Below are 118,431 nucleotides of genomic sequence, written 5' to 3' on the forward strand. Positions count from 1 at the left end.
TGGGAGTAATGATCGAAGGTATACTTTGTGTAAGGTAAGGTTTGCTAAAGCCATTGGACACTTTCGGTAAACAAATTATTGTCCGAGGCTCACACTTCGTGTACCACAACTTACATATAAAATAACAAACCTGTGAAAATTTAGGCTCAATCGGTCATCGCAGTCGGGAGAAAATAACGGGAAAACCCACTCTTGTTTCCCCACGTTTCGCCGTGTCATGACATGTGTTTAAAATAAATCCGTAATTCTCGATATCGAGAATTGATATTGCTATGTGTTAATGTTTTCTCAAAAAGTAAAGCATTTCATGGAATAATATTTCAATATAATTCTTTCACCATTACCTTCTGTAAACCCTATAAATTATTTGCAAATCTGTGAACTTTTTTTTGTTTTCGGTACCGAAAGTGTATAATGGCTTTAACAGCAGCAATAACAACATCAATGTCACCCGTCAAACAAAACTAAGAATCTCAACCCATCGTTTCAATAGTTACTTATTTGATGACACATCCAACAGATATTATCAGTTTTGGGTGTGTGGCGAAACCCTATGGGGAAAACCCACGCAATCGGATAGGGACTGAAAACCAAATCCACATGCAAAGTTGGATTCGAACTGGGGTCCAAAGCTTTGACTGTGATGTGAAAGTCGATTTTGTTTTAAGACAATTGTTTAATGTTATTGTTTGTTGAACCGTTGCACAGAGAATTTCAACTGTTTTTATAATGATGTGTTTGGGAATGAAAGGGCAATTTACAGGCGAGGGGAAGTGTCGTAGGTTTTTTAAAGTCAGTATATGATGTACTTCTCGTTGATTTATACCTTCAAAGGCAGTGGACACTATTGGTATTATTACTCAAAATAATTATTATCTTGGTGACGAGTAATGGGGAGAGGTTGATGGTATAAAACATTGTGAGAAACGGCTCCCTCTGAATTGTCATAGTTTTTCGAGAAAGACGTAATTTTCCACGAATTTGATTTCGAAACCTCAGATTTAGAACTTGAGGTCTCGAAATCAACCATCTTAACGCACACAACTTTGTGTGACAAGGGTGTTTTTTCTTTCAATATTATCTCGCAACTTCGATGACCGATTGAGCTCAAATTTTCACAGGTTTGTTATTTTATGCATATGTTGAGATACACCAAGTGAGAAGGCTAGTTTTTGAAATCTACCAATAGTGTACACTGTCTTTAAGCTGTCTAGTCTAATAGATAGCAACCCCTTGGGTCTAGTTCTGAATTTATTTCAGACATGAATCTTTTTACAGATAAAAGTGTCTTCCTACGTCGGCAATTCCGCATAGCATCAAATCAACTGGCCCAGCCGGGTAATCTTTTATTTTCTTTCATCAACAAAAACCAGATGGGTGTTGTGTTTGTAGTGTCATTTTTTTGCAAACAAATATCCAAGCCACCAGCGGAAGTATATAAGTTTTGTGTTCCCATGATACAAAGTTTGTATGGTCACAGTTTGTACTATATGGTTTCTTTGGGAATTAATTTCAGACACAAACTTGTCAGTTTTGGTTTCAACTTAATGTTATAGTTTCATTTTCTTCGTGTTGCCATTTTTCAGTCGATATCATGTTTCCTTGCTTTTAGATAAAAGAAACATTCTTCTGATTAGAATTCCTCTTCACGAATTTTGTCTGCGATCACGTTCGAGTGTCAAGACTAGTTATTGAATAGAATTAATTTGCCTTTCAATTACACGCAATTATGCATGTTGTTTCAGTTGGATCTGGGTTAATGTTGATAAATGTGTTTTGGCTATTTCTGTGCAATATCTCAAAGGTCAGCCATAAATAATGAATACACCTTGAGAAGAAATACTTTAAAAGTAGGTCTGCGCATAGTGCACTAGGGTAGCGAAGTACACAAATATTAGTATTTTTATTATACTTAATCAATCATAAAAGGCCCCCCCCCCCCGCGCCAAATCTATTGCCCGCCCCTCCGGTCAGATCTGCCACCCATAATAGTGAGGGCGCTGTGTATCTGTGGCCAGGTTTTCACAATTACGCATTACTCGTCTCTTCATAAACGGGTTACGCTGGTTTGGTTTTAACAAAAATTCTACGATTCGCCTGTGTTCATTTTCTATACTAGATTGGAAAACTAACAACTTGTTTAATGACGGTTCAAGATAAAAAGTTCAGAATTTAATTTTTTTTTTAAATGGATTTGGAGACATACCCAAACTTCATAATTCCCACTGCCACCCCGCCCCTCACATCAAACACAAACCCGTCCCTTTGAACACTCGTGCCAAATTCCACAAAAGCTATACAGTTTATTTTGTTTATAAACACATTTTGAAGGGAAAGGGGAAAACTTCGTCAGTCAATATTATTTTAACCAGTAATAATTTCATCGACTTTGTTTTTGAATATGTTACCCAATCAGTTTCTATCGTGTATTACTTCAAAATAATATACAGTTGTTTAGGTTTTGTCAGGTGACTCACAACTCACTCCATGTAGCAGCTACTAGAGAGTATAGTCACAGTGTTTCAGTGGTTGAACTGCATGACAATTGCAATTGCAAGGTTGTAGGTTCGAACCCCCCCCCCCCCCAAGCTAACGGCTTATTACATAGTGACTAGAATACAAATTGTTATCTAGTTACTGAATCACAGTTTCTTGATTTGTGTAATTATTATACGTTTAGCAATGTTCGTATGAGAGAGATTAGTTGTTGCCAGCTTGGTGTTTATTGTGGGAATTTGCCGAGTTCCCTTTCTTAGCGAAATAACAGGTAGCTTTTTTAATTTAATGGGATCAAAATATGAAGTCCGCCCTCTGTTGAAAACACACCTCCTTTTAAATAACTGGTTCTCGGTAGTAACAGCTGTGGCTTTACAATGTCCTTGAACACAAATCATAGGGCACCAGTTTAAATAAATAATAACATTAAATTCATTGGTACTCTGCAAATATAATGCTTTGGACACGACGACATGACGGGAGACAATGAATGTGGGATTACATAGAAGTTGGCATAATTTTGTGCACGAAATCTTGCATTCAATTTGTACATGATCTGTGTGCATCTGGATTGTGAAGTTATAAACAAAAACAATAATTTCGGAAGGAATTTAAGCGTCCGGTTCTCACAAATGCTGTAAAGGATTATCCCGACTAGTTTCCCAGTGCGGTTCAAGGATCTCTTTGTTAAAAGAAGACACAGTCGGTGCAACATGAAGCCGAAAATTTGAGGTGTTTTTGCCATTTCTGTGGAGATTTAACTAGAAAGTCTAGATCATCGACATCGCTCTTTTACACAGCAGGAACCTGGAATTACAACTTGGGTACAAAAGAAATCCTACACTTGGGATGTTTTTATCAACATTATTATGAAGAATTACGACTTCAAACTAATGTAGCCAGCTTTAATCAGGATTTTTTGGTGACAGAAGTGGTTTAAATCAGCTGCAAGATGGCGGCGGACTCGTCGTACGATTGGTGAGTGTTTTATACTGGTGTTTCTTCAAAATTAATTTCAAATCAATGTGTAAGTGCGGTGACTCGCAGGGCTCGGTGTGTGTGACTTGTCTGTTTAGAATGCAATCATCATAACAATTTTTTTTACAGAAACATTTGACAACCAATGTTATCAAAGGCTGACCAAGTTGTTTGAATCTGTGTCTTTGGGCAAATCTTGTCACCGGTACCCCTTGTCACAAGCCTTAAAAAATAAAAAATAAATTCATTGGAATTGTATTAAATAAATACAGTCAGCCTATGCCTGTAGGGGTATAGGATAGGCCTATTATATATGCACAATAATTTTGTATTTGGATCTGTAAAACCACGTAACACCCAATCTGAGTATTTGTTCTTATTAATTAAGTAATTAAATTGAGGATTCTACTGGAGGAGAGCCCAGTTCGGATCAGGGCATCTCATCACTCAGTAGTCAGACTTTAATGTTTAAATGTGGTCCCTGTTTAAATGTGCTGTTTCTGGGCACACAGCTTTTCACTCTGGATGTGACTTGGTTTTGGAGCTTGGTGTCAAGAAGTTTAAAAAATTCAGAATAGTTTTTAAGCTCAAACTACAAACAAAATCGAAATATGTACTGCTCTTTTCCGACCAAAAATTATTACATGTAAATTATCTTCTTTCAGTTTTATAGGCTATACAAAAAATAACACAAAATGTGTGTTTTTCTGAGATAAAAATAAGGTAGGCCTACTCCCTAACTATAGATGATGTGACCTTTGACATCACATGTTTACATCACATGTAAAAACTCAATTTAAAACTCGAGGTTTGAAGTATTTAAAAAAAAAAATCTGTTTGATAATGTGTGTACGCCCGCGCGCTGAGAAATAGATTATGCACGCGCTTAGAAATAGATTACCCGTGATAATGTTGGCGTAGGCGTGCGCCCGACATGCGGAAGCCAGCCGGTTATAAACAGCTCCAGCTGGTCATTATCAACCGTTTAAACACCCTCACGTGACATGCTCTCCACCAATAGGAGTAGGGTAACTGTCTGGGGTATTTATGAGTCTTTAATTAATCTAAGTCTAGCCAACAGGTTATATAGATAGTATTTTTAAACTAATGTTTGCACTCCGTTTGTTACAAAGTTTCTGTGAGAAATGCTCAAAGTAGTCATCTACACATGTAGTTCTCCCACCACCTGTTGAAGAAAGGCACACCAGTCTATTGCAAAGACCATGCAGAGTCCATACAGTGTATAGTCACAGCCCACAAATTGAACACTGTCTACTGTTCAACAGAAACAGGGGGCAAGGTTGCAGCTCAAGCAAAACAAAATCATCAAATTGTTGAACATTGTTATATAAATACTTTATTCAAAACATGTAGGGAAACACAGGCACACAAAGCTACCAGAAGCTCGCTCAGTCCATGGAGCAACACTGAATGTCAGTAGGATTCAATTGCTACATATACACACTACATGCACTATTACCATAGATAGCTCTATCTCTCCAACAATGTATCCTTGTAGCTGATAATCAATGAGCTGCAACCAGGTTTAACTCGGGGCTTTTTCTGTTGAACAATGGACAGTGGAGAAGGCCAGGATTTTACCATTTGTTTGATTCCAGAATCATTCATGCATGCAAGATTCACAATGAAGTCTAATGCCAGCTGTAGTAAGCAACAGTCTGGTACACAATGGGCCTACATGTTGTGGGAACCACTACATGTTGTGGGAACCACACTTGTGAATTGCAGAAACCCCAGCTCCAACATGAGTCACAGTGAAAGCAAATACTCTTTGTTTGACAAGTTACTGATTTGAACTTTGTTCTCAGATGATGTTGTTATATGGGTACTACATGTATCTTCAGGAGAAAGGACAAAATTAAAGGGCTCCATGATCACAATGGACTTACTTTTTTTTCATTTATTTGCTGTACTTCTCTTCAACTATTGTTTACAAGCTAGGTCATGTTAAAGGTCATTGGCATAGCGCCCTCATTTTTTTGTATTAAGTCAGTTGGTTTATTATCATCTCGGGTTAAGCCGTGTTCCCAATTGACTTTTTATTCCGCAGCCACACAGTGGAAAGTTACCGTGGCTGGATTAGGTGTAGTTCTATCAATGCATTCCCACCTGGACTTTAATTCCAAGACGGAACAGTTAACTCACTCTCCAAAACGTGTAGATCGTCACACATCGGGGGCACTTAGCACAGTCACCTTTGACCCAAGCAGGATCTGACGTGTCTGTGACGTAGTCTTCGCGCGCTATTATTCGCGCAGCATTTTCACATTCGTCTAGCCCAATTAAAGGAACACGTTGCCTTGGATCGGACGAGTTGGTCTTTGAAAAGCGTTTGTAACCGTTTGTTATAAAAAGCATTGGTTAGAAAGGTAATTTTAAAAGTAAAATATAATCATCCACACAAGTATCACTCGAAATTGCGTGGTTTTCCTTTTACCTCGTCGACAAACACGGTCTGCCATTTATGAGAGTCAAATTTTTGACTCCCAAAAATGGCTGACCGTGTTAGTTCGCAAAGTGAAAGGAAAACTACGCAATTTCGAGGCACATTTGTGTGGATCATTGTATTCTTCTTTTAAAACATCTTTCTAACCATGCATTTTATAACAAATGATTACAAACGCTTTTCAAAGACCAACTCGACTGATCCAAGGCAACGTGTTCCTTTAAACTCCTCACCAAATCGATCAAATCTGCCATTTTTCTTACCAAAGTAGAAGTGAAACTGCAGCAACTGGACAAGATTGAAAATAGCGTTGTTTTTGTATTGCATGGTACATGTACACACGCTGAATATGGAATGATGGTCAGTGCAAAGGAGACAGGGAACCATCTTCCATTTTCGTGCACCTTCTGTGTGTATACAGGAAGTGGTGTTATTTGCGTAGCGTTTTACACCCTGGTCGTGGTAGGTTTACAGCGTGGAGCGTTCCCATTGGACTTTTTATCGGCCCTGATAACTTACCGTGGCTGCGTGAAAGTCTACCGCGACCTCATTCGGCCTGTATACATGTAGTTTTACATGACGATCGCATTGAGTTGACAGGGAGGTCATTTTAACATGCGTTCCAATTGGATTTAATATTGTCATTCAACAAAAAAGTTGTGGTACTTTAGGAAAAATAAGTCCAATGGGGACACGACTTAAGTTCTCCTATTCGAGCGAGGGTTGGCCTATGTAAATATTCCAAGTGTAGACACCAGTAAGATCTATGGTCTTGGTTAAATATAATCTAAAATGCAGACACAGCTTAAGATTTGTACTTGAAACTTGTTTACATACTGAAAGTAATATACTTTGTAATGTGATGTGACATGTAAAGATTATCAACATAACATTTGAAGTTCCTTTCTTGACAGATAAAGCAATGGAATTAAATTAAATAAATACAGTCAGCCTATGCCTGTAGGGGTATAGGATAGGCCTATATATATGCACAATAATTTTGTATTTGGATCTGTAAAACCACGTAACAGCCAATCTGAGTATTTGTTCTTATTAATTAAGTAATTAAATTGAGGATTCTACTGGAGGAGAGCCCGGTTCGGATCAGGGCATCTCATCACTCAGTAGTCAGACTTTAATGTTTAAATGCGGTCCCTGTTTAAATGTGCTGTTTCTGAGCACACAGCTTTTCACTCTGGATGTGACTTGGTTTTGGAGCTCGGTGTCAAGAAGTTTAAAAAATTCAGAATAGTTTTTAAAAGCGTTTAAAAAATACAATTATAGACATTTTGACAGTTTAAAACTTGAGGTTTGAAGTATTTAAAAAAAAAATATCTGTTTGATAATGTGTGTACGCGCGCGCGCTGAGAAATAGATTATGCACGTGCTTAGAAATAGATTACGCGTGATAATGTTGGCGTACGCGTGCACCCGACATGCGGAAGCCAGCCGGTTATAAACAGCTCCAGCTGGTCATTATCAACCGTTTAAACACCCTCACGTGACGTGCTCTCCACCAATAGGAGTAGGGTAACTGTCTGGGGTATTTATGAGTCTTTAATTAATCTAAGTCTAGCCAACAGGTTATATAGATAGTATTTTTAAACTAATGTTTGCACTCCGTTTGTTACAAAGTTTCTGTGAGAAATGCTCAAAGTAGTCATCTACACATGTAGTTCTCCCACCACCTGTTGAAGAAAGGCACACCAGTCTATTGCAAAGACCATGCAGAGTCCATACAGTGTATAGTCACAGCCCACAAATTGACACTGTCTACTGTTCAACAGAAACAGGGGGCAAGGTTGCAGCTCAAGCAAAACAAAATCATCAAATTGTTGAACATTGTTATATAAATACTTTATTCAAAACATGTAGGGAAACACAGGCACACAAAGCTACCAGAAGCTCGCTCAGTCCATGGAGCAACACTGAATGTCAGTAGGATTCAATTGCTACATATACACACTACATGCACTATTACCATAGATAGCTCTATCTCTCCAACAATGTATCCTTGTAGCTGATAATCAATGAGCTGCAACCAGGTTTAACTCAGGGCTTTTTCTGTTGAACAATGGACAGTGGAGAAGGCCAGGATTTTACCATTTGTTTGATTCCAGAATCATTCATGCATGCAAGATTCACAATGAAGTCTAATGCCAGCTGTAGTAAGCAACAGTCTGGTACACAATGGGCCTACATGTTGTGGGAACCACTACATGTTGTGGGAACCACACTTGTGGATTGCAGAAACCCCAGCTCCAACATGAGTCACAGTGAAAGCAAATACTCTTTGTTTGACAAGTTACTGATTTGAACTTTGTTCTCAGATGATGTTGTTATATGGGTACTACATGTATCTTCAGGAGAAAGGACAAAATTAAAGGGCTCCATGATCACAATTGACTTAATTTTTTTCATTTATTTGCTGTACTTCTCTTCAACTATTGTTTACAAGCTAGGTCATGTTAAAGGTCATTGGCATAGCGCCCTCATTTTTTTGTATTAAGTCAGTTGGTTTATTATCATCTCGGGTTAAGCCGTGTTCCCAATTGACTTTTTATTCCGCAGCCACACAGTGGAAAGTTACCGTGGCTGGATTAGGTGTAGTTCTATCAATGCATTCCCACCTGGACTTTAATTCCAAGACGGAACAGTTAACTCACTCTCCAAAACGTGTAGATCGTCACACATCGGGGGCACTGTGCACAGTCACCTTTGACCCAAGCAGGATCTGACGTGTCTGTGACGTAGTCTTCGCGCGCTATTATTCGCGCAGCATTTTCACCTTCGTCTAGCCCAATTAAAGGAAAACGTTGCCTTGGATCGGACGAGTTGGTCTTTGAAAAGCGTTTGTAACCGTTTGTTATAAAAAGCATTGGTGTGAAAGGTAATTTTAAAAGTAAAATATAATCATCCACACAAGTATCACTCAAAATTGCGTGGTTTTCCTTTTACCTCGTCGACAAACACGGTCTGCCATTTATGAGAGTCAAATTTTTGACTCCCATAAATGGCTGACCGTGTTAGTTCGCAAAGTGAAAGGAAAACTACGCAATTTCGAGGCACATTTGTGTGGATCATTGTATTCTTCTTTTAAAACATCTTTCTAACCATGCATTTTATAACAAATAGTTACAAACGCTTTTCAAAGACCAACTCGACTGATCCAAGGCAACGTGTTCCTTTAAACTCCTCACCAAATCGATCAAATCTGCCATTTTTCTTACCAAAGTAGAAGTGAAACTGCAGCAACTGGACAAGATTGAAAATAGCGTTGTTTTTGTATTGCATGGTACATGTACACACGCTGAATATGGAATGATGGTCAGTGCAAAGGAGACAGGGAACCATCTTCCATTTTCGTGCGCCTTCTGTGTGTATACAGGAAGTGGTGTTATTTGCGTAGCGTTTTACACCCTGGTCGTGGTAGGTTTACAGCGTGGAGCGTTCCCATTGGACTTTTTATCGGCCCTGATAACTTACCGTGGCTGCGTGAAAGTCTACCGCGACCTCATTCGGCCTGTATACATGTAGTTTTACATGACGATCGCATTGAGTTGACAGGGAGGTCATTTTAACATGCGTTCCAATTGGATTTAATATTGTCATTCAACAAAAAAGTTGTGGTACTTTAGGAAAAATAAGTCCAATGGGGACACGACTTAAGTTTTCCTATTCGAGCGAGGGTTGGCCTATGTAAATATTCCAAGTGTAGACACCAGTAAGATCTATGGTCTTGGTTAAATATAATCTAAAATGCAGACACAGCTTAAGATTTGTACTTGAAACTTGTTTACATACTGAAAGTAAATACTTTGTAATGTGATATGACATGTAAAGATTATCAACATAACATTTGAAGTTCCTTTCTTGACAGATAAAGCAATGGAAACACTAAACCCCTATACACTCTGCACTTTGTAAACACACTGTACACTCTGTATGATTGTTGTAGTAAATGATTAGATTTATAACCTATTGATCACTTGGTTAGGGCCACTGATTTTCCGTTTCAGAAAAGTGCAAATTCCGTTTGGCAAAAACATGAATTCCGTTTCAGGCACAAAAAATTCCGTTTCATGTTTTTTTAATTAGATAAAAGGTTGTTTAATACCCAGGGACATACTTATAAAAATCAATTTGAGATAAGTTGCACTGTTGACTTCGTAAAATGTTCATTTGAACTGACAAATTTCAAAAAAATACTTTTTTTTATAATTGTGGATTATTTTGTATACTGCTGTTCTAAAAAGGTTGCACTGTGACTGCAGTATCAATGCACATGATGTGATAGACTTGATTCCAAGTCTAAAACTGCAGTTGATTCTCTGCATCAGCCACATTGTAGTCTAATGACAGGAGTGTATCCACAAGAGGGCGCTGTTTCAGCATGATCAAAGACTTGGGAACAAGTCTATGGACGTGACCATTCTCCATCCACAAACAAAATGTCAGCCATTTTGTTTTCGCTTTGGCGACAGAATGTTGACAGTTTACGGTTTTATTTTAGACCTTTCCGAGATGCAAAAACATTGTATGTGTTCTTATAGATCATAGGTAAGCTAGTTTGTGTATTATTGTTGGTAAAAGAGAGGGAGAAAATGCAATTTGGGTGAACAAAAAATGTTTAAAACGTGCCGCGAATAATGCCCTTCGCTTAACCATGTTAACAACGTGTGTACATCATGTGTGTAAACATTGAGGATGGTGTGAAGAAGAACAGAATGATCCACGGTTACGATCTCGTACTTTTTAATGGTCTGATTTCTGATGCCTTTTTAGTTTAACAAAAAGAATCTTAATAAAGAATGCAATTTCAATAGTTTTGGCGTCAAGAAAAAAAAAAAAAATCAAATTTTCTGAAATCCCGTTTTCCGTTTCAAAGGGCGGATTCCGCGAATTCCGTCCGTTTTCCGCGATCGCGGAAAATCAGTGGCCCTACTTGGTGTTGCATGATCATGTAGTCTAGGTTCCTAGACCATTGGTGTTGCGTGGTCACACACAACCAACGTTCCGATTATGCACGGCAAAAACTGTACACGCTTGTAATGAACGAACGCTAGCGGGCGCTCTGTTTCTCTGATTTCCTGTGCTCACCAAGGTCTAGGACATTTGCAACGATGGGTCTTAACTTTTTTATTGTTTTTCGGCAAATCTCCCCCGACTTTCCGGTGGAGCCAATCAGAGGCTGCGTTGCGGTTGGCTCATGAATAATTCATCAGTGTTGTGCATGCAGTGTAAATGCATGCAGTAATGCGTTGCATGACTTTTGCTATACTACTCTGCATGTGTGTGTGGGTATATGTTTTTATCGGAGTATAATAATGTCCAGATCAGTAGGATTTGAAACTTTGCCACATGGTGGAAATACGATAAAGAAAGGTTTGCGGTACCACCACAAACCTTTCTATGTATAATATCCAGATCCAGACTACTGCATTGCCATGATGCAGCTTGAAATGCGATCGTGGCAGGGCCCACACTGATGAAGCCTGTATTGGCTAAACAATTTGCTTATAGTTAGCACAAAATAGTATTGCTTAGCAGAAACTGGTTACCAGCCAATTTTTAATTAAATTTGAAATGTTGTAGACTTATGCCTAGTGCCCACCTAAATTTTTGGATAGTAAAGAAATTTTGTACAGTATTTTCTGCCAAACAGATATTAACTGGTGGGCCCTGTAGTGTTATTCACAGTGAAAGTTTTTTAATCTTGGGGGAAGGAAATCTTGAGGGATTCAAAAGCGTCTTTGTGAGAATGTATTTTGAAACGTAACCGTAGCTGCAGATCTTGGAATGTAAGCGTAGCTTGACTCGGGATTGAAAGCGTACTTTTTGATATTGTAGCGTAACCTAAACGTATCTTGGAGTGTATAAGCGTAGCTGAGTAGCTGCGTAGCTTAAAACGTAACAGTATCTTTTGGAGCGTAAGCATATCTTTTTGATACTATACCTTTTGATATTATAGTGTAACTTGAAGGAACGTAGACCTAAGCGTATCTTGGAACGTAAACGTAGCTGCGTATCTTTGAACGTAAGCATAGCTTGACTTGGGCTTGAAAGCGTACCTTTTGATATTATAGTGTAACTTGAAGGAACGTAGACCTAAGCGTATCTTGGAACGTAAACGTAGCTGCCTATCTTGGAATGTAAGCGTAGCTTGACTCGGGCTTGAAAACATACCTTTTGATATTATAGTGTAACTTGAAGGAATGTAGACCTAAGCGTATCTTTGAACGTAAACGTAGCCGAGTAGCTGCGCAGCTTGGAACGTAACCATATAATATTTTTTGGAATGTAGTCGTAACAATATCTTTTGGAACAACTCATGAGAAATTGCGAATTTTGATTGCTTGTCGTGTGGCGACTACTGCTGTTCAACTCCCAGTTATTTGAGGCGAATAGTCAGGTCATAAATTCCACTAGTTGCCCAGTTTAATCATTACCTCAAAAATAACTCTTCATTCACAGAATTAAAAAATAATACTTTGTTTGGCAAAATTATGCTTTGAGGGAATTTTGTTTTAGCATTATTTTTATTTCAACCTTTTATAAAAAATTCTCTTTGGCGTTGGACAAAGAATTGACTAGAGTGTGATTCGAACTAACGACCTCCGGATTAACGTGCCGGCGCTCTACCAACTGAGCTATCTAGCCCTATATTGGCGGTGTCCCTGTTTTGTCAATGTCTTTGTTCGGGGATGCCAGTCAGAAGCCATACAACCGTTAACTGCCGTGTAGCCAGGGATCACACCCAAATTACGATACAACCTGGGAAGCGGCAGCTAGGGGATCACCTTAAGGGGATGCGACTTTTTGTTTCAGATATCAATATAAACCACAAGGGAAACTGACTGGGTAAATTTGTAAATGATTTTTGGCGTTGAACAAAGAATTGACTAGAGTGGGATTCGAACCAACGACCTCCGGATTAACGTGCCGGCGCTCTACAAACGGACTCTCTTATTTACGATTTCAAATCGTCACGTATCCATAATCTGAATAGGTAGTCTATACTTAAAATTTCACTGTTTTCCTTTTAATAGGCCTATAATGACCACGGAATTACTCTTTGAGCAAAGATTATTAAAAATAGCGCGCCTATCACATTGACCTTTGACTCGGTCTAGTTTGAATAGTCATCTTCAATCCGTCACGTGATATGAATAATCGAGTCATTTGCATAGTCTGGCCACGCCTTCAATTTGCAAATGTCCTAGACCTTGGTGAGCACAGGACATGGGGAGATCCGGAAATCAGAGAAACAGAGCGCCCGCTAGCGTTCGTTCATTACAAGTGTGTACAGTTTTTGCCGTGCATAATCGGAACGTTGGTTGTGTGTGACCACGCAACACCAATGGTCTAGGAACCTAGACTAATGATCATGCAGAACAAACCTCCACACAATGTGCATCTTCTATTTCCACCATTTTGGGAGTCAATTTCTTTGCATACATTTTAGATCTCCAAACAGTGTAGACAGGATACATGTAGGCGCATGTAACTGTGAACTGTCGCTAAATGGGTTAATAGGCAACCTGTTAGAAAAATAAACAGTCAACCAGCTCACTTTATAATCTTTCCAAGATTCGAGCCTGTACATGTATGCCTCGTATTTGAAAGGGCAAGGGCACCAGGGCATGTTTTTCCTTTGTAAAGGGCACCCAATGAGAAAACTGTAAATTTGTACTGCCCAGTTGGTATTTTATTTCATGCTTGAATTGTTTTGTATTTCTCCAGGGCATATTCCATGGTGGATTCATCCAGAGTGTCCACATTTGTCATCTCCATCTTGCTTATTGTCTACGGCAGCTTCAGGTAAGAACAATAATCAAATTTGCATCTATTCAGGATTAAGAATATTATTATTTTTTGTAAACACATATCACAGGCATGTTACTCGGGTGGGATTCAAACCCACGACCCTTGCAATTCTAGAGCAGTGGACTACCAAGGTTCGAATCCTATGTTTATTATATTAATATTCTTTATCCCCGATGCAAACTTAACATCTCTTATATCGTTGCGGTACCCGCTCAACTGGCAAAACATAGGATTCCAACTGCCTCTAGGTACTGGGCAACCTCGGCCGTCTAGTTGATGTAAAGGAATACATTATCTACATAGGTCGGACATTATACTTTAAAGTATACATGTAGCTCAAGACTCATCTCAAAACATTTTTGTTCAATTCATCGTATTCATAATTATTCTTTTGTTCCTTTGAGCGCTTAAAGACTTTCTTTTGGAGGTGTTAGGTGCTACAGAATTGCAGTTGTTATTATTACTATTATAACTTGCAGGATTAATACTGTAGTGCTTAGAAACATAAGCTCTAGTGTTAAACGCAGTATGTTCAGATAACATTATTGTTACTGTACTGAATTGCTTTCATCCAAAACGCAAACACACTGCTTCCTATTTTGCCAAGATTGTAGACATAAATTTGTCCATCATCCCACAACCAGAGTCAGTGAACCATGACATTGAATTCTCTCCCAACCCCTGCCATGCATCAAGGATCATTCAGGCTGTTGGGAAATTATTAATAATTTGATTCCCTTGTGAGCTTAGGCAAGTTGGCTTGCCCTGTTCCCATTTAATAACTTCCTTATTCATCTAGATGCGTGACTGATGGACTAAAAGATTATAGCTTGTTACTCTTGTTAATCTTAATGCTTATTTTTTTAACGGTGATCACTGACAAGAATTGTTCTGAGATACTAAATACTACATGTCTGAAAGTGAAGCTGTTTGCAACAAACGTACATGAAACCACTTTTAAGGATAATGTTGCTGTTATCTAAAACTATGACATATTCCCAAACGAAGCTATAACCATTTTAACAAGGTAGCCTAAATCAAAGGGAAGGTCAGTTGTGCCCCCCTCCCCCCCCCCCCCCCCCCCCCGGTAAAAAAAAAGAGGGAAAAAACAATACAACAGAAGCCCATTGTTTGGAATGAGCAATGATTATGTGAGCCTAGACTAGTCACCTCCACCAATGTAAGAATTGGAAATGGTCTTCAGATGTTCTTTAGGAAACACTGTGGTGGAACTATGTTTTTTCAATCCGCAGGCCAAATGAAACTGAATTCACTGATATATACATTAAGTTCCTTTCTTTCACTACCTTCAAGTTCATGCAAGTTTACAATTTAATATAAAACGAAGAGGCCCTTGGAGTGTCTGTTTCCAAATGGGAATTAAGTTTCAGTGTGTTTCAGAGTGTTTCTAGTCACTAGTGAGTTGTTTGGAATCTCTGCACATAATAATGCTGTAGTCTTTTAAACTTGTTTTTGTATTACTACCATCTGTTTTTTTTCTCTCCAAATGTTCATATTAAATGTAGGGCCACTGATTTTCCGCGATCGCGGAAAACGGACGGAATTCGCGGAATCCGCCCTTTGAAACGGAAAACGGGATTTCAGAAAATTTGATTTTTTTTTTTTTTTTTTTTTCTTGACGCCAAAACTATTGAAATTGCATTTTTTATTAAGATTCTTTTTGTTAAACTAAAAAGGCATCAGAAATCAGACCATTAAAAAGTACAAGATCGTAACCGTGGATCATTCTGTTCTACTTCACACCATCCTCAATGTTTACACACATGATGTACACACGTTGTTAACATGGTTAAGCGAAGGGCATTATTCTCGGCACGTTTTAAACATTTTTTGTTCACCCAAATTGCATTTTCTCCCTCTCTTTTACCAACAATCATACACAAACTAGCTTACCTATGATCTATAAGAACACATACAATGTTTTTTCATCTCGGAAAGGTCTAAAATAAAACCGTAAACTGTCAACATTCTGTCGCCAAAGCGAAAACAAAATGGCTGACATTTTGTTTGTGGATGGAGAATGGTCACGTCCATAGACTTGTTCCCAAGTCTTTGATCATGCTGAAACAGCGCCCTCTTGTGGATACACTCCTGTCATTAGCCTACAATGTGGCTGATGCAGAGAATCAACTGCAGTTTTAGACTTGGAATCAAGTCTTTCACATCATGTGCATTGATACTGCAGTCACAGTGCAACCTTTTTAGAACAGCAGTATACAAAATAATCCACAATTATAAAAAAAAGTATTTTTTTGAAATTTGTCAGTTCAAATGAACATTTTACGAAGTCAACAGTGCAACTTATCTCAAATTGATTTTTATAAGCGTGTCCCTGGGTATTAAACAACCTTTTATCTAATTAAAAAAACATGAAACGGAATTTTTTGTGCCTGAAACGGAATTCATGTTTTTGCCAAACGGAATTTGCACTTTTCTGAAACGGAAAATCAGTGGCCCTATAAATGAATATCTTGATTTAACTTGTTATTTAAAGGATTCAATAAATCAATGTTACATTCAAAGCAAAAAAAAAAAGGTCTCTGACTCATCACATGGAGATTGTAATCAAATGTGTAGCACCAGAAATCACTGTTCAATTTACAATATGGATGGAAATATGGAGCACTATTAAATCAGTACATCAATATTAATTGCATTATTGGGCTATGTTTGGAACAGCAGCTTGGGTTTCAAGTTTTGGCTTCAGGTGCAGCCTTCATGAGCAGCATGTTCCTTTAATGGAGGTGATTTCACTCTCAGCCTTTATTGTACCCAGGCAGTATTCTAGACAGGAAGTTCACACATTTCCAGTAGAGCTTTGAAGTCACAACCAAAGCTTCTTAATTTGGACATGACCTTCTTGTCACCTTAGTCTTAGATTCCCATCACTAATTATTGACAAACGATGGAGAATTGGACTGGTGTGCAACGTCGTCAATAATTAATGTCTTATCAAGTCTGTCAAACCTTCCACTGTAACCTCAATGGTAGTGAAAGCTAAGGTGATGTCAATCCTTACGTCATTATACTGCTGAAATATTAAATGATAAGTTTCCACCGTTAAAGGCAATGGACACTATTGGTAGTTACTCAAAATAATTATTAGCATAAAACCTTACTTGGTAACGAGTAATGGGGAGAGGTTGATTTAGTATAAAACATTGTGTGAAACAGCTCCCTCTGAAGTGCCATAGTTTCCGAGAAATAAGTAAATTTTTACCAATTTGATTTCGAGACCTCAGATTTAGAATTTGACGTCTCGAAATCAAGCATCTGAAAGCACACAACTTCGTGTGCCAAGGGTGTTTTTTCTTTCATTATTATCTCGCCACTTAGACGACCAATTGAGCAAAAAATTTCACAGGTTTGTTATTTTATGCATGTTGAGATACATTTGTACACCAAGTGAGAAGACTGGTCTTTGACAATGGACCGTTTCAGCTTTCCACTAAGCTCCGCCCACAGCACACGTGAGCAAGACACGTGTACGAGCACTCCCAATGACATTCTGCACGATTCTGCTGCGCGTGCCAAATATACGCGCACGCATGACCGAGTTTGTCCGACCACAATCATTGCTGTGATTGGTCAAATGGGTGAACGCGCACAGTTTGATTGACAGGCCGAATCGGTCCATTACCAATAGTGTCCAGGGTCTTTTAAAGCTTCCCATGTAATTTGATTTTAAAGCTAATAATTATGTGGTTTACATAGACACAGTGTACTGTAAAAAAAATATTTCCTTAATTGTTAGTTTTGTACTTCTGAAACTGCAGGAAAGAGTTATTTAATGTGGTTGTAGGCCTATGTAAAAAGAAGAAGAAAAAACCAAGTTATATTTTGTGTAAATTTAATTACAACCCTATCTTCCTTGATTGATTTAAAAAGTTCAACACTTTGTGGTAACTCAAGAGACCCAAACTGTTGAACTGAGATGATGGTGCTACCTCGTGAGTCCTTTTGTAGAGTGACACAGGAAAGGAGGATATTACAGACTGTGGGCCTCACTCTAGTCAAACTGCCTCTTGACTTTTGGAAGACTAAAGCCGTGTTCGCACTGGACTTAATTTGGGCAAACTAACCCAGCCAATGCATTGGCTCTTACCCATTTTAAGTCCAGTGCGAACAGCCTGGGTAGTTTTCCTGACAGGTAACTTACCCACGCCGCGCGGTTAGTTTAACCGAGCCAAAGGTGCCCAGAAAGATTGACCGAGTGCCCAGGAAGATTGACCGAGTCAGTTTAACCGAGCCAGAAAGTCCAGTGCACCGCAATGTCTCGGTTAAATCTTCCTGACCCGAGGAAGCTGACATGAATTGTCATGGAAGAATAAGATTTTTGTGATTATCGAACTATTCAATGTAGCACAAATCAGGAATGCAACTCGTAAGCTGAAAAACGCGGAATAATTTTCCCGTACACGGATTTATAAGTTCGAGAAATGACCTGTTCAGAAGTTGCGATTAAAAGTTTCAATATGACGGTGATTTGTACAGCAGTAATAGGCAAATGCAATCAACAACCACTAGATCGCGTCCTAAAGCTAGCCGAGTATTGGTCCCTATATGTCTTTATGCACAACACAAACACAACGGAGCAAGGCCTTGCAGAAAATAGTGTAGAAGGTATTCCTAGCCGCGTAATGGGCCCTTTGTGTCAGAGCATGCCTCATTGGCAGGCGACGTTGTGCATGCTCTTTTGCCTAGCAAGTCTTTTGTCTTTCCAAATTTCAAAAGCGGAGCGGTGAATTTGATATCGAATCGTTTTTGCGAAAGATCGAGCCGAAAACCAAAAAGTGCGGTCAAAGGTTACGCAGGGAGCCAGCTCGGTTAGTTTACCCACGGTCTCGGTAAGTTTACCCGAGTCAAATAAATCCAAGCGCGGACGGTGGGAAAGTTAACCCGTTGGAATGTTACCCAGTGTCATGGTTAGGTTACCCAAAATATTAATCCAGTGCGAACACGGCTTAAAGTTTCCAACTAAAAACTCAATCAGCCTTCTTGAACGGTTGTGATTAAACTCTCTTGAAGGAAGCATTGGTTTAAAACAAACTTGTTCTCAAACAAAAATCAACTGCATGTAATCAGTCGCAATCTTACCAAGTGTAATAATAATAATGCATTTATAATGCGCCATCTATCTAGTGTACAAGACCCTATTCCAAGGCGCAGAAAAAAAAAAAGCACAATACATACAACAAAAAAGAAATGTAGAACATAATACAAAATTATACAATGAATAACCTACTGTCAAGACATGTAACGAGCTAAGTGTAAGAGGATTTAAATAAATGAGTTTTAAGCAAGTTTTTAAACAATGGAAGAGAACTACAGCGCCTGATGTTATTAGGTAAAGCGTTCCAAAGTTTAGGAGCACAAGCGGAAAAGGAACGATCGCCATATGATGAGGAAGTTCTAGGAATAGTTAAAAGGGACTTAGCAGAAGAACGAAGAGTGCGAGAGGGGGCATAAGGTACAAGGAGATTTGCAATATAAGTGTAAAAACAATTTTGTGCTGAGTGGAATTCCATAACATGCTGAGCAGAATTCAATAACATGCTGAGCACTTTCCTTTTCATAATTGGGTCCAGGTTACTCATCAAAAACAAACTTACAATTTACAAAAATGGAATGGAATTTCATACAAGTTTTCAGCTCATGGTACAATAAAAAAGGTCAAATAAAATGTTTGATGACAAACTGAAATTGAGGTTTGCTGCCTGGGGGCTGCAGTAGTATCCCCTTACCATAGCAGTAGATGCTCAGTGCTTGCTAAAGTGTCTCTAGCTATCACACTGTGATGTACAAGACAATTGTAGAATATAAAAGAGGTTGAACTTTTTCTCATGTACATGTAACAGTGACAGGGCTGAACATTTAGTGTGCTTGCATAAACTGGTTGAGTTACGAGCGATATCGCTGTAGTGTATTGCACTCAGTGTGAGTGACAGCTACACTTGAGACATAGTGCTCTGGAAAAACAATATGCCAATTTCTATTAGATGTTTTCAAGGAAGATTGTTAATAAATCTTTCATTCCAACCAGCAGTGCTGCCAACCAGTATCAATATTGGAATAGAACGACCTAGATTCACATGTTAATAATAGGACATTATTTATATTTACACAACTAGTTTTTACAATATCTTTATTTTGTATTATGGATAATTAATGAATTCATTCGTTCAATCTTTTGTGTTAAAAAAACAAACTGGCATCACAAAGCTGAATTATGTTGCATTACAAGGAAAGGAAGATGAGTTAAAAATTGCAAACAACAAATATAAAATATAATTCTCAATGTGAGATATTGATAAACTACATTTAAATGTTATGCAATGCTCCATGCCAAACCCAGACACTTCCAGCCAAAAAATAAAAACTTGGTAAACTTTCCCTCGAGTTTTAAATAATAACTTTGAGCAGGCGAGCGGTTTCTCAGGATTTTGCCAGATTTTAGGATTACTGTAAATTTCCTGGATCCTTTCACTTAAAGAAAATTTAAAGCAGTCACCAAAAGGAGAAAGAAATAGTCCACATTGTGTCCATGATCTATAGTTCTGTATAAATTCTGTTGATATGCACAGTCTTTAAACCTACTGAATTGTAACATCTTAAAGTCACCTGGAAATATTTTCTTCAAATATTAGAGTAATATGTTTCTGAACAATAAAATTAGATATTCAACTTGTTTATCACATTGCATTATGCTAAAGATTTTTAAAAAAAATGAACATGGTTGGTGGTTATGAACATGTAATGTCTAGTTGTAGCCTTATCAACATCTTGTTATAGGATTTTTGAGGTAAACTTGCTGTCAGTCCTCCCTCCAATGCTTTCAGCAAGTACATCAGTAGAAACTTGTATACACAATCAGTCTTTTCTACACCTAAGGGCAATAAGAATAATCCTGGCGACAACTGTTTCATCAAAATGTTGTTAAGGAAAAAGCCTTGGTGTGATTGCTAGGACTGTAGATAATTGCTCGCTGTCGGGGCTAGGCAGTAGCTCGACATGTAAACTCACTAGCGTTTCCTGTTTTGTGCAACCCTGAAGTTTGCCAACAGCAAAATGGCTGGCAATGAATTCTCTTGAATGAGCTGAGGTGGAAATAAGTCTGATTGACATTATTTGGGGTTCTAATAGTTCCTTGCTCTAGATGTTTTAGATTTCGGTGAATGCATTCATAGAAATGTATAGCACTATGTTATGAGCTGGGAACAGAATAAAAACCCAGAGGCTTATGAATGACCCAGTGATATTAGATCGTTAGTGAATATTTACTCCTTTCTTGATGTTGGTCATTACATGGTTTGATCACCAAGGGATTGAACTTGACTATTCTTGGGGTGTCCATCTATCACTACCTTACCTGCCATACTGTATTTCATAATTCAAAAATGTTTTTTTTGTTCATTTAAAAAAGTTCTCTTAAATGTTCAGCCTACATGTAAGGTATACCCAAAATTCTTGATTATAATGATAAAGTAGCCTTCGTTACAAATTTTAAAGCAATTGTTTTTTATAAAACATGAGCTTTTGTAGATATAACGCATTTAAATGGTACAATCTAGTTACAATATAAAATATGTGCATGAATTAAAATTGAATTAGCCATAGTTTGATGATACAAGTACATAGTATACAAATATTGACTGCTTCGAGTGCTATGGTTAAAACTATGACTGCCGAGGTGATCCCGGGAGCGTTCTATTTTCCCGAGGGGAGTCATAGTTTTTAACCATTGCACGAGTAAAAGCAGTCAATATTTGTTTTATAATACCCCAAACATTTCTAAATACTGTACTATTATTATTAAGTTACATACCTGAATGCTACAATCCATGGACGACGCGAATACAGATTGCAAACACTTTTACTGTGCTGCATGTAGTGTCGTACAATCCGAAATGGTTACAGACTATTAATTTATCATCCTCGTACGCGCAACGGACGTCTGGGTACTACACGCCGTGTGCTAGTCTTCGGACTAGCGCACGGCAAACCGACGCACTATCACACGGCCGTCGTCTAGCAAAACTAAGACATGTCATGTGACATGCTCTAAACCAATGAGCAGGCAGAATACTTGCAAGGGGTGTTATAATTTTTAATATAAGGGATTTGAACAGAATGATCAGTTTTTTATTCTTCCCAAAAAGGGCATTCATCTCTTTCAAGTCTGAACTTCTGTCCAAGGATTGAAACCTCATATCAGGAATGAGAAGTGCATCTCGGTCCCTAGTCAGCTCAGGATTGAAGTATTGAATTAGTTATTTTGATTGTCACATGGATAATAGGACTGAGTAGTTCAAACCTCTAGGGAAATAAGCCTTAGAAATGACAGGTAAATGATTTATACTGTGATTAATATTATTATTAATATTAATTGGTCTTTGAATAGTGACAATCAAAATTAGACTTGCTTTGATTTGATTCCCAGCATAACATTATATTATTATAATAGCTTTGTCTAAAGTGCACATGATTTCACGTTTTACTAAGACCTGAGATTCAATGTTCAATGTGCATGAGTCATTGAACCTTGTTAGACCTGAGATTCAATGTTCAATGTGCATGAGTCATTGAACCTTGTACTGATTACTATGCCTCGGCTACTAGTGAAATTTACTCCTCGACTAGTAGCCCCTCAAATAGTTGCGTCTTCCACTAGTTGCAGCCCAAGATTCATTGCGCCATAATGTTTGTCACAGGCACAATATTGTAAATTGTGGACACTGATGTCTGATTCTTTTGTAAGTAAATTATGTTGTTGTGAATACATGTAGTTTTGAGTGACACAATTGGTTCACCAAACAGGTAGTCGTGGCTAATTTTGTCAGAGCTTTGACTATTTTCATAGTAGTCAAGCGGCACGATTAACCGAGAAGTTGAAAAACAGTAGTTGCGACTCAGTACGTACGACAATAGTCTCACTAGTCGCCCAGGCTGACTGATTACTTTGTTTTGAATTTGAAGTCTAAAGATGACTACTCGGCTCTTGTAGGAACCAGCCCTGATACTTCGGCTTTTAAGGGGCACGGCAGTTTTGCCTTGACTTTTTGTAAAAATTTAGGGCACCAAGGCAATTTTCAAAAATTTGGAAGGGCATCACGGCAATCATAAAAAGTTGCGAAGGGCACGACGGCAGTTTGAAAAAAAACCACCGAGTTGCCTGTAAAAAATAGTTCTTCCAATTTTTCCATTTTCTAATCTAACTGTTACCCAATGAAAAAAGAAAGCATTCATCTAATTCAACAAAATAAAGAACAACTACTTACAATACACAATAAATAATTTTTGTTCATACGTAATCCTACTATTGGTCATGCACGTTGTGTAGTTTTTCGTAGAGACGCTAAAATTCCCACATAACTGCTCCATTTTGACACGGTGTTGACAGAATAAGTGCATGCGGTGCGCGACGCCTATGCTGTACATGATGGTACATCACATGTACCAAGCATGGGGAAAACCACTATCCCAGCATGCAAAGACACGTCGAGTCTTTTTCTCAAGGCGTTTAGCGTTGGTTCGCGTAATTTTACCACTAGAGGGCGTTTAATCTCACGCTATCGCTCTGTTCCGAAACGCCCTCTAGCGTTCGATGTTTCGAGTATTTTTTTTGTCGCACGCAAAGAACAACGACTAACGGGCCTGAAATCTGCTGTTGTGCCTTACGTGCGTGAAATTGGGGTATATTTCGTTGCGTGAAATTTACACAGACATCGGGACTTTTGGGCTTATTTTCGAACTTTGACAACGTTGAATATAATTTGTTTTCGGGAGGAAGGGCACGGCGACAATGATGAGAAAAGGGCACGGCAATCATTGCCGTGAAAAATTGGTTTTTTGAAGGGCATTGCGGCAATCGGTAGGGGCAACGACGGCAATTGCCGTCGTTGCCGTCGTGAAGTATCAGGGCTGAGGAACTTTTGAAATTACAGTTACTTACAATTTTATTATGCAATATTGTAATTATATGGTTTGCGGTAACACCATGTAATGATAATCGCAAAATGAGTTCTGAAAAAAACCGTTGGTTTCAATAATGTAATTATTTCATTTCTTTTTCACACCACAAATGTCATGTTTTTATTTCCACCATTTTTAGATCTTTGAATATGGATCAAGAAGAAAAGGAGAAGAATTTAAAAGAAGACAAAGACGCTTCAGCACAAGGTCCCAATCCAAATGCTGCTCCAGTAAATGAAAATGGTAAGGAAGCCTTTTCAACACCTTTCTCCTTTTTCACAATAAATCTACAGAAAATACCAGGGTTAAATTTTATATCAATCTATAGAAAATACTGGGCACCCTTAACAATGCATTGTTGCCTTGATGTGTTGTGGCCTGGCAGTCTATGTCCACTGGACCTAAGCTCTGGTGTTGTCAGCTTAGTTAATTGTGGGTTCGAATCTCGGTTACGACACCCGCTGTATCCTTGAGCAAGGCTAGCACTTAATAAACCACATGATGTAATTGCTTTGTCAAAATTGGAAAAGTATTGCATTCTACCCATGCCCACAGCCTTACAGACTATGAAGGGGGTATTCATGTTTCAGCCCTAGGAGTAAGTGGCTCCTAGTGGATGATACCCAAGCCTACAGCCTTACAGACTATGAAGGGGGTAACCCTGTTTCAGCCCTAGGAGTAAGTGGCTCCTAGTGGATGATACCCAAGCCTACATCCTTACAGACTATGAAGGGGGTAACCCTGTTTCAGCCCTAGGAGTAAGTGGCTCCTAGTGGATGATACCCAAGCCTACATCCTTACAGACTATGAAGGGGGTAACCCTGTTTCAGCCCTAGGAGTAAGTGGCTCCTAGTGGATGATACCCAAGCCTACATCCTTACAGACTATGAAGGGGGTAACCCTGTTTCAGCCCTAGGAGTAAGTGGCTCCTAGTGGATGATACCCAAGCCTACATCCTTACAGACTATGAAGGGGGTAACCCTGTTTCAGCCCTAGGAGTAAGTGGCTCCTAGTGGATGATACCCAAGCCTACATCCTTACAGACTATGAAGGGGGTAACCCTGTTTCAGCCCTAGGAGTAAGTGGCTCCTATATCGCGATATATCGCGATATATCGATATTTTGATTAAAACCAAATCCATCCGATATCGAAATCGTTTCCAAATTAATATCGCGATATTCGATAATATCGTGATATCGCCCAAGTTGGGTGAATAGCCCAAATGTAGCTGTCGCCTTGAAGTGGCCGTCAAGCCTTGTGATGTTAGCCAATTTCTCATAAAACATATAATTCATCTAGAAATCAGCCTCAAATTCAGTGAGCCTGTATCCTGCCTATGCCTAACTGGTATCATTTGATTAAATTAAAGTCTTCTTGCACTGTAAATCTTTCAGTGAGAATTATTAAGACTTTTCAATGAAAGTAGCTTTCCATTAAAGTTTATGAATGCACTTGGAGGGAAGGTGTTCCTTTGTTGAGCTGTTTGTTCCCAAAAATATAAAGACCATGGTACAGTCTCATTGTTATACGTAGATATTGTGTTTAGGGAATGTTCAACCTTGGACTGATCTGAGGTGACCTTTAGCAAAGCAGTGTCACTGTTCACTGGACAGGGTGTGCTCTGACCATTCATGTAGTGTACCTGTACACACCTTGCATGTATCTGTACACACCTTGCAACTAGAACACAGAGTAAATTTCTACCCATAGAGGTACTTTCCATCCTGTAATTTGGTTAAGTTTTAGATAAATATCTTGTGTTAAAGCAAGCTGTGAATGGTGTCTCAAATGCCCCCCCCCCCCCCACCCAGAAAAACAAATCTCACCCAAAACTTACGTTTTTTGCAGTTGGCGGAAGAGTTTTCGAACTCACCTCATACATTGCTTTAAGTGCTCTTTAAGTTTCCTTTAAAAAGTTTTGCAAGAGACATTTCATTCACTGAAAGGTTTTGATCTGTTCTCAAACCATTGTTACAAAAGAGGTCAATACTGATAACGAGCTCTTGTCGTTCATTGGATCTTTTGACTGGTTCCTTATGAAAGCAGAACATCCGATGTACAAGCTACATGTATGGGGTGCAAGTCATGATAAGGTCATGAGCAACATGTTGCCATCGACTCCTGAATAAATTTTACTGGATAATATCATCGCCAAAAAGCAACAATTTGTGTATTTAACTTCCATTAATAAAGGCCTGGTGGCCAAAAGGGATCAAATAAAGGGCACTGCAATTATGGCAGTAAAGTAAAAGATAATTATTCGAGGGGGCACCATGGTTGCAAGGGCATCGACGACACTGGCTAACAATTGCTAGCCTGATGTCATTTATTAGAGTTTTCTTGTCTGTGTACCATAGTTCCACACTCAAATTTAGAACTCATGGTTAGAATGTAGTACTCTGAATCAAACAAAACAATGTGACCTTAAACACCTTCACTGGTCAGACCTTCACCATCCCAATGGTCAATTATTGTCTGGAATTTAGTCTTGAAGGTCCATAGGACATATTCAGTAAGACTGGACATCGTCAACCAATCATGGCCATGACCTGAGGCAAGACCAAGCATTACAAGAACAAACTTACTCTGGGAATGTAATGTTTGCTTGTACTGTTAGTTACTGCTTTTAAAGAGTTGTTTTTCAACATCACACTCAAATTGAACCTTTTTAGACATTGACAATCAAAAATGCCAATTGCAATGACAATCACAAATGAAAATCACAAATGACAAACACATGACAATCACAAATGACTGATCACGAATGACAATCACAAATGACAATCACATAATATGCCAATCACGAATGATAATATATGATTGGAGAACCAGACATGACCAGTCATGGTTTTTATTATAAATAATCACACAAGCGCGAGTGGAATCTGGAAAATTAACGCGCTTAGATTTGGATATGGGATGCAGACGCACTTAGGCTGAACAAAATAATTTTTGTGTTTCCGGTTACCCGACCGTCCCTAGAAAATCATGCCGACCCTGTATCTTTTTATTTTAAAAAAACGTATAAAATAAAATATTATGGTGCCGACCCTAAACCTCATTTTTGTGCACATCGTCCTGGTATGTTTCTATGTTTTTTCCTATATTTTTTATTCATCCAAACAAGATTGTCAGACACTTCGAACCTTTGTCATTTCGTACCTTGGTCACTTCAATCGTACGTACCCACCGGCACGCCGCGTGTCGTCCCGTCCTTCGGATCGTTATGATTTCGTCCGTCGTCCACACACACACACCACACGCACCAGGACCTTCTCGACAAATTCAGTTGTTGTGTTTATATATTCTAGAAGTGTGCTTGCAACACTTGCGCAAATTGAAGACGTGCCTACGCAAATTAAAACATTTTACCTGCGACAATGTGCACATTTCCAACATTGCGCATTGGAATTTTGAACTTGCATGATTACTTTTTTTGCGCGGTTCTGTGACGTACTTGGGCTCGTCGAAAAAGGAGTGCAGGGGTGTTTTCAGAAATTTGTCACTCCGTTTATTTGCAGATAAAGTTGGGGGTCAAGCATTGCAATTTCTGAAAAGTTATTTTTTGCAATTTTGTTTTTATGACTTAAGAATACATTAATATAAATGAGGAAAGTGTTTTTGAAAATGTTTGACAAGGGTCAACACAAGCATGGTGCCCCACCGAGACGCAATCGATCGAGACTTCTCAACTCCTTTCGTTGCATGCATGTGCTGTACATGAGTATGTACATATACACAAATATGTACACCCCAACCAAACATGTACTATGTGTGTACGTGCGGCGTGTGTTTGTGCATGCCGTGTACTGTGTGTGTCACGGCACCGCATGTAAAAATAAATAGTGTTTTTCGCTGCAGCATCATGGCGGCACAGCTGGGGACAGGGGGAGTCTTCGCATTGCTGCAAGGGATCTAGCATGGTGTCTCCACAAACCTCACATATTTATATTTATTCATTTACTTTTACATAAAAACTGCAATAAAAACATGTTGTTATTTGTTCTTGAAAGAATGGTTACATGTTCTTGTGTTTGTATTTGTACTCAAACCATCCAATTTCAACTGGTGTTAATTAAGTCAGATACATGTATTCACAAATCAGTGAATAGACAGTACTGCATGTAGGGACTATTGATATTTACATAACAAATTTGACACGGTCAGTTTTTCAATTGAGTGCGCAAAATTAAAAAAATATCGGAACATTAGCCTACCCTAATTTTCAGAGCCATAAAAACTTTAAGCAAAAAAAAAAGTTATTGCCTACCTACCTACCCTATTCTCCTGCCACAGTGTAACAGGAAACACAACTATTCTTTTGTTCGGCCTTATGTATATTTTCTGTATTTCCAGGAGCGCGCATGTGTTCTTCAGCAAACTTGGCACGATAGAGCACACAAGACTCCACCACTCCATTCTGCCAATCTGATCAGGATTAGCGCATACTTGAAAATTTCTGTATTTATCTGTTCAGTAAACCTTTCATTTGTCAGTATTCTACTGTCAACTGTCAATCTGAAGTGTAGCCTGAGTAGGCCCAGAATGATGAGTAGGCCCAGACTGATGAGTAGGCCCAGACTGATGCGTAGGCCCAGACTGATGAGTAGGCCCAGACTGATGCGTAGGCCCAGACTGATGAGTAGGCCCAGACTGATGAGTAGGCCCAGACTGATGAGTAGGCCCAGACTGATGAGTAGGCCCAGACTGATGAGTAGGCCCAGACTGATGCGTAGGCCCAGACTGATGCGTAGGCCCAGACTGATGAGTAGGCCCAGACTGATGAGTAGGCCCAGACTGATGAGTAGGCCCAGACTGATGAGTAGGCCCAGACTGATGAGTAGGCCCAGACTGATGAGTAGGCCCAGACTGATGAGTAGGCCCAGACTGATGCGTAGGCCCAGACTGATGAGTAGGCCCAGACTGATGAGTAGGCCCAGACTGATGAGTAGGCCCAGACTGATGAGTAGGCCCAGACTGATGAGTAGGCCCAGACTGATGCGTAGGCCCAGACTGATGAGTAGGCCCAGACTGATGAGTAGGCCCAGACTGATGAGTAGGCCCAGACTGATGAGTAGGCCCAGACTGATGAGTAGGCCCAGACTGATGAGTAGGCCCAGACTGATGAGTAGGCCCAGACTGATGAGTAGGCCCAGACTGATGAGTAGGCCCAGACTGATGAGTAGGCCCAGACTGATGAGTAGGCCCAGACTGATGAGTAGGCCAGGCTGATGAGTAGGCCCAGACTGATGAGTAGGCCCAGACTGATGAGTAGGCCCAGACTGATGAGTAGGCCCAGACTGATGAGTAGGCCCAGACTGATGACTGAGTAGGCCAGGCTGGTCTTGTGTAGTGGTGGATGGAAGTTCTTATATACCTTGATATCTCCATGTTCACATCATCATTGCCTCCAGGCTTGGTGTGTATACACACTGTAGATACTAGATGTGTACCTCAAGAGTTATTAATAGATCGTACAATTCTTCTAATTATGACTGATGTACAGAGTAAGAGAGGAAGTGCACTATGAGGGGGGGGGGGCCATAATTCTTAATGATCTTGAATGTTTTTATGATGGGTTGTATGGAAGACTTTAAGGCTACATCTACATTACAGCATAGGTGACACTACACATGGCATTAATGTAGAACCAGTGTTTAAAAATGTGTACAATCTCAGAATACAATGGGACATTATCTTATTCATGTCCACTGGCACTTGAGCCTTGCAAACATGTACAACATGCACTTGGTGTCCCCCCCTTTCATGAGACAAACACAAATAATTGTACGTCAATCCTATGAATAAATCGAACACTTGTCTTTGTTCTCCATTTTGTGTGTTGTTTTTTACTGGAAAGTGAGGTGTCTAAACAAGAACATCCCTGGTCTGTCCAAACACACAATATTCACACATACAGATAACATCCTCAAGTACATGTACATACATAGATAGAAACTCACAGGTATCAGGAATCTAGATTTTTGAAACTGTGGCCCTCAATCTACAATGTATCTCTACTCGACAGAATCTTTATAATATTCTACATACTGAATGAGCAATTTACATGTAACAACAACATTTGTGACGATATAGAAACTAACAATGAACTATTTAAATCATTTTATTTGTGTTTTACCCATCAATGATTTGGTAAAACACAAATAATGACCACTTTGAGTGATATGTTTTTAAACTACAACTTCCGAGGTGATCCTTGGTGCGTTCTCTTTTTCTGTGGGGAAACCTCGGGAAAATAGACTGTTCTAAGGGAGTCTTGTAGTTTTATTAGCCCAAGTAAAGGCGGTCAATATTTGTTTTATTATTGCCCACAAGTGTGCCTTCATGTATAATGTCAGGGTACCAAAAGGTACTATGGGTAAACATGTAGTTCATTGGTTGTTGTAGGTAAAGTATCTGCGTTATTAGCGGGTCAAGTTCGCTTTCTAGTAAAAAAATAAGACATACAAATTATTGCTGTGTTTTCTCCACTTCTATCTCAATGCGTGATTTTGTTCAAAAGTGTATTTAACTATACATTTTCCCATTATGTAATGTGGATACATTTTAACTGATTTCTTGCTCCTTTTTTTCCATTCTATACACAGTTCATAGTATAGATACAACTCAAGCGATGTTTTTGCCCGTCGGCGCTTCCATCTCTCTTCTTGTTATGTTTTTCTTCTTTGATTCAATGCAAATGGTGTTTGCTGTTTGCACAGCAGGTATGTATAATAATACTAGTAAACTACAAGATACAGTTTGCCCTTTTTCACTCGCTCGCTACGAGGCGTGTGCACTCGATGGGGGTAATAACACCCTTGTTACAGCCCTCGTTTCCCCTGCGTGCCTCGATGGCAAGTTAGGGGCTGTACTGTTGGTAGGATTCGAACCACCAAACTTGCATCAATATCATCAAAACTATTATCAATATTGCTTAAATGTATTTAAAATAGAAGAATTATTGGTAGCTTTTGTATTGAAAACTACTGAAAAATGTACTGTTCTCATAAAGGATGGTCAAAAATGATGTTTGAGCTGAATTAAGTTAAATAAATTGAATTGAATTAAATTGTTCAAATTGAATTGAAATGACAGTGAGGTTTTTCTGACAATTTTATTTCATGCCATTATTCTTATACCATTGTGGAGCTAATTTGTAATGTGCTGTGTTTTTGAAACTGTATTGAGTATTTTGAATGTTCAATAGTTTTTAGTTTTCACTCATTTTGAATTTTGAACCCAGTGCACACCTGGACATCTTTGTCTAAACTTTGATCAAATAAACAAAATTAAATTGAAAATTGAAATGAACTTACTAGCAGTTCAATTAAGTAATTTATACAATAAAATAAAAAATCTACACCTGCTAATGCTGTTGGTATGATTATGAAGATGGAGTTTCAGCAAGAAATTGATCTATAAAGTTGCAATTTTTAATAAAAATATGCCAATCAATGATTTCCACTCTAAACAGAATCAACTTTGCCAATACAAACCTCAAGAGCCAGGGCAAGGACCTCCTGCACTGACTCAGCCAAGTTTGTTTGTTCTAACACAAACTCAAGCATTGCTTGAAGCTACAATATGATTACATCAGTGTTTACTTTGACATGATCCAGAGCTGGGTTTAAATTATGAAAATATTGAAAAGTCTACTCTAATGAGTCAATGACCTTTGCAGTCGGTGGTTGTCCAGGTGATGAGAGTGGTTGAATGGAGGGGGAGTGGTGGGGGGGCAGACAGGCCTTTGAGTTTCATTCTTGAAAGGGCACAGCAATTTCCCTCTGGTAGAGGGCACTTATTTGTAATGGAACTTTGCAAAGGGTACCACAGAAAAAGCAGAGGGCACTATGGCAATTCATGGGTTATTTGTAATGGAACTTTGCAAAGAGTACCACAGAAAAGGCAGAGGGCACTATGGCAATTCATGGGTTATTTGTAATGGAACTTTGCAAAGGGTACCACAGAAAAAGCAGAGGGCACTATGGCAATTCATGGGTTATTTGTAATGGAACTTTGCAAAGGGTACCACAGAAAAAGCAGAGGGCACTATGGCAATTCATGGGTTATTTGTTATGGAACTTTTCAAAGGGTACCACAGAAAAAGCAGAGGGCACTATGGCAATTCATGGGTTATTTGTAATGGAACTTTGCAAAGGGTACCACAGAAAAAGCAGAGGGCACTATGGCAATTCATGGGTTATTTGTAATGGAACTTTGCAAAGGGTACCACAGAAAAAGCAGAGGGCACTATGGCAATTCATGGGTTATTTGTAATGGAACTTTGCAAAGGGTACCACAGAAAAAGCAGAGGGCACTATGGCAATTCATGGGTTATTTGTAATGGAACTTTGCAAAGGGTACCACAGAAAAAGCAGAGGGCACTATGGCAATTCATGGGTTATTTGTAATGGAACTTTGCAAAGGGTACCACAGAAAAAGCAGAGGGCACTATGGCAATTCATGGGTTATTTTGAGGCCTGAAAATTAAGACCTTCCCTGAATTGGAGCTTGATTTTTGTGTAGAAAATCTTGCTGTCAATTTCTGATTTATTTAAAAATAATAAGACGTTAACAATTTCCAACTTAATTTATTGCATCCAACTGGTGCATCATCGTTAAGTTTATAACTAAAACACTTTGAGAGGAAAACATTCCTTAAATTGCAACTGAAACACTTGAAGAGGATTGTTCATCAAATGTTATGTTTTGGGAGGAGAGTAACTTAATATCCATCCTCTGCATAGAGTTGAGAAGATACGTATTCCCTATAAATTAAACCAACCTAAGATAATGTTAAAAAGTCAAGCGGTGGTCATATCTAACTGAAAGCAATGGAAATGGTTTGTTTTGTCTAAGATTCTGTGCCCATTTGTTATTTATTTTGGCAATCAAACTATGAAATGTTGTGACATTTGGGGGTCTGAATGCCACTTTTTGATCTTTGCGGTAATTCAGAGGCACATTTAGGGAGTGATAATCTTAAGAATTTTATAATCAATGAGGTTGCGGATTGAAATGATTTACATACAATTACTTTTTTTGGTAGTTATCATTGAGGTACCTTTTCTTTAAACTGCTTAAAGGCAGTGGACACTATTGGTAATTACTCAAAATAATTATTATCATAAAACCTTTCTTGATTACGAGTAATGGGGAGAGGTTGATAGTGTAAAACATTGTGAGAAACAGCTTCCTCTGAAGTAGTTTACGAGAAAGAAGTAATTTTGCATGAATTTGATTTGAGACCTCAAATTTGGACTGTTCATACATGTATGTACCAGAGACGGTTGTCATACCTACAAACACATACAAGTGAATCTTTTCTCCCATTCCCACCTAAGCCAAGGTTCAGATCATTTCTAGTTTATTTAGATAGGTACAGACCAGGAAGTCAATATCTTGATGTATTATTAGATTTGTATTCACTAGTAGCATTTACCAGTAGTAGTCTTGATATCATTGCAATCTAGTTCATTATTATTATTAATCTGAAAGTAAATCAAACATCTACTATGTTAGACAATCAAGTACGCCATTCTTGGAAACAATGAAGCTCAATTTCACTTTCATGATTTATTATAAAATTGTGGTAGAGAGTTTGTTCCAATGCAACATGTACAGTACCAAGTTCAGCCATTCTCAATTTATTATTATCTATCAATGTGCACACGTATAATGTTGTATTTTAAATTGAATGATGATTCGATATAAAACTTGGATTGTTGTTTGTTATTTTTTTCCATTGCAGTATTAGCTACAGTAGCCTTTGCGTTCCTTCTGTTGCCGATGTGCCAGTATTTATTAAGGCCTTGCTCCAATGGAACAAAGTAAGTTTCTACAATTGGTATTTAAAACCTTTATTACCTCTACTGTATAGGCCCCTATCTACAAACTGACTTAAGGTTTCAGAGGCCACTCAAGGAAGAGCAGAAAGCTTCAGCAAACATTATTTCCGAGGCCGCTGCAGGGAGAGCAGAACATATTTCTGATAGTGGATAACCATAGAAGGAAAATGATTTAAGACGACATGATTGGTCATGACGATTGGACATTTTAATGTTCTGGATGGAAAGGTTTGATAAATTGTCTGGATATAAGCCTTGATCTGTCAGTTACTGTCATTTGACTTAATTTATAGCTAAAAGTTGATTTGAAATTAAAGAGGCAGGGAAGGATGATTAATGATAAATTAAAGCTAGTAATAATGGATGCATGCTTACATTATGAAATATTAGTTTTACTTTGAATTAGTTTCACTTTGAACTCAAAGTAGGGCTTAAGATAAAGCATTAAAGCACCAGTGGCCAGTCCCTCATTTAAACATTCTGGGTATCTAGTTACACCATTAATTTGCACTAACACACAGTGTGCAAGTACACTTTCTACAACAGTCTTCACCTGTATACATCTCTAGCTCGTTATCATTATAAACCCATTGACATCACAGAGTCAAATCTCAGATATCGGTGCCTTAGAATTATAGAAAAGACGAGTACATCATAAAGAGGAGGAAAAGCATCGCCATAGTTACAGGTTACCCTAGGGAGCTATGTGGACTGGTCCATATACAAACAGAGATCACCAGTGTGAATGGGTACCAGTTAGAATGGCACACATAATCAAAGAGTTTGGATTGGTTGCAATAAATCTTGGCGTTGATTCAGAGGGTTGCCCGAGGAAGTCCAGCCGTTGTAAGAGCAACTCTTAACATCTTACATGTCATCCCTCAATCTTACTGTCTGCACCTGCTCTGGTGATGTGCAACTAAGGTAGAGGATATCTACACCTTTGGTACTACACTGAGTACACTGAGCTTAATGCATTCATAGTTAGAGTGCATACATAACATGACATGGTTTATGAGTGCAAATAAAGGAACACTCTAAATTTATTCAGAGTTGTTTGTGTCTTTACTTTAGTATAGCTACAAGTACACTGATCACAAATAAATTGAGGTGATACACAATAAGAAAGCGTGTGAATGGAGAGTCATTAGTTTCTGAAAGCTTCTGATTACAGGGCTGAGAGATGTTCAGACTGTTATCTGAAATCAGACTTGTCTTCAATTTGTACGATTAAAATAAATCAAGCTGTTTGATCTGCTTCTCTATCGCTGGGGATACAGTTCGGTAAACCTCCTTGGTATCTATTACTCCAGGGGTTATCAAAAGGTGGGAATGTCATCGTTGTTAACATTCTTTATAAGATCCAGATCCAAGTTTCAGACTTTTTTCTCAACAATGACTCTCACTTCTGTGATTACCAGCCAGAGATGTTATAAAGTTATCATTGTTGCATCTGGTACCCCACACTTTGTTTGCTTAGGAAAGAAATTTGCTTAACAGCTTGATGAAATTGGGCTTTAAATAGAGTGGCTATCTGCTCTACATGTATCTGCTCACTAATAGCTGTGTCCCAGCCCATTTACCAGCCATTGGCTCCCTCTTAAATAGAGTGGCTATCTGCTCTACATGTATCTGCTCACTAATAACTGTGTCCCAGCCCATTTACCAGCCACTGGCTCCCTCTTAAATAGAGTGGCTATCTGCTCTACATGTATCTGCTCACTAATAACTGTGTCCCAGCCCATTTACCAGCCATTGGCTTCCTCTTACACTGACTGCCATTTTTCATTAAGACCATTTTATTTTTGTTTCTATCACCAGGATTTCATTTGGATGTTGCGGTCGATTCACATCTGCCGAAATAATGTCATTTTGTCTTGCTGTGATGTTGGTGTTCTTGTGGGTCATGACAGGTCATTGGCTGCTCATGGATGGTAAGTTTTGAATATTCATTAATGACCCTACTCAAGCTTCTGGGTCAAAGGTTGGCAGGCACAAAGTGTATGTTCTAGTGGAAATGCATCAATTCAAAATTCATGTGTTTAGTGCAGATGACAGTGTTATATATTCAACAAATGGCGAATTCAAAAATGTCTCACAGCCCTTGCATAAATGATGTTGTGATTTTTGAATGACAACATGGAATTCTACCTCCATGGTTACAATTAGTAAATTAGTAATTTTGTATTAGTAACAATGTGATTGTTGGTGTACAAAAGAATACAAGCCTTGATTATTGGTCAAGACAGAAATTTCATTTGCATAACAGTCAACTATTTATAAATGATCTCGGGTGTTTATCCAATATTTCTAGTTAGAAATTCAACAGAATAAATAATAACTACATATGTTGCAAAACTTACGTTTACTAGAAATTACAGACACCATAAATTGTGTTTTGACACTTTGAAGAGAATGATTGCCAGCTGAATAGCCCCCTCTAGTGTAGATCAGGTGATTTCCAGGGATTGCATTTCATAGCCTAGATATTGAGGCGATGGAATTAAATTCTTCACGAAGAAAGGTTAGGCAGTGAATTCATTGCAGTATCATGAATAATCCATAGATATCCCCAAATGGGTTATACGGGATTCAACATCTCAGGTGCATTCTCTGTGAATCGCCAAATCGTGCTTCATACATCTTGCAGGCCTGTATGCTTTGTTTTTTTAAGGGCAAGGGCACCAAGGCATTTTCTCCTTGGTAAAGGGCACCCTATGAGGAAATTGTACATTTCTACCATCACCTTTGGTGCCTCCCCGATAGACCAGGAAGTATCAGGCCTGATATTGACTACCGCAACACAATGCACAGTTTTATTAGTATTTTTTTTTAATTATTTGCTATTTACATAGAACTTCAAAATTACAAATAATTTATACGAAAAGAATTAAACTCATAAAAACATTTAATATATAAATATTAAATATATACATCTGGAATTGAAAAAAACACAGTAAAAAGGGGGATAAACAAGATAAAAATTAAAGGAGGGCAGGCTGTAAAAGAGAAAACAAAGTACTACACGACTAAGGACAACAGAAAGACATCAACAATCCAGGTTTGCCAGGACTGACAAATGTGCCTGCACTGTCACCAAGAGGTGTGTCAGTCTGACTATGGAGTATGGAGTCAGTTCATAGTTTATTCATTTATATTGCGCCCATTCCATAAAATGTACACAAGCGCATTACAAATAATTAGAAAAATAAACAGCAATTCATACAAACAGAGTTAGAGACCACATGATGTATTTCATGTGTTTTTAGAATGGCTACTTGTAGTGAAGTAACAATTGCAAACAGAGTTCAAAAGCCTTTCTAGTAATAGATACGCATACAGTACACTTACATGTATTAATGTATGTCTAGGCGTTTGTTTTGATCAGCCATTTCAACAGTATTTTAGAGAGTAATTGAGTTGGAGCGGTTGGTTTTATAACTCAGTCCAAGGCAGCCTTTTATTATTTAATTTATATTCAAGCAATAAATCATTTTTGCTGTTGGATCACAATCACATACACACTGTACCTTTGAAACAAGTGGAGTACATGTAGTACTCTAAACTCTAAATATGTTTGTCATTTGCTCAGTGATGTCGTGTGTTGGGACCATTGTCATACGATGGTAATACCATGCTAAATAATTTGACCTCATTCAAAATCTATCATCTTAGTCAAATTTGGGATGATAACTTTTCCATTAGCCACTGCTCCACCCCTCAAAAAAAAGAAGATAAAACGACAAAATAAAATAAAGAGACAATGTGGCTACATTAGCAACAATGGACAGACCCTTTAAGACATTTATTGTCTGCATCATTTTCTCTCTAGCTTCTTAGAGGACTTCCTTCAATAACCGCCTCCTCACATCTTGAAAGCTTTGCCTCTGTACTTGGCATCTCTGATGCAGCAGGGGTTGCTTTTAAGCTGAGGCGCGATATCGGACACTTTTTATTTATGATGTGCACGTAATGGGAGATGCTTCAATCCATAGTCGCTCTAACCCCCCCCCAACCACCCTATTGCCATGAGTGATTTTGGTCATCCATAGTCGCTCTAACCCCACCCCCCCCCCCCCCCAACCACCCTATTGCCATGAGTGATTTTGGTCATCCATATTCGCTCTAACCCCCCCACCCCCCCCCCAACCACCCTATTGCCATGAGTGATTTTGGTCATCCATATTCGCTCTAACCCCCCCACCCCCCCCCCAACCACCCTATTGCCATGAGTGATTTTGGTCATCCATAGTCGCTCTAACCCCCCCACCCCCCCAACCACCCTATTGCCATGAGTGATTTTGGTCATCCATATTCGCTCTAACCCCCCCACCCCCCCCCCCCAACCACCCTATTGCCATGAGTGATTTTGGTCATCCATATTCGCTCTAACCCCCCCACCCCCCCCCCCAACCACCCTATTGCCATGAGTGATTTTGGTCATCGATATTCGCTCTAACCCCCCCACCCCCCCCCCAACCACCCTATTGCCATGAGTGATTTTGGTCATCCATAGTCGCTCTAACCCCCCACCCCCCCCCCCCCCAACCACCCTATTGCCATGAGTGATTTTGGTCATCCATATTCGCTCTAACCCCCCCACCCCCCCCCCCAACCACCCTATTGCCATGAGTGATTTTGGTCATCCATAGTCGCTCTAACCCCCCCCACCCCCCCCAACCACCCTATTGCCATGAGTGATTTTGGTCATCCATATTCGCTCTAACCCCCCCCCACCCCCCCCCAACCACCCTATTGCCATGAGTGATTTTGGTCATCCATAGTTGCTCTAACCCCCCCCCCCCCCCCCCCCCCCAACCACCCTATTGCCATGAGTGATTTTGGTCATCCATATTCGCTCTAACCCCCCCACCCCCCCCAACCACCCTATTGCCATGAGTGATTTTGGTCATCCATATTCGCTCTAACCCCCCCACCCCCCCCCCAACCACCCTATTGCCATGAGTGATTTTGGTCATCCATATTCGCTCTAACCCCCCCCCCCCCCCCCCAACCACCCTATTGCCATGAGTGATTTTGGTCATCCATATTCGCTCTAACCCCCCCCCCCCCCCCCCCCAACCACCCTATTGCCATGAGTGATTTTGGTCATCCATAGTCGCTCTAACCCCCCCACCCCCCCCACCCCCCCCAACCACCCTATTGCCATGAGTGATTTTGGTCATCCATAGTCGCTCTAACCCCCCCACCCCCCCCTAACCACCCTATTGCCATGAGTGATTTTGGTCATCCATATTTGATTTCAGGGGAATGAAGATGTTAATGAAGACCTTTTTTTATTGACTGGTTAGATTTAGCTGTCAGAGACATTCTTATGTCTCGCTGTCACATCCAATGAGATATGTCATTAGAAAACATTTTATTGACTGGTTAGATTTAGCTGTCAGAGACATTCTTATGTCTCGCTGTCACATCCAATGAGATATGTCATTAGAAAACATTTTAAAACCACTTAGGGTGTCCCAACCTATTTGTTAAATATTTATGTAGACAAATAGTTCCATCTTCTTGTCGTTATTAATGAAACGGACATTCATTATAAAAACAAACTTCCCATATGAACCAAGGATCAAATTACAGTAAAATAAACACAGAATACACAAATTTAAAAGAAGAAGAAATTACACAGTTATAAAATTACGACGTGTGATGTACATTAAGATTGCAAATTTAACTCGTTGCATTGACATTGACTAATGACAACTTTTAACAAGTATTTTTTTGCAGTAAAACCATGTGCAGGATGAGATTATTCCGACTTATGTCAAAACATGTTAAAATTTCAGGTAGGCCTACACATGTATAATTTTCCTCCCTAGATATTTATTTTTTTGAAAATCTGAATTCTGCCCTAATACCTCGGACAGCATGGTTTGGCCTGGCACAATTCCTTGGAAAGTTAAGCTTGTTAGCTAAAAACAACACAACATGGTCAGATGTCCGAGTTGTCCTTCGGTCTGAGTGAACTAACATTACAAAAGGATCTTCAGTATCATGTTATCATCACGTAATGTTTCCTACCTGCATCGAGCCATTATTAATACTGATGTTTACAATGCTGACAAGAAACCAGACTATTTCCCTGCCAAGTTGCAGCCTTGACTTGAGTGGAATAAAAACATGATGGCTGACTGCTACTGGTAAAGTAAAAACATGATGGCTGACTGCTACTGGTAAAGTAAAAACATGATGGCTGGCTGCTACTGGTAAAGTAAAAACATGATGGCTGACTGCTACTGGTAAAGTAAAAACATGATGGCTGACTGCTACTGGTAAAGTAAAACATGATGGCTGACTACTACTGGTAAAGTAAAAACATGATGGCTGACTGCTACTGGTAAAGTAAAAACATGATGGCTGACTGCTACTGGTAAAGTAAAAACATGATGGCTGACTGCTACTGGTAAAGTAAAAACATGATGGCTGACTGCTACTGGTAAAGTCTATTCTAGATTTGATCATGGTGTGATTTGGATAAATGAAGGCCAATGTAAAGCAATACACAGAGATTGTTAAAGTGTTGTACTCAGCAGGTACATGTACATATTGTATGTACAGCTTGACCACATCAAGTTGAAGGAAGGAAATAACTGGCCACATACTGTACAAATAGTTAGTGTTATATTTATGGATAGCATTGATGTCAGGCCATGGTCAGGCCTACATGTAGCTCTATGATGTCAGTGACTGCTCTATATTTCAACACCCCTGTACTGATCTCTTAGTTCGGACACTCCTAGGATCCAATACCCTTAAATGTTCAGAAGTCCCCCTCATGATTGACGTACTTTGGTAAGGGTTAGGATTGGGAAAATACACTAGTGCTATCGGAACAGAGGGGTGTCAAGACAAAAGTCTTGTGGCCATGATAACAATGTACCATGGCTGCTGTTCATGAGTGTGGTACATCAGCTATTGTGCACTTTGATCATACGGGGGCATATTGTCAACATCTTTCACAGTGACTTTAACAACTTTCTAAATCTCTTTATTTCGTCAAAATAGCACAACCATCTTATGACCTCAGTCTGTTTATAATTTCCTGTACTACAAACTGCACAATAAAGGTCGGGTGAGTGACCATAAGGCAGTCCTTGTTCTTTTTTTAGAAAAAAAAACAATGCTGAATAGCGCTAATACAGAGAAACATTTAAAATACAATGACAAGTACTAAGGGTGTAAACTAGCTGCTTTGGCTATGACTGTGGCTTCCAGGGGAAACATTGGAATAAGCCTCTGAAGCAGTCAATTTCAATTATGTTGATTGTTAATGTCGACATACTGTACAGAAAAAGGATAAAAGAAAAGAAAATACTTTGCAGATTTTATAAAAAGAAGTTCAATTTTTATCAAAGTTCAGAAGAGATGACATCGGAGAAGCATAGACATTAATGTTTTGAGCTCCAGACCAATGATTGTACAGACATGAGGCATGGGATTTAGTTGGAGATCAGGCCTGGAGTTTTATCTTTGAGAGGGCAAGGCTGTTTTCATTTTGCAAAGGGCGCTTTCATTACAAAATTTTAAAGGCCTGTTTGAATTTTTGAAGGGGCACCAAGGCTGATACACCAGGGCAAGGAAGGCCACAGCCTCAGTGTAATCCCAGGCCTGGGAGATGAGGACACTTGCATTAAAACATCTGAAGGGGCACCAAGGCTGATACACCAGGGCAAGGAAGGCCACAGCCTCAGTGTAATCCCAGGCCTGGGAGATGAGGACACTTGCATTAAAACATCTGAAGGGGCACCAAGGCTAAGACCAGGGCAAGGAAGGCCACAGCCTGCGTGTAATCGTAGGCCTGGGAGATATGGACACTTGCATTAAAACATCTTAATGTCTCTAAGGGCTATATCAATGGGCCATCAAGAGATGCAAAGGCCTTTAAGCTGACCTCAACTCTAAATTAGTTACAGTGTAGAATTCTGGTCACGTTGCACCATAAATACTTCAAAGGATACATTGTGCGTAAGTAATGTTAGTGCAGTCTTGTCTATCAATCTTCAATATAGTAGACTTCACTATATTCTACACAAAGCTTCATACCAGTGATGTCACTCATAAGGCCACTGTCTACCATTTTGGGAAGCAAATAGCATCTAACTAAACAACGCACCACACTCAATCATAGGGAATCTGATGCACATTTCCTAAAGAATGTGCACTACACTCAATCATAGGGATTTCTAGTATTATTGTTACTGTGGCACTTAAGCTCCTCGAAGATTACGGGAGACAGCTTTTTACAACAGTTTTTTCTTCCTAACAAAACATCATGATGACATTGAGCTCAATTATTGAACTATTGGATATTATATTCGGCAGTAAGCGTTTTCGGTAACAAAGATATTTTACTACGACTTAAATGAATCACAAATCACATAAAAATCATCATCTAATAGCATTAAGTTTGACCATAACACAATGTAGCATTGCTTTCTATTTATTTGATAACAAAGGATCTGTCGCCCAAGATCTGAGATATCAACAAATATGGGATATAACTCATACAAAATTATAGTGTGTGGTGAAAATGGTTATGAAATTGTGGTTTGTGATGCATAATTAGATTATTAGATTATTAGATTATAATTCTTTATTGTCCGCATAACATATACAGATAATTGTTTTCCATTGGCAATTGGAGACATTAAAAAATTATTATTATTATTATTATAATAAACATGTTCATAAAACCGAACAATAAAATGTAAAGCACAATACAAAACCACGAAAAAATTGTATATTGCTAAAATTACAGCGAATGATTGGAATAGATTACTGACAATACTTACAAGTATTAATTAATTCCTTTGTTTTTATGCTACACAATTAATTCCTTTGTTTTTATGCTATATAGTTAATTCCTTTGTTGCAAAGCTACACAATTAAATCCTTTGTTTCGTTGCTATCAATTCTTCACACATGACTTAATGCAGATGTTGCTTTTAAACCTGTTCTACTGTCATTCTCAATATTGACTCAAACCAAATTAAATCAAACCTATTGTTACAATTGTCGCTTGTTCTCATTAAAAACATTGATCTTGCTTTGTCAGGGATACTGGTATATATTACATTGAGGCTGAACTTTTCGCATGTAAATTATCTCTTTGTGTTCGCTTCAGGATTCATGCAGCTGTTGTTAAAAATTGCTGTTCTTTACATAAAACTTTAAATTAGACAATACTTGTGTACAATAATGATGTTCCGTTCTCTTTGGGCAAAATCAACATCAATAACAATAACAATAATGCAAACAAATTAACAAAGCTGCATCTATATAGCATTATTGTACACAGATCCCTTAATGCACTTTACAATTAAAACCAAACTAGCTATTACAATCAAAACAAATGTGTAAGCCATATACATGTACACTGACTGCATGTAGAAAAAGCCCAGCAGCTGGTGTCACAAACATGGTAACAAAGGAATACATGACACAAAACATTATACAAACAGGAAAAGTACAAATCAAAAATTACAATGCAAGCAGACCCTAAATATTGGCCTAGTTAAGATAGAAAGCTAAGCTCATTACCCCAGTTAGACAACAAAAAATGTTTTGTTTCTGGTTCCCCGACAGACCCTAACTTTACGCCGCAACCCTAAAACTTTGTATTCATCCTGACACAAATAATAGCAGAAATTTAAATTTGAAAACACAATTCTTTTGTGAGTTTATGTGAATCATGTAAACATGTGGTTGCAGGACTGAAACCATAATAAGACAAACTTCATATACAATCCCCCACCAGGTTCCCCATGCCTGCACAGCCTATTTACCCATAAGCATCTCTAAAAATCTGACCAACCTCTAACATCTGTTTGTTTCCCGCTCTTTGTTTTCAATTATATTGGTTATAAAAATGCACTGTTATTTATAAACAAGCTTGCTTTTTGGATGTGTATGGAAATAAATGTGTTAACCAACATCACCAAAGGGTGAATAATTGCTTGATTTTTTGGGGGACAGTCACTTAAAATTTAGTCCGAGTATAAGTTGGAAGCTAACTGAGCCAGACCTGTTATAATGGTTGGCAATACTAGCTTCACAGTAAAGTGCAACACAACTCATGCCCTGAGCCATTCCAACACTCAGTCCTAGAAAGTGACTTTATTTGACAGTCCCAAATCACAAAATGGGGTTATCACAATGGCTTCCTGCTACACTAGCATGACTGCCTAGAGGGTTTGACGGATGTAAATAATAACACAAGAAGGTGTACTGATAGAAAGATACAAAGCATCAGTAACTTATTGCTTATGGCTAGACTTTGTTTAGGTAGAATCAACTGGCACATCTTGGACAAGATTTAAGAGCGCACACTTCTATTTTCTTCTATTTTAAATCACAGATCTACATGTACATGTATATGAAATTAAAAATACAGAAAAATAATCCAAATTTTACGACGCTTGAAATTCTGTTTATGCCGATTGTTCATTCAGGTACCCCTTTAAAAAATAAAATTATTCGGAGCATTTTGTAAACTTTTTGTAACATTTTAGTCTTCATTGAAATCATAAATTTAAATGAAATTGCAGACACATTGGCCGTTGAAATATCTCCTTGTCATTCAAAGTTGTGCTTAAAAATGTAGTATTTAAGGATGCATATCCAATACATTGAGCGTCTTTGACCACACCACTATCCGATGGTTTAAGAGGCATTTTGAAGCGATTCTTGGTTCTATCAGCCTCAAGAACTATAATTTCCCTAGTGGACTGAAATGGATATTTGTTGACGTCTTGACTGGGGCAACGTGAAGGACTTCAATACACTATTCATTTTAGAGCATCGTGTAGATATAGGAATTCCTTAGAGAGACAGGCTGAAAATGCCAGCTTGCCAGTCCAATAGGCCAGCTTGCCAGTCCAATAGGCTAGCTTGCCAGTCCAATAGGCTAGCTTGCCAGTCCAATAGGCCTAGTCCATGGGTTGCAATATTGAACTGATTCAGTGAACAATTGTAAGGTGACTTAAGTTTGAGCCTAATAATCTGAATGTATTTGAGGCTTGTAAAAGACAGTGTAAAGTATAAACTTTTGAATGGCATTTTAACCAGTTTGCTCTTGGATTAAAAATCCTTTTCCTGTTACTTTTGCTGGGTTATTTTTTAGTAAAAAAATAAAATAAAATTTATTTATTAACAACTACAGTAAAAATAACCTTTCCATAAAACCTTTGGCTTATGTTTAAGAAGGTACCTGTACATCTTAGCACCTCCACCCCACCCTCATATCTGCACACCTCTTGTGTCACAGCAGAAAGAGCATGATCCATTGCTCATCTTTGACCCACATCATGACCACCGTGACTAGTACACCCTAACATGAATAATGCATTTTTTAAGGACAAGATATAACATCTACAGATTCTTTGTGACTAGCCTATACTATCTTTTGAGCATGACTCCATAGGGTTGTCATTGCAATGTTCATTTACTTCTTTTAACTATAAATTAGTCATAGCACAAACACCAGATTTATGGGCAATTATTCTTTAAAGGCACTCTCCCAGACTCTCAAAGGGAAATTACATGTGTGTTTTTTGGGACAATTTTAGGATCGATTAATTTTGCCTCTGTCACCACGATGATTGATCATTGCATCGGCGATGTCAAACCTACTTTTTTAGTTCAGAGATATTTAAATAATGATGAGATTTTATAAATGCAGGCCATTCTTAGTATCAGAAGCGCTCTATCTTAACTGTAGCTCTCTATTGTTCTACAACGTATACATTATCCTCTGCACTTGGTCAAGCACTGGATACACATACAGTATGATACAATCTTTAATTGCATTAACTGTGTGTGTATTCTGATATAGACTTTATGCAAGTTCAAGGCCTAACCGTACACTGCCTTTTAATAATATCTTATAAAAGTCTTATATAGCGCACGTATCTACCAAACAAGGTACTCAAGGCGCTGAGTATATACAGTACAAACTTTCAGAAAGATAGGTTATTGCAGTGATGAATTCTGAGACCCAATTATTAAGCACCTTATAAGGGTTTACAAGGTGCTACGGCGCATTAAGCAGCCACAACCAGGAACACCGGGGCGAACCCCTTCTCTTTTCGATAAGTGCACTGGGTTCTTTTACATGCGTTACACAACACATGGGACCAACGGCTTTAGTCCCATCCAGACGTAATTATTAATTCAATCAAAGTTAATGAAGAGGAACAGTTTTTATGATGGCTGCGCTTTGTCAAGCTGTTATAGAACATGCACTCCGCTGCATATGAAGCCACATGTATAAACCATCTTTATATAATTAAAAGATGCTAATTGGTGAAGTATTTGACTGGTTTAAGTATCTTCAATACTTGTCTTATTTATTTTTAGTTTTGTTGTGCCATCTTTTTGCTTTTATTACGAATTCATCGTGTCATGTATTATGTTCATCTGTCCTTTTGTCTGTTTGTCTGTCTGTCTGGTTGTCTTGTTTTCTTGTCTGTCTGGCTGTTTTTTTTACAAGCTCATGCTTACCAAAACCGCCCATTCTCTATTTATTTATTCATGTTACTCTTACTTAAAGAAATGTTTTGCTTTACTCCGTAATACATGTAACTGTTGTTATTCTTTTATGAGAGTATGGAAATAAATGTATTCTTGAATTGAATTGAATTTAAGGATCCTTTGCACCAATCACCCTGTTTGATTTCCTGTTCCAAACAAATATTTCGGGAATATTTTCAGTGATTGATTTTCCTTGTACTATTAGTTGCTACTATTAACTAAAACGTCACCATTTTGCGACTCAATGTGAGGTTTCAGTGTGCAATAAACTAGTTCAGCCTAATTATTTTGGTATGCAAAATTGCTGAACGAGATCGTTCATCCGTCATTAGTCAATTTGCCCTTGGCAAAGCACTTTTTATTTATGAATAAACGAACAAATTTAAACCATACCAGTACATAATACACTTTACTTTTACTTCAAAAAAAGTAACCACGCATGTAATGTTACAGACAATCAATGTTTCATGAAGAAGACTGAATATAAATAAAAGCCAGATGGTTATCATCACATTAAAACACTCCAGTTTGACTCTAGACCTTGCCCATTAGGTTATCAGGGCTATCCACATGGTGTGATTGAGTTTGTTTTTAAAGGCAATTGCCTTTGGTTTATTGAACTGTTCGATTGTTTAAATCTTATCGTGGACAATAAAAGGGATCTGTGGAAATTTCATTTCTGAGATACCACCGTAACTCTAGAGCGAGAATGTCCACGATGGAAGATTAAGCCCTTTAGAAAGATACAATCTGAGAAGTGCTACTACGGTAATGTTTCTTATACATGCAATATCTTTTTCCATACCTCTAGTACTTCAAGTGAAATGTTTCTCAAAATGCTTTATGGTTATATCCAAAGTACAGTTTTTATTGCCATTTCCAAGCGTATACAGACCCTATAAAACAAGTAATACAATTGGAGAATGTTTAAATGGACTTGTATTGTTTTCAGCAAGATCAGTACTTGGGTCATTTCATAACAAAGATGTAAACCAGAATTAGAAAAATAACCGTTTACATTGTGAAGGAAGCCATAATTGATGTTTAAGGATCAGTTATGATAGTAGATTGTTCCATTTAACAGGGAGGGGGGAAGAATCTGACGCTATCTGTCATGTCAAGATTGCTCTCTGGTTACTCATTGCTCAACCTAATTCTTGAGTCACTTCTTCATTTTCTTCATTAATTTATGGACATGGAGGACCAGGTTTTGCATGAAATTGATGCTGCAAGCTCTGTTAGGTAAAGAACATTGGGTATAAAAACAAGTATGTTAATAGTGGCATTGGGTAACACCATAAACAGTGCAGCCCAAGTCCAGACACGTCATAGAGGCATCAGGGGCAAAATTCATCCATGCCCAAGTCCAGACACGTCATAGAGGCATCAGGGGCAAAATTCATCCATGCCCTTGGTCATTATCGTGATGCCTTCTGGAATATTTCACTCCTAGATGTGCTTTTTACTATAGGGATGAAGTGATTTGTCCTTGGAAGAAAGTGTCTTCAAAGGGAAGTAGATTGCTGTCCATCCTTTTTCTTGGGATGTGTTTCATCCAAACCCTTAAACTCCAAGGAACTCTGGACTACTAGCCAAGAGAGAGAGAAAATTCTCCAGATGTTTACCTTTAACATTTATGAAGGAGTTGAGAAGTGTAGTATGCATTAGTCTGTGTCAGTATTGGACGGGTGCAGATTGTTGGCATTAGGTCAGGCCAAGAGATGAGCAAGCAGTTAATGCTTGGTACATGGTTAGTCAACATGAGTGTTGTAATGTCTCATGTAGCATGTATCTAGGGACATGGATTAATAATTTACTAATTCTGTATTAAGGAGTCTGGCCAAGAGATGAGCCAGCAGTTAATGCTTGGTACATGGTTAGTCAATATGAGTGATGTAATGTCTCATGTAGCATGTATCTAGGGTCATGGATTAACAATTGACTAATTCTGTATTAAGGAGTCTAGGGAATAATGACTGCAAGGAAGTATCTAGGGATAATTGATTCTAATAGAGGAACTTCGCCTTGCCATTCATTGTCTCTTCAAGTAAATGCTGTGCACAATAATAATAACAATAATTTGTATGTCACAACAACAAAACGAGCTGCTAGATATAGTAGATGCTAAATTTGCATCGGGGATAAACAATATTAATGTTGGTTTGTACCCATATGCACTGATGTGTGTTAGCACTGTATACTCAGTACTTTCCTTAGCGCTGTGACCAAAAATCACAGGCATATTACTTGTGTGTGGGTAAAAACCAAAATAAATAGCTGCTAGATATTTTTCTTAGGCTAGGCATTATTATAATAGGGAAAACCAATATATCTACAGCATAGCTGAGAAAATGGGTTGGGTTTTCAGCCTAACGGGCCAATGTGCTTACAGACCATAATAAGGAAAACCAATATATATACAGCATAGCTGAGAAAATGGGTTGGGTTTTCAGCCTAACGGGCTAATGTGCTTACAGACCATACATTCAGCTCATGTATTCAGCATTATGATAATAACAATGCTTGATTCCCAACTCCTTATTCAGGCAGTTTGATTGACATCTCTTTTTATTTTATTATTTTATTTTATTCAACTGCCAACAGCACAAGCGCCAATTACATTTTATTATAAAAGCAATAAAACAAAAATGATTACACACTGTTGATTAGTGAGGTTTAGTGACTGCCCAGACTTGATATTGCATTTTATTCCCTAGAAAGTGTGTTGGCATCTGCACCTCCTTTACAGGTTGGCGCAAAATACACTCCGACAATAGATCTTGGGTACATTGCACTTTAGTTCCAATTCTTCATTTGGATTGGAATTGCAGCAAACGCCAAACAAAATGTAATGTACGGAAGTCACAAGTTTCATTTACAATTTTAGAAATATTAACCAAAGATGAACAACATGTTTATAATGCTCTTTGCTTAGTAGTAGGTGTTTTTATCAAAGCGCATTTTAATTACAAGAACAGTGAAATGGAAGTAGTTAAAGGAAAGTACATTGAAACATCCTATATCTACATGTACATGTACATGTACATGTACTACGATGTCAAACAAAGCATGGATGGGTGTAATCTTGGTTCCAAGACCATTGTTGTTGCGTGGTCGCACACAACCAACGCACGGCAAACTGTACACGCTTGTAATGAACGAATGTAGAGGGCGCTCTGTGTTTCTGATACCCGGATCCCACCAAGTTGGAACGATGGTTGTGTGTGACCATGCAACACCAATGGTCTTGGAACCAAGACTAGGAAGAGTGCAGCTTCATGTACTGTTCAAATACCTGACATAGTGAGGTGAATAAAACCAAATAAAAAGAATTTAAGAGAGAGTTTGGAGATTTAAGATACATGTATCTTCATGTTCCTCACAAGATCCAAGATGACAAATAACACTTGGATGTTTTATTTATTTTGTATCCCCTCTCCAGCGCTAGCCATGGGTCTGTGTGTTACAATGATAGCATTTGTTTTGTATCCCCTCTCCAGCGCTAGCCATGGGTCTGTGTGTTACAATGATAGCATTTGTTTTGTATCCCCTCTCCAGCGCTAGCCATGGGTCTGTGTGTTACAATGATAGCATTTGTTTTGTATCCCCTCTCCAGCGCTAGCCATGGGTCTGTGTGTTACAATGATAGCATTTGTTTTGTATCCCCTCTCCAGCGCTAGCCATGGGTCTGTGTGTTACAATGATAGCATTTGTTTTGTATCCCCTCTCCAGCGCTAGCCATGGGTCTGTGTGTTACAATGATAGCATTTGTTTTGTATCCCCTCTCCAGCGCTAGCCATGGGTCTGTGTGTTACAATGATAGCATTTGTTTTGTATCCCCTCTCCAGCGCTAGCCATGGGTCTGTGTGTTACAATGATAGCATTTATTTTGTATCCCCTCTCCAGCGCTAGCCATGGGTCTGTGTGTTACAATGATAGCATTTGTTTTGTATCCCCTCTCCAGCGCTAGCCATGGGTCTGTGTGTTACAATGATAGCATTTGTTTTGTATCCCCTCTCCAGCGCTAGCCATGGGTCTGTGTGTTACAATGATAGCATTTGTTCGCCTACCAAGCCTCAAAGTCTCTACGTTACTCCTGACTGGTCTTCTCATTTATGATGTCTTCTGGGTTTTCTTCTCTACTTATATATTTAACGCAAATGTGATGGTCAAGGTTGCCATGAGGCCTGCAGACAACCCGGTAAGTGCGCAAGTTGTCTTCCGCTAAAATACCTTGTATTATCTGTTTTTCTCGTTACGTACACGCTCTGTGAAAAACCTTGTATAAAGTGGGTTCTCGGATCGTCCGAGTTCATCGACTGTAGATATGGGACAACATGTAGGAAAGGGAAAAGAAAAACCTTACAGTTTAAATGAAAGAAGTGACAACCAAATCACAAACTCTGAAGAACTCTGTTGCAGTCTAATAGTTTGACTCCTGGTCAAGGGCTGACGTTGAATTTCAATTTTCAGCTGAAGCCACCTTCCATATGAAAAGAAGATCTCTAATGAGAGAATCAAAATGTTTAACGGATGAACATGTATGGCATGTTTGGGACTTTGAATGTTGTGAAGGGTCAACAAAGTCTGCAAACACTTTCCATACAAATTGCCCCCTTTGGCTTCTGTCAAATGTCAAAATCCCTTGCAAGAAATCCAAGTAATTTGCTGACTTAAATTATTATCTTAAAGGAAATGCGACCACTTTTGTATTATTACACTAAAGCTTAACAAGTCATTACATTTAGCTTACACCCTTCCTCGTTTGTCTAGTGTGTAAAATGAAGAATTGAGTCATACCTTTCTTCTCTTTCCCATTGGACGAGACGCAAAGTCTCTTACTTTGAGTCCATTATAAAAAAATACTGTGACCCTCGTTAAAATCTAAGAAGATCGTTTAAAATGGTAATGTTGCAATAATACAACAGCAAAACAAAGAAACACAAAGCAGAAATGAGATTTGATATTTCATAATCTACTCTTTATGTAATGAGGATTGACTGCAAATGATGTGCGTTTTAGTGCCAGGAAGTAATTTACTGTTTGATCTGATCCTTGTCTATAGCTTGGGGTTGTAGCTAGGAAACTGAACATGCCTGCAGTAATCAAGGAAGCTCCTCAACTTTCACTGCCTGGTAAACTTATTTTCCCAAGGTAAGAGTAAGGGTCCGCTCTCATTAGATTAATGAGAAGATAAACTGTTTTTCTTTGTTCCATCCTAAGTAGGATTTGAAGCTTTGCAGGGTGGAAGTATAACTAAGAAGTTTGCGGTAACACTATGTGAACATCTCTTTTGAGTAGTGTTGGTGGTTTAAGACTCTATTTAACCGGTAGTTAATAAGGGAATAAAAGGGTAGCGACATGTTCTAAAACCGGCAGGGTCGTTGCCGTGTGATAACGACCCTGCAAGGCAACGACCCTGCAAGGTTTTAAACAGATGTTTAAGAACGAGTCACTACTCTTTTATTTCCATTCATAAATGCCCCCCCCTTTTTTTTTTCTCTTTTTTTTTTACGTTAAAAAATTACAATTATAGACACTTTGACAATTGAAAATTTGAGGTTTGAAATATTGTTTTCAAAAACTTTGAGAAGAATCTTTTTGATGCGCGTGAGTGGTGTGTGCGCGCGCTTAGAAATAGATAACGCGCTGTTAGTAATGAATTGCGTTCCGCATGCTAATATTGCATGTGCGCGCCCGACACGCGGAAGCCAGCCGGTTATAAACAGCTCCAGCTGGTCATTATCAACCGTTTAAACACCCCAATGTGACGCGCTCTCCACCAATAGGAGTAGAGAAACTGTCTGGGGTATTTACGAATAACTCATTAACCACTGGTTAGAACTAACACTACTCAAAAGAGATATTCCATTGGTATAACTTCAAACCTCTCTTAGTTTACCCATCGTATTGTCTTGAAGATTGATATCATTTTCTCAACTAACTAACAAGCGTCTAGCTTTGACTCTTTGTCTAATAACTCCACCTGGAATACTGTAGAAGTCGAGGAAATCAAAACACCATTGTTTACTTTTATTAGAAGAAAATCAGTATGAATGCTCACAAAATCCCTGAAAAAACAAAACTGAAACCATTATTGTTACACTTCTCTTGAGGGGATTCACCCATATATTGTAGTTAGCTAACAACAGCATGGGTTGACCTACTTCCATCAACAAAAATTATCATGGTAAAAAGTCATGACCTGATTTGACATTTTTCAATGCTTTGTCTCTCATCTTAGCAATGAGTAACATGCATTTCTTAAACAAAGCAGTCTTTGATTTTTATGTAATAAGTTATTTGGAGACATTGTACATGAAAATAGTTGAGCAGTTCTGGTGTGAGTGGACATTTTTAAACTAGAGAAATACATGATTGTTTAAATCCTTAGAGAATAAGAAATAAAACTAGCCAGCAGTTTAAGTTTCGCTGTGTTTTATAAATCAATTAAGGTATGGTATTAGATTTACATTAAGGAATCCTTCCAATTCATTTAAAAACACACGTATCCTTCAAAACAACATTTAAAGGAATGTTCCTGTAGGTTTATGTAACAATACATGAATAGACAATGGTTAGTCAAGAATGATACTTCTAACCTACATGCATTTCTGAATCCATCAAACTTGTTAGGATGGAAAGGGAAAGGTGTTTCAGTTTGTTTTTCATACATTTATTATTCATTGAAAGAGAGCCTTAAAATATCTTGTAACCTCCAAAAAAAAATGAAACTATTTTTCTCAATATCCTGAATACCTTATCACAAAAACATTTTGATGGACTCGTTTATTTTCTAAATGAATGGAGTATGATCCCTTACAGTCCACACAGAGATCTCCTATGCTGAAATAATAAATCCATCAATCTATTTGAGTCTAGATTGAAACCATCATATTAAAGTAACCCCACACCTTGTCTTTAACCGAGATGCTGTCCCACTTTGAGGTGTCGGGTGTTGACTGCTGTTGACTCTCTTTATTAAACTCAATGTCATTTGAGATGGATTATGCTGGGAGCCAATTTGAGCATTCCTCATTATCAAACTATAGAGTTTCTGAAAATCATAGCCAGATTCTGACAGGCTGCTGTAAAACGGCACTTTTGTATACCACAGGAAATGATATGCCCTTTGGGTCGCAAATAATTCACTCATGAAATGTTTTATCGTTTTTTTCCGGTTGAAAAACAATCTAGACATCAGGAAACAGACTGCTTCAGTGGTGTGTGCTTATTCTGGCCGAATCTATCTAAATAACTATTATTGGTGAAGTTATTAGCGATTAACTATCAAGAAAAAACATCGGCCAGTTTGGGATTCATAATGAAGAAAATATTTCTTGAAAGTATTTCAATGTCATTAAAGAGAGTATCTGTTATATTCTGTTTATCACAAGCATGAGTCCAAGAAGACAAAGGGTTTGCAAGATAATTCAAATCATTGTCTCTTTTCTGTTCCATTTGGTTCATCCCCAAACAAATAGATGTATTTAAATTATCATTGTGTGAGTATCTCTAGAGAAACAAACCAAGACATTGTGACTGTTACACCCGTATCAGACAGGCACTCCAGAGTTCCCTGAATTAAGTTTCTGATTTGGAGTGACTTGAAGATGAAAGATTGACTGATGACTTTAAGATGGAAGATTGACTGATGCAGTCATTCTAAACAACTCTGGAGTGCCTTGGTTGCAGGTGTCGATCTTTTCATGAGCCGAGCCAATGTAAATATTATGTTAAGTTCACCTGTCTGAAACCAAAATTTATTTGGGTCAACCTAGAGCCGCTCCTAATTTATTTGGTTTGGCGCGACTCTGGCATGTATGTCTGAAACAGGTGATTATTCATTTAGTGAGTATAACAACTGAAGAAACAAACCAAGACATTCTGACTCTAGTCTTAGGTCAACTGCTTATTGATCTGTTGTATCTTTAAACCAGCAGCCTACACAACTCGGGTCATTTCTCAATGCTAGGACTAGGTGACATAGTCATGCCTGGTCTTCTCTTGTGCTTTGTCATGCGTTATGATAATTACAAACGTCAGGCAGCAGAGGGCGCCACAGCAGCCCCTCTTATTGCTCCAAACAGCTTGACTCAAAGAGTTACCTACTTCCACTGCTCACTCATTGGCTATTTTGTTGGTGAGTTTCATTTATTTTCTTAAGATTAATTTTGATACCCATACACAGATGTGTGTAAGCACTGTATAATCAGTACTTACCCAAGCTCTGTGAAAAAAATCACAGGCATATTACACGGGTGGGATTCGAACCCACAACTTTTGTTTTCACAGAACTTGTGGAAAAGAAATGAGTACATGTATGTACATTAGTGCAACACACATTGGTGTAAGAGTAAAAACAATATTAATATTCTTTATCTCGATGCAAATATAATATCTATTAAATGTCTTTTTGTCTGTTTAGTAAGGTAACTGTTTAGTGTTCAAACTCCATATAATTATTCCATTTGGTTTTTTATTCTGATTGATGATCCCCCATCTGAATTTCCACTGAGATTGCTAAGACTATTTTCTCCAACCTCATCCCCAGGGGTGATTAGTTTATTGAAATGTGCAAATCTATGGCACATATTAATTAGACCTGTGGCCATGGTGTCTGTCGCCTGTCTTGACAGCTGACATGTCTTCATTCAAAGCTGTCTTATTGTCAGGGTCAACCCATGTCTTCTCTGACTCAAAGGGACTGGACACCGTGGTAAACTGGTAAAACAGCAGTATTCATACTTGGTTTATTGTCCCCACATACATGTATGCTTAAAATAACAACATTTTGTCATCAAAGTTGCAAGAAAAGAAAGAAGAGGAAAAAAACCTTCTTGCAGAATTGTGTGTGCTTTCAGATGCCGGAAAAAGGCTTCAGGCCTGAAGTCTTTTTCAGATTCATATATTTAGTATTTTAGTGAGAAATTTCTCAAAAACAATGTTACTACAGAGGGAGCCGTTTCTCACAATATTGTGTTTACTATCAACAGCTCTCCTTTGCTCATTTCAAAGTAGGTTTTTATGCTAATACATATTTTGAGTAATTAATGTCCAAAAGTGTCGAGTGCCTTTAATTCATAAACTAATTCACAAACTCGTACAAATAATGGACCCAAACTTTGCTCAACCTTTCTAAAATGTTGACAAGTATTTTCACATTAAGCACCCTGATTTGATTGTCTTTCCCTGAATATAAATTGCAAGCTTAACTCCTTAGATTGAATTTATGTACAGGTTTACTGACGGCTACAATATCATCTGAAGTTTACAAAGCAGCTCAACCAGCTTTGCTGTATCTTGTCCCTTTCACACTCCTGCCATTACTCCTTATGGCCTACCTCAAGGTAAGATAGTCATTCAGGATTCTGTAAACCAGCGACCATATAATCCTCTGCGTCATGTCATGGCCTAGCAGTTTAGAGCACCGGGGTCGATTTCACAAAGAACTGAGGACTAGTTCTAACTCAGGACTAGTTCTAGGTCCTAACTCAGGACTAGTTCTAGGAGATATTATAAACTTGAGGTGAAACTCGGGTCCTAACTTGAGATAAGATTAGTCTTAACTCTTTGTGAAATTTAGTCGTGGTCTTAAGCTCTGGTGTTTCTGACCAGCAGAGTGTTGGTTCGAGTCAAGGTCGAGACACTTTTGTCCTTAATTTTTAACCATTATTGCTGCGCCCTTTGGATGGAACGCAAAGCCATAGGTTCTGTGTGTTATGTAACACATGAAAAAACAAAACAGTGCACTTATCAAAAAGAAAAGGGGTTCGCCCCAGTGTCCTTAGTTTTATTGGCAGCATATTGCGCCACAGCACCTTGTAAATGGTGCTATGTGAAAGGAGAACTGCCTCTAGCCACCGGGCTAGCTTGAAATCTAGCAATTCAAAAGTCATGGGTTCGTATCCCACCCAAATGATTTGCCTGTGGATTTTTTAACAGAACGTGGGACTATAAAGTGCTGACTATGAAGTGCCTAATATACACATCTTTATCCCCAATGCAAAAAAAAACTAACATCTATTAACCTTAGAACAGCCATACATACAAACAAACAAACAAACAAAACGAACTAAACAAAAACAGACAACACGCAAACAAAAGGGCAGACGAACATAAGACATGATAGCTACTCCGACACAAGAAACATAATATAGATCAGAGATAATACAAAGAATTCATAATTAGCGACAAGATGGTAGAACAGTTCAATCAGAAACAATACAAAAAACAAGTCATCAGTGATGGAATCTTAGGCCCAATTTTATGGAGCTGATCAAGCATATAAATTCGCTTACTTATTACCTGCTAAGCAACAATAATCAGGAATCCAGTCATAAATTGTACATGTGACATAGTATTTTGGCTGGTAATCTTTTTCTGCTAAGCAATTGTTTGATGCTTAATTACGTTTTGTGCTTAATTGGGAATAGGGGACTTTCAGGATGCTTTGTGGCAGCAGACTTACCAGGTAAAATCCATTGTTCTCTGTAATGTGCGCATACTCAGAACTACGTAAACAATGGATATTTATTTGGTAAGTTTGCTGCCACCTAGCATTCCAAAGTCTCCCTTTGGGCCTAGATGTGTTTCTGTCATGCAGCGTTTCAACATTCAGACTATTGGTATTCAAATTGATGAAGTATTTGCCCATGCATAGAAAAGATTTAGTCTGGTACACCTGTCCTGGAGACTATCTTTTATCTGATTGATTTGTGTATTTGTTTCCAGGGTGACTTGAAACGTATGTGGCATGAGCCATTCATCAAGGGACAACCCAACAAGTACACAGAAGTATGACAACAAGCCAAACTACATCCTGTATAAAACAGATCCAACTGGATTGGACATGGTGGAAAAAACCAACCAAATATACCGACCTTTCATCTGGACATAAAAAAAAGAAAGTAATAACAAAGAATGATGGTTGAATGGAAGAGATTACCGGAGACTTGATGTCATTGTACAGTATTCAACCAGACATGTTACTCTCATGGCTAATTGGTATATCACCATGGTAACAAAAGGATGAACATGGACATGTCACTCATCAAGGAAGTAGTATGTCGCCATGGTAACGTAAAGGTGGACATATTTAATGTATCAAGGCTGAAATTATTGTGGAATTAAACTTCTTAAGGTTTGGCGCTTTGAGTGAAATCATGTTATTGTTGTAATGTGAGCTTGGCTAAAGAAATAACTGATGCCATCACCATGGTAGCCTCCAGTGGAAATATCCAGGGTCGACTTCATCTGTGGACAGTTGCAGTCTTTTTATACAGAGTTGTAGAGGACAGAAAAGGAAAGAATGTTTAGTTTTCTGTGGATTGTTTGAGGTGGATTTCTCATCATTGATGTAACGAGGTAATCATGTATTGTGAATATCAATGCCTTTGTGCATGACAATGTGGAGATCCTTTGGCCAAACCTTGCCCTGACAAAAGCTATCAGGAGTTGTCAGTAAGTTGGACATCAAAGAGGAGCATCTTGAAACAATCTGTATAGTAGCAAGATCTATGACTCAACATCTTTACATGGAACCGGTTTATGATGAAAGATTGAAGGAGTTGGAAAGAGACACCACAATCCATGAAAGGACTCAGGAGTGTTTTGGACTTCCAGAGAGTTGGCTCACTCTTATAGAAAACAAAACAAAAAGGAAATACTTGTCATTGTTGCTTTATGGCAGTGTTAATATAGACTGAACTGTATCCTATGTGCAAAGTGGTTTCACAACCTGGTAAATAAGAACACATAAACAAGCAGACATGCTTTTAATAATGTTTAAATGCTTTGATTTCATCCACAGACAAGCAAAATCAAACAGTCGTCCATTATTTCCGCTGTTTTGTTTTTGTGGCTAGCATTTGTGGGAATCAAGCGTCAAATTGCTAGTAATATTACTAAAGTCAGTATATATATATTCTGATAATTTATAGGTAATCTCTGTAGAGTTTTTTATGTGTATATGTAGGGAGTTCATTGCAAGTCTTACAAGGTTTGTAGAAGACGTTTAGTAAGACTTTCAATACCTTTAATAGAGTCGGATTCAATGGTGGAAAGGGTTACAAGCTCGATTATACATACTTTGTTCCCTTTTGTTTTTGTAGTGGGGTAGAATTGCTTCCAGGGGTAATATCGGTTCAGTTGTCAAGCAGAAAAGTGTAGTTTGTCGAGCAACATTGACGAGAATAAAGTTCCCTGAAGTGTCTCATGATAGAACTTCTAATTCAGTGTGTTGCTATGGTAACGGTCAGCAGACTGTAACTTGAAGTACATAAAAAGTTCCATATCTGAGCTCCTCGTCTTGACGCGCTGGAAGTCGAAAGATAGAATGTTGCAATTGTATGGAAAGACTTTAGACTGTCTTTGTTTCAGACGTCGATCTTGTCATGAGCCAAACGTAAATTTTAACCTGAAACAAAAATTGATTCAGGTTGACCTAGAGAGTCATTCCTAATTGTGTTGGTTTGGCAGGACTCTGGAGTGTCTTTCTGAACTGGGTGAAAGTTACCTCTAAGTTTTTCTATGTCACACCCTAGACGCACATCACCCAAAACTTTTCCTTTTCATGTTTTGGTATTGGGTTTTTCTGCTTGACAGCTGTTTACCTTAGTCCCGCCTGATTTAGGGCTGAATGTGTCACATAAATCAGCCGCTTTAGTTCTACTCATTTTCTGACATGTTTATATCCGTTTGTATTTGTGTGTTTTTAATCTGGTATTACATGCGGCAGTCCATTTTTTTTTATAACTAATTACCGTTACAATAATGCAATAGTGTTCAAGCATATCAAGCTGTCGAGCAACTCTAACAACCGACAAATTTCATCATTCATTGGAGTAAATAAGCAGTGCCATGAAATAGGGCCCTGGTCACCGGCCAAAATGCTATGTAAGACTGATCACCAGTTATTTGTTTAAATAATAAATACCCTAATCAGGTTAATAAAATTTAGCTGAGAATGTTGAGGTAAAGAATGCCATGACATAAGACCCTGGTAAAGATGTAAGCGTTCTGTTGCTATGTAAACAAAATAATGATCATGATTAGACTGTACATTCTCTGATGTTGAGCTGCATTAACGGATTGGGACAATAATGTTTTTACTAAAACAGCTTTATTTGAATCTGTTTAATTACCTTAATATCGTTGCCTACAATAACATACATGTATTCAATGTTGATTCTATCATTGATGGTGATTCTTAATTTAAAAAATGAGATTGGAAACAAAACCATATTTTGAAGACTACATTTGAACACTAAAAATGCAACTAATAACACAAGTCAACTGTTGCATACAGTGGCTGTAGGCCTACATGTATATATCTGTTGTATCTTAAGCTACATCCAATCAAGCGACTCTGGCTACGGCTGTTGGCTTCAGAGAGAACTTTGCAGTTTATGATTTTCCAACAGTCCAATCCTTGCCAATCCAAAGCCATTCATTCATACACCAAGGTATGATGTTTATTCTAGCCAACTACAGATGGATTGCATTAAGTTCCATCAACCGCCATGTTTGATGATTAATAATGGAAAAGTGCGCACAAGTCTCAGCCAACGATAGCCTTTCAAACATGCACATTTCATCAACGATAGTGGTCAATTTAGCGCAATCCATCTATTGGTGTTTGACTAACTTTATTTTCATGAATACAGGTTTGAAAGGTGCCTGACTAATCAGAATGTGGCCAAATAGCACTCTGCACTAATGACGACACTGCTTAAAATACCCGGCAGTCAGACAAACATTCCACCACTCAATCACTGCATAATCAGGGCATAAGACCGCTTAGCCAGTACACACGAGTAAACATAAAGCTTGGACATGTTCACACATGTACATTAGTAACATTTGACACCTCTGAGATCATTGTAGTGAACTGTTAGATGGGGCTCGACTTGATGACTGAACTGCTATAGCATTAGAGGAGAGTTGTACTAGCAAAACACAACAATAAGTTTTGCTTTACTGTAAAACGGCTACTGACCATTGTCCTTTGTGTACTGTTGAACCATGGAGGTCCTCCATGGTTGAACTGAATCCCTGCTTATTTTTCCTAATAGCAGGACTTTGTGCAGCAGAAGTTGTCTCCATATTAGCTTCACTTTTGTTTCCTTTCAGTTTCTTCGGAACAAAGGCCTCTTTGTCTTTCTATCCTGTACTTTGCTGATATGCAACTGCAGTAATCCCCACCTTGATCTCTAGTCTTCATCCCCAGTCTGTTATTCCATGTACATGTATGTCATGTTCTCTTAGATCTATGAGATATGTGTACTTAACTATGGCTCCACAGTAATAATACAGCTGTACCTTTTAGAGTAATAGATCAGAGAGCAAGACTAATTGCTCACTACTGGCTCATTTCTGTGCCTTGGATTTGCATTGATGAAAACAAAATGGCTGCTCTACTATGTTCAGTTTGAAAAACATACAATACCAAAGGTTCATTGAACCACATAAAAGTCTAGTATATTCAACCACAGTATGAGCATTAAACCAACAGATGTTGTTTAAGGTCTCCAAATGGCAAAGCTTGACCAAGAAATGTTGTGGCATAAATCTCTCAGTGCAATGGTGTTCCATATTGTCAGTGAACTCATCATGCTTTTAGCTTTACCCATTACTCTCAATCCAATGATTTTAATGAGTTTGTAACACATCCATTTCTCACAAGCAGAGCGAAGTCATTGGGTTTCTTTGCTTGCAAAGAGATGCATGCTTCTGGGAAAACAGCTGGAAAATGTGAATCAAGATGGACAAAATCCAAAATGTAAATTTTGCAGTCTTATTTATTATATGAATTAATTTAAACTAAAGCATCTTGTCAGTTTAATGTGTAATAGAATCTTGAGTGGGCAACATACTGTGTGTTTTTTTAACTACATTTAACTGATTTGAAAAAAGTAAGATTTAATTCTACAAAAACAGTAAATAAATCTACGGGAAAGTGTTCATTGTGTGACCAATGTCTCAATGTTGTATTAAAAAACAAGTATGACCTTCATGCTAAGCTAATCACTTTACAAAGTAATTTTTATACAAGATATTCCCTCTAGTGTTTTATTTTCTAAATAAATGGGGTAATTTTGTCAAGACCTGGATGTTATTAACTAGATATGATGGACACAATACTATGATGCTGTTGGGTTTAGGTGAATTGTCTCACTCAAACCAAACAGTGTACTCCTAAAGAGTCCGCCATAATCTTAAAAAGGGTTAACAGAGTTGCTAAGCAGGGAGCCAGTATAACTAATATTACAAGGAATGTTTGCGTGGTAAACACTTTCTGCTTGTACATTGTCGTCATTCTTTATTAATTTATTTTCTCAGGCATTTGATGATATTTTGTTTGGGAAACAAAGCTGTTTGTGGTTAATGACAGATTGGTATAAAGATGCATATAATATGACGTTGCACTTGTCTGTAGCAATTATTAAAGCTGGATAATTCCATCAGAATGCTAACAAGTAAATGGTGAAACTTTAGAAGACACTAGGTGGCAGCAGACTCGTCAAATAAATCCATTGTTCTGGGGAATGTGTGCATTCAAAACACATTTTATTTTTGCACTCCCGAACCTGTCACTGTCTCGCAGAGCTTTTCAATGGGGAAGTTTGTTTCTTCTGAATCGCTTCAAAAAGGGAATCCTTGAAACAAAATCCTGAGTTCTGTTTGAGGACGGCAATTTTCAACAGAAATTAAATTCTGAACAACATCATAGTACCTTGTAAAGACAGCTTCCACCTACATGCAATGTGTCGTGTTTAAGTTGAATGAAGTTAGAGAAAAGTAAAAATACCAAGGGTTTGAAATTGATGACTGTTTGTATCTATTTAACTCTATGTCTCTTGGTGTCAGGTAGTAGCTCTTTCAGTTTAGGATGTAGTTTTATTCCTATTCTTATTTTTTAAAGATTAGTTGCAAACCATATTAATAAGGTGAAAATATTGTACCACTTGCAGGCAACTGCTGACTGAATAAAAATGGAAACTAAAACTAAACATGAGTTTTATTTTACTAAATTTCTTGTCATTGTTAGATTCACGAACTATTACTTAGTATGCGTAGTTAGACTCCAAGTTCACAGTGCTTGAGCCTTGATGTAACCCTTAATGTTTCATGAAAATAAAAAGTACTGGTAGTTTACCTTGTAGTTGGTTAAGCCTTGTAGCTCAAATCCTGACCCGAGCATAACCCAACCCAATCTTTTACCGGAGTGTGGGTTCGAATCCCGGTCGTGACACTTGTGTCCTTGAGCAAGATACTTTACTATAATTGCTTCTCTTCACCCAGGGGAATAAATGGGTACCTGCGAGGGTAGAGGTTGATATTGTGAATGAAAAAGCCTTTGGAGCGATATAAACTGTTGCCCAGGTTGTATACTCCCAAGGGAGCTGAGAAACATTAAAAAGGGATGTTATTGGCCCTATGACCAGGGCACTAATGTAAAGCGCTCAGAGAATTAAGTGTTAGTTATTAGGCGCTATATAAATCGAAAAATTATTATTATTATTATTTTAAGTTCTAACAACTATAGACATTTGCTCCTACCCAACAGAAACAAAAATCTTAGAAATACTAACTTTGCCGAATCAGGTGTACCACCCTTCTCAACAGTGAAATTTTTTAATCCTTGTTTTTTTAATGGATCTGGAATCCTTAGAGACTTTCTTTTGGAGGTGTAAGGCGCTATAGAAATACGGTTGTTATTATTATTATTATTGCAAAAAATAGTTAATGGCCTGACGTTTCGACCCCAGCAGAGTCTTTCTCGAAGGCTAAATGACAACACAACAAACATGAACAGGTAACTAAGTGAAACATAAGCAGTGAAGTGGAAATACATGAATGGGGTTAGAAAGCATACATAAAAAAGCAGGGGGTAAACAATGAATAGGGGGACAAAAAGGGGGGGGGGGGTGAAGGGAAGGGACTGGCTTGACCACAAGCAAGAAGATGGAAACACAAAGGACAACATCAAGGGTGGTGAGGTTGGGTATAAAGTAATTTATTAGTGAATGAGGCTCAGGCTAAAAGGCTATGGGGAAAAAGGAGACGGCAAAACAAAAGGTTTATTAGTCGTTTCCTTCTTGGATGTTCAGACCATGGGGTTGAATGGTCTGGAGGCGTCTAATCCAGAGTTTCTCCCTACACTCAAACGCACAGTCTCTCTGTGGTTGCCTAGTGCCTCTATGCCCTGTAAGATCATGTCAGAAATGGAGTGATTAGGAAGATTGAAGTGATGACCTACAGGTGTATCTAGCTTTTGGGTCTTGACTGTAGATCTGTGGCCGTAGAAACGCCTCTTGAGTGTAGTTCTTGTTTCACCTATATATTGAACACCACAGACTCTGCAAGATATGAGATAAATGAGATTAGTGGTGGTGCAGGTGACATGACCCCCTTGTCTTATGGGTGGTACCGCCGGTGTTACTGGTGAAGGAGTCCGATTCCCTGATGTGCTGTCTACAGACGATGCATTTGGAGATGTTGGAACACCTAAAAGTTCCCTGTGGTAGAGGGGGATTAACATCATCATTTATGGGAGGGACTTCTGCTCGGACAATGAGATCCCTGAGACTTGGTGGGCGTCTGTAGGCAACTATGGGTTCTTCCTGCACAGCACGTTGAAGTCGATCTGATGTGTGAAGAATATGATGGTTAGAACTGGTTATTTTACGAATGGGAGGAAGTGAGGGGTGGAAAAATCAGAATCATTAGAACAGATTCGACGGAGTCTGAGGGCCTGACTGTAGGCTATGCTGGTTTTGCAGTGTCGGGGGTGACAGCTAGTGGAATGTAGGTATTGGTGTTTATCTGTGGGTTTAACGAAGAGATCTGTGGTTAAGCCTTCATCCGTCTTGAGAACCTTGACACCCAGAAAGTGTGTATCCTTGGTTGAGTATTCGCCCGTGAATTTGATGGTACTGTGGAAGGAATTTATGTGATTAATGAAAGCTTTGAGGCTTGCTTCATCGCTTGTCCAGATGAAAAAGATGTCATCGATATAGCGCCACCAGACCCAGGGACGGCAAGGGGCTGATGCCAACATGCGCTGTTCAAGATGGCTCGTGAAAAGGCACGCCATTGATGGTGCCATACGTGTGCCCATTGCAGTGCCCTGTACCTGTAGGAAATTCTTACCCATGAAAGAAAAGTTGTTTTTTGTTAGAACATGTTGCATGAGGGATACAATGTCTGAAATGGGCGGTGATGTGTGACCACTCTTAGCCAGAGCTGAAGAGCAGGCAGCAATCCCTTCATCTTGGGGAATGTTGGTGTATAGAGAGGTTACATCAAAAGTACCGATGATGGCTGTGTTAGGGACCTGCTTCTGAATACCTGCGATTTTGCGGAGAAAATCTGGAGTGTCATGAATGTATGATGGAATCTGCGGCATTAACGGCTTGAGAAAACTGTCAACGAAAAGAGAAATGTTCTCAGTGGGGGAACCATTGCCAGATATGATGGGTCTTCCTGGGTTGTCTGGTTTAGGTAAAACCTGGCTGTTCTACAGCCGACCGGGGAGAGAAACTTGTGAGCTTTCTTGGAGAGGTTGTCACGGTCATGCATTTCGTCCAGTGTTTGTTGAATCTCCTTTGAAAAGGTGCCTGTTGGATCAGTGTCAAGTGGTTTATAATTAGTTTGGTTGTTCAGTTGTCTCATGGCTTCATCGATGCATTGCTGGCGGCCCATGACAACAACAGCAGAGCCCTTGTCGGCTGGCTTGATGATGATGTCTTTCCGTGCTCGTAGAGTCTTAAGAGCCTCACGCTCTTCTCTAGGGAGGTTGTCATGAGTCCTGTGGGTAGAATGATCATTCGAGTTAATTTGTGAACTAACAACCTGCACGTAAGTTTCAAGGGAAGGAACACGGTTCTTAGGTGGTACCCATTTACTCTTACAGTAAAATGGCTCAGGATCCATGGGTGGTGAGTCGAGGAAGAATTCACGGAGTCGAATTCTACGGTAGTAGTCAGTAAGGTCCTGACTAAGCTCAGCCTGATTAACTGTGGGAGGGGTGGGGCAGAAGTTGAGTCCCTTGGAGAGAAGGTCATTTTCTGCATCTGAAAGGGTACATGATGAGAGGTTAATTACTGTGGATTGAGGAGCCGACGGTTCAGCTTCAGTGGGTACATTGCGTTTGAATCGTCTCCGTCTGTGATGCTGCTGTTTGGAGACAAGACGACCAATCTTGCCATTTCTCCTAGAAATCAGAACAGATTCAAGTTTAGTTAAACCAGCATCGATCTCACTGGTGAATTGCTCAAAACGGGCACTTGAGCAGATGGACCTAAGTTCCGCTTCAAGATAGGATATATCTCGGTTGAAGCTGTTGAGACAAACATCACAGTGTTCTGTTAGAATACGAATGAGACTAAGTGAAGTACTATGGAGTGTGTTGTTCCACTGTCTGCGGAGTGGGGTACACATTATTATTATTATTATTATTATTATTATTATTATTATTATTATTGTTATCCTAGTGGTATTTTTTTGTCAATTGTACGTAAACTTTTAAACAATTTTTCTGTCTGTTAGCACTTCCCTACAAGTTTTTTTAAATGTATATTCTTGTTGTGTATCTTTTAAACTCAATTTAGCCCTCGGGCTGCGATGTTTGAATTCTTAATAAACCAATAATAATAATAAAAAGGTAGTAAGAAAGTGATAGCATGTTTGATAATATAATTTAAACCGTTCATTTCCACATCTAATAATATCATCTAAACAAAACTAAAACAAAATAGTAAATCACCAGATGCAAATTGGCACTGCCACTGTAACTTCATCTGCAAATGCTCGCAATCTTGGGGTCATTTTTGATAACACTACATGTATATGTGTATGGAAGCCCATGTAAAGAAAATTTGTCAATCTGCTTTTTACCATATTAGAAACATTAACAGCATTCGCAAAATCCTCAACGAAAAGTCTGCTTCTATCCTTATACATGCTTTCATCACATCCAGGCTTTGATAATGGAAACTCCTTGCTTTATAGTATAAACAAGAATTTCTTATCACAAAACTTAAAAATGTCCAGAACGCTGCTGCTCGCGTATTATCTAAAACATGTAAATATGATCACATCACACCTGTATTGAAACAACTTCACTGGCTCCCAGTCTGTCAAAGAATTAAATTCAAAACAATACCTGTTCCGACGGACGGTCGGAACAGCTAATTATTTTCCTCGCCTGGAAAGCTATGAATGGAAGGGCTCCTCCATATCTCAAAGAAATTCTCTCACCATATACACCTCGCAATCTTCGCTCTACAAACCAACTTTATTGAACTGTCCCTAAAACAAACACTTCCAACGGCGTTCGTGCTTTTTCTGTATCCGCACCCACACTCTGGAACTCTCTTCCTTTACATATTCAAGCTACATCGTCTCTGGACATTTTTAAAAACCCACCTATTCAAAATTTCTTATGATTGACTTTCTGTCTGTTTTTAACAATTTATTTTTGCCAACACGTTTATGTAATTCAACATTTTTATTCAACGTACCCTTATTTCTTTCCAAGCTTCGTACTTTGTGTTTTTGTTTTGTTACTCTCTTTGTTTGTTTTATGTGCCTCGGAATAAGTTTAGTCTTAGATAGATGGCGCTTTATACGTTTTAATTATTATTATTATTATCTTGTGGAATCTATTTTTTCTAATTACTCTTCACAAAAACTTCTGAAACTGAAAAATTATTTTAATTAAATGTTTTTCACATAACTTTTGTACTTTGCCTTAGCAACCTGTTGCTGGTCCATTTCACATCTTCTTAGTTAAATTTGTTAAATTTGTGTCACTCTTTGGGCCTTTGTTTTCGCTTCTATCTTCAAGGTTTTAAATAAGGCGTGCCAGAAGGATTAAAAGTTGTAACTTTTAAAACTATTTATGCGAAATCCCGCCCTCTGTTGTCAAGGAACCGGGAACCATCAGTTTGTGCGCGGCGCAGGCGATGCAGTGGCAAGGGTGGGTGGTGCCGATTAAAAACTAAGGCCGTGTCCGAAACGGCGACTTCGGCTACAGCTACGGCTAGATCGCGCGCGTCTGCCATTCTTCAACACTGGTAGACGTAGACGCGCTGATCTAGACGTAGCTGTAGCAGCCGAAGTCGTCGTTTCGGACACGGCCAATCTGTTGGGGGACAGAGTAAAAGAATTAAAACCACTACACATCTACCTCCACTTACAGAACGTACGTTGTTTACGTTTATACGTTTACGTTAGTTTACTCAGCAGAATCCACAAGTTTGGACACGAAACAAAATGGACGGACAAATCGAGAAGTTCCACTCCATGTTCCACCCAACTCTTCCGCTGGACTCTGCCTACTACTCGAAATGTTATCAAACTTTGTTCAGAAACTTGGAGTTAAAAGAACCATTCGAACCATGGTTCAGCGAGGTTCTTGGAGTGGCCATACGGGACAAACTGCTCGGAAGTCCGGTCGTCGTGGCTGATTTAGCAAAGGACAGAAAACTCAGGCATCTCGGTGTTGGCAGTGGGTCAGGTAAACATGGTAAACTAAAACCTTGGGGGATAACTTTCACTCATGATGAATATTAATATGCAAATAACTATATTATCTTTATATTTCATTTCGAATGAAAAAGTGGCGGCACAATTCTAAGAAGTCCTGTTCTATACCCCCATTCTCATTCTGAAACAACTATCGGGCTCCCTATCTCTTAGTCTTAGCCCCACTGGATTCAGCTCTTCTTGGCCACACAAGTGGGGCTACCTATCTCTCAACGAATCATCTTCAAGCTGATGCTCATTGTCCACAAAGCACATAATGGCATATAATTTTATATGGCTCCCCACAATATTTCTGAACTTTTTCAAGTTTACACTCCATCAAGGAATCTTTGATCAAGTTCAATGCTTCTCCTCATTGAACACAAGTCTTGACACTCATGGGGAGACAGGTCTTTTTCTTCAGCTGCACCACGCATATGGAACTCTCTACCACTTAATCTTAGATCTTGTCTTTTGTACCACACCATTCAAATCCCTTCTCAAAACTTATCTTATGTCGCAGGTTTTCAAGGACTAATTTTGTTGTGTCTGTTTTTCTTTGTTTTGTTTTGTTTTGTTTGTTGTTGGTTTTTACTGCGCCTTGAACACCCAGCAGGTTGGATACGTGCGCATTACACGTCTTATTGTTATTGTTGTTATTAATCTGGGCCAATGTGAGAAAGTATGAAGCACACGGAACCAGCCTCAACTGCAACAAAGGAAGTTCAGGAAGGCCAAGGACAGCGAGATCTCAGGAAAACATCGCTGCCGTACGACAGCAACTGATTGGCCACCCACGGGAGAGAGGTGCAAGACAGAATGGTGTTGGACTGAGCCACTTCCCTTTGAATCGGATTACTTGTCTGGACCTTCATTTCCATCCGTTCAACATCCACATCCGTCATGAACTTCTGCTGCAGATCTTGCAAGAAGACAGACTTTTTGTAAGTGGCTTCTTGAGCGGGCAGAGAGAGATCCAAGATTTCTTCGCAATGTCTTGATCGGGGATGAGGCTGCATTTGCAATGAATGGTGAGGTCAACACCCGCAGTGTTGTTAATTACGCCCCAGCTGGGCAGCCACCAGTCTTCAACTTCGAGACAAGGATGAGCAGAGAGAGAGTGAGTGTCTGGGTCGGACTGTTTGGCAATGGCGTGATCATCGGTCCATTTTTCTTTGAAGGAAATGTCAATGGTGCGGCCTATCTTCAAATGATCAACGAAGAGGTTGTGCCACAGATGGAGATCCACTTACAGCAACAGCAACATGGAACGTTCCGTTATGTGTGGTGGGCTCAAGATGGTGCACCAGCCCATCGTCTCATCGCTGTTCGAAATCACCTCACGAAACGCTTTCACGAACATGTGATTGCTTTGAACAACCCTGCTGAGTTGCCCCAAGGTCACCAGACCTCACCCCCTGCGACTTCTTTTTTAGGGGTCATTTGAAGAACAAAGTTTTCAGCACCCCTCCACACAACTTGCAGGATTTGCATGACAGAACCGAATTCATTGTGAGTTGGACAGTTTGCAACATGACGTACATACCGTGAGAACCAAAATACTGCATTTTTCCACCACAACTTCAAGACAGTGGTGCTCCATGATTCGTGACCTGAAGTTCATAAAAACAACGTTCTGTTGCCCAACACAGTTCGGCTATGTGAGCCCATGCATATTTGAGTAGTAATAGTTTATATACCGGTAGGTTTCGATCATTAGGCCATGCATTTTTCCTCTAGTCCTTCAAGGGTGGCAAATATTGGTTATGGCATAGAGAGACCTCGGAGTTATTATTTTAGAAACCACCACCTTGTACACCCACCAACACTCAGTCTCGGAAGTACAGTATTGCTAGCCTCAACATCGGACATCTTATTGCTAGCCTCAACATCGGACATCTTATTGCTAGCCTCAACATCGGACATCTATTGCTAGCCTCAACATCGGACATCTTTTTTTGCTGATAAGGACAGGGGACCAGTCTAGTTCACCTCATCATTGCTAACTTTCGACAATGTTCCACTCGAAATCGGTAGCAAGCATGCACAAACTTGGCAAATCTACATCAACAAGCATAATGGTTGGAATGAGCAAAACTGTAACATAAGTGAAATGGTTAGGTTAGGAATCAGCAAAAGTATTCAGATTGGCTCTGCTTACCATAAGGAAAGAATGGGCCCTTATGGAAGCAGGTAATTCTGTTGGGTAAAGACACACAAAAGACGTTAGTATCAGTCTTGGGCCCAAAACAGAATGATCTTATCTGGGAAGCAGCCCGCAGAGGGTGCTAGCCATGCAAGTAAAAGCAAATGATTATGTAACATAAAAATAAACATGGGGAGTTCGCATCGCACCCGTGACATATTGATGAATGACTGCATTATCACTACTAATTCCACCGTTTTATCCGGTTTACTTTCTGTCATTTTTAAATAGGTGAACTTGAAATGCAAATATTTGTTCCTCTTTTGGACAAATTTAAGCACATCCACAACCACGTGATTGAACCAAGTGAAAAGCTCATAAGCATCTACCGTAATTCACTTCAAACTGATCAGGCAACAGCCGTAGGTGTTGAGTTTGACTGGCACCAGGAGTCATTAGAAGAGCACCAAGCCCGACACAGCAATCAAACTCCTGAGCTGTTTCATGTCGTCACCGCAGTACATTCCATTTATTATGGTGGCCGTATGGAGGACAAATTACCATTCCTGTATAACAGTTTGATGAATGGCGGAGTAATGGCTTTTGTAGTCAAATCAGGTATCAAACATCCATATTACAGAAGCGTATTGCCACCACATGAATAAAAACAACCTATGTTAATCGTCCATACACTAACTTATACTTATTGTGTACACACACACACGAGAACTATTAGGATTTATCATGTACGTACAAGATATGTTACCATGGATGTACACACTTATTGTGTACATACATGATAATAAAGATAATGTCTTTTATTCATGTGGTAGCAAGTACCCTGCCGTATATTTACACGCTATTATAGTGGCATTTATAATTGGGAAAATATGGAAGCATTCATCTAGGTCAGCAAATGGAAAGTGGTTAGAGAATTTTTTATATTTTTTTTATACTTTATTTCTTTTTACAATTTTGTGTGATTGAAGCAGATACAGCAGACACAATTATGGGAATTACGATTGTCAATTTAGCTCAAATTTTCACAGGCTTGTTATTTTTATGCTTCTGTTGGGATACACCAAGTGAGGACTGGTCTTTGACAATTACCAAACGTGTACCTTCCCTTTTTTTTAGCTTCACTGGAATGAACGTGGTTATTGTCTGCACTAAACCCGACATTGTTCACGTTTAACAAGAAAAAAAATGGATGAATTGAAAATATGTCACAAGACAATTAAAATAACCTTATTTGTATGACCTAATTTTCATTTCAGAGACCGACAGTCTGAGCAACGTGCAAAGGCAGTTTCTCTCCCCAAACATACCTGGCTACCGTTACTATACCAAACAGTGGATTCAAGCCTTTCTCGAAAGTAACAACATCCCATATGAAACAATCGATATCCCACGGTGTTTCATTGACGTCACAACATGCTTCGACGAACACTCAACAGAGGGCGCTGAGCTTTTGGATTTTATTTCCCACATGAGGGACTTTCGAAAAGACGGGGTTAAAAGAGAACAGCGGGAAGAATTTATGAAACTTCTTCGTCAGAATGCACACATGGTCGGGGAAAAGCTAATTGTGACCCATGACACGTCAGCAGTTATTGTACAGCGCGGTAGTCAAGAGTTTAGCTCCACTGTCATGTCACAGGCCTAGACTATGTACCGCCTTTAATGGACCTGGTCGATTTCTTACAACAGTTCCTATGGTAGATACATGGATTGTCAGATCATAAAACAACCATTGAGATGGACAATTCCATTGTCAGTCGCATTACACTTTTCTGTGTCATTTTTTGATCTTGGTGCTAGTAGTACTATGTGAGATATTCTTTCCACTTGGTTTATACATGTAGACTGATTTGTACTTGACAGCCAAGGCTTTGAAGTGATGATATTATAATTGTTGTGGGCTTTGTGCTCTGGATGTTATAACGTTGTAAAAAGCAGTCAGTCGCTATACAAAAAGGACATGGTCAAAAATACACTAGTCACAATTCAAAAGTTTCCTGTAACAAAAAACATGTAACACATAACTCTTATATGGGCCTATATGATTATCCCACAGGATACTTATAAGTGGTCAGCAACTTGAACTTTTATGTATACATGGCAAAACCATGGTCAGTCGCATTACGGTCAGTCGCATTACAGTTTTCCATTCCATTTAGCTACGCCTGCATGGAGCCCAAGCTGAGTTTTTATTGGGCAAAATTGGGTTTAAACCTTGTCAACAACTCAAATAAATTGATTTTATATGTTAGCTATAAATTTTAAGTGGAAAAAAGTTGTGACACAAATTTCTTTTTTTTTGTGTCATATCCAAGTTTGCTTGAATTTCCCAGATGCTTTGGATTCTAAAGATATTAATTTTGTGTAAAGTAGTAGCAGTACTGGAAAAGTCTGTTGACTTGTTTGAACATGGACGAGGGATAAAAGTGGGGTTTATTTCTTTTTGTAACTGGGTATTAAAGGGGACTCAGTTTGGCACTGTACTAATGGCAAATGTTTTGTTGAATTTGTCAATTAAAAGTTTAAATGCATGTGTATAAATAAATGATAATAGTCACATGTGGTGAAGTAGAATTAGACAATGGCCTTTAAGAAACCATGCTCGCTGTATGGAGTGTGAGTCTTTGCAAAGTACTTTGGGGTCTTCCAGCCCCTCCTCATAACAAAGAAGAAAAAGAAGGATAGAAAAACCAACACCAAAACCCATAACAGTGGTGGAGCTGATACAAAATAATGACAAATAAATTCATTAAAGGCTTTGGACACTTGGTAATTCACTCAAAATAATTATCAGCATAAAACCTCACTTGGTAACGAGTAATGGGGAGAGGTTGAAAGTATAAAATATTGTGAGAAACGGCTCCCTCTGAAGTGACGTAGTTTTCGAGAAAGAAGTTATTTTCCACAAATTTGATTTTGAGACCTCAAGTTAAGAATTTGATGTCTCAAAATCAATATCTGAAAGCAGACAACTTCCTGTGACAAAAGGGTGTATTTTATTTCATTCATATCTCGCAACTTCGACGACCAATTGAGCTCAAATTTTCATAGGTTTGTTATTTTATGCATTGTTTAGATACACCAAGACTGGTCTTTGACAATTACCAATAGTGTCTAGTGTAAATAGAGTGAAAAGTCGTGTCATGAACATAACTGGTGTTATTTTATTAAAAAGCAAAACCAACATGGGTATACAAGACAATATTTACAATTATTAAGTACTGTTTAATGTAAACAGCTAAAACTAAGGACTGGTGTCACAGTTTGTAACACTTTTAAATCAAGAGCCTACAACGTGTCGGAAAGTTTGCTATAAAAGTAAATGCCACTGACAACAATTTATTTTTATCCTCCTCTCTCAATGATAGTTATTATTATTAGAACAAATGTTTCAAAAGTTCTAAACTTGAGGTCTCGAAATCAAATTCGTGGAAAATTACTTCTCTCTCCAAAACTATGGCACTTCAGAGGGAGCTGTTTCTCACAATGTTTGATACCACCAACCTCTCCCCATTACTCGTCACCAAGAAAGGTTTTTTGCTAATAATTATTTTGAGTAATTACCAATAGTGTCCACTGCCTTTTAAGAAAGACACTCATGACCAGATGTAGTACACCACTGCACCCATTCTTTTATTTATCTTTGTGCAACATAAATGATTGAAAAACATCTTATGTATAACTTCAGACGTAAAGGCAACTAAGTTCAATCTAACTATCCAATAGCCCATATGCCTGTCATAATGCGCATGATCAGGGTGCAAAGGATTCTGGGTGGAATCTAAGTCCAAGTAACCCAGGCAACACCGGCAACCATCATGGTGCACTTTGAAGCATTGCAGAACATACCTTTTAAATCTGCAGTCGATTTCACAAAACTCTAGGATTAATCCTATTTTGAGTAAGGACGAGTAACTAGTCCTAATTCAGGATTAACCTTAAGGTTACATGTTACAGTGCAGGGTTGGGACTCGTCCTAAGTCCTAAGATTAATCCCAAGTAAGGAAGAGTTCAGTGAAATCGATGGCTGGTAAAGTTACATGGGGAATCCTGGCAGCTTGATTTGAAGTATGTTTTTAAGATGGCACTTGTTAGTAAGATGTCAAATCTACACTTTAACACATTTCAACAAGCTCCCAATATAACATATATACCAATATAACATGAGGCCTGGTTTGACATACACAGGTCACCATCCTTACAACACTGATGTCAATTAATTTCATAAATTTAAACTTTCTCTGTTACACATTTGAATAGTTTCACTATGTTCAAATAAGTGTTGAACATTTTTCAAGTACGTTTTTGATAGTCATGTTCATCAGATAAAAGAAAAAACCCAAACAACAATTTTTGTGATATCTGACCAGGAAAATCATTGCAGCAAGAATCAGTGCTACAATAATTGACTGTGTTTTTGATCGCTTGAGGGCGCTTCAAAATCCCCTTAGCCATAGCTGTTACCACCTATTCAGAAACGCTTAAAGGAACACGTTGCCTTGGATCGGACTAGTTGGTCCATTAAAAGCGTTTGAAACCGTTTGTTATGAAACGCATATGGTTAGAAAGATGTTTTAAAAGTAGAATATAATGATCCACACAAGTATCACTTGAAATTGCGCGGTTTTCCTTTTACGTCGGGAACTATCACGGTCAGCTATTTATGGGAGTCAAAATTTTGACTCCTATAAATGGCCGACCGTGTTAGTCGACAGCGTAAAAAGAAAACCACGCAATTTCGAGGCATATTTGTGTAGATCATTGTATTCTACTTTTACAATATCTTTCCAACCATATTATACATTTTACAACAAACGGTTACAGAACGCTTTTCAAAGACCAACTCGACCGATCCAAGGCAACGTGTTCCTTTTAAGTGCGCAACTGATGTTGGTGACGTCAAAATACAGCCCATGTTCCAAGGTTTATGTAGCCAGAAGAAAGACCTACAAATAAAACGAAGATTACCAATGACCAAAGTGCATTGACTTACTGCAAAAGGCAGATTTCCATTGATCAAAGTAAGTGCACAACTGATTACAGTGATGTGAAAATACAGCCCCTGATCAGATACCATAAAATTGCACCAAAAGATTAAAAGGAGAGGAAATAGAGAGAAAGAAAAAAACATGTTCAGAAAATGTACAATATTTACAGTTTTTAAAAGAACTTGTTTAAACAATGAACATCTTTGTTTGTTTGCTTGTTTTGACATTTTTAAATTATATTTTACTTTTCACATTCCGGGAAAAATACATTTTATAGAGATTCTCCCTCTATAATTTATCTCTCCTTTCTTTCCTTCGACTAGGAAAAAGCCAACACAAATTGTTAGTTATTATGTACAAAGTAAAGCATTTGTCACCAAAAAAACAACATAAATGTTCAAACCAAACAAATACAATAAATATAATTTTTCTCTTCAATAACAGTAACCAGTTCAATGAACTATTTATCATAATTTGTTTTTTGTTTTGGTAAGGGGCAAGGTGACCAGACAATAGTATCAATCTTTCTGAAAAGTAAGAGATTTCAAAAACCTTTTCTCATAATTTTGCAAAACAAACTTTAAAAACAAAATATCCAGATCAATTTCAAACCATTTCAAAACTATTTCCAACTTAGATTGAATGCAAAGGTGGAAAAGTAATTTGTTGTATAAAAAATTATTTTGAGAATCAAAGTAGGACTCTAAGCTTAGGGGATATGGTTTATTGCTTTAATAAGATGCTTCTGAACAACCAAGGTATGGCTATGTCTATGGCTATGGCTATGGGTTGACAGTAGCCATTATAAATCTGTACAATAAAAGCACATTACTTCACACCCCTGCTATAAACGGGCTCACTTTAGGTCGGTCATTATAAATAGATACACACAAAAAAAACAGCTAGGCTTTGTAGAAATTAACAATGGAGCTAAGGAAAATACCTGATTAGGTAAAAGGTTTGTAGTTGATAAATGGCAAGTATTCCACATGTCCCATACATGAGATCCAACTCTAGAGAAATCAACCATAATCAAATGTAAAATACTGCACCGATTAATAATTTAATTTCGAATTCACCAAATCACTGGGGTTATAAAACAACCAATCTAGTCTCTGTTAACAGTTATAATCACATTACCATGGGAACATTGGAACACATTGGACCAGAAAGTAAGACTTTAAATTTAATCAACTTATACACCTTCAAACCTCCCTGCCATGTACGATAAAATATAAGCACAACAAATAAATAACACTCCAAATATTCACTTCATAACTCTACAAATTGCAGAATGAAATAAAAGTTATCACTTCAAGTTAAAAATATTAATACTTTATGTTATGTACATCTATTTAACAAAAATGTCCTCCTCAGAAACATTTTAGAGAACCTCTCTTAGTGTGCGTTGGTTTAGCTTCCCTTGGTCGACCCTGGTCTGCCCCGATACGTTCAAATAGCTTTGACGGTGCTCACCCAGGTCAGTCCCCAGTGCCCTGCTTGTGGAGCGGGTCACTTGGGGGTGACCAGAGATGCATGCCATCACCACAAGAGGGCAGTGTGATTGTTTGATTAGCTCATGTCAGGGGCTCACCCGATTGAGCTAGGGTCGACCCAGGGAAGCTTATTGAACGCAACCATAGACAGAAGTAATATTTTATTGTTTTGGAATAATCTCAAACCTTCAAGAATACACAGTTGAGATTTACATCTAACTGAAACAATTCATTCATCTTGTTTAAAGCAAACTAAGAGAGGTTTGCGGTAACACCATGTGAAAACCTCTTTTGAGTAGTGTTGGCTCTGAAAATAACCAGTGGTTAACGTCTCGATGTTCGATCAGTATGCTCTGATTATCTTAAGGAGAAAGCTAGACTCTGTTGTCAACCAACGGTTCTTTTCAGAACCAAACACTGCTCAAAAGAGATTTTCACATGGTGATACCGCAAACCTCTCTTAGGTACACTTCCACCCTGCAAGTTTCAAATCCTATTTGTTCACAGCAACAATTGAAAAGAAGACTCCCATGTATTTACATTACTACATGTAATTATTCTTACTTTGGCATTTTCATTCAATACAAGCTGACCCTTCCCTTCCCCAATGGATTACGTACTTTCCGACATTAACATCATAATTTTGTCCACAGAATTCTTGTATAAAAGCAAGGTTTCTACTTTCTCAGAAGACAAAAAGGTACAACTATTAATCACAACAATGTGGACTAATTCAACTGATTGTGAGAAAGCTTCTCTTGTGAATTTACTTTTTGGTTTATATTTCACCGACATAAATTCATGAAAACTTCATATTTCCGTTAAAGTTTAAGATGATTGTAGTGCATTGTAGTTGTCTACAGACAAAGTAAAATTGTGACGACATTAGGTAGATGCTAAGTGATGTTTGAGGCTTTGAATAATAAGAATAAGTTAGGAATAATACAAAACTAAATAATATTAAATCTCCTTTGTAAAAGTGCTTGATCTTGACATTTCAAACAGTATACTCTGCTGCTCATCTTCAGGAGGAAAGAAGAAAAAAAAAGAAGACGAGTTTACTGTTCCAAACATCAAGACCACAACGGCTCTTTTCAGAGCCAACCTTCTGACAAAGGAGATTTAGCACATGATTGTACCCGCAAGTTTACTAAGGGAATCAATGTGTGGTGAAGAGGTTTTCAACTAGTGGTTTAATCCCAACGTGACCTGGTTCTTGATAATTTTACCGAGACGAAGTCAAGGTAAACTATTAAGAACCAGGCCTCGGCGGGTTAAAACCACTAGTTGAAAACTGATTCCAATTCATAAATACCTTTTCAGTCAAAAGACATCAACACATATGGTAAAAAAGTAAAATAAATGCAAAAATTATAATTTTTCAATGATTTCTTGAAACACAACACCCCTCCAGCTATGAAATGGTAAGGTCCTCCGCCGCCCTCGGGTAAACAACTCTTTATAAGGGAATGATGTGCGCACATCGCGTGATGTGGCACAACTGTCTCGGCCGTTGTTCTCGACCAATAGGAATGAAAAAACTGTCTTATATGCACAGGAACTCGCGTGTCACACCCATGTTTCAACACTTTTTACTGGTCATAAACAAAGGTTTATACACATCCACGTGACGCGCTTTCCACCAGTAGGAATAGCGAAACTGTCTGTGGTATTTATGAATATATATATATAGTTAGTTCTTGATTAGATGCAGTTCACTACTTACTCATTTTGACTCCACAAACGGAATTGCTGCATTGTCTGTTTAAGAGTAAACGCTGTGCGCAATTTTGCCTTCTTTCCCATCTCAAATACTTCTTAGGATTACCAATACATTTTGAGTTTGACACTTAACTCTTGCCATTATCTTGTATTGTGGCTTTGTAAAGCAAACTACTTTGCTAGGGTTAGGGTTAGGATAAATAATATGGTTAATGTAAACCATCTTTTAAAAAAAAAATATTTTCTTACCCCCACTTATTTGTGCAATAAATCCTCCTAATTGACAAACGCATTTTGATACCTTTGTTAGTTTTGCCACACTGGAATTGAACAATATAACATTCCTAGAACGTACTCCACTTTGTTAAGAATAGACCTTGTGCATTGAAGCATCCAGCTGCCATCTTAGAGGTAAAATGATGACAAAACAATCAAAACACTGGAGATTTGTACGCGCGGCGCGCAGGTTTGGCCAATGAGTAACCTGTTTATGACCTATAGTTGAGGGCACCCATAATGTGTATAAGGTCAATTATCAACACTGTATCTTTCCTAGATTTACTACCAGTAGTAACTCTAACTCTCTACTCACATCAGAAAGCCGCTTTGCATTGTATCCAGATCTCTCTAGATCTTGGAGAGATTAAACATGGAATAATCTTTGTCTGCTGTAACTTCTTTACTGATCTTAAGAAACTCAGGAAGTTTGAGGTCATTTCCTTTCAAGGTGGTGTAAGTCTCAAGAAGTACCAAGTCTTTGCATCTACAGAAAGAAACAAACCAATCTTAGATTAATGATTATCAACAACTAACCAGAGTTGCACTTTGAACAAGACCAGTTAGCGTGTCATTTCAGTAGTCCGTCAGCTTGCACTTTGAACAAGACCAGTTACATGTCATTTCAGTAGTCCGTCAGCTTGCACTTTGAACAAGACCAGTTAGCGTGTCATTTCAGTAGTCCGTCAGCTTGCACTTTGAACAAGACCAGTTAGCGTGTCATTTCAGTAGTCCGTCAGCTTGCACTTTGAACAAGACCAGTTAGCGTGTCATTTCAGTAGTCCGTCAGCTTGCACTTTGAACAAGACCAGTTAGCGTGTCATTTCAGTAGTCCGTCAGCTTGCACTTTGAACAAGACCAGTTAGCGTGTCATTTCAGTAGTCCGTCAACTTGCACTTTGAACAAGACCAGTTAGTGTGTCATTTCAGTAGTCCGTCAGCTTGCACTTTGAACAAGACCAGTTAGTGTGTCATTTCAGTAGTCCGTCAGCTTGCACTTTGAACAAGACCAGTTAGTGTGTCATTTCAGTAGTCCGTCAGCTTGCACTATGAACAAGACCAGTTAGCGTGTCATTTCAGTAGTCCGTCAGCTTGCACTTTGAACAAGACCAGTTAGCGTGTCATTTCAGTAGTCCGTCAGCTTGCACTTTGAACAAGACCAGTTAGCGTGTCATTTCAGTAGTCCGTCAGCTTGCACTTTGAACAAGACCAGTTAGCGTGTCATTTCAGTAGTCCGTCAGCTTGCACTTTGAACAAGACCAGTTAGCGTGTCATTTCAGTAGTCCGTCAGCTTGCACTTTGAACAAGACCAGTTAGTGTGTCATTTCAGTAGTCCGTCAGCTTGCACTTTGAACAAGACCAGTTAGCGTGTCATTTCAGTAGTCCGTCAGCTTGCACTTTGAACAAGACCAGTTAGCGTGTCATTTCAGTAGTCCGTCAGCTTGCACTTTGAACAAGACCAGTTAGCGTGTCATTTCAGTAGTCCGTCAGCTTGCACTTTGAACAAGACCAGTTAGCGTGTCATTTCAGTAGTCCGTCAGCTTGCACTTTGAACAAGACCAGTTAGCATGTCATTTCAGTAGTCCGTCAGCTTGCACTTTGAACAAGACCAGTTAGCGTGTCATTTCAGTAGTCCGTCAGCTTGCACTTTGAACAAGACCAGTTAGCGTGTCATTTCAGTAGTCCGTCAGCTTGCACTTTGAACAAGACCAGTTAGCGTGTCATTTCAGTAGTCCGTCAGCTTGCACTTTGAACAAGACCAGTTAGCGTGTCATTTCAGTAGTCCGTCAGCTTGCACTTTGAACAAGACCAGTTAGCGTGTCATTTCAGTAGTCCGTCAGCTTGCACTTTGAACAAAACCAGTTAGCGTGTCATTTCAGTAGTCCGTCAGCTTGCACTTTGAACAAGACCAGTTAGCGTGTCATTTCAGTAGTCCGTCAGCTTGCACTTTGAACAAAACCAGTTAGCGTGTCATTTCAGTAGTTCGTCAGCTTGCACTTTGAACAAGACCAGTTAGCGTGTCATTTCAGTAGTCCGTCAGCTTGCACTTTGAACAAGACCAGTTAGCGTGTCATTTCAGTAGTCCGTCAGCTTGCAATTTGAACAAGACCAGTTAGCGTGTCATTTCAGTAGTCCGTCAGCTTGCACTTTGAACAAGACCAGTTAGCGTGTCATTTCAGTAGTCCGTCAGCTTGCACTTGGAACAAGACCAGTTAGCGTGTCATTTCAGTAGTCCGTCAGCTTGCACTTTGAACAAGACCAGTTAGCGTGTCATTTTAGTAGTCCGTCAGCTTGCACTTTGAACAAGACCAGTTAGCGTGTCATTTCAGTAGTCCGTCAGCTTGCACTTTGAACAAGACCAGTTAGCGTGTCATTTTAGTAGTCCGTCAGCTTGCACTTTGAACAAGACCAGTTAGCGTGTCATTTCAGTAGTCCGTCAGCTTGCACTTTGAACAAGACCAGTTAGCGTGTCATTTCAGTAGTCCGTCAGCTTGCACTTTGAACAAGACCAGTTAGTGTGTCATTTCAGTAGTCCGTCAGCTTGCACTTTGAACAAGACCAGTTAGCGTGTCATTTCAGTAGTCCGTCAGCTTGCACTTTGAACAAGACCAGTTAGCGTGTCATTTCAGTAGTCCGTCAGCTTGCACTTTGAACAAGACCAGTTAGCGTGTCATTTCAGTAGTCCGTCAGCTTTTTCACTAGTCCGTAATTCATATTGAACAGGGATGTTTCTTCAACATTAAAAAAGTCAGCTGGACCACTTTGCGAGAATGTTGACTGGTCCTCAGGTGTTTTTAACTGGCATTTTGACCAGCAGACCACCGTTAAAGACACTGGACACTATTGGTAAGTCTTCTCACTTGGTGTATCCCATCATAAGCATAGAATAACAAGCCTGTAAAAATTTGGGCTCAATTGGTCATCGAAGTTGCGAGAAAATGATGAAAGAAAAAACACCCTTGTTGGACGAATTTGTGTGCTTTCAGAATTGAATAAAAGACTTCTAGCTAGAAGTCTTTTAATATTTTAACGAGAAATTACCTCTTTCTTAAAAACTAGGTAACTTCTACAGTCAACGTTCCTTCCAATATTCTTCACCTAGACTATGGAACTCTCTTCCCAACAATCTCAAAGACTGTGCCACGCTAGAACAATTTAAATCACAACTTAAAACCCATCTCTACAGTCACAGAAGCGCTTAGAGACTTCTTTTTATATTATGCGCTATATAAGAACTGTTTATTATTATTTATTATTATTATTCAGAGGGAGTTGTTTACCTAAATGTTTTATGCTATTGTTTTGAGTAATTACCAAGCGTGTACCCTCCCTTTAAGGGAGAACGCTGCTAACTTATTGACTTTTTAATCCAAAGATGCCACACTCATGGAATGCACTGTTTTAAGTCTGTTGTTTTCAAAGGTCATGGGTAAAATATCTAGGTCATCCTGCGATGACCATTCCTTCATTAAATCAAAAACAATAAAAACAAAACAAACCTGTCATTGTCTGGTTCCCTGTAGATATCCATCTGGAAGTATTGGTCATTCCATACAAAACAACGACGAGTTTTGACAACCTGGTACCTTGTTGGTTCACGCTGGGCCAGTAGAATCTTAGAGAAGAAAGATGAACAGGAATTTAGAAACAAGTCATTATTTTAAAGTACGGCGACTAAATCAACTCCATATGATCCTTATTTAACAAGATCATCTGGATTGTTGATAATCATGGATCATGGGGTTCGTTTTTTGGGTTAACAAATTATTTAGATGTTACTTAAATTTCATTTTAGTTACATTTCAATCCCAAACAAGAAGCTTCTTCTGACTGGTGACCCTGTCTTAAGGCAGTTCAGCTTTTAACATGGTTACCAGTCTAAAGAAGCTCATAGCCTAGGAGTGAAACGTAACTACAATAGCGGTAGGTAACATCTATATTATTCTTGGACTCCAAGAAACGAATCTCAGAATCCATCTTTATCAGGAAGGTTGTATGATAAGTTAAGATCTTGATGAGAAAATGATGTAATCTATGTTGTGTATTAAGGTCATACATGTATCTTTGTTACAGAGTCCCTGTTTGTACACAAGCAACCAATGGAGTGAGTAATGACCTTTTATTGTGTATTTACAAGAGTTCTTGAGTCTGCAGTCAAGTGTTAATTTTGAATCTTGCTTCAGTTTTCAAGTACTAATGCAAAAACTCTAACAGTGCACCACATTAACCTGGGCATAGCCGTTGTGTTGTGTTATTAAGACTTGAATCAAAGTAGCAGCGTAGCAAGAAACTTGTCATGGGTGCAGGGGGAGGGGGTGTTATGCATCTATAAAATGTGAAAATCCCCGACGTTATTGTACATTCAAGATTTTACCCTCTTTATATTTTCATTAGGATGGTATGGACGCCCCCCGCCCCCTCAAAATGAACATTAAAACGGTACGCCATTTTATGGATGTAGTATTTAATAATAAGATCAGCTACATCTGTTCATAAATATTTAAGAGTTATAATAAAATATTTTACCTGGTATTGTTTGGATGTTATAGGCGTTCTGATCGTTATTGCCTGCTTAGTAATTTCTGGATGACATACGGTGTGCATGTAGGTATAGATACCTAGTATAAGAAATACATCAAGATTTGATAAATACAACAAGAATAGACAATGTTGATTTGAATGAAACTCTGTATGCCTGTATGTGTAGATACCTAGTATAAGAAATACATCAAGATTTGATAAAACCAACAAGAATAGACAATGTTGATTTGAATGAAACTCTGTATGCCTGTATGTGTAGATACCTAGTATAAGAAATACATCAAGATTTGATAAAACCAACAAGAATAGACAATGTTGATTTGAATGAAACTCTGTATGCCTGTATGTGTAGATACCTAGTATAAGAAATACATCAAGATTTGATAAATACAACAAGAATAGACAATGTTGATTTGAATGAAACTCTGTATGCCTGTATGTGTAGATACCTAGTATAAGAAATACATCAAGATTTGATAAATACAACAAGAATAGACAATGTTGATTTGAATGAAACTCTGTATGCCTGTATGTGTAGATACCTAGTATAAGAAATACATCAAGATTTGATAAATACAACAAGAATAGACAATGTTGATTTGAATGAAACTCTGTATGCCTGTATGTGTAGATACCTAGTATAAGAAATACATCAAGATTTGATAAATACAACAAGAATAGACAATGTTGATTTGAATGAAACTCTGTATGCCTGTATGTGTAGATACCTAATGAAAAATACAATAAGAATAGACAATGTTAAGCTGGATGAAACACTGTATGCATCTAGGTGTAGATACCTAGGGCCTTCCTCAAACCCCAGCTTGGACTCTAGCTCCAAGGCTCAATCTGCTGAATTACGAATTACCACGTGCAAAATACACGCTACTCCAAAAAATGTGTAGGCCTGAAGGCCGAGCTGTGTTTCCACTGTGTACTCGGCACGCAGAGGGTTTGAGAAAAGCTGATGAGAAATAGAAGTAAGAAGCAAATGTTACAGAATGTTCATTTCTCTTTAAGTGGACGATTATGTTCACTTCATAAGTTCAAGCAATGAACATGGGAACCCAGGTAGCAGGCCAAAATGGGTTCCATATTGGTCCCTTATGGGTCCCATACAGGTCCCTTATGGGCATGCTTCATAGGAATGCTCTCAAGAATAGTAAGTAGCTGCAAAACTTGTCACTGTGTATTGACTCAATATAAATGCTACACTGTCCACCATCTTGAAGTGCTACGTGAAGACAATCTGAGCATACTGATCGAAACGTTTTGTTGAAACAACCGGTTCCTTTCAGAACCACTACTACCCAAAAATATATTTTCACATGGTATTACCGTAAACCTCTCTCAGTTAAACTTCCACAATGCAAAGTTTCAAATAGTGGACAGCCCCAGCTCCCAACCAGCCAAGTACGAGGGCAATATTACCTTTTTGTCCACGTTTTCTCAGCCTTGCTTTTGTTCCACCACTTGATGAGACTAGATAATCGTGCTTCACTTCAAAGTCTTCAAATGGAGGAAAGACATTCTCATCCGGTACTTCATAGATGAGAAACTTCCGCTTGACGCTGTTCTTGGCCAAACGATCTCCGATGTCTATTCCTAAACGATCAGTTATTGCCTGCAAGAAAATCAGAAATAAAATTTGTTCAAATAAGACTTAATTTCAATCCTAAATAGTTATATTGAAAGACTTTATTAAAATGGAGTAACTGCAAACTAACTTAAAAAAAACACCAATTAAAACATTTAAATGTTTCGCATTTTTCTGTCATCTATTTTGATTTTACAGGATCTTCATTTCAATAAAATAGGATTACCAATAAAAAACCGCACCATAGACAAGTAATCACACATCCTTTCTGAAGTAGCTCTGTTTAAATGCTACTAGATGGGTCTCAACTTGAGCATTTCCAGGTGAGGCCACAAAATAAGAACTAAAGAAATACTTCATCAAATTCTCATTGCATTTAAACTAATCAGAATCCAACTGCAAAATTTGCCAGAATTTGATGGACTGAATGCTGCACTTCTTTGTGATTTCAGGTTTGGTTCATGTGGCTGCTAAGTGAACTAAGATGGGATTTAAGAAGAAACTATAAATAAGTAGTAAACTTGTGGGTACAACCATGTGTAAATCTCTTAGGGTGAGTGTTGGCTCTGAGAAGAGCCAGTTAGGTTTTAATGTTTCGAACAGTATACTCGGTGCATCTTCAGGAACTGTTCGAAACGTCAAGACCAAACTGGCTCTTCTCAGTGCCAACACTCACCATAAGAAATTTACATATGGTTGTACCCGGTAGTTTACTATTGATGTATAGTTTCTTCCTATTTATCCACACCATGCAAATCTTCAAACAATACTTAACATGGGATATGAGACATTGCATGGTGAGGTATCAATGTATATTCTGTTTGCGGTAACATCATGTGTACAATTCATTCTTGAGAACTTGGCTTTTTTTTCACCTGCCGCAAAGTGGCTTTAAACTAAATTACATTATTACTGTTTGTTTGGTTTTACCCTGACACCAATGTGTGTTAGCACTGTATACACTGTATACAAAGTACTTTCCTGAGTTCTGTGAAAAAATCACAGGCATATTACTCGGGTGGGATCAACCTTTGAAATTCTAGAGCAGATGTCGTACCAACTTAAACAGATTCATTGTTGCTTATTCCTCTTACCGTGATCATTCTCTTAATCTTAGCTTCAAAGTCTGTCGAGTTATCAATAATATCAAAGTATGGATGTCCAACCCAGGCTTGTTTCGTCATGTTATCCACCTTGACTGCAAATGCACAGCTTTCCGATCGTGTGGCGTTACCTTGGGAACCATTATAGAATTCATCAGCTCCAATCGCCGCTGATTGCTGAAAGAATACAATCAAAACAATTCAATTCAATAAACAATTATAATTATCATAATGGCAGTTACAAAGACAAGTCACGTTATTTACAAGTATATTATTATGTCGGTGTGAAAAATGAATGTCGCATAATAAACAACGCAATGAAAACACAAATCTTCAAACAAATTCAAGAAGCCTTTAAATAACCACAAATATCACGATACTCTATGAGACTAATGTAAGGTTTTTTCTACCCTGTTGTGGTCCTTTTTGGACCTCTTTGTAATTGATTGCAATTTGTCTGTTCACTGCCATATATTTTTGTTTTCTCTTTTTTTTATAACCATTTTAATTGTCATGAAAGAAGTTCAACAGGCTGGTAAAATATCAACTTAATAAATGTTTTTTTCTACAAAACACAGCCAATACTCACGTAACTATCATTTATTTTACGTTTAGTAGTGATGGTGCTTCGTTCTGAGGATGACTACCGGTATATAGTGATACTAATCAAAAAGTAAACAAACATTTTGTGAGTAATGGCTGTGTTTTGTAGAAAATTCATTAAATAAGTTAATTTTAAATGTATCTGTTTAGTGCAACTTGTTAAAAGGAATTGGCATGTTTTTCTTTGTTTTTGTACCCTTGATTGTGTTTTGACTAATACTTTTCTGAACTCCATTTCCCTAGTTTATGTATGATTATAAAGTGCAATTTAACCTATCGGTTACCATACGGTCCACTCCTTCCTGTTGTTTTTTGTTTGAAATATAAACCATTAATAATAATAATAATGATAAAAAATTGACAAACCATTTTGCTAACCCTAGTTCATATAAATTGCTCTATTAAAACCAACATGCAGAGAAAAGCTGGGAGAATGATGATGATAGTTTGTACAAAAACCGGGTTGGTACCAATAAAAACATTCACATCAGAGTATTTTTTAATAACTTTACCCTGTACACATCAGCCTGCAGAAAGTACATAACATTATTTTTTCTACTAACCATGTGTATGACCTGGTCGTATCTTTTGTCTCGTAGATCCACATTATCAAACCCATACTGTTGCCTCATTGCATCCCATTTCCCTTCAGGAAGATCTGCCGAGGAAAGAACAGAAAAACTTTCAAGAAAAGTTGGCTCAGCAAAGTTTATTTCCTTCCTCGTTGTCAGTGTGATGTAAATTCACAGCACTCTGGCTGCGGTATCAGTCATCTACTCACTATACATTACTCTGGCTCGAGTATCAGTCATCTACTCACTATACATTACTCTGGCTCGAGTATCAGTCATCTACTCACTATACAGCACTCTGGCTCGAGTATCAGTCATCTACTCACTATACATTACTCTGGCTCGAGTATCAGTCATCTACTCACTATACAGCACTCTGGCTCGAGTATCAGTCATCTACTCACTATACATTACTCTGGCTCGAGTATCAGTCATCTACTCACTATACAGTACTCTGGCTCGAGTATCAGTCATCTACTCACTATACATTACTCTGGCTCGAGTATCAGTCATCTACTCACTATACAGCACTCTGGCTCGAGTATCAGTCATCTACTCACTATACATTACTCTGGCTCGAGTATCAGTCATCTACTCACTATACATTGACCATTTTCCCCATAATGGGTTTTCACAAAAACTTAATCTTCATCTCGTCTTTGGTTTATTCATAATTTCTACCTCATTGGTTCATTTCAAAGTCTTATATAATGAAGTTAACATCTGTCTTAAGAATTGCCAGCAAAACCAATGCAATTATCAGCACTGTTTACTGGTATGGCGTAGACATTAGTGAGAAAAGGAGACCTAGTTTATTTACTTTTTCATGTATTTTCCTCCTTCAGTGAAAGTAAACATGTCTCGCCTCAAAGATGTTACTGATTTATCAGAGTTATTTTCTCAGTTGTTACTCTTTGTAGTGTTGTCTGGTTCAATAGTCTGATTGACAAAAACTTAAAGAAGTTTTGTAGAATCAAGACTACCAGCGAGGTTATCGGTTAGTAAGTGTATAATTATACAAGATCCTAAACTGACATGCTGTGGCGTCCATAGCCCCACGGTCACAGATGATCAAACATTTCTTCTTGCAGGTTTCAGCCAGCGTGAAAAACGTATCTTCAGTTTGTAACATCGTCTTTAGCAGGTTCACCTGAAATGTGTAAGCTGTCAAATTGGACACAAAATAATTTAAAGATGGGTTAATCTTTCAGGTCATGATACAAAACTACATTCTTATTTTAAATTTTGGCTGATCTTTTATCACCCATTCTTGATTTCTAAAAAAATGTTGTTTCTGAATATCATCTCATAAAAAACAAAAAAATATTCCCGACTATGTTTGTTTGCCCTTTTTGATTCCAACCCCTTGTGTAGAAACCAGCCCCTACACAATACCCCCCCACCACCACCTTGTCACTTTCTTAATTTTATGTACTTTCTCCACTTGACAGCTTTTGTTACACTATGAACCTGTCCATGTATGTTGCTGGCCTGTATGCTTCGTTTTTGAAAGGACAAGGGCACCAAGGCATTTTCTTCTTGATAAAGGGCATCCTATGAGGAAATTGTAAGTTTCTACTGGAGCATTTCAATGGCACCAAGGCAATGACCAGGGGGCATGGAGGCAATCGCATTCATTGCCTCCGTTAAGTATAAGGCCTGATGTTGTGTTATCATTGAGCCTTCAAGAAAGACTCTTCTAGTGCCGGGACCTACTTCTTTACATTTCAGAAACGGTTAGAAAACTAACCGTCGAACACAACGACAAATCAATCCTTCAAACTCACCTTCCTCCTCACTTAGCTCTGGAAATTTCACTCCTCCACTACAAATTGAAACAGAGAAATCCATAAAAAGTGATTAACGGAAATGTTTACTTTCTTACACATCAATGGTTTATTCCATTAATGATTGCCAATTCCTGATAGGTGTCATTCAACACATCAAACAGGGCTGAAGTAATACATTCAGAATACAGCACAGGGAATATTGTTCACAAAGTCTCTTTTTCATAAATATACACATTCAATTACAGGAAAGAGAAACAAACCAAAGTGGCTTATTTATAACGGAAGATATTCCCTTGATTTAAAGTACCTGAGAGAATTCAATATTAATTTTTAGTCGAATAAGAGACATGTTTGCATTCTGTGCAATAGTTTAGTTCCTTACATGATCCACATTTGTTTTTAGCAATTTCAGTTCAACATTCAGGGATAGCGCAGACCGAAACACTATTTATTTAAAGCTTTGACATTTCCTTAAAGGAAAACGTTGCCTTGGATCGGACGAGTTGGTCTATAAAAAGCATTTTGTAACCGTTTCTTATAAAATGCATATGGTTAGAAAGATGTTTTAAAAGTAGAATACAATGATCCACACAAATTTGCCTCGAAATTGCGTGGTTTTCCTTTTACTTTGCAAACTAACACGGTCAGCCATTTATGGGAGTCAAAACATTGACTCCAATAAATGGCCGACCGTGTTTGTCGTTGATGTAAAAGAACAACTGTACAATTTCGAGGCATGTTTGTGTGGTGGATCATTGTATTCTATTTTTACAACATCTTTCTTACCATATGCATTTTATAACAAACGGTTACAAATGCTTTTTATAGACCAACTCGACCGATCCAAGGCAACGTGTTCCTTTAACATACAGCTGTACTGTCTGATAATATAGAATCTTGACATTCCTTGCACATGGACCTCCTGATGCCCACATATTAGGACAATAACATAGATAATACATAGATAAAAAGATAAATATTCTAGCAAAGAGATGAAATGTCTACTGCATCTAATCAAATGCTTATCAGCCTAAACTGTCCACACATCACGTCAAATATCAAAGATAACACCAGATGTGGAAATAATCAGCATTTAAGATGTCAAGGTAAAAATGTCTTCAAGATATATTTCTTTAATAGATGTTAAATTTCTTGTTATTTTTTTTCATAAAAAGATTTCTTTGTCTGTTTGATTGTTGGGGGTGGGTGTTAGTTTGTTTGTTTGTTTGTTTGTTTGAGTGAAAGGGTGCCTAAGTTTGTGAAAATAATACACAAGTTTTGCAAGATCATCAGGAGCATGTCATTGGATAACATTTTAAATTATAGATTTTGTGAATTTAAAACATTTTAAATGCCCTTCACTTGATCTTCGTCAAAATCTAAAATAATAGTGTGCTGTGAATTTTTCTAGATTGATTTGATTACAAACTAGCCAATTGCTAGTCAATCCATAGCTTCCAACAAAAGATTGGTAAAGTATCTGGATTATAAACTGACTCCACATCTCTCTCCATGTACATCACACCTTTAATGATCTGCATGGACAGGTGGATTTGCCATTCTATAAATATCACACAGTGCGCATCTGATAAGTGCTTAATTGGTTCTGCGTAATAGCAGATATACGACACTCACTCTACGTGTGTCGTGCCTGAGCAGTTTAATGCATCAGACCCAAGTTATGGTGGCCAAGTATTCAGGATGAAGGTTCCAATTCAAATCCTAGTCATGACACTTGTGTCCTTGAGCAAGACACTTAATTGCTTCTCTTCACCCATTTGGCAAGAAGGATAAATCTGAGGTAAAGCGATCAAAGTGTGAAAGGGCTGCCCGTTATTCCTTGAGGAATTGCCCTCAGAGAATAGACTATTGTAAAAGGGACTTAAGATGACTTTGGATGGGGGGGGGGGGGTGTCCATGACGAATAATCATCAAGGCCTGTCACTCAAAAAGAAGAACAACTTAATAAAATGGCACAAATCAGGGTAGGACATGGTTTCTCTGCTGACATTGCAAAAACACTGGAATTATTTATTTGCTCTTTTTAAATAATGCTCTTATTCCCATGTTGTTTTGTTGTCTTTCAGGGACATACAACGTACATTATACTTACGATAATAGATGAGTAGCCGTTTCTGGAACCATATACACTTTGTATCCCAAATTCTCAAAGAAGGTTCTAACGTGAGCCTGTCCAGTTGTCTTCCCTCCACATGGACCTAAAATACAACAAATATCAATCTCAATTAAGTCAACCTCAAATAAGTAAAAATGTCATTAAATCTATCATTTCTTAATAACTCTCCAGGTTAAATTTGGAAGTGTTTTCATTTGTTAAAACCAAACAAAAACAAAAAGTGTATCATAATTTTTGCTTTCAAAAGTAATTCTGTGCCCTTACAATGTATATCTGCAAAAATTTACAGAAATTCCCTGTCACGGGTCCGAATCCCACCCGAGTGATAGTTGCCCACATACTGTTGATTTGAACTTGGGAAAGTACACAATGTACTAAGGTACATAGCGCTTCATACACATCGGGCAAGGGGCCATTCATAGTCAATGTTAAAATATTTTGATTTTAAATATTGATTCACAACACAATATTACTCTATAAACTAAAGAATAAAGTAATGCTTCAAATGATGCAGATTTATAAGGTCAAAGGACTCCAAGATCCAGCAGATCGAGCAGCCTTCTTTATTTTATCATGTAAAAAAAAAAAATCAGTTATTTCTTTTGACCCACCCACCCACAATTTCGAAAGAATATAATTTTTACTATTATGAATGGCCCCTAAGATAATTTATTTTCTTTATCCCTTTTATATGCAAAAAAATATGTGTATATAAATTAAAAATTAAGATCTATTAAATTTGATAGACCTGTATCTACATTAAATTTGATAGGTCTGTTTTGTAAATTGTTTACATTAATATTCTTTATCCCTGATCGCTATCAAATTGTGTTACTTTACGTGTACCACTGCTAAAAATATAGGATTCAAATTGTCTCTAACTGGGCAAGCCTGGTGTACTAAATGTTGCCAAGAACCTGCTCTTAAATGGCAGCTTTTTCGATGCGAATCCCATCGAAGTGGTGTCAATTTCTTTCACAGGACTACTGAGTAGGCCTATACAGTGCTTCATACGTGTATGGGCAAAAACCGTTATAGAAAACTTAGCATCAGACCAGGGCCCATTTTCATAGAGCTGCCTTTAAGCACAAGTAGCTAAGCTTAAAGGCAGTGGACACTATTGGTAAATACTCAAAATAATTATTCGCATAAAACTTTTCTTTGTGACGAGTAATGGGGAAAGGTTGATGGTATAAAACATTGTGAGAAACAGCTCCAAAAAGTGCCATAGTTTTTGAGAAAGAAGTAATTTTCTACTATTTTGATTTCGAGACCTCAGATTTAGAATTTGAGGTCTCAAAATCAACCATCTAAACGCGCACAACTTCTCGTGACAAGAGTGTCTTTTTCTTTCATCATCTTCTCGCAACTTGGACGACCAATTGAGCTCAAATTTACACAGGTTTGTTATTTTATGTTTATGTTGAGATACACCAACTAAGGCTATAGTCTTTGACAATTACCAATAGTGTCCAGTGTCTTTAAGCAATAAAAAATTGTGCTTTACCCGAAACAGGATACCAGCCAAACTGCTATGTCACATGTAAAACTTGTAACCAATATTTTTTTTTTTTTCAAAATTTGTTGTTTAAGCAGCTTCGTCGCGATTCCAACAATGTTCAGGAAAATTAAAAAAAATTCTTAGATTTTACACTAATAAAATACTTTAAAATACTAATTCACCCACAAAAATTACCCTAATTCGAAGAAGCACAACTCAATTCATTACAATGCACACATCACCTTCACGCATGCAGATTCTTAATATATTTTTATAGGCGCTTGAAGAGGGATGGGTAATCAATTCAAGTTGTTTGTTTTCCACTAAAAATAGATTTGTCTAAACAAGAGCATTGATCAACGCCACCCTGCCAGCAGGCAATCAGCGAACACTCATTGATTAAAAAGGGAAAGAACAAATGAGTGCAAGAAGTGTTCCCATTGTAATATCTCTCAGAAAAGGATTGACGCGTCTACAGAAACAAATTGCACATGAAAAACATGGGCTGCAAGATCAAATTCTGTTTTGTGGAGCACTCATTTTTCAGTAGAAAGTCATTATAAATAAAAGTCTCTAACCTTGCATTAAACAGTGTCAAATGTAAATTTGATACCTTTAGAGCCACTTTTGTCATCATCCAAAAACATTTGTACTTGTCTACAAAAAAGGTTTAGTTCAATCCTGAATTTTGAAAACATTCAAACCAAAACGGCGATGAATTGAATTTTTTTACAACTGAAAAATTCCTCTTTGAAATGCATCTAGACCAATTTTGTTTGTAATATCCAATGACATCTTGTTCAAACTTCACTCTGAAACGAGTATCAAATAAAATTGCATAAATACACCTTTTTACTGTAAGGCTTATGTAATTTTGCCCCAATTTTCTTAAGGATTCTACACTTAAAAAAAAAGTGCATCACCAAAAACAAATTGACTTTGGAAGCCCCTCTTTAATATCACCATGAAGGGACCTCCATGGAGACAATTTAAATGAACTCGGACAGGTCTCGACTTCTCTGCAATCTGCAGGGCACTATACTACAGCTCATTCTCTTTACATAAACATTACAACATCGGTGATGGGCAAAAAAACAAATAATCTTTACCCCTGATGCAAAATTAACATCTTTTACATTACAAGTCTCTACTTTTTTTTACACTGATAGCACTGGAGTGCCATTCCATAGTCAACACTGATCATGTAGTAGTACAATGGGTCAAGGGTATTTATTTATGTGTGGTTGCTAGGGTACATATGAACAAAGGAACAAATTGCAAAGGAAGTGATAGGTTTTTAGTTCAATCAGCTGTCAACATAACCTTAGACCTCGACACTCAAAGTGAAATGTTTGTTAACATGGCTGACCCATCATTATGGTGTAACACTCTACTAAAGCTGAATGGTGTTCATGAGTTATGTATAAATACACGTATGTTGTTCATGTGTGATACACAAAGGATGTGTTAATAAACGTAACAAGTTCTTAAAGCGCATTTCACAGTAACTGTCTCAATGTGCTTTACATTAGTGCCCTGCTCATTTTTGACGTACACAGAGCGTATGGTGTTCATGTAATGTATCATGCAAAGACTTAAAGCCATAATACTTTCTGTAAACAGTATTGTCCAAAGGCCCACACTTCGTGTATCACAACTTATTTATAAAATAACAAACCTGTGAAAATTTAGGCTCAATTGGTCACCGGAGTCGGGAGAAAATAATGGGAAAACCCACCCTTGTTTCCGCACGTTTTGCCGTGTCATGAGATGTGTTTAAAATAAATCCGTAATTCTCGCTGTCGAGAATTGATAATTGTTTTAATGTTTTCTAAAAAAGTAAAGCATTTCATGGAATAATATTTCAAGAGAAGTCTTTTACCAAGTCCTTCTGCAAACCCTGTAAGTTATTTGTAAATCTGCGAACTTATTTTTTTTTCTGTTCCGAAAGTGTATAATGGCTTTAAGCAATGTTAATTTAACACAGACACAAACCTAAGCAAAGCTGTGATACAAGGGCTTTTACTTATCTGATCACAGTTTAATAAATCTTGGACTTCTAGAGTATGCATTTTCAATGAGTTTCAAGATAAATAATTCTCATGTACATTGTAGCATTGTATTGAGTAAGCAATGCTCTATGAAACAAGAGATATGAATATTTCCTAATTACATTTATCAGATTGGTTTGCTCTTGACATTTAATTCATATGACCTCCAGATTGACCTTGAGTTTCTAACCATGAACAGCTCGTTATCTTTTAATCAACTCCTAGTCAGACTCCTAGCCTTTATGTGATCATAGAGAAAGCTTTTAGATTGACCTTGAGTTTCTAACCATGAACAGCTCGTTATCTTTTAATCAACTCCTAGTCAGACTCCTAGCCTTTATTTGATCATAGAGAAAGCTTTATGTGTACATATCCTGGTAACTTTTAATGAAGACACACGTCAAACATTGAGCAAACAGAACAAGTCTTCCGGACATGTTCACAACTTCACAGTAAAATGTTTATCTAAATTTACTAAATGAAAGATCAATATTTAATGATTTAAAAACATATCAATTAATAAAAACCCTAACAAACGATGTTTGTGGATTTTGTTGCATTTTCAGTTCAGATTACTAAATAATCTTGCATGATTCTGAGAAACTTGAGGTAAAACATGTTTTTTTTTTTAAGAAACAGATACATTTTTATGCAAATATTAGAATAATTTTTAGGGATCATTTTGTAATTAAATGATTCAGTAACTTGGAGTATAATAAGAATTAGAAGAAACCCATTTTATTTCTGATGTATGATGTATGATTTATGATGTATTTGTTTTGGTATGATGACCAACACCATTTCGCATCAGATAAAAGAGAACACAAAAAAAGGGGAAAAAAGAGAAAAAGATTTATTTTAAAAACCTATATCAACGATTAGAAGTGATTTTGTTATTCCAATCATTTTATTCTATTTCTGATCATTCTAACACAGTAAGTATCTCTTTCTTCAGGGAAATCTTTGAGCAAAACAAAAACACTATGACATTTAATATCTTCATAAACGTTTTTGTTTGTCCCATGACTGACATCCACCTTTCGCTTGGATTTGACTGACAAGTGAACTATTCCTTAAAACATAAATTTCTATATAATTATCCATTACATTCAATGTAGTTTTAATTGTTTAAAGTGGGTAAAAAAGTATGCAAAACTGCATATGTAGGATCCAGAGTGACATGTATCTAGGATTGTACCCCTGTTTGGTTTGTTTCTTTGTTGAACTTAATTGGTTTGTATCTTCCTTGAGTTTGGTTCACATCACAGAGAAAAGAATTGAATCGTCCACCAAAACACAACTTCCATAAACAGCACTGGATGATTATTCCTCAACAATTTCCCCTGCCCTCTATTCAGAAAGAAAGCTGTTTCTGACCAACACTTTCTCACAAACCATGAGCAAACCCAGATAAAGATCATGATTTGGGTAAAAACTAGCATAAAAGTATCCTACTCATCAGAATCATAATAACCATTGAACCACTTTCTCCCAATTGCTTCATTCTTGTTTAACTATACCCCACCCGCCCACTTCCCTTAACTTAACTCTTAGGTAGGTGCTTACTTATTCTTACATTTAATTATTCCCTCAACATTCCATGGACACAATGTGTCATTGATGCCAAGCGGAATGCTACCCACTCTTCTATTCCTGATGAGTAAGCTAGTAAGTCAGCATGGTCAAAATAATGGATACACACCCTTTGTCCCGACACTCAAGTCCCATTCCTGGAATTACATGAACGCCATGGAGGCCATTGCCTTTTTGCGCCCCCCCTCCCCCCCCCCCGGTCCATGGCCTTGGTGCCCCTTCAAAAGTTTCCCATACACTGTAATGTCTTGTGTAATTCAATTTCGGTCGCACTAAATACCGACAACTCACGACCCCTCACGACCACAATTTTTAAATGCACTTAAACAAAACATTTTAACATAAGTCAACCGTTGAATATATGCACAAGAGTCATATGCATCTAAATCACTTTTTAACTGTTGAAAACTTTGTTCTTTTAACTGTAAAAAATGTGTTTTTTACCCCGAATTTAGTAGCAAACGGATTTAATATTGGCCATGTTGTCTTTCGACGTACCTGGACGATTTTATTACACCACAGGGGGCTGAGTTGTATTTTTTTCTTTTTGGTTTTAGCTGCTGTTTTTTCCCCTTTCTTGTTAGTAACTAAGCCGACACTCTGGAATTCAATAAAAGGGAAGATTTAAATATAATATTTTTTAAAACTCTATGGGGACTATGAGAGGCACATAATATGGTAAATAATCATCTTGCATATTGTATCACCCCTGCGGTGTAATGGAATCATCCAAGTACGTCGAAAGACAACATGGCGGATATTTTCCTTCGTTACTAAATTCGGGGTAAAAAACACTTTTTGTACACTTAAAAATACAATTTTTTCAACAGTTTGAAAGTGATTTGGGTGCATATGACTCTTGTGCATATATTTACCGGTTGACTTATGTTCAAATTAATGTTCTGTTAAAGTGCATTTAAAAATTGTTGTTGTGAGTTGTCGTGAGGGGTCGTGAGTTGTCGGTATTTAGTGCGACCCTTCAATTTTAATTTTTTTTATTTCAGCACATCCAACAGCACAAGCGCCAATGACAGGATGGATAATAACATTAAGCTTAGGAATAGGAAATAAAACTTTGAAGGGATGTGTAAATAAGGGAATAAAAGGGTAGTGACAAGTTCTTCGGCTGTTTAAAACCGGTTTGGCTCGGGCCTTTATCGCACGGCAACGACCCTGCAAGGTTTTAAACGGACATTTAAGAACGACTCACTACTCTTTTATTCCCAGTCATAAATGACCTTTTGTTAAACAACTTAAAAAAAAACAGTTTTTTTATGGACACTTTGATACTTGAAAAATTGAGGTTTGAAAAAAAAATCAAAGACTTTGTGAAGAATTTGTTTGGCGTCAGAGATGCCAAGTCCAGAGGCCAGCTATGCACAAGATTTTTCAAAGCCCCTCCACCAATAGGAATAGCGAAGCTGTCTTGGATATTTATGAATGTAAACTAATGAATGACCGTGATGTGTATAATAAACATGTAGGTAAACATTTTTTTCAATAGCTTATAATATTATTATCACCCCCCCCCCCAATTTAGGATAGGTTGTACAAAATGTAACAAATGCTTTATCAACAAAACTCCACCCTGACGAAGAAATCCCTGATTGATTGATTGATTGAATTTATTCGGATAAAAATACAGCAAGAACATACTCAAAATACAAACATGTACTTAACAACAGGAGAAAAGACAAAAAAACAAGATAGAAATACTGCAGAAAATTATCCAAGGATAGCCCAAAAAAGCCAATAACTTAGACTTATTTCCATTGGGGTCCTTTGCTTTTAAAATAAAAATATAGTCTTACATTTTTACAAATAAAAATATAGTCTTACATTTTTACAAATGAAAACCAAATTCTTTCCCAAAGAATATTTATGTCCAAATTATTTCCCACGTGATTGTATCACCATATCACTATGATCACCACGTTTGTACGTCACGGCACGGCAACCACATGAAGACAGTGCCAATCAGCCATGTGTAGTACTACTACTACTACCTTTACGACAGTGCAACGTACATTGCTTCCCATGTAGGCCTCAATCAGCCATGTGTAGTACTACTACTACTACCTAGTACATGTACATGTACTAGTGCCACTACAACAGTGCAACGTACATTGCTTCCCATGTAGGCCTCAATCAGCCATGTGTAGTACTACTACTACCTAGTACATGTACATGTACTAGTGCCACTACAACAGTGCAACGTACATTGCTTCTCATGTAGGCCTACTTAACTTGTACCTTTGGCTCCTCGCTCGATCCATCTCGAACGAGTCGACAAACCAGCGCCACATTTTATATAATAATATCCACTAAAAAGCACTAGCTCTTCGCGTTTAATCACATATTTCTTCAATCAAAACAACTTACCTCCAGTCAGAACGACTTTGTATACTTTTCTCTCCTTTTCCATCTTGGTTCGACTCAATCCAAAGTATCTATGATGGAATAATTTACGAGGAAATATAAATTGTCGTGATGATGAAAACATCAACAAACGTGCATGCTTTACGTCGTGGTGGATTGTTTACAACGTAATGGCGCGCTATCAGTGGCGCGCTTTCGTTTCATTCATTAGCAGAAAAATGTAGGTCACCAACAGGCTGGTTCTGTATGTTGATTATTGATTGCTACCAGCATCGTATCTGGGTCGTCTAGGTACCATGCATAGTAGGGCGGCGGCAAAAATGAAACCTTTTATCAATGATTTGGATCATTCAATTGAGTTGATTGTTATGTTAATTTCTAGAGATCCCAGCCGAATTGACCTTTTTAATATTGGGAGTTTCATTATTGCTCAGTAGGGTATATTTATGATGGAGGTATTTCACTGATCCAACAACCATTTTGTGTAAAGTTAGCGGGTGATGTGATTGTTTTGACTTGAGTCATTCAACCACAAAGGAAGGAAATGTCCTTCCTCTACGACCTAATGTGTGGATTAGCAATTCCTGTTGTCCTATTTACAACTTTAAAAATGTCACCCAACGACTAAAAAAAAAAAAAAAAAAACCTCAAAGGGACACTATAAACAAATATTGGTCAATTCATTTTTCATTCCTGTGACCTCCTTGTGAGTGCTAGTCACCATCACGAATGAAGAAACCATTATCAAATTTATGCTGAAAGTTCATTTGTTGTGCAAGGGTGCTAAAGGATCTTATGATTCAGTTTTTTTTCACTTAGAATAAAATAAATCAAATTGACCTGTGAATTGCAGTACAACTGAATGCAATGCTCTTCAACATTCATAAGAACACCAACCTCGACATGGCAGGCAACTGCTCTCCCAATATTGGCTAAACAGTGGGGGAAATCCAGCACTGCAAGAAGAAAAGCAAATACCGGTCATAGAAAGCAAAAAGACTCTATATATCCCGTGGTAGAAAATTGTACATTTGTTTGATCTGTGTCAAATTCCAGACTGAGTAACCCTTCTGCCACACCCACAGCCCCACAAATCCCCATTACGTCTCTGGCTTCAATAATTTGATCATAGGTCACAGCTACATTCCAAGAAGTAGATCGATGCACTCAATCATTTACTGAAAGAAAGACCAAAGCTCTTACAGCAATAAGCAATTTTGAGATATGGTGGACCCAATATGGTTCTAATAGGTTTGGATAAATCTGTCTCATCACACACCCAAACCAAACAGTGCACTGCTATGTGTCCACTATACCTCAAAAAGGCTCTAATAGGTTTGGATAAATCTGTCTCATCACACACCCAAACCAAACGGTCCACTGCTATGTGTCCACTATACCTCAAAAAGGCTAATTGATGGTTCTAATAGGTTTGGATAAATCTGTCTCATCACACACCCAAACCAAACGGTCCACTGCTATGTGTCCACTATACCTCAAAAAGGCTAATTGATAAAATTAAAAAAATTGTCACACTGGCAAATAATTAAATGTCATTATTTATATAGATTATAATCACTTCAAATATTATTCAAATACAACATTAGTAGGAAACATGCATAAAACAAATTAAATTTGATGCAAAAATAGAATATGCCAATGGTGACTGCAGTAGCACAAATTCTGTGTAGCTCAAGCTTACGTCTGAAAGTTGAAGTTATTACATTGATTGGTTTTGACTACAGTCCTGTACTCGTTGATACATGATTAATCAATAGAGGGCTCACTTCTAGTTCTCATGCATGATTCAACCGTGACTTGCATATATTGAACCTAGTGAAACTGTGATGATCCGATCCATAATTCAAGCTCAAATTAAGTACTATAATGATTTACATGAATACTGTTGTCGGAACGTTGCTGCGCTGACAAACAGCATCGATAGAATAATTTTAAAATATACTTTTTTTAAAGAACAAGTAGAGGCAAAGATATGTAAATAATCAAATAATAGGCAATACAAAACTAGGTGGCAATTCAAGGTCAACATTTTGTAGTATAGTTCAGATTTCATTTAGAAATTAAATAAGTTTTTATCTGGAACAACGTCTCAACCCACACCTTTGCTATTTTCATTCCTGACGTTTTCATATTATAAGTCTCTGCATTATCTAGTAAAGCATGTATGTTGTTAGCACACAGATGCTATGACTATGCACCCTAAAGGAAGTGTGTATGTAGAACAAATAACATAATAATTTGTCCTAATGTAGTTTAGAATACTTGGTGTTACAGTCATGGTAAAGTGCACTGTTTGTGTTGCACTCAGTAGCCTGACATGTAAAGCCTACAGCTTGGCACACAGCTTGACAAACGGGACACAAATATACTACAACAATATTACTGACAATATTAACAGAATGGTACCGGTACATTAGAACAAAGGCTTCTACTCTGTAAGGAATACAGAAATGTTTTGATTATCAGCATTATAAACAGGTATGCCTCCATCCACATCAAACTTCATCTAAGCATGGAGGAAGAATAGACCCATTGTATAGGCCGCCATCTTTGATGACAAACAATGGAAATGTGCAGTGTGTACAAGCTGCCCATGCTCCCAGCCAATAAACTCTTCACATGTGCACTATTTATCAGCTATGGGGGACGATGCAAGGCATTCAGGAGACATAGCATGCTGCGTACGTCCATCTGGTAGGTTTTTCTTATCTTATAACAAGATTAAACATTGCTTCTGGGCTGGCTGCTTAGAGAGTTTCTTGTGTTTATCTAGCGAGGAGACATGGCAATGTGCAATGGGGAGTTTCTTCTATTTATCTAGCGTGGAGACATAGCATGCCTGCCTCCGTCTACTGGTAGGTTTGCACCAGTAATGAATGTAGATGCATCAGAAGCCAGGAACGCAATAGCATTAGCTGCTTCATCAGGCTCTCCGGGTCGACCTAAGGCATGAGTTGTCTTACTGCGTTCCAATAACTGTAAGGAGAAACAATTCAAAGATCAACCTTTCAAGATCATTCCTTTTTTATCTATCATTTTGACAATCGAATTAAGTCAAGACTATGGCTATCTGTGGGGTGACTGCTCTATATTTTCCGACACCCCTATGTTCAACTCCCCCCTGACATGATTTACATGATAAGGCTAGGGTTAGTATTAGGGTTAGGAGTAGGAAATACACTAGGGGCGGCTGCAGCCCTTAATGACATTGTGAAGCAGATCAAAGTGACCCCCATAATCTTGTAAGAATGAAGCTGAATCTTGGAATTCCCAAACCTGCTTCTCATAGTCAAGAATCAAGATGTGTACAAAATAAGAAACAATGGTATTGTCACTTTGTGTTCTCTGTAATATTTGTGTTTTACCAATACACTGATGTATGCTGAGCACAAGGCTTGATACTTTCCCTGAAAACCTCGGGCATATTACTCGGGTGGGATTCGAATTAACCACCCTTGCAATTCAAGAGCAGACACGGTACCACTCAACTACGGAGCTAAATACAATTTGAATCCAATATTAGCAGCAGGTACCCCATCGATTTGGCTAATACTCAGGTGGCATTCGAACCAACAAACCATGATGATAACATTCACAGGTTAAGATTCATAATAAGTTTCTTAAAAATCACAACCTTCTAAATCTAAAAGCCAATATCAAACACCAAACCCTTCCCTAATGTTCAGTTTACCTTGGCATACGCCTCATCATCAAGACCTCCTCGTTTCTGTAAATTTGTGACAATTACTCCCGGACTACAAATAAAGAGGAAATAAAGACATGCTAAAAAATATTTACTTGAATCAAGTGTATGTCAAGGTGTCAGGTGTCATGGAATTTTCAAAAGGAAATCAACTGAGATAATTGGTTGAAAAGGCTGGCTGCCAAAGGCCCCTTACATGCCTGCTTCTCGAAAACGCTGTAGCCACATCCTTCGCAATTCAGCTCTTAGCTGCAAGTAAGGATGATTAGCCTCCCTAATTAGTATAATTATTATTATGTTTATTACATTGCACACCTGTTCAATCAACAGGAAAATAATGTCATTCAAACCAAACAAACTTTCCTCACAGCAGACATGCCACTTTGTAATGAATTCTTACTGACAGTTTTTGTGGAACATACATTAACATTATGGATCTGTTTTAGCAGATATACAGGGTGTTTCAAAAAAAAGTATACATTTAGAAAATTGTGTCCCAAATGTTTTTTAATAAGTTTACAGAAATCTGGCACTAAGTATTGGAAGACCAAGGTCCTAGCTTTTTAATCCTTACCAAATCAATCCTAAGCTGTTCCGCATGAGTGAGCACTAGTTAATTACTTTGTCAGATTTTAATTGGCTTGCCCACAAAAGTGAAAGGGTTTTAACAGAATTAAACACCTTAGAGGTTTTTGCTTTGTTGCTCAAAAATTTGCTTGGAAATTGGATGAACCCTCAGTGCTCCATGGGTCTACCAAGTTTGGACGCAGGTCAAATGGAAATCATCATGAAAAATGCAACATTGGATGTTTGCAGCAGATCAACCAGTTATTGGTCGGCCAGATCGTTTCTTGTTCAGATTCCGACTCATACCAGTAGCCTGGTACTTCCTAACATTTTTGTAAACTGTTACTCGTGTTGGACAGCGAATGTTTGAGTACTCTCAGCAGAACCCTTGAAGCACTGCAGAGACACTGTTTGTACGACGGTACTCTGACATCAAAAAGGCTCTCTGTTGTGGTGTGTACTGTGGACAAACCATGTTGTACTCAATTCAGTGCATAATGTTGAAATGTACAGAGGTGACTATCCGTTTTAAACCAAAGCTTCCCAAATTTTCAATGATGTGGCACATCATTGAAATATTGTGAGCAGCAAATCACATATTCTTCCGATAGACTCTAAAATGTATTTTTATGCTGATGACACAGCTATTTTTACTCGTGCTAAATCTATTGGTCTTGTTAACAGAGCCCTCAGTGCAGATATGATTGAGGTTTCCAAATGGCTACAGACTAATTTTTTAAACTCTTAATACAAGCAAAACTAAAAGTATGTTATTTGGTACTCAAGCTAAACTTCGCCGTATTGAAGAAAGTTTACATGTGAAGATCGGTTCCAATACCGTTGACAATGTTGATCATTTTAAGTACTTAGGTGTCTGGCTAGATCAATCTTTATCTTGGAGGGTGCACATTGAGAAAAGTACTAAGACTGTTAATAAACGTGCGGGGGTTCTCCGGAAGATAAGAAGTGTTCTTCCCCAACATACTTTAAACCTGTTGTACAAAACTCTGATTCTCCCTCACTTTGATTATTGTGATGCTGTTTGGGGCAACTCGGCCAAAAATTTTCTTTCAAAACTTGATACAATCCAAAACAGTGCTGGTAAAGCTATATTTTTCCTCCCCCGGAGAACTTCCACACACACTATTTTATCTCCTCTTGGGTGGGAGTCTTTAAGTGCCAGGATAAATTTTCACCTAAACATTTTAGTATATAAAAGTCTTACTTCTACACTGCCTCCTCAACTTTGTAATGTTTTTAATATGCCGCCACTGCCCACTCATACAGCACCAGATCTGGCTCACAAGGTAATTTAGTTCCCCCACTACTTAAAACCAACTCAGGTAAACGTAAATTTTCTGCTCGTGGGGTCAACTCATTCAACCAACTCCCCCTTACACTGAAAAATCCCTTGCCTTGCACTGTAGCAAATTTTAAAGTTCAATACAAAAGTTAGATTTTTTAATATATATGGGGCTTGTGGTGTTTTTCCTGGCTGGACCAGAATTTTAATCATTGTCTTTATTGTATTTTGCTTGTTGTAAAGTTTTTGTGCTGTTGAGTGTTGTGGTATAATTATCCAGAGTCATTTAAATTTGGCTGTTTTTCTATTTTTAATATTAATTAATATTTGTATATAAAGCGCTTAGAGAATTAAGTGTTAATTATTAGGCGCTATATAAATCGAATAGTAAAACTATTTTTTAATTTTGATGTGTTTGTAGTTGCTGGGCACCTCTGAAAAACAGTGTTTCACTGAGAGGTTTCCCCAGGGTAAAGAAGAAATAAATAAATACCCCACCTTCCCTACTACGGTGCTTGATTCTGTTAAAACCCATTCACTTTTGTGCGCAAGCCAATTAAAATCTGACAAAAGTAATTAGCTATTGCTCACTCATGCGAGACAGCTGAGGATTGATTAGGTAAGAATTAAAAAGCTGGGACTTTGGTCCATCAATACTTAGTGCCAGATTTTTGTAAGCTAATAAAAAAATCCATTTGGGATACATTTTTCTAAATGTATACTTTTTTTTTAAACACCCTGTAATAACTATTCTACATATGACTGCTGATAAACTGCTAAGTACATACTAATCTTGCTAAGCATGAACAGGTAACCAGCCACAGCCAATGTGATGTTTATTATAACTGCTTCTCTGATTATCAGATAAGCAACTATTGTATGCTGAGTGTTGAGCAAGAGTTAAGATGACGTAATATAGTAAGATGATACTTACTTGACTGAATTCACTCTAACACCTTGAGAAGCTAATTCTGTAAAATAATTAAGAATCAATATTGACATCAGTCAGTTATAAGTAATAAGAAATAAACAATCAGCCAGTCAAATCTCCATACATATATATCTACAAACCACAAATTTAAATGTTACCTCTTTTAAAAAAAAAGACGAAGTGGGCAACCAGCAGCTTGAGCGAGACCAGTGATATTGCAAGAGCAGTATTCAATCGCAGAGACCTGAATCATAACGACACCAACACCACTCGACTGTCTCACCAGGGCAGACCTGAATCATAACGACACCAACACCACTCGACTATCTCACCAGGGCAAACCTGAATCATAACGACACAACACCACTCGACTATCTCACCAGGGCAAACCTGAATCATAACGACACCAACACCACTCGACTATCTCACCAGGGCAAACCTGAATCATAACGACACCAACACCACTCGACTATCTCACCAGGGCAAACCTGAATCATAACGACACAACACCACTCGACTATCTCACCAGGGCAAACCTGAATCATAACGACACCAACACCACTCGACTATCTCACCAGGGCAAACCTGAATCATAACGACACCAACACCACTCGACTATCTCACCAGGGCAAACCTGAATCATAACGACACCAACACCACTCGACTATCTCACCAGGGCAGACCTGAATCATAACGACACCAACACCACTCGACTATCTCACCAGGGCAAACCTGAATCATAACGACACCAACACCACTCGACTATCTCACCAGGGCAGACCTGAATCATAACGACACCAACACCACTCGACTGTCTCACCAGGGCAAACCTGAATCATAACGACACCAACACCACTCGACTATCTCACCAGGGCAGACCTGAATCATAACGACACCAACACCACTCGACTATCTCACCAGGGCAAACCTGAATCATAACGACACCAACACCACTCGACTATCTCACCAGGGCAAACCTGAATCATAACGACACAACACCACTCGACTATCTCACCAGGGCAAACCTGAATCATAACGACACAACACCACTCGACTATCTCACCAGGGCAAACCTGAATCATAACGACACCAACACCACTCGACTATCTCACCAGGACAAACCTGAATCATAACGACACCAACACCACTCGACTATCTCACCAGGGCAAACCTGAATCATAACGACACCAACACCACTCGACTATCTCACCAGGGCAAACCTGAATCATAACGACACCAACACCACTCGACTGTCTCACCAGGGCAAACCTGAATCATAACGACACCAACACCACTCGACTATCTCACCAGGGCAAACCTGAATCATAACGACACCAACACCACTCGACTATCTCACCAGGGCAGACCTGAATCATAACGACACCAACACCACTCGACTGTCTCACCAGGGCAGACCTGAATCATAACGACACCAACACCACTCGACTATCTCACCAGGGCAAACCTGAATCATAACGACACCAACACCACTCGACTATCTCACCAGGGCAAACCTGAATCATAACGACACAACACCACTCGACTATCTCACCAGGGCAAACCTGAATCATAACGACACCAACACCACTCGACTATCTCACCAGGGCAAACCTGAATCATAACGACACCAACACCACTCGACTATCTCACCAGGGCAAACCTGAATCATAACGACACCAACACCACTCTACTATCTCACCAGGGCAAACCTGAATCATAACGACACCAACACCACTCGACTATCTCACCAGGGCAAACCTGAATCATAACGACACCAACACCACTCGACTGTCTCACCAGGGCAAACCTGAATCATAACGACACCAACACCACTCGACTATCTCACCAGGGCAAACCTGAATCATAACGACACCAACACCACTCGACTATCTCACCAGGGCAGACCATTAACTACTTGTCCAAAAGTCTAGATGAAGAAGCGGAGTTACATATTTAGAATTGATCATATGAAACTTACCCAAAGCTGTTACCTTTGTGAATTGGTCCAAGGCAGCCTTTGACATACAGTAAGCAAGAACACCAGGAAACTGCAAGCACATAAAGGGTCAAGTATGAGGTTTAAAGGAATCTGAGTTGAAATATGCAAACGATCACATTGGATTCAATGGTGGGCACCAAGGGGCAATTTTGAGGGAAATATTCAGGCCTATGCTTCGTTTCTGAACGGGCAAGGGCGCCAAGGCATTTTTCTACTTATGATAGTAAAGAACACTTTAATGAGGTAATCATACATTTCTCTTGTAACATTCGAAGGGCACCAAGGCAATGACCAGGGGCAACAGAGGCAATTGCAAAGTTGGTACAATACAAAAAGCTCATCTCTAATGTGGATCTTCTCACAAAGATCTGATAATGATTCCCAAGTAAGACTCATTTTGTGGTCACAGATGACAATGTATGATGACGTTTGATGTAATACTTACTGCACGTAATCCATTGACACTTGAAACATTGACCACATTGCCTTTAGTTTTGACAAGATGTGGAACAGCGAGGGATGTCAGATGAAACACAGCCCTAAGGAAAACAACAACATTCAATTTAAAACATGTTTAAAAGCAAAGTATTCCTTGGTTTTTTTTAAAAACGTTCAGTTGTTTTAATCCTACATAAATGTAGATGAATACAATCAAACTAAACCTGTGAAAATTTCATTTTAAAAGAAGTTTTTATTTATTTAATCCATGACAATCCTAAGCGAATAACTCCTTTAATAATAAAAGTAATTCCTAGTACATGTAAAAGGAATACTCAATTTGAGAAGCGTGACAACTGATTCAAATTTTGGGGCTTAAAAACTGATAAATTTTAACATATTTCTATGAGAAATTTTTCTCAAATGCTTTATACTATCGCAGACTGTTAAAAGCTTCAACCAAAAGTTATAGCTCCCATTTAAGAGTCTTGGGATTAAACAAACAGTCTGTCAATCCACAGTTTTAAACTTACCTTACGTTTGCATTCATCATTGAGTCATAAGCTTCCATGCTTGTTGTTTCAATCGTACCAAGAGATATAATTCCAGCACAGTTCACCTACAATATTTTTAAAAAACCTCACAGTTCAATCAAGTGAATCTTAGAAAGTTAAATTAATTTTGAAAAGAACTTGTATCAAAAGATTGAAGTTTAAACATCATTTGACAAGACTATTGTCAGATATCCTTAAACAAGTTGTTGGATCAATCTCATTTCGTTTACTTGATTACCTCCAAGATGATTAAAGCCAAAAGACAGCTCCTACAGCCAATTTCACGAAACGCTAGGATTAATCCTATCTCTAATCCTATCTCGAGTTAGTACAAGTAACTCATTTTAACTTACTATGGGTTCAATGCGTCCTACAGTAATTGATACAGAACTGAACACGTCTTAAGACCCAAGATTAATCCTAAGATAGGAAGAATATGGTGAAATCGACGGCAGACCTCTGAACTGGACTCAGTGTTTTATGGAGCTAGTTTTAGAATATGTCACAATTATTGATAATTTACCAGAATGTCCAATTTGCCAAATTTCTGCACAGTCTTCTCAATCAGGTTCTTGTTATCGTCTTCTTTAGTGACATCACCAACAACCACCAACTTCGAGAAAAAGGGAATAAATCAATCATTTGATTATAAACTGTTAGATTAAGGACTAACTAAAAAAGAAATAGATTAATTGATAGATTTACAGCACCTTTTTGGTTGGATTACTCAAAATACTCAAAATAATTGTTAGCATAAAACCTACTTGGCAACGAGCAATGGAGAGCTGTTGATAGTATATAACATTTTGAGAGACAGATCTGAATTAACAGAGTGTTTGAAAAAGAGGTAATTTCTCACTAAAATAATAAAAGACTTCAGCTGGATCCTTGCCTGAAAGAAGTAATGTAACAAGGTGTTTTTCTTTCATTATTCTCGTCCAAATTTGATGACCAATTGAGCCAAAATTTTCACAGGTTTGTTACTTTATGCATATGTTGGGATACAACAAGTGAAAATACTGGTTTTTCACAATTACCAAACGTGTCTTCAAGAACTAATAGATCTAGAATTCTGGCAACATTTTAACTTACTGTCTCTGAGCCATTTTCCTGACAGAGTTTTGCGACTTTGTCAAGATTTGATTCATTTCTGCCAGCTACTGATAACTTCGCACCAAGCTTTGCAAATAACACACTGGTTGCCCATCCTATCCCAGAACTTGCACCTGTGTATCAAATAAGATCAGTGTCAGTTTAATATCACACATTATTTCTTCTACCAGAACCTGAGCCTGTAAGTTGCACGAGGAATAGACCCTATAGCTTTGCAAGTATATTCAAACGAATATTTTCTGAATACAAGGGTTGGTTGAGTGTAGCCTTTTGTCAAGCCTTTCGTGGCTTGGAGAGCCAGGACGAGGTTTACGTTATCGCAACTAGCATGGGAGGAGAGGAGGAGGTTTATGTTATCGCAACTGTCACGGGAGGAGGGAAGGAGGGTAATGTTATCCCAACAATTTTTATGTAAACTTTGGCGACTGATTGAGTAAGGATCGATAAAGCCTAAAACTAAAGGTGATCTAAAGTCTGCCACATCCATTAAAACTATTAGAAAACCCCTAATAATCATCTCAATTATAGTGCAAAAAAAATGAAAAGAGAAGAAAAGGATTTAGGTCCTTAATAATTCTACACGGTTACTTATCAAATATGGTTTAAAAGGGTTTACAACTTCAAGCAAACTATTGTTAAAAACTCTTTAAAAATTTAAAACAATACTATGGTTTGTTTGTAAAAACCAGTGGCAGTATTGTTATTCTTCGACTTCAGTGAACTTGCTTGGACAGTTTTGTTGTGGCCAACTGTTATTTAATTAAATTTGCATGAATTATGATTATGAACGAATGATGGGGTGATGGGGCTAAGCTTGAAAATGATTGTCATCTGCCCGGTGTGGTGGAATTCCTAGCCCCCAAAATAACTTAAATAGTGCCAATTACATATTTGGCACTATATTTAAGGCCGGTGAGTGTTCAGGTGTCATATGATACACAATACAGTTACATTTGGTAAATAAATGGTTACATTTTAGGTACAACTATAGAATACAGGGCCACTCCACTATATGTCCTCGCATCCAAGGCTGCGTGGATGCCTGGTCAGAGTATTCTATGGTTACTCCTAAAACTATAGAATACAGGGCCACTCCACTATATGTCCTCGCATCCAAGGCTGCGTGGATGCCCGGTCAGAGTATTCTATGGTTACTCCTAAAACTATAGAATGCAGGGCCACTCCACTATATGTCCTCGCATCCAAGGCTGCGTGGATGCCCGGTCAGAGTATTCTATGGTTACTCCTAAAACTATAGAATACAGGGCCACTCCACTATATGTCCTCGCATCCAAGGCTGCGTGGATGCCCGGTCAGAGTATTCTATGGTTACTCCTAAAACTATAGAATACAGGGCCACTCCACTATATGTCCTCGCATCCAAGGCTGCGTGGATGCCTGGTCAGAGTATTCTATGGTTACTCCTAAAACTATAGAATACAGGGCCACTCCACTATATGTCCTCACATCCAAGGCTGCGTGGATGCCCGGTCAGAGTATTCTATGGTTACTCCTAAAACTATAGAATACAGGGTCACTCCACTATATGTCCTCGCATCCAAGGCTGCGTGGATGCCCGGTCAGAGTATTCTATGGTTACTCCTAAAACTATAGAATACAGGGCCACTCCACTATATGTCCTCGCATCCAAGGCTGCGTGGATGCCCGGTCAGAGTATTCTATGGTTACTCCTAAAACTATAGAATACAGGGCCACTCCACTATATGTCCTCGCATCCAAGGCTGCGTGGATGCCCGGTCAGAGTATTCTATGGTTACTCCTAAAACTATAGAATACAGGGCCACTCCACTATATGTCCTTGCATCCAAGGCTGCGTGGATGCCCGGTCAGAGTATTCTATGGTTACTCCTAAAACTATATAATACAGGGCCACTCCACTATATGTCCTCGCATCCAAGGCTGCGTGGATGCCCGGTCAGAGTATTCTATGGTTACTCCTAAAACTATAGAATACAGGGCCACTCCACTATATGTCCTCGCATCCAAGGCTGCGTGGATGCCCGGTCAGAGTATTCTATGGTTACTCCTAAAACTATAGAATGCAGGGCCACTTTTGGCGACAGGTTTTTTGTGCAGTTTGATGTGTGGTGACGAGTGGGAAATATGGCGAAGTATCGAGCAATACAAGAACTGTCATTATTAGAGGGCGGTATTTCCAGTGGGGATAAATATAATTGAGGCTTACCCTACTACTCCTACTACTCTTGTACTAAAGCTGAGATACGTTGATTACTAGCTGAGGCATCATGAAATGAAGTGTAGTAGTGTAGTAGAGGGCGCTTATGTACAGAGGTAAGGGTCGGATGCCTCAGCTAGTAATTAACGTATCTCAGCTTTAGTACAAGAGTAGTACAGTAGTACTACTAGTATATTATACAACTAGTTACTTTAGTACTAGTACGTAGTAAGGTAAGCCTCAATTATATTTATCCCCACTGGAAATACCGCCCTCTAATAATGACAGTTCTTGTATTGCTCGATACTTCGCCATATTTCCCACTCGTCACAACGCATCAAACTGCACAAAAAACCTGTCGCCAAAAGTGGCCCTGCATTCTATCTAAACTAAGATTCTAGGGGGGCCTACTCCACATTTTATTTACAATATTGAGAACAAAATATCAATTCTTCTTCATCATTTTCAACATTTTAAAGGGTATAGACATGATAGATAATGATGTATAAATATGATTTGTTTTGTTTGTTCCTGTTAAAAAATATGTCTTTCGAATCAAACTTTACCTGTAACTATCGCAACTTTTCCAGCAAGTGACATGGGCGCCGCCATCTTGAATTAAAAAACTGCTGCAATGACAGAACCGTTGGTGGCGCTGTTTAGCCTTTTCGAAACCACTTATCTCTGCATGCTCTCTGCGGCCCTGCGTTTACCTGTGTTTTTGGAAGCGCACCAAAAACGCACATTGACAACAAATTCACGGGCTAAGCCAGAGCCGGAGGAGAAACGTTAAGGGCCTTTGAATTTTTAAAAGGTTTTTAATGTGTCAATGTTTTGTACTGTTTGCGAGCAATGAATTACCCTTTTTAGTCGATAGCTCCCCGAGGTGAAGTTGACAAACTAAACACATCAACAAAAGTAAGTCCCCCCCTAAACAATTCGCCATAACATCGTAAGGTAAAACATTTTACCAATACAACTAATTAAGAAATAATTCTATGACATGTTTCCTAAGTGTTGTGTGAAAATGAAAGATGTCCATGAATTCATGGCTGAATGAGCTCAAATTGAAGAAAAAACTGCTCTTCTCAAAAGTCACAAAGGTTTATCAAATATACAGGTCAGTAACGCCTGTATCCACCACGCCTGCCAATGACCGCCTGGCACCGTCATGGTGTTAATCAGTCTGGTGACATGCTGCCGCTGTGGGATGGCATTCCACTGAACTTGCAAAGGAGATGGGACAGGTGAGGCAGGTTGCTGTTGGCGTTGATGTGGGAGTATGCTGATCGCTTCAGCTGGTCCCACAGGGATGGGATTGAGGTTGGGGGAACTTGCCGGCCACACCATTCGCTCGATGCCTTCACCAGCCAGCAAAGCAGTAGCTATCCTGACCCCGTTTTCCTGGTAAGGCTTATACCACCCCACACCATGACACGCCCACCACCATAAGCTGTAACTGGTTGAACACAGCACTCTACATGTTGCTCTCCAACTCAACACCCATCTCAACACTAGTCTCCGACCGTCAATGTGACGCAGGCAACTTCTCGTCTCATCGCGATCGGCGAACAACACAACGCATTCTTTGTCGGCGAACAACACAACACATTCTTTGTGACTTTTGAGAATGACAGTTTCTGTCTTCCATTTGAGCTCATTCAGCCATGAATTCATGGACATCTTTCATTTTCATACAACACTTAGGAAACATGTCATAGAATTATTTCTTAATTAGTTGTATTGGTAAAATGTTTCACCTTACGATGTTATAACGAATTGTTTAGGGGGGACTTACTTTTGTTGATGTGTTTAGTTCCCGAGGCGAAAATTTCATGAACTTTTTTTAATTTTAATTTCTGCACTTTATGAACGCAAAAACTGACTGTGCACTTTGTGAACACAAAAACTGACTGAACCTGTTGTGATTCATTAATAAAAAAAAACATGGAAGGATAACTATGGATCGCCTCAGCTATGGATGACCAAAAGTGGACAAAGCAATTTCCAATTTTTTTGATAGCTTTAGTGGAAAAATTAGAATTTACTTTCAAGTTAAAGCATTTTTTTTTAAATCTTCTTTTTCTACTAGCAGAAATACTTTTTGCCAGTGAAGCTGGCGGTCGAAAAGTAGACAACCCAAATTTCAAAATTTGTACTAGCAGAAATTTTGATTTTACTTTTTGGACCAAACCAAATTTCAAAATTTCTGCAAGTAGCCTTTTGGATTTTACTCCAAAAGTGAACCTACCAACAGTTTAGTTTGAAGTGTGTTCACCCATAGAGCAAGTCTCTCACCCAAACCCGTCACAATCTAAAACCCAAGAAGTTAATAAAATATGTCTGTGATGCTCACAGACAATGATTCTTATAGTATGCCTCTTTATGTCTTCTCCCAAACAGACACAACAAATCCACCCCATGTATTATCCATATTTTAATGTGACATCCTCACTGACTTTGTACACCAAATCAAACCAAGAATGTTCTTTATCTGCCAAAACACACAGTTTCATCGACACATTCGTACTTGCTCTAAAACAATGAGGGACAATGAAGTTATCTTCGACGTCCCACTCAAATTATTTATGTCCGGTCTGGATCGAAAGCTAAGGCCATCTACCCTACATATTATACAAACTCCATGTAACTCCATATAAAAATACAATGCCTATAAAAACAACATTCCTCAAAAATCAAAATAAATAAGACAGAAACACTTTAGCTTTTCAATTTGTTTATAGTAGAGGTTTATTAGCAGTTTCATATAAAAAACAACGAAGTGAAGATTGACGGAAAATTCTACACATTTCATTATTGTATTCATACAAGTGTTTTTAATATAAGATGTAACTGTAACCATGGAAATGGTTAGACAGGATTCAAGTCTACATTAAATTGAAACATTATTAAACCAAAAAGAAGGTCAAACAGAGAATTATACCATCAATATCTCCAATCACATCATTTTTGTATACATGCTTTGTTTAAGCTTAAAAAGTTAAAAAGATTATTGAACTGTGCAAACTTCCATAAAAATAAATGCTCCAGCTGATGGTCGATTCAATGCCAAAATTTAAGATAACTGTTGCATGTGCAAGTTCTAGCCCATATGCCACGAATCAAATCAATTAAAGAATATAATAAAGTAATAAACCACAACGGAAACTGAATAGGTAACTCATTGTAAAATGTTATGTGATTTGTGAATATATTCCTATCTGGGCATTTGTTTAATACCATTTGCAATATAGGATGGAATGCCTGGTATCTAGGCCATCCCATAATAACATAAGGTCTATTGAATAACATCAGAATCTCCCAATGGTCATAATGCTGTAATATTCCACATTCAATTCTCAGCTGGTGTGATCGAATAATCTGTATATTCTAAATAAAATATCACATGCTAAAACTATACAAATAACTTGCTTGCTTTTCTATAATATCAATATTTCCTCCAACACTGTTTTTCAAAACTTTTAATCAATTGTAAACTTCTAGTGACACAAAATACCCTTTTAATTTTGGATAAATTAAGAAAACACGTCTTGTAAATAAAATTTGTTTTATTAAACAAAATATCTTGTGAGTGGTGTGGTGCTGAGAGTGGGGTACAGGGTTGGGGTGGGGGCACAGTTCTCATCAAAAATATGATCTCAGGAAAGTCCAAATTCATACAAATACAAAAAGCAACCGTTTATTAAAAAAAACACTGATCTAAAGTTGGCAGTATGCACACTTACTATAATATGATTTATAACTTTATACATACAAGTAAAAAATACAAGCGATTTTTTTTTCAGGGCAGCAGCGCAATATAAGAAGACATTATTTCAGTGGCATTTGGGGTCATTCTATAAGTAATAATTTATATCATGTATTATTCATAAATCAGTGTGGTCTCTTTAAAGCCATTGGACACTTTCGGTAAACAGTATTGTCCAATGCCCACAATACGTGTACCACAACTTATATATAAAATAACAAACCTGTGAAAATTTAGGCTCAGTCAGCCATCGGAGTCGGGAGAAAATAACGGGAAAACCCACCCTTGTTTCCGCACATTTCGCCGTGTCATGACATGCGTTTAAAATAAATCCATAATTCTCGATATCCAGATTTGGTATTGTTTTAATGTTTTCTCAAAAAGTAAAGCATTTCATGGAATAATGTTTCAAGAGAAGTCTTTCACCACTTCCTTCTGTAAACCCTGTAAGTTATTTGTAAATCTGTGAACTTTTATTTTTTGTTCTGTACCAAAAGTGTCCAATGGCTTTAAGACGGGGTATAAGCGCAACATCAAACAGTGTCAAAGGATTACAAACCATGTTGTCCTGCAAAAACTCACACCATTTTTTTTTTATTCTACTAAAGCAAGAGAAAACACTGCATAAAATACTCTTTGTAAATAGGTTATCCAAATGGAGAATCAGATTGAACCATCTAGAAAAAAAACATAAATTCAATCAAAAACCCATGTTTGATTCTAATACCCGCCCGATCCAGTATGAATTTCCATCGCTACCCATTCATGCGTACATTCCCTCAATTGTACAATATAACCGTGTAGAAGGGATTTAGAACAAATGCAAACCATAACCGGTCATAAATAATTGTGTGATGCCACATTTTATATTAAAATAGATTTGTACCCAGTTGGTTATTCTTGTAGTCACCTAGGATCTGTAATTGTCCAAGGGTGGAAACTTGGACTCGATTTCACAAAGCACTAAGATTCATCTTTTAGATAAGTAGATCACATCACCATTGTGGTTTATATTTCCTCTTTTTGTGCACAACTAAAATTAATCTTAACTCTTTGTGATATTGGCCGATTGCTACCACATTATGTTCCCAAATCTTCTATCCATTAACCAAACAAGATGCAATCACAAAAATGTACAAAGACAAGAAAATTTCTCTTAGTTGCCCTCTGTGAGCCATACGGCACAAAAGGCCTCAATTTCAGGTTACAGAAACACCACAACTTACAATCAATAAACAAGCATAGCTATAGTACTTATTTTAAATAAGATTAATTTAAAAAATATTTGTCTACACATAGATATAGATATTAATATATCAATATCTATATATAGCCTTTTCCTATGAAATACCATTTAAATTACTTTGTTCATTCATCTATAACATGAACACACACAAACAAGACATTAAAATAGACGCTGTTAACCAATATTAAGTATGTCCAAGTTTTTCTAAGATGATCTATAACATGGGAAAGTTTGCAGTAACACCATGTAATGATTATCTCTCAATGAGTTGGGCTAGTTCTGAAAAGAACCATTGGTTTCAACTCAACGTTTCGATCAGTATGCTCTGATCGGCTCCTAGAGAATCCTACTTATGATCTATAATATTGCGCGAACATTAAATACTGAAGTTTAAATATCAATCAACCATCGCATCGCACTCCTACAGAAGTAAATGAAAATCCTGCCTTCGGCTCGGGCTTTTACCACACGGCCAAGACCATGCCAGTTTTAAATATAAGCAGAAAGAACTAGCTCAGCAGAAGAAGCCAAGCCTGATACATTGTCCTTGTCAGGGTAAGCATTTTTCATTAAGATCACATTTTTAGGGGCACCAAGACATTGACCAGGGGCATAGAGGTGATTGCCTCCAGTGGGGCACCAAGACATTGACCAGGGGCATAGAGGTGATTGCCTCCAGTGGGGCACCAAGACATTGGCCAGGGGCATAGAGGTGATTGCCTCCAGTGGGGCACCAAGACATTGACCAGGGGCATAGAGGTGGGGCACCCAGACATTGACCAGGGGCATAGAGGTGATTGCCTCCAGTGGGGCACCAAGACATTGACCAGGGGCATAGAGGTGATTGCCTCCAGTGGGGCACCAAGACATTGACCAGGGGCATAGAGGTGATTGCCTCCAGTGGGGCACCAAGACATTGACCAGGGGCATAGAGGTGATTGCCTCCAGTGGGGCACCAAGACATTGACCAGGGGCATAGAGGTGGGGCACCCAGACATTGACCAGGGGCATAGAGGTGATTGCCCCCAGTGGGGCACCAAGACATTGACCAGGGGCATAGAGGTGATTGCCTCCAGTGGGGCACCAAGACATTGACCAGGGGCATAGAGGTGATTGCCTCCAGTGGGGCACCAAGACATTGACCAGGGGCATAGAGGTGATTGCCTCCAGTGGGGCACCAAGACATTGACCAGGGGCATAGAGGTGGGGCACCCAGACATTGACCAGGGGCATAGAGGTGATTGCCTCCAGTGGGGAACCAAGACATTGACCAGGGGCATAGAGGTGATTGCCTCCAGTGGGGCACCAAGACATTGACCAGGGGCATAGAGGTTATTGCCTCCAGTGGGGCACCAAGACATTGGCCAGGGGCATAGAGGTGATTGCCTCCAGTGGGGCACCAAGACATTGACCAGGGGCATAGAGGTGATTGCCTCCAGTGGGGCACCAAGACATTGACCAGGGGCATAGAGGTGGGGCACCCAGACATTGACCAGGGGCATAGAGGTGATTGCCTCCAGTGGGGCACCAAGACATTGACCAGGGGCATAGAGGTGATTGCCTCCAGTGGGGCACCAAGACATTGACCAGGGGCATAGAGGTGATTGCCTCCAGTGGGGCACCAAGACATTGACCAGGGGCATAGAGGTGATTGCCTCCAGTGGGGCACCAAGACATTGACCAGGGGCATAGAGGTGATTGCCTCCAGTGGGGCACCAAGACATTGACCAGGGGCATAGAGGTGGGGCACCCAGACATTGACCAGGGGCATAGAGGTGATTGCCCCCAGTGGGGCACCAAGACATTGACCAGGGGCATAGAGGTGATTGCCTCCAGTGGGGCACCAAGACATTGACCAGGGGCATAGAGGTGGGGCACCCAGACATTGACCAGGGGCATAGAGGTGATTGCCCCCAGTGGGGCACCAAGACATTGACCAGGGGCATAGAGGTGATTGCCTCCAGTGGGGCACCAAGACATTGACCAGGGGCATAGAGGTGATTGCCTCCAGTGGGGCACCAAGACATTGACCAGGGGCATAGAGGTGATTGCCTCCAGTGGGGCACCAAGACATTGACCAGGGGCATAGAGGTGGGGCACCCAGACATTGACCAGGGGCATAGAGGTGATTGCCTCCAGTGGGGAACCAAGACATTGACCAGGGGCATAGAGGTGATTGCCTCCAGTGGGGCACCAAGACATTGACCAGGGGCATAGAGGTTATTGCCTCCAGTGGGGCACCAAGACATTGGCCAGGGGCATAGAGGTGATTGCCTCCAGTGGGGCACCAAGACATTGACCAGGGGCATAGAGGTGATTGCCTCCAGTGGGGCACCAAGACATTGACCAGGGGCATAGAGGTGGGGCACCCAGAC

At 38.5% G+C, this 118,431-nt stretch overlaps 4 protein-coding genes across 8 annotated transcripts; 2 read left to right on the forward strand and 2 right to left on the reverse strand.

Annotated features, from left to right (window-relative positions):
• Positions 1–2,968: 2,968 nt before the first annotated feature.
• LOC117290564 (signal peptide peptidase-like 3) lies at positions 2,969–62,178 on the forward strand. 3 transcript variants are annotated; one of them, XM_033772009.1, is made up of 11 exons: positions 2,969–3,474; positions 13,685–13,762; positions 23,901–24,004; positions 30,371–30,487; positions 33,517–33,595; positions 35,435–35,547; positions 50,188–50,366; positions 51,231–51,319; positions 54,106–54,308; positions 55,406–55,515; positions 56,900–62,178. In XM_033772009.1, exons 1-11 carry the CDS (start codon positions 3,449–3,451, stop codon positions 56,966–56,968), a joined length of 1,167 nt encoding a protein of 388 aa, XP_033627900.1. In that variant the 5' UTR covers positions 2,969–3,448; the 3' UTR covers positions 56,969–62,178. The 3 variants fall into 3 exon arrangements, with proteins under 3 accessions (XP_033627900.1, XP_033627901.1, XP_033627902.1); XM_033772010.1 differs by having other exon boundaries at positions 54,109–54,308; XM_033772011.1 differs by lacking the exon at positions 2,969–3,474 and adding an exon at positions 8,357–8,415.
• A 5,065-nt stretch (positions 62,179–67,243) lies between these two features.
• On the forward strand, positions 67,244–72,443 carry LOC117290946 (histamine N-methyltransferase-like). Its single transcript, XM_033772525.1, has 3 exons — positions 67,244–67,691; positions 70,137–70,463; positions 71,123–72,443. Exons 1-3 carry the CDS (start codon positions 67,448–67,450, stop codon positions 71,509–71,511), a joined length of 960 nt encoding a protein of 319 aa, XP_033628416.1. The 5' UTR covers positions 67,244–67,447; the 3' UTR covers positions 71,512–72,443.
• A 5,890-nt stretch (positions 72,444–78,333) lies between these two features.
• Positions 78,334–99,757, reverse strand: LOC117290396 (TRPL translocation defect protein 14-like). Of its 3 annotated transcripts, XM_033771780.1 has the most exons (12): positions 99,711–99,757; positions 99,113–99,615; positions 98,219–98,286; positions 90,668–90,773; positions 88,552–88,589; positions 87,800–87,928; positions 86,756–86,850; positions 85,581–85,766; positions 84,321–84,513; positions 82,875–82,966; positions 81,848–81,963; positions 78,334–78,835 (listed from the first exon to the last, which is right to left on the reverse strand). In XM_033771780.1, exons 2-12 carry the CDS (start codon positions 99,118–99,120, stop codon positions 78,700–78,702), a joined length of 1,167 nt encoding a protein of 388 aa, XP_033627671.1. In that variant the 5' UTR covers positions 99,121–99,615; positions 99,711–99,757; the 3' UTR covers positions 78,334–78,699. The 3 variants fall into 3 exon arrangements, with proteins under 3 accessions (XP_033627671.1, XP_033627670.1, XP_033627672.1); XM_033771779.1 differs by lacking the exons at positions 99,113–99,615; positions 99,711–99,757 and having other exon boundaries at positions 98,219–98,453; XM_033771781.1 differs by lacking the exons at positions 98,219–98,286; positions 99,113–99,615; positions 99,711–99,757 and adding an exon at positions 97,676–97,750.
• A 4-nt stretch (positions 99,758–99,761) lies between these two features.
• LOC117290398 (3-oxoacyl-[acyl-carrier-protein] reductase FabG-like) lies at positions 99,762–111,701 on the reverse strand. The gene is made up of 9 exons (XM_033771782.1): positions 111,608–111,701; positions 108,824–108,957; positions 108,255–108,344; positions 107,711–107,796; positions 107,185–107,278; positions 106,719–106,788; positions 104,744–104,780; positions 101,928–101,991; positions 99,762–101,212 (listed from the first exon to the last, which is right to left on the reverse strand). The coding sequence occupies exons 1-9, from the start codon at positions 111,651–111,653 to the stop codon at positions 101,054–101,056; spliced, it is 780 nt and encodes a 259-aa protein (XP_033627673.1). The 5' UTR covers positions 111,654–111,701; the 3' UTR covers positions 99,762–101,053.
• Between the last annotated feature and the right edge of the window lie 6,730 nt (positions 111,702–118,431).

Source organism: Asterias rubens, chromosome 5 (genome assembly GCF_902459465.1).
Source record: "Asterias rubens chromosome 5, eAstRub1.3, whole genome shotgun sequence".
NCBI lineage: Eukaryota > Metazoa > Echinodermata > Asteroidea > Forcipulatida > Asteriidae > Asterias > Asterias rubens.

Coding starts and splice junctions, on each gene's coding strand:
- LOC117290564 (XM_033772009.1), top strand. CDS start 3,449: ATGGCGGCGGACTCGTCGTACGATTG. Junction 35,548..50,187: donor TCATTGGCTGCTCATGGATG/GTAAGTTTTGAA, acceptor TCCCCTCTCCAG/CGCTAGCCATGGGTCTGTGT. Junction 55,516..56,899: donor TCCTTATGGCCTACCTCAAG/GTAAGATAGTCA, acceptor ATTTGTTTCCAG/GGTGACTTGAAACGTATGTG.
- LOC117290946 (XM_033772525.1), top strand. CDS start 67,448: ATGGACGGACAAATCGAGAAGTTCCACTCCATGTTCCACCCAACTCTT. Junction 67,692..70,136: donor CGGTGTTGGCAGTGGGTCAG/GTAAACATGGTA, acceptor ATTTTTAAATAG/GTGAACTTGAAATGCAAATA. Junction 70,464..71,122: donor GGCTTTTGTAGTCAAATCAG/GTATCAAACATC, acceptor TTTTCATTTCAG/AGACCGACAGTCTGAGCAAC.
- LOC117290396 (XM_033771779.1), bottom strand. CDS start 98,339: ATGTTTTCATCATCACGACAATTTATATTTCCTCGTAAATTATTCCAT. Junction 90,774..98,218: donor CAAAGTCGTTCTGACTGGAG/GTAAGTTGTTTT, acceptor GTTGTATTTTAG/GTCCATGTGGAGGGAAGACA. Junction 87,929..88,551: donor AGAGCTAAGTGAGGAGGAAG/GTGAGTTTGAAG, acceptor CCAATTTGACAG/CTTACACATTTCAGGTGAAC.
- LOC117290398 (XM_033771782.1), bottom strand. CDS start 111,653: ATGGCGGCGCCCATGTCACTTGCTGGAAAAGTTGCGATAGTTACAG. Junction 108,958..111,607: donor AAAAGTTGCGATAGTTACAG/GTAAAGTTTGAT, acceptor TTTGATACACAG/GTGCAAGTTCTGGGATAGGA. Junction 101,992..104,743: donor GTTAGAGTGAATTCAGTCAA/GTAAGTATCATC, acceptor CTTTATTTGTAG/TCCGGGAGTAATTGTCACAA.